At 31.8% G+C, this 117,438-nt stretch overlaps 2 protein-coding genes and 1 pseudogene across 5 annotated transcripts; all 3 read left to right on the top strand.

Moving 5' to 3' along the window:
• The first annotated feature begins 16,584 nt into the window (after nt 1–16,584).
• LOC115695182 (probable disease resistance protein At4g27220) lies at nt 16,585–83,630 on the top strand. Of its 4 annotated transcripts, XM_061117751.1 has the most exons (15): nt 16,585–17,111; nt 17,192–17,300; nt 17,754–17,828; nt 17,989–18,071; nt 20,737–20,817; nt 21,316–21,399; nt 23,156–23,223; nt 46,527–49,330; nt 50,014–50,484; nt 53,255–53,725; nt 58,022–58,456; nt 58,845–59,243; nt 77,494–78,027; nt 78,176–78,258; nt 83,432–83,630. In XM_061117751.1, exons 8-14 carry the CDS (start codon nt 46,562–46,564, stop codon nt 78,233–78,235), a joined length of 5,139 nt encoding a protein of 1,712 aa, XP_060973734.1. In that variant the 5' UTR covers nt 16,585–17,111; nt 17,192–17,300; nt 17,754–17,828; nt 17,989–18,071; nt 20,737–20,817; nt 21,316–21,399; nt 23,156–23,223; nt 46,527–46,561; the 3' UTR covers nt 78,236–78,258; nt 83,432–83,630. The 4 variants fall into 4 exon arrangements, with proteins under 4 accessions (XP_060973734.1, XP_060973733.1, XP_060973735.1 ...); XM_061117750.1 differs by lacking the exon at nt 21,316–21,399 and having other exon boundaries at nt 17,196–17,300; XM_061117752.1 differs by lacking the exons at nt 21,316–21,399; nt 53,255–53,725.
• On the top strand, nt 34,637–36,610 carry LOC133039124 (uncharacterized). Its single transcript, XM_061117943.1, has 4 exons — nt 34,637–35,247; nt 35,380–35,470; nt 35,693–36,069; nt 36,436–36,610. The coding sequence occupies exons 1-4, from the start codon at nt 34,637–34,639 to the stop codon at nt 36,608–36,610; spliced, it is 1,254 nt and encodes a 417-aa protein (XP_060973926.1).
• LOC115707061 (L-ascorbate peroxidase 2, cytosolic-like) lies at nt 81,570–90,368 on the top strand (annotated as a pseudogene).
• Nucleotides 90,369–117,438: the final 27,070 nt, after the last annotated feature.

Here is a 117,438-nt window from a genome sequence, read left to right as displayed (position 1 = left end):
TTTGCTTTTTAATTAAACTTGTAAAATATTTATACAAAAGACTCGGGATCCCGATTACAAAATCATTTACAAAAGTTTACTGTTTATACAAAATATTTGTCGCCTAGCGACTAGTTACAAAAATAGCCTCGCTGTCCCGATGATCGTACGCTCCAGGCCTAACCGCCCCGACATGTACAATCTTCACCGGCTCGCTCAAGGTCCATCAGCCCTAGCATTGCCTTTACCTACACATAAACATAGCACTGTGAGTCGACAGACTCAGTAAGAAAAGCATAATAATATTCATACATAAATCCCGGTCATGATCAGACGCCCATACCCCTGATCATAACCCTAACTACCGTGTCCAACACGATACTGAGTCCCCCTAACTGCCGTGTCCAATACGGTACTGAGTTCTAAACGTTCATAGGGACGGTACTATTGACAAGTAACAGCCTGATCGGTCGAACCGGTCATACTCCGGCTGCTGGTCATACTCCAGCCTGTACCGACGTGTTACGGTATCAGCCTAATCGGTCGAACCGGTCATACTCCGGCTGCTGGTCATACTCCAGCCTGTACCGACGTGATACGTCAAATAGTACGGAACCACCAACCTAAGTATCAGCCTAATCGGTCGAACCGGTCATACTCCAGCCTGTACCGACGTGACACAGTTGGATGGTCCGAAGCCAACATACATAACTAATGTAATCTAACAGGCTTCCTACATGCACGCTAAACATGTAATCTACATATGCATACTGATATACTAATCTTACCTGGATTCCGAATTCAGGTGTGCCGGTCAACCTGACTGGAACAATCTGCGCGGCGGATTACAGGCTCCTAAACCATAAAAATCACAACACTATAAGTGATACGCTAAATCACTTCCTGGGGACTTAAACTAGGAACTAGAAGTTACCCTATCGATAAAAAGCATGGCAATACCCCAAATAATATAAAATCGAGGAAAACTAGGGTTTCTGAAATTTCCCCAACCGGTAGACCGGTTGCCCAACTGGAATTCCGGTTCTGGGAATTTTCGAAACCCATCCGGAATTCCGGTTCCTCGCAGGCAGAAATTCAAAATTTCATAACTCATTCAAATCAACTCCAAATCACACAAAACCTTCTAGACTTGTTCTATATATCCCCTAGAACATTTCTAAAGCATCAAACTCACCCAGAAAGCACAGAAATGAAAATCACCATGTGAGCTCCAAGCTTTGAGTTCAAACTCAAACTTGGCTAAAGCTCACTTACAAGCCTCAAAACTAGCTTAGAAGTACATAAACAAGCATAAAAACACTGCAGAAAACTAACCCTAATTCATGCAAACACTACAGCCACCAAAACCTCAATTTTCACTTGGAAACCATAGTTTTTTAACAAGAAAACTAACCAACTAAAGCAAGAACAACTAGCATGCATTTCAACCTAACTAAACATATTTAAATCAACATTTTAAACATAGAAATAACAACAACAACTAGCAGCAGCAACAACATTAAAATCATCCATGCATAATTCATCCTTTTCATCATTTTTTCAAGAAAACAAAGGAAGAAAAGCTAGACAATAAATACCTCTTCAAGGATCACACAAGACTTGCTGAAAATCACCAAAATCACAAGAGCAAATCCACTTTCTTGCTGCCTCAAATGGCCGAAAAAGAGAGAGGAAAAGAGAGAGTTTTCCTTTTGAAATTTTTTTCTATTTTTTTTCTAAGTTTTGAAAAATGAGAGAAATGCCACCTAACCCACTTATTTCAGCCAATATAACATCAAATAAAACACATATTTCTCATTTATTAAGCCACAAAAAGACAAACTAATAATGGGGCAAAATGACCATTTTGCCCTTTCACACTAAAACCACATAAATAACACTAAAGGGGTATTTTTTGGGAAATTCTAAATTCTCGGCCATTCCCGACATTCCCAATATCTAATAAACCGTCCCAAACTACTAACATACTAAGTTGTGATTTTACTGAGCCAAACACCGAGTTCCAAAATACCGGGCACCGAAAATGCAAAATTATGAAAACTACTAAATGACATAAAAAATGCATCTCTAAATTCAATAATAACAGTATAATAATTATTTAAATAGCTATAAATAATTTTCATAATTAAACGTGATCAACTGCTAATTTCCAAATTAAACTAAACGGTCCTTACAACAGCCGTTACGGTAACAACCGTTACTCTCTTTGTTCCGTTAGACGAAACTGTGCGTTTTGAGCGCTGGATAAATATCGAAAATCAGATTGTCACCACAAAAGTTGATAGGAAAGCTTTCGAGACGGGGTCGCTTCATAAGGGTTCTACGTTGGTTACTTGCAGTGGAATTGATGCTGAAGTGACGGAGGCTTCCGTTAATGGCTCCGTTACCATCTCAGGTGCTAAGATAATAGAGTGGGATATATATAACGATGGACACGTCATCGTTCATGGAACTAGCGACTTCTTCCAACAGATGAAAGGTTGGTTTTCTTTTATTAATTTATTTATTTTAATAAATTTTGTTAATTATATAATTAATTTTTTATTTTTATTTTTTTTATACAGGACATATTTACTATCAACGTCCATTGCGAATGCAAACAGATAAATTTGAAATCAATTGAAGAATTTTTTTTTATTGAATTATGATTATAAATATATATTTTTTTTTTTCGAATTGTAGTGAATGTTAATTTATATTAATTTTAATACTATAGATAATATATTAGTACTGGCATGCTCATTTTCCTATGGGGATAAGGTGACTTGCCAATGGGACTGGTATGGGTAGACACTCTCTGTATGACGGGGGACTCATTTAATATCTTATTTTATATTTCTAATAATAGTTTATAATTTATAATTTATTTTGTATTTTTTTGAAAAAATATTACTATTTTTTTTATAAATTTTAAATTATGTTTTAAATAATAATTAGTTTATTGAATAATAATCAATAAATAATATATTTGAATTTTTATTATAATTTTTTTTAGGAATTCTCCAATGAAGATTAAAATTAGGGTAGCACTTCCTACTAATTACCCACCCTCCCATCCTGTGTGCATCCCTAATCAGTACACTTTAAATGTGTGTAAAACCTATTTACTACTTATAACTAGTCACATGTATGTTAATACTCAACCTGTTAACCAAACTCTATTAACAATTTAAAATGAATGTAAAACTTACTCATCAACTACTAATTAAAGACAATATATATAAATACATCTGTTATCTTTTTTGGGAAAATACATCTCTGTTATCATAATTGAATATATACCATATACAATTTTCACAATGGAAGTTACATTTTTCATACTATGCAAGTGGACTCAATGCAAGTGGAATATATGGTACGGAGACTTTTGTTATGCCAACAAGTGACGGTGGAGTACAGATAATACCTAACAAAATATTCGGTTGTGCACATAAAGTATACTATTCTGGGGAAAGTAAATTTAGTGGTATGCTTGGGTTTAATTATGCACGAAATTCCTTTCTATATAACTTAGGATCCTCATTTTCTTATTGTATAGGAGACTTGACAAATACACAAAATAGTTATAGTCAATTACGCATAGCTAATGGTGACCATGGGTATGGTATAGAATTGTTGGGGAAGTGGACACCTCTTAGGATTAATGAAGGTGGCAATTATAGAGTTCGTATAAACCGTATAGCTTTTGGACGCAAATAAAAATGGTGCAACGGGGCTCGACGCAATCATTGATACAGGATCATCATCCACTACATTGCCTGATAATTTTGTGACTAGTCTTCAAACATATGTGAAAGAACAGTTGTATGAATTAGGTGTAAAAGAACATGAAGGTGTGGTACTGGCAAATTGCTATGCTTCTGAGGTTTTGAGGGAGGATCTTAAAGAATTTCTAAAAGTTCGGATTCAGTTTGAAGGTGAAGCAATTATGGAATTGGATCATTGTATTTTGTTCAAACAACATACAAAGAGAGCATTTTGCTTTATTTTGCTTTAGGATAGGCGTAACAATAGTTGATTCGGGAAAGACAATGATAATTGGAGCGGTCACTCAACAAAATTACCACATGGCTTACGATCTTGACTACAAAAGATTGTATATAGAAAAAGTTGATTGTCAAAAGTATAAAGATTAGTAGTACTTCTATTAAATTTGACTTTTATTATTACTAGTTAGGACACTCGTGCGGAGAGATATATTTATTTTTTTTTAAAAAAAAAATTAATTATTTTGAAAGAAAATATATTATTAATATTATTATTAGAATATTTTTTTAAACCAAAATTAAAAAATTAAAAAAAAACAATAAAATAAAAAGAATCAACATTACAAAATAATAATTTTAAAATATCACTTATCGCTAATTTTTAGATATTGAAGTTTAAACTATATGTACAAATTATACAAGAAAAATGTATAAATTAGTTCATTTAATTAATTAATTAATTTATTTTTTTTTTTTGAAAAAACCACATATAGTTAAAGAGCTTTCAAATAAATATTGAACTCCACCAACATTTCACCTAGCAAAAAATAATTTAATTTTATATGTTAAAGTTTAAACTATATGTATATATTGTTGTAAGAAAAAGGCATAAACTACTTTACATAACTATTAAGTTAAGAAATAAAAAGAATCTAAATTAGAAAATAATAATTCAAAGATACTAAAATTATTTATCACTAATAGATGACTTTTTCTTTTCTAAAAAAAAAAAGTATATACAAAGTTTTAAATAGACATATTTGTTTCTAAATGGGAGATATTTCTTTTTGTAATTTCATAATTAATTAAAGGTTATTTTGGTAATTCAATAGTAAAAAGCCCATGAACATTCTCATTTTTATTAAGGTTATAGATTAATTGTACTATGCTATTATAGGAAAATTACTCTATATGTAATTTTTTTTTTTTTTAAATTTACGGTTTGAGTTTCTCAAGTAGTTTCTCTGATGGTTTCTATGTATGTTGCTATACAATTTTTTGGTTGCAATTTAGGTTGCTCAGCTAGTTACAATAGGAATTTCTTTATAAAATTTCGTAAAAATGAAAAAAAAAAAAATATATTCTGAAGTATAAAAATAAAAAAGTCCCTACTATATATCTTTATATATTAAAAGTGCCTATCTAACGGCATTTCTTGGTTTAACAGAATATACCTTAAAAATAAAAGAATATTCTGTTAAATTTAACCATGTTAATAGGTTTTATCTCCAGTTAACAAATAAACCCAATAATTAAATCCAAAAAATTAAACAATCTTTTTTTAAATTAAACAATCATTTATTTGAATTACTGTTAATTTTTTTTTTTTTTGAATAAGTTGGATATGTAAATTACTGTTCCACTTCTTTCTCTACGAAGAGGAATGTTCGCCATTATTACTTACCTCATTCATATTTTTAATCATTAAATCAAAATTTTGTGTTTGTATGTTATATCTTTAGGCAGTACCAAGCTCACATTAGCGGACTCAACGCCTACGATCGCCACAAGAAATTTATCAAAGATTACGATGAGATCAGACCCTTTTGTTTTTGTTGGATTTACATAGTATTAAAATGCTCAAGTTTTGATTTTTATTGTTAATTTAATTTGGACTCGAATTATACACAAATACTGAACTTTGTATCTGTGGGTTCCTTGTGTCCTAAAGAAAAAGAATGTCGAACATTCCTCTTCGTAGAGAAAGAAGTGGGCTACAGTCATCCTTTTTTTTTTTTTGATTAAGGGTTCTAGGAACCACAACAGTCATCCTTAAATAATCATATAACTCACTAATTTTAGAATTATTTGTAACAGTAAAGTCTGCAACTGGAGACTATTAAATACTAGACCAACATTCCTCCAGGCTTAACCTCCTAATATTCTACACTTGGCCATCCTTCTTCCTCAGCAAAGCTCTTATTTGAAGACCAAAGTTTGGCATTTATCCTTGTCTGTCTGTCTAAACCAACATTTCAAATTATTACTTTCTATTTTATTACTGTGTACTAAATTACTCTTTTCTCTATTTGTCGCAACAGGTATTATTAGTTCATAGCCGGAACATGTATTATTAATTTCATATCATATTTTACACTTGCTTCCCCATTCAAAAAGACCTATCTTTCGATCTTGCTAATTTCTTCTCTCTAGGGTACACTGCCACTGTTTTGCTCAATAACCATAAATTATCGGACTTGCTCGGAGACTTGATAATTTTTTTAGTTTATTTGTGTATTTATGCGATTTTTTTTTTTTTTTGATGAATTACTCTTTTTAAAAATAAATATGTTTATGTAAATTTCGATTTAAACTCTATATAAAATAATACATTTTTTTTCTAGAAACATAAAGCTATAGACTAATTTCATTAACAATTTTCAATATAAAATTTAAACTCTATATTAAAAAATACCTTTTTTTTTCCTAGAAACATAAAGCTATAGACTAATTTCATTAACAATCATCAATATAAATATTCAAGTATGAATAAATCAGAACAATTCAAAATCAGAACAAATAAATATTCAAGTATTTCAATAAATTCATAAACAAATAAATCAGAACAATTCAAAATCTCAAATCAAGAAAATTAAAAGTTTAGATCTATCTACCATTGTTGTTACCGTTGCTTAGTTACTGAATTCTTAAACAAAAACCACTAGAACTTATATAAAACTAATATTTACGTGGCTCGCCACGTAACTCTCATCTAGTATAATATATATCTTTATATATTAAAAGTGCCTATCTAACGGCATTTCTTGGTTTAACAGAATATACTTAAAAATAAAAGAATATTCTGTTAAATTTAACGATTAGGTTTGATCTCCCGTTAAAAAATAAACCCAATAATTAAACCCAAAAAATTAAACAATCTTTTAAATAAACAATCTTTTAAATATTAATAATCTCTTTTTAAATTAAAAAAATCATCTTAGCCACATATCTCTCTAACAAACCTATCTTGAGAGAATATTAATAATTTTTTTATTTATTTTTTTTTAAAAAAAAATATAGATAAAATATTTAGAAAAGATAATATAAAAGAAGATTGATTGTGTTGGCTTAGAGATTTTTGGGCTTGGGCTTAAAAAAATAATAAAAAAAAAAAGATAAAATGGGCTGTAATTAGTATTTACCTTATATGTTTGTGCTTATTTTTAGTTTTATTTTTAATTTTACCACCAAGAGGAGAATGTTGAAAAATATTAAAATATGAAAATATTATTGGTGCTTATTAGTAATTTGCAAAGAATGTGAAAGTCTATAAATATATAGTTGTGTAGCTATTATTAGATATGAAATGAGATAATAGAACTTTTTTCAATTAGAAGATTAATGTACATTTTACTATTAATAACATACATTATATAACACAACTATATTTTACTTACTAAATATACTGACACATATTTTATTTTTATAAAACAAATCGTTCAAATAATTATACTATTTTAATTATTAATTCAAATAAAAAACTAAAATATTAAATAAAACTAACACTACGTGGCTTGGCACGTAACAATCACCTAGTATATATATATATATAAACTAGTAAAAAGTTACGTGCGAGGCACATATACTAATTTTATGTTAGATATTTTTTACTTTATTTAAAAGATATAATTAACAATTAAAGAAAAAAATATTATTATTTATTAGGTGAGATTATTATTATCTATATCTAAATAATGTAATTTATAATTTTGACAATTAAAAGTAAATACTGGATGTAATATATTATAGTGTTTAAGAAAACTTGATAATTTAAGTGTAATATGTTCTTAAGATAATCCAAAAATAAACTAAAATTTTATGTTCAAATACTAAAGAAAACACAACTTAAATGTGTGTGAAATAAAAAAGAAAATTAAAAATCAATCTCTAAATTATTGATAATTGAAGATAACATCTATCTAAAAGTTGTAGATAAAAAATCTCTTTTTCACAAATTATAATGTGAAATGTTTTATTTAAAATACTTTATATATATATATATATATATATATGGAACACTTTTAAATTGGTAATACTCATTAATGGGCACTAAAAAAAATTAATAAGGTAACAATCTAATAACCTTTTATGGCAACTTTCTAATAATTATTTTTTTAAAAAAAAAATTATATTTATTTTTTATAAAATTGGAAATAATAATTATAACCAATACTTTGAAAAAATTATAAATTATTTTTAAAAATTAATTGAAATTACTACTTTATAATTTTATGAAATTGTGAGTTTATTAATAATTTATTATTGTAAAACTACGAATCATTTACATGTATATTAATGTGTTTTTTTTAATAGGAGAATAAGAGCTTGATTGTGAAATTCAATTGTCTTAATATTATTCATACTCTTAAAAATAAAACGCTGCAATACTTCTTAGTTTTTACTTAGGGTATCATTGTTAGGTAAATATTATTATCATCTAATGATTTTTTGACATTACCATGCATCATTTCCTAGAATAACTAATGAGGTGTTGTTCATTATTTATATTATTAGGATTGGAAGATGATAATCTTGTCTAGGGGTCAAGTATAATTTTTTGTGCTGAAATTCTTGTGTTGGCAATTGCCATTATTCAATCATGTTTATGACACTTTTTTTCTTCGTTCATTTTTTTTGTTAAAATTTTCTTCATTGGTTTTGTTCTTACAGATTTTGGTAAGCTCAAGTATTTTTAAAAAGATAAAAACAGTTAAATGATTAGCATCAAATATCAGTTCAAATATTAATGAGATTTGTTTTATTTTTATTTTATTATTTGATTATATATATATAATATTTTATTATTTTATTAAATATAAATAAAAAGTCACCCACCCATGAATTTTTAATAAACAAAAAATTCAATTATATAGGCACACTTTATATAGAATAGATATATATTAAAAATCTAGAAGTCAATTATTATTCTCAACAATGGTAAACCGAAATAACATAAATCAAGATAAATTGTTAATGTACATATAAAAATGATTCATTTATGTACATACTACAAAAAGAATAGATGAAATTTGTTTTTTTTAAAAAAAAAAAATAAATCAAAATAACAATCCCTTAACAATTGGTCTATTTTTTATATGAGGAAAATAAAAATTTCTCTTATATATCTTAAAGTAGTTCCTAAGCGCTAAATAGTTTGGGAATAATTTCATACATTTACATCATGAATAGACGTTAAATTAACAACTTTTTCCTCATCTCCGGCCATTATGTTAATGAACAAAGAGCCTTTCATTAACATTTTGTCAATAATTAAAGAGCCCTTATTTTGTGGATCTTCAAACATTTCTAGTCCATAATTGAATATATTATCCTCTTTAGTTAACAAAAACATTTTTCTTTCCCCTGCATAAGAAATAAAAAATAATAATTATTATATTTATTAAAAAAAATGATATTAAAGTAACATTTTTTAAAAAAGAAAAAAAATTACCCCAATGGTGATTGAAGAATTTCTCTCTGCCATGCACAATGACATGGCCATCATTGTAAATATTCCAATGATTAACCTTTACCCTATTGATTATAACAGTTCCATCATCACGTACTTCATCCACAATAAGATTTTGGTTAGCATTCGCCGTAACTAGAGTTGAACCTTTGGATAAGGTTTCCTTATCAACCTTTGACATAACAATTTGATAATCAAAATTGTTCCACTCTTTGAATCCAATCGCTTTGTCGGGCGGAACAAAGAGAGTGATAGCATTATTACCATATTTGGTGAATCTATTTTGACGATCAACAAAGAATAGAAATTTGTCGCAATAGGTTTGAACAGATTGAAGATTTCTTTCGAGAATCGTTGCCATGAAATCATAGCCTCCGAATTCTCTAAGAGCTTTTGTGATCTTTTCGACTTGTACAACTGTAATGGTGGAATTATGTTTGGGTGATCCATTGGAGTCCAAACAACATGTTAGACATGTGTAATGAAAATCACCTTCCTAATCAGTTTTCCACATATTGGTGGATAATAAGAAATCTTACTTTGAGAGGGAATTATTATTGTAATTATTAGGATCGAACAAACAATGGGAAAAAATTTGAACGAGCAGCCATGAACATATGATATGATTACACTTGTTGGTTTGATATGAGAAGTACTAATAATATTATATATTTATGGCAAATAATGTTATCTAATTACTAAAAAATCTCACTTAATTTGAATTTGAAATTTTTATATATACTAAAATATCATATGCCCTTTTAAAAAGGATAAATATGTATCAAATAAGATAAATAAGAAAAAAACTTAAGAAAAATTCAAAGGAATCATATTTTTCGAATTCAAATCATGTAAGAGTGTGATACAAAAGAAAAGAACTCTTTGCTAATTAATATTAGGTGTGAGGTGCGATTTTCTGTACTACACCTGGATCGATTGAACAATTCTCATCTCAAGCTCATGTATATGTGAATGATGATCAATGACTGAATTCGTGGTTGTAATAAGGGGTGAACGTCCGTGAGTTTGATTGGATTATAGTATATTTTTATTAACTCAATATAAATATGAGACATTCTTAAACCACTCATGCAACCCATCCTACTAAGGCATTACTATGATTTTCCTCCGGCATCATTGACACCCCCTGAAGAAGCAAGAAAATACCAGAAGGGTGATGATGATGATGAGGAAGAGGAGCAAGCAGAAGCAAGTGCCAATGAGACAATGTCGCCTATTCTCCAGACTGAACCGTCACTAAACTCCCGGACTCAGGGCACTTACGATAGACTAGATCACCTTATCAAGCAAAATCAGTATCTTGTTCAGTCCAATCAAGCCCAAGCTGCTTACTATAACTCATATTAGCAGTAGCAGCATGAATTTGCTCAAAGGCAAGTCCAGGAGTTGAATTCTGCTTTCTCTCTATGGAGGATGGACCCCAATGCTCCCGACCACTTCTCGCAGACACTGCCATGGTACCCATACCAGCCATCACCACCACCACCATGTGGCACTCAGGTACGTTTCCTTTTTTCTTTCTTTATGTCACATTGGGGACAATGTGTCACTTTAGTTTGGGAGAGTGAACTTAATTTTTATTCTGCAAGTTTTGACATGTTTTTTTTTTATGTCTTTTAATTTTCAATTTTTAGTTTTTAGTCAATTTTCTTAATGTGAGTCAATTTGAAAGTAGGTAGATAACATGATTTAAAAAGTTCATTTATTTTTCGTAGAACCCGTGTGCTTGGTGATATTACATTCTTAACGAATTTCAATTTGTATTTTACAAGAACATGAAATCATATTAGGTAATTTTCTAGTAATTGATTGGGTTTATGTATGCTAATTGTGAATTGTGTCAACCCTGCAATTTTATCCTACTTATCCTTTTTGAGACTTGTGACAGTCAGTAGTCCCGTGATCCGTAAGGGAAAATACCGAGTAAGCTGTACAATCTCACACCGCCTGGGGAAGGTCAAGTGGGATGATTCTAAGACTGTGTAGGTATGAGACTACGCAGTTGAATAGAGTTTAAATGGATTGATTAGTACTACCTATATCAACAAGTTGCATCTTGTTTTTCGGTAGCCCATCTCGAAAGAACTCCACAGTTAAGCGTGCTTGACTTGGAGCAATTTCAAGGATGGGTGACCTCCTGGGAAGTTTTCCCAGGATGCGTGTGAGTGAGGACAAAGCACGCTGAAAACACTCGTGTTGGTCTGTAGGGTCAGTCATCAGTCCATGAAGCAGCCAGAGTGCCGTACTCGTGTATAAGAGCCATTAGTCCGTGGGTGTAAGGGCCCAATGGAGGCTTGAAGCGGGGACGTTACAAATGGTATCAGAGCCTTGACCCAGCCGGAAGTGTGGTCGACGAGGACGTCGGACCCCGTAAGGGGGGGTGATTGTGACAGTCAGTAGTCCCGTGATCCGTAAGGGGAAATACTGGGTAAGTTGTACAATCTCACACCGCCTGGAGAAGGTCAAGTGGGATGATTCTAAGACTGTGTAGGTATGGGACTACACAGTTGAATAGAGTTTAAATGGATTGATTGGTACTACCTATATCAACAAGTTGCATCTTGTTTTTCGGTAGCCCATCTCGAAAGAACTCCACAGATAAGCGTGCTTGACGTGGAGCAATTTCAAGGATGGGTGACCTCCTGGGAAGTTTCCCCAGGATGCGTGTGAGTGAGGACAAAGCACGCTGAAAACACTCGTGTTGGTCTGTAGGGTCAGTCATCAGTCCATGAAGCAGCCAGAGTGCCGTACTCGCGTATAAGAGCCATTAGTCCGTGGGTGTAAGGGCCCAATGGAGGCTTGAAGCGGGGACGTTACAAGACTTAACCTATTCTTTGTTTCTACACATATTGAGCTTAGAAAAAGATAAACCCATGAATAGGTAAATTGAACCCTAATTATACCACAAGTAAAACCTTAGTTTGGGAGAATTTGGATGGGAAGTTTGTATGTATGTGTGTGGAAAAAAAAATGTAAAAATTGAGAGAAACATGAAAAAAAAAATTGATTGGCAACAACTTGAAAAGAAAAAAAAAATCTGACAACCACTGTCAAATTCAAAAAAAAAAACAATAAATAAATAAATATAAAGTTGTTGTAATCTTGTTGAAAAAATTGGAAAAAAAAAATTCTCTCATGTAATTAGAAAAGGAGAATTGGTATTGTCTGTGAAAAATTTCTTTTAAGTGACATGATTGGAGAAGTTTATGGTATAGGAAAACCTAAATGACCATTTCAACTGCCCTTATCTAAGCCTAACATTACAAGCCTAGAAAGACCTTCTGGTTATTAGTTATGCATTAATTTATATTAGTGGAGAATAGTAAGTATTGCAAGTATATGGAATTTTGGGTTAGTGGATTGATGGTTGAAATTGGCATGCGTAAAGTGGTTCAATTGTTAGTCAATTGTGTTCTATGGTTTTGTGAGCTGAATGAAAATAAATTGAAGTGTGTCAAGGGCATAATTAAATTGAAATTCTAGATTGTCTCCATAAGTGAAATTGTTAATAATCATTGAGTCTACTTGAAAAATTACTCATATTCTGGAGATTGACTTGTTTAACTTGTGTTTATTTTTTAGTGTTTTACTCAAGGATGAGTAAAAGTTTAGTAGTATTAATTTTAGATTAATTTTAGTATATTTTTAATTTAGTTTTACTCGTATTTCGAGCAATTTTACGCTTGTTATCTTTTTATTCTTGCAGATTTAAAATAAAAGAGCATTAGAAAAATATATCAACGAAAAAAGATGAAAAAAAAAAAAGATCGCATAAAATAACAATGTGGAAAAATTAGTAGCCTGCCTAGAAAAAAAGATATTACGCGCCAAACTAATAGAGAAAAAGGCAGAACACGGGCCGCAGCCCAGGAGTAGGCATGCCGCGGCCCGCAGCATAAAAATCGTGTGAAGATGGCATACGGGCCACGACCCAACAAGGAGGGCGCCGTGGCCCGCCTCTTTGTGGAAGCAGAAAAAGATTTTTGCACGTGGGTGTGGATGGCTTCCTTATTCAAAGTTGAATAGAATTTTTAGCATGTTCTTTTTCTTTTTTTTTTTTAATCTTTTTAGTTCTTCAATGACTATATAAGAATTGAACTTCAGTTGATTTCGGTAAGCAATTCGAAAGGAAATAAAGAGCAGAAAGGAAAATTCAGAGAAAGATAAAAGAAAAAATTGATTGGCAACAACTTGAAAAGAAAAAAAAAAAATCTCACAACCACTGTCAAATTCAAAGACAAACAGTGGTTTGGGTTATTGTGAAGCACATGCTTATTATTTTCATTTCATGATAATCAAACCTGTTTTGTTTTGGGCTGTTTTAACCTTAATGGAAGGAAGAGCTTTCATTGTTTAAAGCAACTTGCTTTTCCCCAAATTTAAAAGCAGAACAAACTAATTTCCTATTATTCACCTAATGGAGACTCTGCTTTTGATTATTCTTTTATGATATAATATGATTAAAGAGGTCACTACACATTATTTAAATCTGTTAACAAGAAGTAATGGTCTTCACGCTGTTTTATTATTTTATTATTAATCATTATTTACATTGAATTCTCTAACTAAAGCATAAAATCAAAAAATATAGGTGCCGTTTGGTAACAATTTTGTTTTTGAAAAACAAAAATGCGTATTATAACCACTTTTGTTTTTCCATTATAAAAACAGAAAACAAAAGTGTGTTTGTGAAGTTCATTTTTATTTTTATTTTTGATTTTATTTACGTCGTGTCTAGGTCCGGGGTCAGATTTGAGTTCTAATTTAGAGGCTGGGTTCAGCGCCAGGGCCATTGGGAGATTTGGGTCCAGGTCTGATCGAAGTCCAAAATATTGTTTAAGAAAAAAAAACTGTTTAAAAAAATATTGAAAGTGATTTTTTTTTTGTTTTTAAAATTTTGATTTCCAATTAAAAAATTGAAAAGTAAAAACAGTTTTATAGAACATGTTTTTGAAAAAATATTTTCATTTTTTAATTTTAAAAACAGAAAACTGATTAAAAAAGTGTTATCAAACGTCGCCGTAATAATTAGTAAAATTTGATAATCAATGGATTTGACACCCTTTTTAAAATTAAACTTTTGCTATAATAACAATGTACGCTTGCAGTATAATAACCCCCTCTGAAACAGCGCAACCATTTTTATTTTTATTTTTGATTTTATTTACGTCGTGTCTAGGTCCGGGGTCAGATTTGAGTTCTAATTTAGAGGCTGGGTTCAGCGCCAGGGCCATTGGGAGATTTGGGTCCAGGTCTGATCGAAGTCCAAAATATTGATTAAGAAAAAAAAACTGTTTAAAAAAATATTGAAAGTGATTTTTTTTTTTGTTTTTAAAATTTTGATTTCCAATTAAAAAATTGAAAAGTAAAAACAGTTTTATAGAACATGTTTTTGAAAAAATATTTTCATTTTTTAATTTTAAAAACAGAAAACTGATTAAAAAAGTGTTATCAAACGTCACCGTAATAATTAGTAAAATTTGATAATCAATGGATTTGACACCCTTTTTAAAATTAAACTTTTGCTATAATAACAATGTACGCTTGCAGTATAATAACCCCCTCTGAAACAGCGCAACCATTTTTATTTTTATTTTTGATTTTATTTACGTCGTGTCTAGGTCCGGGGTCAGATTTGAGTTCTAATTTAGAGGCTGGGTTCAGCGCCAGGGCCATTGGGAGATTTGGGTCCAGGTCTGATCGAAGTCCAAAATATTGATTAAGAAAAAAACTCGTTTAAAAAAATATTGAAAGTGATTTTTTTTTGTTTTTAAAATTTTGATTTCCAATTAAAAAATTGAAAAGTAAAAACAGTTTTATAGAACATGTTTTTGAAAAAATATTTTCATTTTTTAATTTTAAAAACAGAAAACTGATTAAAAAAGTGTTATCAAACGTCACCGTAATAATTAGTAAAATTTGATAATCAATGGATTTGACACCCTTTTTAAAATTAAACTTTTGCTATAATAACAATGTACGCTTGCAGTATAATAACCCCCTCTGAAACAGCGCAACCATTTTTATTTTTATTTTTGATTTTATTTACGTCGTGTCTAGGTCCGGGGTCAGATTTGAGTTCTAATTTAGAGGCTGGGTTCAGCGCCAGGGCCATTGGGAGATTTGGGTCCAGGTCTGATCGAAGTCCAAAATATTGATTAAGAAAAAAAAACTGTTTAAAAAAATATTGAAAGTGATTTTTTTTTTTGTTTTTAAAATTTTGATTTCCAATTAAAAAATTGAAAAGTAAAAACAGTTTTATAGAACATGTTTTTTAAAAAATATTTTCATTTTTTAATTTTAAAAACAGAAAACTGATTAAAAAAGTATTACCAAACGTCACCGTAATAATTAGTAAAATTTGATAATCAATGGATTTGACACCCTTTTTAAAATTAAACTTTTGCTATAATAACAATATACGCTTGCAGTATAATAACCCCCTCTGAAACAGCGTAATCATTTTCAATGGATTTGATTGTGTAGGGTTACGTGGATAAACAGTTTTTTTTCTTAAAAAAAAAATAAATAAATATGAAAGTGTTGGATGAAATGATTAAGGAAATTGTTTGAATAAGATTGAAGACAGAGATAAGAAAAATGAGATTATGAGGGAATGAAATGAAAATGAGAAGAGTTATAGGCTTATTAAATCTAAAGCAAAGCCCCTTATTCTTTTTAACATCCAAAGTATAATGTATTAATGTTGTTGGGGGATAATAAACACTGGTTTGGGTTATTGTGAAGCACATGCTTATTGTTTTCATTTCATAATCAAACCTGTTTTGTTTTGGTCTGTTTTAACCTATTAGGAAAGGAAGAGCTTTCATTGTTTAAAGCAACTTGCTTTTCCCAAAATTTAAAAGCAGAACAAACTAATTTCCTATTATTCACCTAATGGAGACTCTGCTTTTGATTATTCTTTTATGATATAATATGATTAAAGAGGTCACTACACATTATTTAAATCTGTTAATAAGTAATGGTCTTCACGCTGTTTTCTTTTCTACACTACTTTTTTACATTTATATTTGGTCTCTCTCCTCTTCTCTTCTCTACTGTTAACTCTCTCATTTCTCATTTTCAACTCTCATTCTCACTCTCTTTCTCTCACTCTCAGCTCAACTCTCATTCTCACTCTCATTTCTTCTACTCTCATTTTTCTTTTTAAGATCTGATTTCAAAACGTTTTCTTTCTTCTTCATTTCTTTCGTAAAATTATATATAAACATAAAAAAGCAAAAAAAAATTGTTCTATTTATTTCTTTGTTCTCTTAATTTGTTTTGTCGTGAAAGAAAAGCTTAAAAAAAAAAAAACCAGTGTGTCCTCTCCTCTGTTTGAAATGAAGAATCTTGGTGTGTAATTTAGTACTTCAGTCGCTTTTGTTTAATCTCATTCAAAAAAAAAAAAAAAGAAAAAAAAAAGAAAAAGGAAAAACAATGATCTTTTCGAAAGTTAAGGATTTTGGGTGTTATTCTTAAAGAAAAAAAAAAAGATTTTGGTTTTTATTTTGTTTAGTGTCATTCATTTCATTGTTGAACCTTTTCCTTAACGTAAAGGAGAGAGAGATCTAGCCTTTAATAAGTTGTGTTTTGATTCTGCAAAGACCAATTCCTGTCCTAACCATTAAAAGGTACATTTTTTGTTTTACTCTTTTAATCCTTTTTAGTTACTATCTCTACTAAACCATTCTACTCTTTCTTTTTTCCAAAGGTAGCATTGAAATTGGTTGCTTTGGTTGAGATTATTGTTCTGGTATATGTGGTCAAGTCAACGCAGCAAGTGTGAACCAGTTGATGAGCTGACCATAAATCTGGCTTGAGTAATTTCACTAACTATTCCTTTCTTTTTCTTTTTAATAATAAAAAAATGAATTTACTGTGCAGAATATGTGATTGAAGTAAAGATGTAGTTTTGGTTACATAGGGAAATTTTCAAAAATATTTATTTTATGTTTTATTTAGAATTTTACTGCTTAAAGTTTTTTATTATATAAATAATTTCGTAAAATTTTAAAATTATAAAAATACACTTTATTTAAAAAAAACAAGAAATTAAATTTCACAACTATAAATAAATTATAAAATAACAAAAAAAAATTAGAAAACATATTTTTATAAATAAACTACAAAATATAGTTTATTATTTTGATGAAAATATATTTTTATAAATAAAAAATTTTTAAAAATAAAAGTTTGTGTTAATTATTTTTGTAATTTTTTTTAAAATTTTTGGCAAATATTCTATTTATTATTATTTTGTTTGGTATTGACAGGTTCTTTCAGTTTAACTTGTGCTTCACTTCAGATCTGCTTGGCTCCTTAATATATAAGTTTCATTTCAATCATAGGTTAGTAATATTATTTTATTTTATTTGTTTCTTTTACTCCTTTTTACTATCTCTACTAAACCATACTATATTTTTTTTAAAAAAAATTAAAAATGTCAAAATGTAGCATTAAAATTGTTTTTTTTTTTTTCTTAAAAAACATTAAAATTGGTTGCTTCAGAGAAGTGGTCCCTTATATGTGGTCAAGTCAACGTCAACAAGTGTGAACCAATTGATGAAGTAATCATAAATCACATGGCTTGAGTAATTTCACTAACTTTTTCTTTCTTTTTCTTTTTATTTACTGTGTGGAGAATATAGTTTTGGTTACTTTACATATTTATTATTATTATTATTGTAACGCCCTAATGCTAAGGCACGCTACAGTGCTTTTTCAATTACAGTGCAATCTTCGCTAATCGAAGAGTTTTCTTGAAAAACGTGTCAAATTAAAACTTTTATATTAATTAATAATTTTATAATATATTTAAATATTTACAAGTGTCGGGATCCCGTTTTCAAACTTTTAAAAGTAATATTTCAAAATACACATTTTTCAGGTCGCACAGCGACTATCAAAATACAATTCCCATATGTCCCGAGACCGAACACTCCAGGTCGCGCTGCTTTGACATGTACAATCCCATCCGAGCTCAGGTTCATTCCTGTAACGTCCCCGCTTCAAGCCTCCATTAGGTCCTTACACCCACGGAATGAATGGCTCTTATACACGAGTATGTCACTCTGGCTGCTTCCCGGATTGATGACTGACCCTACAGACCAACACGAGTGTTTTCAGCGTGCTTTGTCCTCACTCGCACGCATCCTGGGAAAACTTCCCAGGAGGTCACCCATCCTTGAAATTGCTCCCAAGCCAAGCACGCTTAACTGTGGAGTTCTTTCGAGATGGGCTACCGAAAAACAAGATGCACCTTGTTGACATAGGTAGTACCAATCAATCCATTTAAGCCCTCTTCAACTGTGTAGTCCCATACCTACACAGTCTCAGAATCATCCCACTTGACCTTCCCCAGGCGGTGTGGGATTGTACAGCTTACCCGGTATTTCCCCTTACGGATCACGGGACTACTGACTGTCACAATTCCAGTTCAGTTATCGCCTTTCCTTTACCTACACATGAAAGTAGAACTGTGAGTCAAGAGACTCAGTAAGAAAAGCATATAACATATCATACAACTTTCGACTTATAACTAGGCGCCCATACACCTATTTACAAGGCTTATCAACTGATTAAGAACGTTCTTAATGGTTGGTACTATTGACCATGATATCACCCACTACCAGCACTATGATCGCACTGCGGGACCGACACTATGTTCGTGCCGCCATGATAGCATCAATAGCACCCAAGAGTACAATTGGCCATAATATCACTCTTAACCAGTACTGTGCCTGTACTGCCGAATCGACACAATTGTTGTGCCGCTATGATAGCGCCAATTAATACTCTCTGGGGTAAATATCACTCTTAACCAGTACGATGCCTGTACTGCCGAACCGACACAATTGTTGTGCCGCTATGATATCACCCAAATCATACACAATCATACATACATCACGCATATATCTCATTTAACACGCTATATACAGTTCTTACCTGTTTTCCGAATTCAAGTGTGTTGGCCGACCTGAACGAAAATGCTCGCGCTAGATAGATGCCCTAATCACATTAAGTGCAACACTGATGAGTGACTCACTAAATCACTTTCCGGGGACTTAGACTTGAAACTAAAAGTTCCCAATCAATATACAACATGGCAATACTCTAAATATCTCAAAATTGGGAAAAACTAGGGTTCGGAAAATTCTCCCAACAGGCAGACCGGTTCCCAACCGGAAATCCGGTTCTGGGTCACCAACCGGTCGATCGATTGCCACAGGTCCCCCTGAACCGGAATTCCGGTTCTGTGCTGGGAACCCGAAAAAATCTCCCCTTGAACTCAAAACTCAACCAAACTTTATCAAACTCTCCAGTACACCTATACAATGTATAAACAACCATTTCCAACCAGAATTTCACAGAATAAACCAAAGAAACTCAACTTGCCATTAAAGCTCAAAGCTTGAGTTTCAAAACTCAAGCTTGCTTAGAACTAACACCAAGCATCAAAGTTAACTACTAGAACCCTTAATCAACCAATATTGAGCATAAAAATCTAACCCTAACCATTTCTAAACTTAACAGCCACCATAATTCAAAATCATGCTTGAAACCAAAATAAACTCAACTAAAAACTCATAACTCAAAAGATAAAGGTTTCTAGGGTTTACCTCACTTACTACAACCTTGAATCCTTGATAATTTCCAGAGAAATGGAAGAAAATGATGCCCTTGCCTTGGATTTGCCTCAGCCGAAAGAGAGGAAGAGAAAAAGAGAGTTCTAGGTTGACTTTTTCTTTTATTTTCTATTTCAAATGAAAAGGGAATTAATTGATTAATTCCTTGCTGAGTTGATTAAATTACTAGGTGTCACAACCCTAGGCTGCCACCTGCTCCCCCCCTTGACAAATTACTAAAATGCCCTTACTCATAAAACTAGGGTATTTTCAAGACTAGGGGTAAAATGGTCAAACTCCATATCCCCGCTCAACCCCGATATTTTATTTCCTCTAAAATATTTCCCACTAAGAAATAAGATTCTAAACTTACCCATGTGATCAATCTAGCCATCCATCACATTTTCCGTTGTCGCCGAGCAAAATTACAAAAATTGCATGTTTCACATATTAATCAAACAATACCCCTAGAGTTTAATAAAATCTCCGAAATTGAGAAATTACAACTCTAATATTTATTTTTAAATTCATAAATAATAATAAAATAATAAAAATTATAGTGCTAATTGCCTTTTCTAATCCAATTTATTAAGGCGGTCGTTACAATTATTATTTGGTTTGGTATTGACAGGTTCTTCCACTTTAACTTGTGCTTCACTTCAGATCTGCCTAACTCTTGATCCAGAATATATAAGTTTCATTTCAATCATAGGTTAGTAATATTATTAATTAGATATTTACTATCTCGGAAAAAAAAAATAATTACACATTTTAATATTTAAATAACTTAAATAAAAAATATTTAAATTTTAATAATTATTTTATTATACCTAATTATCTTTGAGAAAATTACATTCTATGTATATTCTTTATTTTTATTTTAATTTTTACTTTCATTTTATTATTCTTTAATTTATATACAATTTTATACGTCATATTCTCATTATGTGCATTAGAAACTCTAATTTTGATATGTTTTGTAAAATTATATTTGATACTTTGATTATTAAAGAAGGTATTTATTAATTAAAATTATTTTAGAATTATATTTAGTTAATGTGTAATAAAAAATTGGTAGTTTTTAACTTATCTCTTTATTTTTTATTCAATCCGTGTATTTGTTTACTTTATTTAGACATTATATTTATTTTCTATTTGCTTTTTATTTTTAATTGAATAATTATTTTTTGCTTATTTTGTATGGCAATAGGTGCAGTGAATAAAGTGAGTATTTAATCAGTGATCTTTTGATGTTTGATGGAAGACTGACCTACAAATTTCAATTTCGTTAGTGGTAATTAAATATGCTTATTGATCTATACCTAATTTTGGATAGTAATCTTTCTCAAAATAGTAGCTAAATATATCTAACTTTTAAATTGTGTTTGAGTTAACGAAAAAAAAATTGTTTGGATAGTATTATAGATTAATTTAAAACCTAGTTTGGAATACTAATTAAATGAGTAGTTAAATGTTTGTGTTTGTGTTAATTTTTAGATGTATTTACATACATGATAATGGTAGTATAGCTAAATCTGACATGTTGCTTTTAAAAGTTCCAATTATGAATATACAGTAGTAGTAGCTAGCTACTTAGAATTAGTAGTGAAATACTCAATAGTTATTTAGTAATTAATTAGTAGCTAGCTACATAGTGATAGTTAGTAGCTAAACACTTAATTGTATCTAAATCTTAAATTGTATTAGTGTATTAGAATGCTTATCAGCGTTAAGTTAGAAGCTACATACGTGTTATTTATTTATTTTTTTTTAAAAAAATTATACTAAAGTGTAATTATGAGGCATTAATTCACATTAGATTCTATATTTTCGGTATTTAATTTTTCTTTTGGTTATAGAAAACTATACAAGGAAAGTTGTAATGATTTTGTATAATTTTGGAAAGTTTATTAGAATATTAAATCAAATAAAAGCTACCATATATATAATAATAAATGATTTGATTTTCAGGGAAAAATAAAATAAAATAAATGATACGTTTTGAATATAAATCATATGACATTATCATTAAAGAAAGCTAAAATCTTTTATGCTTTGGATATAAGAAAGTAGGAAAATCGCTTGGAAGGGTACATAGGAGAAATTTTAGTAATCAAAATAAGATTGATACTTGATTAGAGATATTAGACTGTAAAGAGTACAAAATATGTTCCAAAAACACCCAATTTTGAGGAGGATAGAGAAAACAACATCAATTGAATATGACTAAAATGGTAAACAATATATAAAGAGAAAAGTCGAAGACAATTAAGCTGAGTAGGAAGGAAAGGACCCTACGGCCTCATGATTCTAAAGTTGTTTCAAATTCAACCTAGAAATTGTAGCGACTCAAATCAGAAGTAGTAATATTCTAAAGTTATTTTGGCGGAAGATAGCTTTGAGAAATATTTAACGATGTTATCAAAGTTTTTAACTTATAATAAATCAGTGTGGAAAGCAGTTTAGAAGAGGTTATTGAGGTTGTGGAACGTAAAAAAATGAAAAGGAATAGCCCAATAGTACAGAGTTTGTTAGATAAAGTTCGATAGAGTTTAAAAATCATAATTTTTATGAAAAAAAAGGATTTTTTACCCAATCAGACTATAGTTAATAAAATTCTTGCAATGAGTTTAATTTTTCAATTGGGTGTTTGCTTAAGGTGCTTCTTCTTGGATCTATATGTTTATAATGTTATGTGTACGTACAAATTTGATAAAAAATTTTGTCATAGTTTTAATATTTACATTTATCAAATTTGTATATACAAAATTTATAACCTTATCCATTGGAGAGGTTACTTGTGCTAAAATATTTTGACAGTCTCAAAAAATTAGAAATATATCAGTAAAGTGTTCAGTTGTTTCATATTTCAAAACAAAAATAAAAAAAAAAGTGTTCAGCTATTTCTATTTAAAATTGCTTTGTAGTATATCTGATTATCTTACTTGAAGTAAATAGCTACTTTTTTTTTTTTTGTCAGAATCGACTAAATTAAAATATCTACATTTGTTTACAATATCTTTTCCTTGTTTTGGTATTGTCAATGCCAGGTTGGACTTTGACTTGTGACTTCCATTTGGCTTGCTTGTGAAGATATAAGTTTCACTTCTACCCATAGGTTTTTTTTGAAAACAAGACGTTGCATAGATAAAGAAGCATTAGACCTCTCGGTCATTACAAAGGATAGAATCAGGTATGGAGGGTAACTCCAATACTCCTGAAAAGTTTTGGGTGAAAGCCCATTTAGCCACATTATGGGCGGCAAAATTACAAACACGGGAAATAAAAGCAAAGTTACAAGAAGAAAAATAATTAGAGAGTTGATTACACACAGATACATAATTATCAATGTTCCAAACATAGTGCAAGCCTTTCAGAGCTTTGATAACCACTTCTGAATCACTCTCCACCAAGACAAACTTATGCTTCCTTCGCCTCGCCGTATCCAAAGCAAGCTGACACGCCGCCGCCTCACCAATCAGAGCGTCCCTGAAATTAAGGGAGGACGTAGCAGCCCACAGAACCGTACCTGAGTGATCTCTGGCCAGGGCGGCAATGCACATGGAATCTCCGCCAACTTTAACATCACAGTTGATTTTGATCCAGTCCTCCGGCGGAGGTGCCCAAGACGGTATGACCTCAGGAAGAATCGGGGGGAAGAGGAAGGAGACATAATCTGTATAACAATGGGAAATAGTATTAATTACATTCACAACATTACCCTGAATTGAGTTATGTACCTTGTCATTCCGGGATTTCCAAATCATGTCCACCGTGATCGAGGCATAAAGAAAAAGCTTATCCGCATCATCCCCATTTAACTTTAAGTTCCAAATGAATTTAACCCAATCCCAGGCCCTACCACCAGAACCATATAACGGGTACACCCCCCAGGGAGAGGACCGCCAGATATGATAGGCAAAATCACAATAGAGGAAAAGATGGTCAATGGACTCCGCTTCTGCCCCACACATCGGGCAAGTCTCTTCATCAATATGGATTCTCCTAGCTAGGGTACCACGGACCGGCAGAGCATTAGAGAGGATACTCCACCAAAGTATTTTGTGTCTTTCGAGAACTTTTGAATTCCAAAGTTTGTTCCATAATGCCGGAGCCACCACACAGGGTGGGGCTCTCTCATACGCCTGAGTCAGATAAGCGGACTTGGTAGTAAATTTACCACAACCCTCTTTAGTCCAAATCCACTTATCTCGCCCCTGGCCGCTAGGTCTACCCCCTTTAAGGATGGTCGTGATCGTGGCAGAGTCAAATATAGTCTTTAATAAGGAAATGTCCCAATCTCCATTCTCCAACAACAGCTCCGAGACCTTCTCCACGTTTCTAGGATAAGAAGGGATGGGTTTCGGGTAGAAATCTGACCCATGAACCAACCAGGGGTCCGACCAAATGTTCGTGTTCTCCCCATTTGAAATGAGTTTGCACGCGCCTTTCCTGAGAATAGCTTTAGTTTTGACCACATTTTTCCAAAACCAAGAATCAGCATTATTATAGGTAGCCTCCAAAAAAGGTTTACTCTTCAGATATTTTTCCCTCAGCACCCTACAACAAAGCGACTGGTCCTCGGTTATCAGAGCCCAACCCCATTTTGCCAAGACGGCCTGGTTTAGTTCCGCAGTCTTTCGAAACCCCAGGCCTCCTCTCGCTTTAGGAAGGCACATGTGGTCCCATGCCTTAAGGTACAGGCCTCGGTTACCTTGCTCACAGCCCCACCAAAAATCCCTCACCATGCCGTCAATTCTTGAAGCAAGTTTCTTGGAAAGCTTAGTAGTTTGCATAGCGTAAACCCAAGCCGCCGTAATCTACGTATTTAATAAGTGTGGCCCGACCTGCCTTCGAAAGCAACTTTAGCTTCCATCCATGTAATTTGGATACAAGGTTATCGAGGATAAAATTGAAATCCGCATCCTTTCGGTTCGATCTGAAAAGCGGGAGTCCTAAGTAATTGATATTCGTGGTAGGAATGTTGAGTCCCAACTCCTGCATGATACCTCTTCTCATACCGTCACTAGTATTATTGCTAAAGAAAATAGACGATTTGAGCTTATTAACCTGTTGGCCTGACCAGTTACAAAATTTCTCAATACAGCTCCAAATACCTTTGGCTTCAGCAATCGTCGCTCTACCCACAAGAATAATATCATCAGCAAAGAAAAGATGGGACAAAGTAGGCCCATCTCTACTCAGCTTGATGCCTTTAATAGTGCCTTCCTCAATTGCCTTTTCCAGGATTCGGGAAAGAATTTCAGCCGCCCAGATAAAGAGATACGGGGAAAGGGGGTCCCCTTGTCGTAATCCACACTCAGGATTCAAACTGCTCACCCTTCCTCCATTAAGATGGATGTTAAAGGTAGTCGTAGTGATACACTGCGAAACCCATTGCCGGAATAAATCAGGGACCTTGAAAGTAGAGAGGACATGATCAATAAAACTCCAGCTAAGTTTGTCATAAGCTTTCACCAAATCTATTTTAATTGCTAGCAGGCCTTCTTTACCCTTCTTTCGTTTGAAAGAGTGAATGATTTCCTGGACCAAAACATTATTATCATTGATACTCCGGCCCGGGACAAAAGCCGCTTGAGTGGGGCAGATTAGTTTGGGAAGCACCGGCCGAATTCTATTAGCCAAGATTTTGGAGATGACCTTGTAGATCACATTGCAGAGAGAAATAGGTCTAAATTGAGAGACCTTCTTAGGGTTATCCACTTTGGGGATTAGGATCACATTTGTAGCATTGATTCCCCTATGCATGAGGCCGGAGGCAAAGAATTCCCCAACAGCGTCACAGAAGTCACTTCCAACCGTGTTCCAATAGTGCTTAAAGAACAGCACCGACATACCATCAGGGCCTGGAGCTTTCAGACTACCCATAGAGAAAAGGGTCTGTCTAATCTCCACAGCATCAGGTACGATTACCAGATCCTTTTGGTCCTCAAGAGAAAGGGGATTCGGGACCAGGCCGTTCAGGCTCTCTAAAGGACCAAACACTGGGTTTTTAAAAATGCTCCCCAAATAAATCAAGAATTCTTTTCCAATATCCGACCTGCCCGTCAACCACATTCCATCATTATTTAGGATTTTCTCAATTGCATTTCTCCTATTCCTTATGGTGGCCGTAGTGAAAAAGAATTTCGAACACTTATCACCATCCTTGATCCAAGACACCCGGGATCTTTGCTGCCAGTACACAGCTCTTTGTCTCAATGCCTCGTTGAGAGACTCTCGAGCTTTCATCTCTTCAGCCCAAGCTCTAGTTCCCGCCGGCTGTCCTTGAATTAGGTTCAGGTGTCGTTCAAGCTGAGTAATTCGAGCATCTAATTTCCCAAACTGGTTCCTGCTCCAATTACTAAGCGCCATTCGAGTGGCTCCCACCTTTTTGAAAATTCTTGCCGATGGTCGACTATGAGAGAGAGAACCCCAGGCACTTTCCACAACAAGCGTACTACGGGAATCCCTCGTCCACCAGGCTTCAAAGCGGAAAAGCTTTCTAGGCTTGGAATCCTGGTCCACAGTACTGATTACCAGGGGACGGTGATCCGAATTGCAAGTATGGCAGGAATGAACTACCGCCTTAGGAAAAAGGCTCAGCCACTGAGCATTGGACAAAGTCTTGTCAAGGGCCGATTTAACATGAGCCTCACCATCACGATGGTTATCCCACGTTAGAAAATCGCCTTTAACAGGCAAGTCAATTAATCCCGAACTGTTTACCAACTCAGTAATGACCGGCAAAAACTGATCTCTTCCCCTTGAGCCCATCCTTTCAGAGCTTTTCAAAACAAAATTAACGTCCCCAAGGATCAACCAAGGTCCACCAATCTTAAGACCAAGATCCATCAGATTCTTCCAGAACAATTTCTTCTCATTGAAATAAGGCGGCCCGTAAACACAAGACAGAAACCAAGGGTGATGCACAGGGTCCGAGTACACAAAACCAGAGATGTGGTTCTTAGATATACAAACAGTTTCAAATTCAAAACCCGCCTTCCAAGCCAATAGGAGGCCACCGGCACCACCAATTGCAGGAACAGTAATATTAAAATAAAAGTGCAAGTGTTTTAGAGAACGTACCAAGTAAGCGGGGTCGCTTTTAAGTTCGGAGATGAATAAGAAGTCAGGCGAGTACGTCCGAACTAGGGCTTTGATCTCCAGAACTGTAGAGGTCTGCCCCAACCCTCTACAGTTCCAAGCTATGCCCCTCATGGCACCTGTGGAGGAGGGTTGTCCGCCTCCTCCACAGGGGAAAAATTGTTGAAAGGAGAGCCCACCGCCGAGCCCGCATCCTCAATAATACCAATATCCTTCTCAGGGATAGCAATATCCGTCAACCTGGCTCTTGCCTTCCAAGCCGTGAGTCTCAAGGATTGACCGGCGGAGATTGGTTTGACAATCAGACTGGGTTGACCAACAGAGACGTCCGTAGGAGAGCTCCCATCACCCGAAGACGGTTCCTCAAAATCACCAGGCAACGCACTAGATCCATCCGGCTCATTGCCTCTGGGGCCAACACCACGGGGGAAATCCCTTACCACACCCTTCACTCTTCTTAAATTCCATTTAGGCTCCGTCTTTAATGAGTGAGACTCAACATCAAGTCTACGCTTCTTCACCGGAGTGGTTCTCTCATTAATTTCCGAAGTTGGTTGAACCCCAATATCACAAAAACCCGCTTTTCTTTTGATTGGGCCATGAGTAGCAAATTCCGCCAACTCATGCAGGTATCCTTCTTGAGCTTGAAAAAATTTTGAAAGAGCTCTTTTTTCATCAAGGTGCTCAGAGTATTCTTGGCCCAAAACTGATGAAGCAGTGATGTTGTTCTCTTCTTTTTCCTTGGCAAAAATAGTCACGGGTGAAGATAATAAATCGTTGTTATTAACCGGCCCATCACCAAACGTACCTGGCCCACCAATCTTCCTTTGAATGGACTTAAGCCCACTTCCTTCACCAATTTCAGAGGGCCCAGAAAATAAATGGCCATTAGAATTAAAGGTGGTATTAACTCTCAGCCCAAGACTTGGACCAATCGGCCCATTGTGAAACAACTTAGGAGGCCCACCAGATTTGAAAAAAGAGTTGAATTGGGCCGGCCCCACTTCTTTATGTGCCACATGGTCAACCAAAGGGGTCAACCTTTTGTCTCTATTCACATGACACCTCAGCCCTTCATCCGTATTCTCCTCATCACCCCCCTCTAAATTCAAAATGGGTTCTTTAAATGGAAAATGTGCAGACGGCTTTTCTTCGTACAGTTTAGGTGAAAAGGAATGAACACCCAAATGAAGACCAGTCGCCATCTCGACGCCAGCCACCTTCGGACGCCACGCCGATCGTACCATACTTCCTCTCTGTCCCCTCGAAGACCGGCGCCGCATAGATCTCGAGGCTTCTGCACGGGTTAACGGGCCCGCTCCCATGGTCGGAGGAATCGCACCTTTCTCCAGCAGCGGAGTCGGACCTTTCACCTGGCACACTACCACCGTGCCGCCATCAAGTCCGCGGTCAGCAGGAGCTCCGCCCACAACCAAGGCCCCGGATGTCTTCTCCTTTATCTTCCCAACAGCAACATCCGTACGTTTAACAGAGAAACAACATTCGTACTTGGAGAGGGTATTCAGCCATGGTCCGAATAACGGAAAAGGAACTCCCTTCTCATTGAGAACCGTAACAGGAGAAAGTAGCGAGCACTCACTACGCTGGTGACCCAGTAATCCACATTTGAAGCAAAAAACTCCCAGCTTCTCATATTTTAATTGAATCCACCTATTGACTCCACTTATGGTCTTGAAGTAGCAACCGCAACAGAGCGGTCTGTTGACGTCCACCTCTACTAAAACCCGAATCCACTTTTTCCAGGTAACTGGTTTGGATTCCTCAAGCTCAATCGTGAGCACTTTGCCCGCCAATGTCCCCAGCATGTTGGCATTAGTTTTCGAATAGTAGTCCTGAGGTAGCAGGTGAATTTGGATCCAAAAACGGATCGAGTTGAAAGAAGGTGTATTGGCACCGAAACCAGAGGACCACGAGAGAAGAGCCAACATATCTCCTTTTACACACCACGGCCCCTGCTCAAGGATCCTTTTGCACACCACACCAGACTCAAAAATGAAACGAAAGCAGTTTGCACCAGCAAGAACACCATCAGTAGGCTCCACACGAACCCGAGTGTTCCAAAGGCTAGAGCAAGCAAATTCCACATCCTTAGCAATAAAGGTCCTTACTGAAATAATTTTGCCAAAAAGGCAAAGCTTGGAAAGAATCTTGGTTGTTACTACACTAGGTTCCAAAGAAATAGACACCTCATTAAGAGAAAGGCATCTCCCATTAATACCACTTGAAGATTCACCAACCTCATCCATTGACTTAAATGACTCCACGAACCAGGACAAAAAACCAAACCAAATACCACCGAAGACCCACTACAGGGACCACACACCAACTTACCCACCCCTAAAGCAAAAGCACTGAACTCCACAAGGCCAAAAAGACAAAGAAAACGCCTCCAGAACAGACACACACCTCACAAATGACTCAACACAACCCCACAAGAAAAACGAAGGCACAAAGAAGTAACTAGACACAAAGGTCAAAAATAAACACAAAACAGTAGAGTAAGTCAATCAATGGGGACAACTAAAGCAAGAAAAGAAAAGAAAAAGAAGGGAAAGACCAGAGAGAATAGTAGAAGACACATTCTCTCGCCCCTCTTCTACCCATAGGTTAGATCATTATGTAAATGTTTCAATTTATTTTAGGTTAAATTGTGTTTCATTTCTAAATTTGGCTCACACAAATATAATAAAGAAAATAACAAAATAATATATATTCTTATATAATTTTGTTTATATCATTCAGAGAAGGAGAAGGCACATAACTTGAAAATAAACTTCTTAAGCAGACCATTACTTATATGTCTATAATGCTAAATAATACATATAACATGAACTTTAAAATGGGAAATTATAATAAATGGTCCCAAATTATAGGACTATGTTAGTTTATGTCCTTATTTTAAAAATATATAGTAAATGACCCTAAATCATAAGACTATGACGCCGTTTGGTAACACTTTTTTAATCAGTTTTCTGTTTTTAAAATTGAAAAAGTGAAAATATTTTTCAAAAACATGTTCTATAAAACTGCTTTTACTTTTCAATTATTTAATTAAGAATCAAAATTTTAAAAACAAAAAAAAAATCACTTTCAATATTTTTTTAAACAGTTTTTTTCTTAATCAATATCTTGGACTTCGATCATGACCCGGACCCAAATCCCCCCACGGTCTTGGCGCTGAACCCGATCTCTGACTTGAATCCAAATTCGACCCCAAACCTAGACCCGACGTAAATAAAATCAAAAAATGAAAATGAAAATGAACTTTACAGAGCACACTTTTGTTTTCTGTTTTTAAAATTGAAAAACAAAAGTGGTTACAGAATGCATTTTTGTTTTTTGTTACCAAACGACACCTATCTTAGTAAATGTCCTTATTTCAAAATCATTAATTTTTATTTTTTTATTTTTTTAGAATTAGAAGCAAATTATTTAAACATTATGGTATATCTATATTAGTTTTGTTAAAACCTTTTTTATTTAAAAGTTATGTCAATTTTTTTAATTTTTGATGAGTTGTTTTGGGTTATTGGTATATAGATTTTGTTGTACGGTATATTTTTATTTTGTTATATGGTATATTATTATTCCTAGATGATATTTATTTTTTATTATGATATGTATAATAGTGGTATATAATTTTATTAGCATAATAAAAATATTTTAATGTATGTATATAATTTTATTGTCATGCTACATATATTTAATTATTATTTTTATATTTTTTGATTGTATGATTATTTATTTTAAATAATATTTAATTAGTTTTTATTTTATTATATACAATAGTCATGGTATATATATTTTAATTGTGGTATATAATTTGGTTAGTATAGTATACATATATATATATTAGTAATCTATATTTTTATTATTATTATATTTTGTATATATATTTTTGTGAATGATATATGTATTTTTTGTTATACGGTATATAATTTTTTTAAAATAATATTTAAGTTCTATTTTCTATTGTACTTTTGTTAACATGATATATAAATTTATTAGCATCCTATATATCTTTATTTGTTGTTATTATTATATATATTTCTATTGTAAGGTATATATTTTATGTTATATGATATATAAGTTTTATTGTATAGTATATTATTTTATTTTAGATAATGCATGTTTAGTTTTTATTTTAGTATACATAAATGTGATATATAATTTTGTTAATATGATATATATAATTTTTTTAATAATATTATATTATTTTATTTTATTTTTTATTATAGGTATATACGTTTTCTTGTATGGTATATGGTTTTTGTTGTCTATAATATATCATTTATTTAATATGATATTTAGTTTCTATTTTATTATATATAATTTTTTTGGTATATATTTATATTTTAATGGTGGTTTATATAATTTTGTTAGCATGATATATATATTTTTTGAGAATTAATTTAGTACTGTTGTTTGTGGTATATAATTTTATTACTACGGTATATTAATTTTCAGTACTACGATATATCTAATACTGCTGTATATATTTAAATGATCTAATATATTTATTTATTTTTGTTACAAAATAATAATATGCAATACCAAAAAAATTATGTAACTTAATTTTCTTATAATATATATATTTTTTAAAAAAATATGTGATAAATGTATTTTTATAATTTTTATTAGCTAATTTATTAGATTTGACCATTTCCTTAATTTTTATAAAAAGTGGACATTTATTAACTTAGTTTCCAAATTTAGGGCCATTTTGCATCTCCCCCTTTTAAAATTGATGCAGCATATTAGAATGGTGAGCTATGCTCAACCTATATCCGTGTCAACAAAGGGAATAACATCCAAAATAGGAAACACTCTCAACTTTAATATTCAATATATTTAATGTTTCTTACATTTACCAAAATTATAAAAATGTTCAGAGTTTGAGTTCTAATATTTTGGCCCACTAAGATTTCCTAACAAACAACTAAACAACTTAGGCCTAAGACTATTAAATCTCTTAGCCTTAGACATTGATGAAAGCTTAAACAAGAGTAAAGGAAAAACAGCAGAAGGAAGAGAAAGAGTAAAGATGAACGATTTTGAAAGTTATCAAAGTAATGATTTATATACAGCTTAGCATTCTGAGTCTGTTACAATCGCATTTACAGCTCAGCAAATCCTAAAAAATTATGTACAAGCTAATAACTAACAACTTCTAACAATTGACTGAATTGACAGTCTCAATAGCTCCCCTCAAACTCATAATTGAAACATCTTCAATTTTGAGTTTGGCTCTAAAATCTACAAATAAAAAACTGTTGATTGCTTTGGTTAGTCGATCAGCTAATTGATCTAAAGTATGCTTTTATTTAACCTCGATAACTCTTTGTAACACCTTTTCACACACGAAATACAAGTCAAGATCTAAGTGCCTCATTCGAGCATACAAAACCAGATTGAGTGTTAACATCACAGTGGAGAGTTTATCACACTAGAATGTTGGAGATTTTGACAGTTGAAGATCCAACTCCGAGAACAGAGAATGGAGCCAATAAATGTAAGCTTCGATACTCTGCTTCTATACTTGACTTAGAGACTGTGTGTTGTTTCTTGCAAGACCAGGATATTAAGTTTGGTCCAAAGAAGATGGCATGTCCAGATGTTGACCTCCTATCATTTGAATCAAATGCCCAGTCAACATCACAAAAGGTCCAATCTCATAATTAGAAGGTAGTTGAAGATGTATTGTAGAGTCCATTTTTATGTATCGAAGAATTGTCTTCATTGCATTCCAATGTGGGTGAAGAGGATTGTGCATATATTGACACTGTAGGACACCTCTGGCCGAGTGATTGTTAAGTATTACAATGTTCCCACAATTGATTGATAAAGTTGCACATTTGTTGATAGCTTTAGACCACTGTTCATTGGAGTGGAGGCTAATTTATCATTGAACATGGTTGCTTTGAGAAGTTGATCTTTGGCATACTTGGCTTGGGACAAATGCATTCATCCTGTGGTGTGAATAACTCATATTCCCAAGAAATAACTCAATAAGGTCTTTGAGAGAGAATTGAGCATTCAATGAGATGAGAAGAGCTACACTTGGGAATCACGACCAATGGTTAATATATCATCGACATACACCAAAAATAAAGTAGTGAATTGAGTAGTGTGATGAATAAAAATAAAATGATCTGTCCGAGAGGAAACAAATACCAACTGTTGTAAGCTATGTTGCAACTTTTTAAACCAAGCTCTAGGGGCTTGCTTTAGCCCATAGAGAGGTTTATGCAATTTGTAAACTAAATGTTCAAAACCAGGTACCTCAAAACATGGAGGTTGAGACATATAGACCTCTTCTTGTAACTCCCCATTAGGAAATGTATTGTTGACATCTAATTGTGTTACAATCCATCCCTTTGATAATGCAAGAGTTAACACAACTCTGATTGTAAGAAGTTTGATCACTGGACTAAATGTCTCGGTGAAGTCAAAACTGCTTGTTGGTGAAAGCCTTTTTCCATCAGTCGAGCCTTGTATTTATTGACTGTCCCATCTTGATTTTCCTTTAGCTTAAACACCCATTTACAACCTATTTCTTTCCTTCCTTGAGGAAGTAGAACCAGTGTCCAAGTATGATTTTGTGCAAGAGCTAATACCTCATCTGACATAGCTGTATTCCATGGTTGTTGTTGCAATGCTTCTTTGATTGTGGCAAGTTCTCCAGTAACAATTGAGGCTCGAGGTTTCTAAATTCCTACCTTTGCACGCGTAATCATCTAGTGTGTATTTACAATGTGAGGAGCCGGTGAGTAGCCAGTAGCTTGAGGAATACAAGACAAAGTAGCTGGTGGATCAACAACAAAGTCATTCAAGCTAGTATTGACAGTGAGATCAGGTGTTGAAGTTGTAGAAGTTGAAGTACTACTAGGTGAGGCTACTGGACTTGGATAAGCAGCACCACAAGTTTGGGAATGACTTGGAGCAGCAACATTTGGATTTCAGATGATCTTGTACTATAATTAGGCTGTAAAAGTGAGTCACTGTCGTTAGTAGCATCATGGTCAACATGGTTAATAATAGGCATAGTTAGTTGTGACCGTTAGTACAGTTAAGACAGTTAGCATTTATTAGCTCTAGTTAACCTCTTGCATAGTTAGTTAGAAGTAGTTAGTGTCAAGTGACAAAACACATTGGAATATTGTCTATATAAAGTCCTTGTTTTTCACTTAAAACTAACACACAATATAGTTCATTTTGTAAAGATTAAACACTATCAATAAAGAGCTATAATATTGATTCATTAAACACATTGTAAATGGTTATGGTTGTGGGGCATTCAATTGTGAGACTCAACAGTGTGGTATCAGAGTTGGATGGGTTCTTGGAGCTTGGATTGAATCAAGCTAGCGTGGGATCAGACGTGAAGAACATCCAGGGAAGAAATGGGGAATGCCAAGTTTGCTATCGAGAAGTTTGATGGGAAAAACGATTTTAGTTTGTGGAGGGTAAAGATGCGAGCTCTCTTGGTTCAGCAAGGAATTCAGGATGCCATTCTTGGTGATGAAGATCAAAGGCAAGATAAGGTCCTGAGGGAGGTTTCAAAGGAAACCATAGTAGCTGGTCTATGGAAGAAATTGGAGTCTTTGTACATGACAAAATCTCTAAAAAATTGTTTGTTCCTGAAGCTGAAACTTTACTCATTCAAAATGCAACTAGGGAAAAGTATTGAAGATCATATGGATAATTTCAACAAGATAAGTCTTTATCTTGAAAACTGTGATATCAAGATTGAAAGTGAGTACCAAGCCATTATAGTCTTGAATTCTCTACCTACAGACAGGTATGAACACTTTGTTGATCCAGTGATGTTTGGAAGGGATTCACTAACATTGGAAGAAGTACACAATGCTTTAATGTCGAAAGAATTGAAAAGAAAGTCTGAGAAAGAAGATAATTCAGGGGAGGGTTTGTTAATTGCTCGTGGAAGAATTGAAGGCAGATACAATAGGAATCAACATCAAGCTCATTCCACAAAAGGAAAGCCAAACTCCAAGTTCAAGAAAAGATGTTTCATCTATCACAAAACATCACATCTCAAATGAGATTTCCCTGAACTTAACAAGAAATCAACTGGTGGCTTCAAGAAATATGGAAATAATGATCTTGTATACGGTGAATATGCCAGTGATGATGGTTATGAAAGTGCAGGAGTTTTAGTGGCTTCTATAGGATACTCTGGTCTTTACTGGGTCATTGATTCAGGGTGCTCTTTTCATGTGTGCCCTGACAGAACATAGTTCTCTGAATACAAAGAAATCAAAGGTTGAACAGTCAAGTTAGGAGACAGCAGATCATTCACAATCAAGGGAATTGGATTTGTGAAATTCCAACTTGCAAGAGGATCCATTAGAGAACTACACCAAGTGAGACATGTTCCAGAGTTCAAAAGAAACTTAATTTTAGTAGCTATGTTGGACAATGGTGGATTCACAGTTTAGGTTGAAGGTGGAGTTCTTAAGGTTACCCAAGGAGCAAAGGTAATCACGAAGGGGTCTGTGATCAATGGTGTGTATGTTCTACAAGGGAGTACAGCCAAAAATCTTATATATGTTGCTTCCAAAGAAATGGTAAACTCATTTGTGCTATGGCATAAAAGGTTAGGCCGTGTTAGTCTAAAAGGTCTGGAGATTTTAATCAAGAAGGGATTGCTAGGGAAGAAAGTTGTAAAAGACCTACACTTCTATGAACATCGTGTCCTAGGCAAGTCTACAAAACTGAAATTTGGAACTGGTTTGCATTGCTCCAAGGATACATTGGACTATGTTCATTTAGATCTTTGGGGGCCCTTTAGAGTCACTTCCACAGGAGGAGCAAGGTACTTTCTTACCCTGATTGGTTATCACTCTAGATATGTATGGATTCATATATTAAAACACAAGCATGAAGTGATTTCAAAGTTTAAAGAGTGGAGAATTTTGCTTAAAAATCAAATTGGTAGGAAGTTAAGGAAATTGAGAACATATAATGGCTTGGAATTATGTTTAGATTTCTTTAAGGTTTATTGCAAACAACATGGGATAGCCAAGCACCTTACTGTCCCCAAGATCCCTCAATAGAATGGCCTTGCTGAAAGGATGAACTAGACCATAATGGAGAGGATCAGATGTATGTTAATCCACTCAGGGTTGCCAAGGAATTTCTGGGCAGAAGTAGCTGTAACAACTTGCTATTTAATCAACAGATGTCCCTCATCTGCAATTGTTTTTAAGACACCAGTTGAGGCAAGAACTGGTCACCCTGTAGACTATGAAAAGCTGAGAACTTTTGGATGCATTGCCTATGCTCACATCAAGCAAGATAAACTGGAACCAAGAGCCAGAAAGTGTCTTTCTTGGATATCCTGTGAAGGGCTATAAATTGTGGAGCATAGAAATTGGCAATCATCAAAAGTTTTTCATTAGTAGGGATGTTGTGTTTGAAGAAGACAGTGTATAGAGATACACTAGAAGTGAGCCCAAACTCTAAACTTGAGAAAAATGACAGTATACAGTTTGAGATTGGAAGCTGTAAAATGCTTGACACCAGACAGCCAGGAAATATCACCAGAAGCAACTACTAGAACTGAGTTGGAAGAGGAAGAAGATGGTGGAAAGGTTACTGACCAAGGAGAACTGAAATTTGAAGACGATGAGAATCCCAGTATCCTGCAATATCAATTGACTAGGGATCCAACTAAAAGAACTCATAAGGCTCCCAAGAGATTTGGATGTGCAGATATCATTCACTATGCTTTCACAATGTCTGAATTCTGTGAAAATGAGCCTAGAACTTATAAGGAGGTAATGGAATCAAGGGAAAGGGTCAAATGGAATGGTGCAATGAAAGATGAGATCAAATCCTTAATTAAAAACAAGACCTGGATACTGATCATAAGGCCTTCTGACAAAAAGATAAATAGGCTGGAAATGGGTCTACAAGTACAAAGAGGAGATTCCGGGAGTTGAGGGAGCAAGGTACAAAGCTAGGTTGGTTGCCAAAGGCTTCACATAGAAGGAATGAGTGGATTTACATGAGATTTTCTCACCAGTTGTGAAGCATACTTCAATAAGAATGATTTTGGCAATGGTAGCAATCCAGGACCTTGAACTTGAACTAATGTATGTTAAAACTGCCTTCTTACATGGGGAATTAGATGAAGATATTCTAATGAAGTAACCAGAGGGATTTGATGTTGAGGAAAAAGAGAATCATGTGTGCTTGCTTAAGAAGTCCCTATATGGACTAAAACAATCATCAAGGCAATAGTATAGAAGATTTTATGAGTATATGATCAAATCAAGTTTCAAAAGATGTGCATATGATAGTTGTGTCTACACCAAGAGTTCTAAGGTAAAGTCAACAGTCTACTTATTACTCTATGTTGATGATATGTTGATTGCAAGCAAGTACAAGGAAGACATCTACAAAGTAAAACAGATGTTATGTACAAAATTTGAAATGATAGGGCCAGCCAAGAAAATTCTTTGAATTGAGATCTACAGAGACAGAAAGTCTAGAGAATTAGTTCTATCTCAGGCAGGGTACATCTCAAAATTTCTATCTGGACTTGGTTTTCAAGATACCAAACCTATTAGCACACTTCTAGCTCAACATTTCAAATTATCCAACATGCAAGCACCATCAACAGAAGAAGAATCCAAGTACATGGAGAAGATACCATACACAAGTTTGGTAGGGAGTATCATGTATGTCATGATTTGCACTCGGCCAGACCTATGTTATGCAATGAGTATGCTCATTGGGTTTATGCAAAATCCAAGGATTGAGCATTGGAAGGCCGTCAAATGGATGATGAGGTATCTAAAAGGAACATCTACTTTGGGTCTAAAATATCATTCAAAATATGAGACACAAGAAATCACAGGATATGTTGACTCAGACTATGCTGGTGATTTAGACACTAGAAGGTCACAAACAGGTTATGTTTTTTTGTCTAAGCAACTGCACAATTAGTTGGAAAGCCAACTTGCAAACCATAGTGGCTCTTTCAACAACAATAGCATAATACATAGCCTGTACTGAACCTATAAAAGAAGCTTTATGGCTAAAAAGGATGGCAATTAATTTTGGTCTAAACTAGAGACATATACAAGTGCTTAGTGACAGTCAAAGTGCATTACACTTGAGCAAGAATCAGATATTTCATGAGCGTACCAAGCACATTGATGTGCGATTACACTTCATTAGGGAGGTGATTGTAGATGGGAAAGTCAAGCTAGACAAGATTTCTACTGCTGAAAATCCCTCAGATATGCTGACCAAGGCTGTTACTATAGCAAAGTGTAAGCATTGCTTGAATATACTTATAATTTTGGGATTCCTCCTCCCCCGATTGCACCTATTCCATGACTTTCTTAGAGCTCCGAGTAGTCACCATTCACCACGACAACCTGGCTCTGATACCAGATGATATACCCCTACTGCACAATTGAAAAATAACGCAAACAACACAAGAAGCAGTAGAGAAGAAATGGCCGGTTGAGTGTAATTCAAATCAAAAGTTGGTTACAAGCTTGAGCCCAATAGGACCCTTGCTGTAAAGAGAGAAAACTCAATACATGCATAAAACCCCACTAAACCCCTCATACACGATATAACACTTGCAACCCCACTTAACAATTACAACAATACCCTCAAACAGAAAAAGACCCCATTACCCTTGAGTAGTAGCATTCTTCCCCCTTCTAACATAAGTGAACCGCACCGTAGTCCTAACAGTCCGTTGTAAATGTAAATTGCTGTACGAAAAGCCTCATTCCAAAACTTGATGGGCATTGAGGCTTGAGCTAACAATATTAGGCCTATTTCAACTATATTGCAATGTTTTGTTTCAACTAGGCTATTTTTTTGGTGAGTACTGGGGCAAGGGTGCCTATGGATGATACCTAGTTATTGAAGATGAGGAATAAAGGACCTAAATTTCCCTCCCCCAATCGATTTGGAAGACCTTGATCTGTTTGCCTAGTTGAAGCTCAACTTTAAATTTGAAATTAAGAAAGCTTTTTAATGTATCTGGCTTGTTCTTAAGCATATATATCCACGTGAACCTAGAAAAGGCATCTACAAAGTTTATATAATAATGATAGCCATTTGAGGAAAGGGTGTGGGAGGGCCCCCACAAATCAACAACAATTAGCTGTAAGGATTCAATATATACAACGGTAGATGCTTTACGAAATGGGAATTTATGAATTTTTCCAAGGCAACAACAAAAACAAAAAGATGCTTTATTATTGGTAATAAGTAGATTACAAGAATTAAGAACATTTTTTAGTGTTCTTTCAAAGGAGTGACATAGCCTATTATGCCAAACATCATATTTAGAAAACTGATCTCTATTACATTGTTTACAAACAAAATTACAAAGAGAACTCGACACTTCTAGTACTTGAATATTTGGCTGAGAGAGGTTTATGGAGCTGAAACAAAGTAACGATTGTGGTTGAGACTCGGATTGAGGTGAGACTAAGATGAAATTGAGTTGACATTGGCTAAAAGTCTATAAGCCATTTTTTGTGCTTTCCCATCAAACACATCTGATGAGTCAATTTTTTCTTCACACAACGCATGTCAGAGTGAAACTCAAAATAAATATCAGTATCTTTAGCGAATTTTGATACACTTCATATATTCTTAGTAATCTCTGGGACATGTTATGCAAAATAAGGGTTTTGATGACAAGTTTGTGGAACAATGAGATTGACCAAAATTCTTAATAGTCAAACTTGTTCCATCACCAACATACATGTGTTCTAGTCCATTGTAGCCTGTACACTCCATGATGTTCTGAACGTCTGGTGTGTGATGATTTGTGGCACCAGGATCTAGATACCAATCCGCATCATCAGTAGAGGTGAAGACAACAAGATTGGCTTTAACCCGTGGTCCTGTAGTTTGAGTTATCTTTGAGATTTGCCCTATGAAAGCCTTATCAAAGTAGTAAAAATAGTCATGGATTGTGTGACCAATTTTCAAGCATAATTGACATTGTGGTTGATTAGTGGTTGGAGAAATTCTTCCACTTTTATTCATCATCATATTACCTCAACCATAGATATTGGAATTTAAGCATTGTTAAAGCTGGGGGTGGAAAAACCTCGAGGAGGCCCTAAAGAGGGTGCCCCTTGTCCATGAGTAGGAAAAACCTAGAGGAGGCCCCAAAAATATTCATGGATCATGTGACCAATTTTCAAGCATAATTGACACTTAGGTCAACCAGTGGTTGGGGAAGATCTGCTTCTTTGATTCATGATCATATTACCTCGACCATACAAGTTGGGACTATAAGAATTGTTAAAGGTAAGGATGGAAAAACATGATGGAGTCCCTAAAGAAGGTCCCATTAGGAATGAGTAGGAAATCCATAAGTGACTCCAACGTTTGGCTGTTGAAACCCATTGTATTGAGAGACTTTGTAGCGAGAGAAAGGTTGTTGTTGCTGTCTAGAGTTGTGGTAAGCCAGATTAACTTCAAGAGAATCTAAAGGATTGATCACCATGTGAGCACTGAGATCAATCTTTGAGTTTTTTTTTCTATTAAAGACTCTGATGAAAGCAAGAGGGCTTCAATCTTAGCTATTGAGTAGCTCTCAATTCGGGTGTTGGATGAAATCACGAACATATCATACTCACTGGGTAGACCTTTGAAGATTGCAACAACGTGATCTTGTGGCCTAATAGGTCCTCCAACACAGGCAAGAAGATTTACTAGTTGTTTTACCTTTAACAAGTACTCATTGAGACTTAAAGAGCCTTTCTTGAGGTTTTGAAGCTTGATCATGAATTCAAGATTCTTGGAAGAGACTTCAAGGGTGAAATGTTTCTCCAGGGTGTCCCAGATCTGACGAGCTGTGTTTTAACCCACCATTCGAGTGAGATTGCACTGGTCATAGATGATGGAAGCTTGGATACCAGTAATTGATCTTGAACTTCCCAATCGTTATAAGTAGGACTGAAGTTGTGAAGTGCACAATCTTCATGAGATAGGAATTGGGTTAGAGGATGATCAAGATTGTAACTTTATAATTGATTTCCTATGATGGCTAAAAGAACTTGTATTTCAAAGCAAAAAGTTGTGGTCATTGAAGCGAATTGAATGACTGATTAAAGAACAATATGATAAGCCTAAGACTTATCTTGTGCATCACAAAATTATTAAATGACATACTTAGTCTCTTATGTACATAGGCTAAGTTGTCTTAGTGTTTTAATTCTATTCGTCTAATTGTAATCCTAGGTGGCCTAAGTCACCAATGCTTATAAATAGAGAGGGAGCAACCTCATTTAGATGAGCTTGGAATTAAATAAGAGTAGACTCTTTGTGGAGAGACCAATCCTCTCGAAAGATTAGAGATTTGGAGAGACGAGCCTCTCAAAAGCTTGATATTGTAACTTCATGACTAATTTTCAAAATAAAGATCATTTGAGAAATTCATTACTGGTATTTATTTTGAGAAATAGCTAATAGAATATTTCTACTTTAGGATTATTCTATCAAATTGGTGCGATGGGCGTGGATCGAAGACACGACCTTTTGGTCGGATTAGGGAATTGGGAGAGACGAGCCTCTTGAAAGCTCGATATTGTAACTTCATGACTATTTTTCAGAATAAAGATCATTTGAGAAATTCATTACTAGTATTTAAATTGGGAAATAGATGATAGAATGCTTCTACTCTAGGATAATTCTATCAAATTGGTGCAGTGAGCGTGGATATGAGACCTCAAAAATAGTCGGAGAGAAGTGATTCCTCCATGGCTTCAGAAGAAGAGTGTGAAGCTTTGGAAGTTGACACTTCTAGATTTAAGGAATCTCTTCATGATTCAATACAAGAGATAGCACAACAACTTCATCATCACTTGCAAGAATCTCTCCAAGAAATGTTACAGCAACAATTCAAGACTTTCTTAGAAGTTCAAGAAAAATTAAGAACTGCCCAAGAACCCAAAGAAGATGTTAATGGAGTTGCTGGAAACAAGGAAAAGGAGGAAAGCAAGGGCCTAGCGAGCCCCATGGCACCTCAACACAACACTGCAATGCTGGAACAACGATCATCGACCACGGGCATCACTCCTATGGTAGGTTTATGTCTGAATCGAAGCTCGAAGCGGGAATTTTTTGACAAGAACCAACAAGACTCAATTTTGACATGAAAAATGGCTTAAGAAGTTGAAGATGCCGAGTTTTGATGGAGAGAATCCATACATATGGATATTACAAGCAAAAATATTTTTGTCTTGCCATGGATATGACAACGACGAGAAGATTGAGGCTGCTGTCACTTCATTTTTAGGGGATGCTCTACTAAGGTATGCATGTGAAATTTAAATGCGAGACATATTAAGCTGGGAAGAAATAAAAAAATTGGTGTTGAAGTTTTAAAAAACACATAAATGGGGTCCTTTATGACCAATTTTTAGCAGTCAAGCAAGAGGGTTTCGTGACGAAAATGATGAAAATTATATCCGGCTCTCAGCTCCATTTGATAGCATAACACCAGAAATTCAGTTTGGCACATTTTTAAATGGATTAGTACCATCAATAACAGTTGAATTAAGGGTGTAACGTCCAAGAAATGTGGATGGACTGAGAAAACTTACCCAAGAATAGTCAAGAATCGTTCAAGAAGTGGTAAACACATCCAATGCTAAAGAGATGGAGGAGAAAAGGAGCACAGTAGTGTCTATTAAGGCAAGAACCAGTAACATTCACTCAGAACACAACCACGAGGCTGCCAAAGTGCCACCTACATGGGAATTTCATGGAAATAAGCTTTTCAACGAAAGATCTTACGAAAGAGAAGAATTAAGAACTCCTTCCACACACAAGAAGCGATTAAGAGAACTAAAAATCCCAACATTTGACGAGGAAAATTTCATTAGCGTGAATAATACCGTCCGTGATGAAAAGAACATTGTTCTTTCCGAGTAGGTGGTATTGTCGCTGATGAAAACCCAACTGGTTGGAGCAGTTTACAAGGATGGACAACAACTAAACAATAGAGAAGAGACCTCAAAAGCACTTCTGAAGAAGGAGTCGGCTTTAAAGGGGTATTTTTTTAAGAAAAAGTACTTGTTTGTTACAAGAAGAACACATTTATTCTCTGCCACAACAACACCTACACGATGGACAGCTACCACCTGAAGAGAAGAAGATGCCACTGGTCATGCTACAACATCTAATAAGATGTTAGAGTTTAATTTTCTTCGCTGATTAAGAAACTTGTATGAGTGGGGTGCAAAATACAATAGGAGTCTTCTACATTCAATGTATTTTTGATAGAGGAAAAACAAATAAAAAAGAGAAATACAACCGAAACTTAGCCCATCACCAAGTTCACTAACAAGACAATGAATTATTGATCAAGTGGCACTTTCTCTCAAAATTTAAAGCAACAGAGGAATGCATACCATTAAAGAACATTTCCAAGTTTTCACCTTGAGGACAAGGTGAAGGTTCTTGGGGGGTATTGATAAGCGTAAGACTTATCTTGTGCTTCACAAAACGATTAAATGGCATACTTAGTCTCTTACGTGCATAGGCTCAGTTGTCTTAGTGTTTTAATTCTATTCGTCCAATTGTAATCTTAGGTGGCCTAAGTCTTATTAAGGCCAATGCTTATAAATAGAGAGGGAGCAACCTCATTTAGATGAGCTTGGAATTAGATAAGAGTAGACTCTTTGCGGAGAGACCAATCCTCTCGAAAGATTGGGAATTTGGAAAGACGAGCCTCCCGAAAGCTCGATATTGTAACTTCGTGACTGTTTTTTAGAGTAAAGATCATTTGAGAAATTCATTACTGGTATTTATTTTAAGAAATAGCTGATAAAACATTTCTACTCTATGATTATTTTATCACATTTGAGAAGAGAATTTTGTAGATCTAACTCGTAAAACTGATGATCCTCCGACCGCCAATTGTTGATGTTCACCATGTTTGCTGACAAGGGTGGAAGTGGCTCCGATACCATATTAAATCTCTTAGACATTAATGAAAGCTTAAACAGAAGTAAAGGAAAGACACAAAAAGAAAGAGAAAAAGTGAAGTTGAAAGATTTTCATTCATTAGAAAAGAAGTCATCAAATTAATGACTTATATTCAACTTAGCATTTTGAGTTTGTTACAATCGCATTTACTGTTCAACAACTCCTAAAATCTAGATACAAGCTAAAAACTATCAACTTCTAAAATCTCACACTTTTGACGGAGATTTCAATTGCCATAATGAACGCCAGAACTCAAATTTGGGTCTCAGATCACTGACCACCCGCATCTTGCAATAACCTGTATGTTGATTTAACTGACTAAAAATCATTCTTTTCCTTTGTCCAATACCACTTATCCTTGTTGCAAGAGAAGCTGAATAGCACTGGTAAAACCAAATCTTTATCTCTTTCATTCAGTACATCGTTCTACATTTCCTTATCCCAACCACACCCCTCATGAATCATAAGAGAGTCCACCATTTTCCCAACTGACAGGATGAAAAGATTGAACATAAGGATCATTTTCATTTGGAAGCTAAGGAGAATGAAGAATACTTACCAACCATCCATCTATTACAAACCTTAACTAAATCTCTTGCTCCTAAAATATTACCTTGAATCTAAGCTATAAAACAAGATCGCCTAGGATAGTATTGGGCCTTAAAAATTTTCCCACCAAAACAAGTCTCTTGACCATGAACCTCCATCCTTGCTTTCCAAGAAGAGCAAGTTTAAAATCTTGTAAATCTCTAAATCTCATGCTACCATTGGATTTATGTTGACAAAGCTTCTTCTAACTTTTCCAATGGATACCTTTTCCCTTAGAAGAATTAATTTGCCACCAAATTCTACAGATCACATCCTCCATTTTCTTCACATCCATTTATGTAAAAAGGAATACACCCATGGCATAACTTGGGATGTGCTCTAATAGATTTAAGAATCTATGGCGACATTAAGACCCCAAAATAATTCTAACTTCTTCTTATGACCTAGGTTGAGTCGGTTCACAGAACCATCATCTCCCTTAAAACATTAAAAGAAAAAGAGAAATCAAATACGACTCTAAGAGAGACACCTCTCTAAAAAGAGTACCGATTTTCTAGCACCCAATATGGTCTTAAATTAGTAAAAAGGTCGAGAGCGGCCTAAAGAGTCACTAGGTCCCTTACGCCCGGAAAGTAACCCATATGAGGTTGACGAAGCTTGGCGAGCTCACAGTCCCTCATTGCAGTAGACACAAATCTTGAAAGGGGCTGAGATAAATTATAAAGCCTACGCTCCTCGCGAAGGGTAATAAAAAGGAGAAGGGAAGAAAAATTAAGTCGTAAAAATGAAACTCACCACACTTAGTCTACAAGAACATTTAAGAGAATTCTTATAGACTAGGGGGCAAGTGTTGACGCCCAAAGATTACTAAATCTGCGCCTTCCCCCGCGGCCTTCGCCCGCCGCCCTTGCATGGACGCAGCCTTTCTCGCCCGCGGCCCCACCCCCGCCCACACCTCAGTAAAAACCAAGTCTTTAATGAAAGGACCAAACACATAGATGTGAGGTACCATTTCATTCGAGATACAATTGCAAAAGGAAGAGTCGAGCTTCCAAAGGTGTCAATTGAAGAAAACCCCTCAGACATGCTCACAAAAAAACTTTCAACAACAAAATTTAGGCACTGTCTAAATTTATTATAGATCACAAAATAATTTGATGTATCTTCGTTCTTATATTTGTAATGGTATTTTGTGTGTTTTCTAGTGCATTGAAAGCCTAGGTGGAGATTTGTAATATTTAGTATCCCAATGTACAGAATAAGTTAGGAATCGTTAAGAGGTCCGGTTAGCTATATTAGTTACCTAAGCTACCCTTAGTTGAATTAGGACCAATGCCTATAAATATGCATCTAACTCATTCATTTACAATTAATCTTGTAAGAACACACTTAACTATCAACTCTCTGTGTTGAGTATTTGACTAAGATAAGAGTTCTAAGGCTCGAGAGCCATTGTTCAAGGGAGCTGATCTTAAGATTGAGTAAGATCGAATTCGATACTTTGCATAACAGTAACTCTTTATATCTGGTTGTATTCTTAACCATTTATATTGGATTGGACGTGGATCTTTGAAAGAACAAGACTTTGTTGTATGTGTTTTCTTATTTCTTGTATATTAGTCTTGATTTTATTTGATGATAACTTTTTATTTCACTTATTTATTTTTTATACATTAAAGTAATTGACCAAAAATAATACATTTAGCTAATTATATTTTATCTCTTATATCTTGAAAGGGAGAAGCTAGAGGAAGAAGCAAACAAGAGTACTAATGGACGCCTTTGTTTATCCTATTTTGGCGAATGGTGTGTACGACTTTCTTAAAAACAGAACTATTTTTGGCAAAGAACATGCGAATCGACTGTTTCACTATGAAACTTATCAAAGGAACGTGAAGATACTCACTGAACGACTAGATATCTTGGAGAAACACCAAAATGAAGTGATAACTATGGTTGAGTCAGCCAAACAAATGGACAAGGATGTTTATCCTGAAGTTTTAGAATGGATCGAAAAAACTCAAAATGATTTATCTAGTTATCGTGAGAAGGTAAAAAGTTCCAGCCAAAACTTTAGTGATTTCGTGGTCCATCCACAAGCAATGATCGATGTGGCTTTTGTATCAAAATCGATAAATGAATCAATCGAACATCGTATAAAGTTTGGTGATTTTATTGCTCATGATTCTCGTTTTTACGATAAGGATTACATGTTCTTTGAGACAAGAGAACGAGCTTTGGAAGGAGTCATGAAAGCACTGAAAGATCCCATGGTGAAGATGATTGGGCTGCACGGAATGGGCGGCATCGGCAAGACAACGCTTGCAAAAGAAATAGCTCGACAAGCCAAGAAGGAAGCAAATTTGTTTGATAAGGTGATCATGGGCAGTGCCATTTCTCAAAAGCCAATTATTGCAAATATTCAATTTGAAATTGGAAAAGATCTTGGTGTTGAATTTGGTAATAATGAAACCATATTAACAAGAGCAACAACACTTCGAAAAGAGTTGGGTAAAAAAGTGAAGGTTCTGATTATTCTAGATGATATTTGGGAGGAAATTGATCTGTTTGATGTTGGCATACACTTTAGCGATAATCCAAAAGGAAGTAAGATTCTATTTACTTCGAGACATCAGGGTTTATACAATCCTACAGTTGAGTTCGCTGTCCATTCTTTAGATGAGGATGAATCAACAAAGTTATTTACGAAAGTTGTGGGCAAAATACTTGATGAAAATCTTGATTGCTCGAGGGAATTGGTTAAGGAATGTGGGGGACTTCCGATTGTCATTAATACAGTGGCAGCTGCATTGAAAGATGCGTCTTCATCCAAATGGAGGACTTTCTTAAATGAAATGAGAAACTCTGCCCCTAAGAGTATTGAAGGCATGGAGTCAAAGGTGTTCTGGTCTATAAAATTGAGTTACAATTTTTTGGAAAGTGAAGAGGCCAAATCACTATTATTGCTTTGCAGTATATTTCCAGAAGATAGATTCATATCTGATTATGAGTTGGTGATATATAGTGTGGGTTGGCGCTCGTTTCAGAATGTCAACACAATGGGAGATGCAAAAGACAAGTTAAGCACTCTAATAGATACTTTGAGGAAACATTGTCTATTGCTGCCCAGTGATGAAAGCGAATCTCATATTCGTTATCATTGGGTCAAACTACATGATGTTATCCGGGATGTTCTCAAATCAGTTGCCAAGGAGGAAGGTCTGTTTTCTTTATCTAAGTATGAAGAACTTCCTGAAGAAAAGCATGCTAATCTTGCTGTAGTGTCATTGCTTCCTGATTTTGAGACTCAGTTCCCTGACATATTGGCATGCCCAAACCTTGTTTCATTCATTGACATGTCTTTTGATGAAAAACGTCTCTCAGATTGCTTCTTCGCAGAAACGAAAAAACTAAGAGTTCTGAAGTTAACAAATGTAGATCTGCGCTCACCACCTTCATCCTTTAGTTGTCTACTTGAGAGTCTCGAAATTCTTTGTCTAACCTATTGTGACTTAGAAGACACAACATTTCTCGGAAGTTTCAAGATATTAAAATGTCTAGATCTTTTAAGGTGTCGTTTTAAAACATTGTCAAAACAGGTGGGTCAGCTAACTCATCTACAATCGTTAACTATAGGTTCTTGCAAATATCTTGAGGTGATTGAACCTGATGTTATCTCAAGCTTGATAAATTTAGAAGAGCTGTACATGGGACGTGTGAAGATAGCATGGGAGGTTGAAAAAGTCAGCAGTGAAAGAAGTAATGTCAGTCTTGCAGAGCTAAAGAATTTGACCCGGCTGAACACGTTATATTTGGAAATCCAAAATGATACTTATTTGTCAAAAGATTTCATCTCTAGAAACATTAAGAGTTATCAAATAACTGTAGGTGAACCTGACTTTTTATTCGCTGACAACTTCAGTTCATATTCAAGAGTCTTAATGTTGGAGCTTCACAATGGTAATTTGATAAAAGAATGTGGTTTTGATAAGCTTATGAAAGAATGCCAAGCATTGCAGTTGAGAGGATGTGAAGATGTCACCATTGATATTTACGTATCAAATGCTGATGGTTTCCCCGAATTAGAGGTCTTTGATTTACGTGATGCTTCTAATGTTAGATACTTGATGGAATGCAATCATCCTGTTTTTCAAAACTTGAAGAAGTTGCAACTCAAAAGACTGTCAAACTTGCAAAAAATGTATGATGGAGAATTGGTAGCAGGCTCATTTAGTAAATTAAAAGAGGTGCAAGTAAGTGAATGTCACACACTGAAAAGTCTATTTCCAGTCTCAACTATTGCTGGACAGCTGGAAGAAATGGAAGTAGAGTCTTGTGATATGATGGAGAACATTGTTTTCCATAAAAATGAAAATGGCACCCACCAGAAGATTGAGTTTCTCAAACTACAGAAATTGGTTCTGAAAAGGTTACCAATATTAATTCAATTCTGTAAGCTTGAGCCGGAGCAAAATGTGACTACTTCACCATCATTGGATTCCTCACCGAGCACCATTATATTCCCACTTTTTAGGGAGGAGGTACATTTCTTCTTTCAATTAATAATAATGTTTAATATCTTGTCAACCAATTATATTAATTAAATGAAATATCTAATTATATTAATGAAAAAGTACACCACATTTTATTTTCAATTTATCTTTGATGCATGCTCTATTTCAAATGTGGTTGATGATAATTATGTAAACAATGGTCTTCCATAGAAAGCTAGAAACTACAATAAAAAAAAAGTGCGAAATAGGAAAAAAAAAAAAAAAAGAAGACGAAGAAGAAAAGAGAGTTAGGATTTATGTGAACACTATATCTTTTACTTATTTAATAGAAAAAATTCATATTTCTTACAAAATTCACATCACAAATGTCAATTTTTATATTATATCGATCACTTATTCGGTAAAAATATTAGCAACCTAAAAATATTGTGCAAAGCCAGAATTAGTTCCCTAGTTACTTATAAATCAACTCATTACATTAAAAAATATACTCAATTAGAAATTAATGTATTGCAATATGATATTAAAAAAATACTACTAATTCAAAATAAATTAGACATCTACCTATTACATTCCTAAAATAAACTAAAACAATATACCAACATATACTGATATACATAAAATCAACTTGTGCTACTAGGAACTAATTACCTAATTTATCTTTGATTTTTTTCCCTTTTTATGAAGTTGATTAGACTTTCATTTTGTAGGTGGTAACATTTCCTATTTTGGAGCAATTACGTTTGAGCTCACTTGATTGTGTAGAGATGATTTGCCAAGATCAAGTCCAAGAATTATCATACATGCAGAATTTAAAAGATTTACATGTTGAGAAGTGTCACAAGTTAAAATATCTTTTTTCTTTTATTGTGGCAAGAAGTTTGGCTCAACTTAAAACTCTAAAGGTAAAAGAGTGTGAGAATATGCAAGAGATTATAGTCATAAAAGAAGCAGGAAATGAAGAAGGAAGTTCCATGGAGACTATTTGTTTCCCTAAACTAGAGAAGGTCAATCTTTCTTCTCTTTCAAACGTCAAAACTTTCAGTGGTGGAAAGCGTTTGGCAATCAAATGTCCATCCTTGAAGATATTGAAAATAAAGGAATGCCCAAAACTGAAGACATTCCAGAAAAGTTGCAGCAATGAAATTGAAGCAGCAGAAGAGCCTTTGTTCAATGAAAAGGTACACTTTACGTTTTATTTTCAATTTGTTTTTTATGCATGTCCTATTTCAAATGTGGTTGCATTGACGATAATTATGCAAACACTACTCATCCATAGAACCCAAAGAGAACAGTGCAAAACATAAGAGCAGAAAAAAAAAAAAAAGTTTATGATTTATTGCAAAAGATAATAGCAAAAAATTACTTACAAACGATAATATAATACTAAAATACATTGATAAGCTTATAATAATAACTCTTACAGTATATCAAGTACTTTTGCATTATAATGTGTTTTAGAAACCTAGCTAATTAGTCAAGTGATAAAAGCTGGCGCAAGAATTGGGTAAAGTTTTATGATGATTGTTTAATGGAAAATGAATTAGTCATCAAAAAAATTATGTATGGCCATGCCATGAATAATATTGAATATTTGTTAAAACAAAAATTCTGTTTTCTGCACAAATTATACACTAAAGTAAGAGTTTTTTCAAAATGCCATATACCTATTTAAAAAAGCTACATGGCAATTTTGCTCTTTATTATAAAGCTAAATTGTAAAACATTAAAACTTCTATATTAATGTCACTTAAGATAAATTTTTTATATTACTAATATCTTACATATTCAAAGAGTATTTTTATAAGATGTACACTTGGAGACAAATCAATGTTTTCAAACAAGGCTCCCTCAAAAAGACTTTTTTGTACTATATTTAGGACAATAGAGATAGTATATCTTTTGCTTCAACTATAACGTGGTCTTCTGAAATAATAATAATAATAATAATAATAATAATAATAATAATAATAATAATAATAATAATAATAATAATAAGGGTAAATACTATTTTGGACCCTGTGTTTTGTAAAAGTTACAGATTGGACCCTGTATTTTGTTAAATGACAAAATAGACCCTGTATTTTTTAAAATAGTAAAAATAGGACCCTGAGCTTAATTTTTGATAACTTTTTTTAATACAACCAACTTGAAGACAATGCTTAATACGAACAGATACAAAAAATGCAAACAGTTTTGTCATATAACACTTTTAGATCGAATTATAATTAAATTTTATTTTGACAAAAAATCAATTCAGGGTCCTATTTGTACTATTTTAGAAAATACAAAAATACAGGGTCCAATTGGTAATTTTTGTAAAACAGAGGGTCCAAAATGGTATTTATCCTAATAATAATAATAAGGTGGTAGGTCTGGACTATCTTTGTGATGCAAGTCATCAATTAGGGAATATTTCACAAATACTCAAAAAAATCAAAAAATTACAAATTTATGGTTAGACGGAAGTTTAAATATTCTACAGTTTTTATAATTTTATTTATAGAAAATACGATATTTTGATATATTTTTATGTTGTTCTCTTATTTATTTGTTGTTGATTTTTTGTTATTTGTATGTTTTTATTATTATTATTTTGATGTTGTTTAGATATTATTTTTCTGTTACTTTTATGTAGCTTTTTATTATTTTTATAGAACACTCTAAAATGTAAAAAAAATCTTTGAACGTAAAAAATATAAAAAATTTACAATAATAGTGGTTTATATAATTATCCCCATTAATTACTTTGAAAATCTAGGTTTTGAAGAACATCAATATTTTTCGTGTTAGTTTAGCTTTGTGTGAATGACCGTTAGATTTTAGGATTTTGAGGTTTGTAATTTCATTTCTTGAGACAAAGATGAAGAAGAAGTGCTCAAAAAAAATGTTATTTTTATTAGTTAAATGTTTAATTTTTAAATAATTTTTTAAGAATTTTAACATATTTCTTATTAAGTTAAATTAAGAAAATTTATTTTTATTTTTTGAAAAAATTAAACTTATTTAGCACGTGACCTAATAATATGTTGGCATATGTCTCCTAACTAGCATTTAACGACCTTAACTAGCACCTAACAGTCAAAGCGCACTGCTCCAACAAACCCGTGACCAAAAGGACTATCGCCACTAGGGGTGTGTATAAATCGATCCAATCTAATGAGAATTGATCGATCCAATTAAAACCGACCGCCAAATATATTGGATATCCAATTATAATCGGATCGGATTGGATGTTATTTTTAAATATCTAATTGGATCGGATCGGATGGTGGATGAGGGGTGTACATAATTTTGCATTTACTCTCCACTCCCACCCAAGTAGATATTAAGATACATACATACCTTATTAATTATATAATACAGAACTAATGTTTGACTGCATTATTTATTGATTTTGTTTTACTTATATGTAATGTTGCTAACATTCTCATTTTACATGCTAAATATTTTAAAACAAACTTCAATTTTTTTTTCTCAAAAAGGAAATAAAATTAATTAGAGTTTAAAAGTGTTGTTTTTTTCACTTTCCTTTTCAGATTCCTAGTTAAAGTAATCCATAAATAAAAGTTTATTTTCAAACATATAGTTGGTTGAATTTGACAAATTATTTATTTTTATCTTTTTCCTTCATATTTTGCAGGTGGTATCATTTCCTATTTTGGAGGAATTAAAATTGTACAATCTTGATTCTGTAGAGATGATCTGGCCAGATAAACTTCAAGATGCATCTTACATGCAGAATTTAAAAGATTTAACTGTTTATGAATGTCATAAGTTAATTATGTAAACAATGCATCTACCTATTACATTCCTAAAATAAACTAAAATAATAAACTAACATATACACTGATATACATAAAATCAACTTGTGCTACTAGGAACTAATTACCTAATTTATCTTTGATTTTTTTCCCTTTTTATGAAGTTGATTAGACTTTCATTTTGTAGGTGGTAACATTTCCTATTTTGGAGCAATTACGTTTGAGCTCACTTGATTGTGTAGAGATGATTTGCCAAGATCAAGTCCAAGAATTATCATACATGCAGAATTTAAAAGATTTACATGTTGAGAAGTGTCACAAGTTAAAATATCTTTTTTCTTTTATTGTGGCAAGAAGTTTGGCTCAACTTAAAACTCTAAAGGTAGAGAAGTGTGAGAATATGCAAGAGATTATAGTCATAAAAGAAGCAGGAAATGAAGAAGGAAGTTCCATGGAGACTATTTGTTTCCCTAAACTAGAGCAGCTTTATCTTTCTTCTCTTTCAAACGTCAAAACTTTCAGTGGTGGAAAGCGTTTGGCAATCAAATGTCCATCCTTGAAGATATTGGAAATAGAGGAATGCCCAAAACTGAAGACATTCCACAAAAGTTGCAGCAATGAAATTGAAGCACCAGAAGAACCTTTGTTCAATGAAAAGGTACACTTTACATTTTATTTTCAATTTTTTTTTTATGCATGTCCTATTTCAAATGTGGTTGCATTGACGATAATTATGCAAACACTAATCATCCATAGAACCCAAAGAAAAAAGTGCAAAACATAAGAGCAGAAAAAAAAAAAAAGGTTTATGATTTATTGCAAAAGATAATAGCAAAAAATTACTTACAAACGATAATATAATACTAAAATACATTGATAAGCTTATAATAATAACACTTACAGTAGACCAAGTACTTTTGTATTATAATGTGTTTTAGAAACCTAGCTAATGAGGAACTAGTCAAGTGATAAAAGCTGGCACAAGAATTGGGTAAAGTACTTTTATGGAAAATGAATTAGTCATCAAAAAAATTATGTATGGCCATGCCATGAATAATATTGAATATTTGTTAAAACAAAAATTCTGTTTTCTGCACAAATTATACACTAAAGTAAGAGTTTTTATAAGAGGTACACTTGGAGACAAATCAATGTTTTTAGACAAGGCTTCCTCAAAAAGCTTTTTTTTTTTTTACTATATTTAGTACAATAGAGATAGTATATCTTTTGCTTCAATTAGGGAAATTTCACAAATACTCAAAAAAAAATTAAAAAATTAAGTGTAAATATTTTACAGTTTTATAATTTTATTTATAGAAAATACGGTCTTTTGATGTATTTTTATGTTGTTCTTTTGTTAATTTGTTGTTGATTTTTTGTTATTTGTATGTTATTTTTTTTTTATTTTGATGTTGTTTAGATATTATTTTCCTGTTATTTTTATGTAGTTTTCTTGTTATTTTTGTAGAACACTCTAAAAATGTAAAAAAAAAATCTTTGAACGTAAAAAATATAAAATTTTTACAAAAATAGTGGTTTATATATAATTATCCCCATTAATTACTTTGAAAATCTAGGTTTTGAAGAACATCAATATTTTTTGTGTTAGTTTAGCTTTGTGTGAATGACTGTTAGATTTTAGGATTTTGAGGTTTGTAATTTCATTTCTTGAGACAAAGATAAAGAAGAAGTGCTCAAAAAAATGTTATTTTTATTAGTTAAATATTTAATTTTTAAATAATTTTTTAAGAATTGTAACATATTTCTTATTAAGTTAAATTAAGAAAATTTATTTTTATTTTTTTAAAAAAAATTAAACTTATTTAGCACGTGACCTAATAATATGTCGGCATATGTCTCCTAACTAGCATTTAACGGCCTTAACTAGCAGCTAACAGTCAAAGGGCACTGCTCCAACAAACTCGTGACCAAAAGGACTATCGCCAGTCGCCACCTTTTAAATATTATCAAATAGGTTTTGCCGCAGCAAATAACCCTAAAATATTATCACTTTTTGTATAAATAAAATTACTTTTTTTAATAAATAAATCACCCTTTATAATTATGCACAAGCACATATAAATTTAATTGAAATATATATATATATATATAATATAATGTTATTCTAAACATTTATTATACATATAAACTATAATTGATTAAGTAAAACAAATAATAACATTGAACATTAAAAACATCATAATACAAGAATTATAGATAATCAAATAAATAAAAATTGTCATAGAGTCTTTAACCATCTCAAGTGGAAAATATAAAATTGTGCTATATTTCGTAATAATTAAAAAGACTAATTTGCATAACTTAATACAAAATTTTATATTTGATTACCCTTCAGCATATAAATAATAATGTTATTATTAATTTTATTACTATAAACAGTCAATTATTTATTATTACAACTACATAATTATAACACAATACAAATTATATAAAAGTACAATATTTATTGTGTAAAATTTGACAAAATTTTACTTGGTACTAAATTTGGCACATAAGTATATATTATTCATTCAGGTGATAACTTGGTACATTTTTATTGTAACGGTTATATTTTTATTGTAACGGTTACATTTTTTTTAACCTATATTAGCAAGTTATCAATAGGTAATTTTTTTTTTAGAATTAATTAATTATTTTCTTAAAATAATTAATTGAATATTTAACAAGACCTCTTTTAGCAATTAATATTTATAAATAATTTTTTTGTATAACTCTTGTTATACTCGAAATTCGGCCATCATTTCAAAGGACACGTGTCAAATTAGGAAGAATATGAATTAATGAATGTAACGGTAATTATATTTGAAAATAGAATAACTCATTAATACGGAAGTAACAGAGTATATTTACAACTCGTTGACTATAATGTCTTACGCGAGATAAAAATATACAAACTGTTGTCTCATTCGTTAACCAGAAGTCATATGCCATTAGATGTGTAAGGCGAGGCATCAACCTCATTACGCATGAAGAGATGAAGGAGAGATATAATGACTGTTAAGACACTTAGCGTATAATACACATTATACTAACTAAGTACAACAGCTAGAAGAACTTAAGTCACGGATAGCGAGACGTCCATCTCGCTATACGAAGGCGCGCTTTTGGTACTTTCACTAATCAGCTTCAGTCATCTTTCAATGAGATTCATAGTGTATCAGCGAGTCAGTTTTCTCAGACAGAAGGTGACATTCAACTAGCGTTGGCTGTTGAAGTTCATCTTGTCACCAAGCTCGCAGAAGTGACAACGCTAACATTATTAACCTTGGAGAAGATGTGGAAAAAACTCTAGCTCGCTATCAAGGTTATTGATAGCGTCTTCCTACCAAGATATCCCAGAACGTTACGATTTACATTATGTTTAATACACGATTACCTTGATCCGGTAAAAGCAAACCTATCACAGCTATGTGATTTTCAAATGTTAACCGCATTTATTTTACGTGGTATGTAATCAAATCCCACGATTTCAAGGGATGATTGTTGTAAAGATATCATTCAACTATGTAATACTGCCTGACTATGTAATTATAAATAGAGGCATGTTACACTAAAAAAGGGACGAAAAATTCATAAGAAAAAAAGCCCTAGAACGGTATCAGAAATCTAATGAGATTGACTCGTGGACTATGCAGAATTTTAACTGCAAAACCACGTAAAAACCTTCGTGTTCTTGCTTTTTTTATCTTTACTATTTCTATTTTCTGTGCAAGTCTATCACCATTTAGGCTCAAATCTAGTTAACGAAAATCTGCATTAACAAATCTCTACTATAATTAATTTAACAGTTAAACCATTTAATTATAATATTTACATTGAAATTTTATTTTTATTTTTACAAAAATTAGACTTTTTTTTTACACAAATTAGGATTCTCTTCCTGTATAATAAATTTTTAAATAATTAATTACTTTTAAATGATATTAAATTATTTTTTACAACTAGAAAAACTAAAGTGCGTTTTTCTATTCGAATTTGTGGTTGCTTCGTTTTTTAGGAGAGCTTGACTTTATTTTTTGACTCTGGTTTGATTTTTTGAGTAAATGACTCCTTATAAAAAAAAAAAAGATAGAGGAGTTTAACTTTTTTTTTCAAAAAATACATTCAACCTATTTTAATTTTTACTTTTAAAATATGTAAATAAAAAACAAAATAATTAAGTGTAATAATTTTAAATTAAAGTTGTAGGTATAATAAAATTTTAATTATGAAATTATATGAGTATAATTTTAAATTATAAAGAGTTTTTCTATAAAAATTTTAATAATTTAAAGGCAAAAAATATTGCTAAAAGATTCTTTTTTAATAATAAATTATGAAAAATTAATTAATAATTATAATTAATTTAATTTTAAAATATAATTAATTTTTATTAAAGTTTGATAAGAAAATAAATTATTAAGTGACTATTAGGTTATAAGTTATTCATTATTTATTTTTATTTAATTTTGAAATTAATCACAATCATTCAATAATAATTTAATGGTTAAAAAAAATATAACCATGTTGATTACATGTTTAATGTAACTATTGAAACTTTCTCTAATACATTTATAATGTTAGTAAATAAATTAGGATTTTAAGTTTTCATGTGATTTCAAGATATATTTATTATTTTATATAATCTCTTATATTGTATGTAGCTGTGGGTTAAATAAATAAATAAAAAAGGATACTTGGCTGTTTTCTATTTAATACTTTCTTCCAAATAAATTCTCAAAAATGATTGTGAAAAAAAAAAAAAAAAAATCATTTTCTTTGACAAAAAAATATACCATATTTATCAAAGTTTCTTTAAAATGTCATACTTTGTGTATTACATAATTTTGCATTTACTCTCCACGATATATGCCTCAATTAAATAATTCACGATATATATGTAAATAAAATGATAAGAACGACTTTTAGTGTAAATAATCCTTTTATTTTGCAGGTGGTATCATTTCCTATTTTGGAGGAATTACAATTGTGGGGACTTGATTCTGTAGAGATGATTTGGGCAGATCAACTTCAAGAAGTATCATACATGCAGAATTTAAAAGATTTAAATGTTTTTGGATGTGATAAGTTAAAGTATATGTTTTCTTCTGCTGTGGCAAGAAGTTTCATTCAACTTAGAAATCTGACAGTAGAGTGGTGTGAGAATATGGAAGAGATTGTAGTGATAAAAGAAGGTGGAGAAGAAGAAGGTAGTTCCAATGACACCATTTCCTTCCCTAAACTACAGAACATTCGGCTTTATGATCTTACAAAACTCAAAAGGTTCAGCAGCAGAAAGCCTTTGGCAGTGGAATGTGAAGGATTAATGAAGAGAAGTTGTAGGAATGAATTTGAAGAAGCTAAATTACAACCTTTCTTCAATCAAAAGGTACGCTTTATTACATTTTATTTAGTTTCAATATGTGTCTGATGAGATGCATACCTTTGTTTCAAAAGTGTCATAACACAATATGTTTTAGAAACCTAATTAATGATAGAAATAATATAAGTGACAAAATAATTAAATATTCTTTTTAAGTTTTTATGATGCATCATTGTTGTTAATAATTTGAAAGGGAAACGAATCATCACTAAACATAAATAAATCTTTATATAATATCATTATTAGTTTTTATATACTGAGTAAAGTTTGATATTGATTTTTTTTTTCAATACTTCAGGGTATATATCCTCTACTTAATTTAAAATATAATATTAATTGTTTGCTGAATATATATGCAAAAATTTCATACATATATATTTTTTCTCTTTTGTAGGTATCATTTCCTATGTTGGAGAGCTTATATTTGAGGAAACTTGATTCTGTAGAGATGATTTGGGCAGATGAACTTGAAGAAGTATCTTACATGCAGAATTTAAAAGATTTAACTGTTTGGAATTGTGGCAAGTTAAAGTATGTTTTTCCTTGTGCTATGGAAAGAAGATTGGTTCAACTTAGAAAGCTATGGATAACAGGGTGTGATAATATGGAAGGGATTTTAGTGATAAAAGAAGGAGCAAGTGTGATGGAGGAGCTTCACCTTATAAATCATCATCATCATCCAATGGCCTTGGAGACATTGGTTATAGAAGAATGCCCAAAACTAAAGATGATGAAGAGTTGCAGGAGTAGAGAAGTCGTAGAGGGTGAAGACCATACGTTCACTGAAAATAAGGTACACACCCTTTCATTTCATTTCATTTCATTTCATTCAATTATATTTATTGCTATGTCATGCATCCATATAAATTTTCATTTTCAAATTGCTAAAATACATTAGATTTTACACTGACTCTTTAAAATGTAGTCAAAGAGTTGACTCCTAGGAAAAAATATTTTAAAAAATGAATTAGGTCGTTCATTTTAGAAAAAAAAAAAGGGATTTTTTCTATAATAGGCATTTTTGGTCTAAATTTTACATTTTTATCTTATTAAGAAAAATTAAACAAAAAAGAAAATAAATTTAATTTTTGAAATAACTATATAGTCTTGTCTTTTGACATGGTACGATATTCTCTCTAAAAAGTTCATGTTTGGTCTTATACGTGGGGTATACTTTGTCCTTATTTGTCATGGAGCCTGGTAATCAATCTGAGCCTACCATTGAAGAGCAGTATGCGAATGTTCGAATAGAAGATGAGGAAGAAGATAGCCTGATTTATGTGGGAGACGCTGATGATTTGACGGAGATTGATGATAGATGGTGTTTAGTGGGTCGCTTCTTGACTAATAGAGGTGTGGATTTTCAAGCAATGCAGAACAAGATGGCAACGCTATGGCAACCGGGAAGGGGTATGTATGTTAAGGAACTTGATAGTAATCTATTCCTATTCCAGTTTTACCATGAAGTCGATATCGATCGAGTGATCGAAGGGAGTCCATGGACATTTGATAGGGTGCCGTTGATATTTGAACGATTGAAACAAGGTGAGGACCCAAGAATGATCACGTTGAACAAGTTGGACTTTTGGGTGCAAATACACAATCTAACTACTGGTTTTATGTTGGAACGGGTGGTGCGCGACCTAGGCAACTATGTGGGTACATTCATCAAAACTGATCCGAATAACTTCATCGGAGTTTGGCGCGACTATCTTCGGGTTCGTGTCAAGATCAATATTGAGTGCCCGTTAAAACGCAGGAAGAAGGTTGAGAAACAAGGAGGGGTTCACTGTTATGCGAACTTTAAATATGAGGGCCTATCCACTTTCTGTTTTATTTGTGGCATCCTTGGGCATTCGGAGAGATTTTGTGAACAGCTTTTCCATACTCCACTCGATCAGATACAGAAGCCATACACATTGGAATTGAAAGCTACTCCTCGACGGAAGAATTACGCAATCGGGGAGAGATGGTTAAGGTCCGGAGCTGCTTCTAGAGCCGGCGGAATGGCGTTTTCCGAGCAGGCTACGACTGGCGAGAGATCTACGCCCATCAATGGTAATCAGACCAACAACAATCATGGGAGGCAATCACGGCTGAATCACATTCCACCTAATAATCTGGGATCATCATCCAATCAATCAACTAATGAAAGGGGAAATTCAAATATGATGGCTATTTCCTTGCCTCAATTGAAGGAAGGTGGTGACATAATTGATCAACCTTCAATGACAGATACCATCGTGGGAGATATTGCTTTGAAGTCAAATATGATAAATAAGGAAACTAGTATTCTTATTTTGGATACTAAGAGGAGAAGGACTGATATTGTTAATGGGCTTGGGCTGAACAACAACCTAGACAATAACACACATGTGGAAGTTACTAATGATGAGCTTGGTGATGTTGGGCCGATCCAGGGTCAAGGTGAGGATATGGATACTGATCTTTTGAAAAATACCACAAAAAACTTGTTTGGGGCGGGTTCTGTTTCACAGGCCCGCCGGGGATTATGAATGTGTTGAGTTGGAATTGCCGTGGGCTTGGGAACCAACGGGCTATTCAGTTCCTTAAAGAGATAGTCTCTCAAAAGCATCCCAATTTCATTTTTTTGTGTGAAACAAAATGTGATAAAAAAAGAATTGAAAGTATGGGCCGAATGCTAAAGTTTGAAGGTGTTTTTGGTGTTGAGGCCCAAGGGAGTTCGGGTGGGCTGGCTCTCCTTTGGAAAAATAAGGATGATGGGCGTGTGTTGGGTTATTCGAACAGCCATATTGATTTTCTTGTTGAATCATCTGAGAAAGGTGCGTGGAAGCTTACTGGTTTCTATGGGGAACCTGAGAGGAACAATAGACACCGATCGTGGACTCTACTCCGAACATTGGCTACCGACTCTACCCTTCCATGGTGTGTCATAGGAGACTTGAACAACATAGTGCGGCATGAGGATAAACGGGGTGGAAGGCCATACCCCCAGAGGTTGATCGATGGCTTCCAACAAGCACTAAACGACTGCAATTTAACAGATATGGAATTAGTGGGTCATCCATTCACGTGGGAGAAAGGCAGGGGCTCTCGAAACTGGATTGAAGTAAGGTTAGATCGTGCACTCATCAACGACGCTTGGTCTCGAATTTTTCAAGGTGCTTCTCTGCTAAATCTTGAAATTTCTTCATCAGATCACTGTCCACTTTTTTTAGAACCTGAAATTAATCATTGTTTCCCTACTAATCGCAAATTTAAGTTCGAAAATGCTTGGCTCAAAGAACCAATGTGCTTTGAAATAGTAAGGGACTGTTGGGAGAGTGAAGGTGATGATAATTTGCCAAATAAATTGGCACGGTGTGCAGATAAATTGAGTATATGGGGGAAGGAGGTGACTGGAAACTTCAAAGCTCGTATTACTCGCTGCAAGAATGAGATCAAAAGGCTAGCAAATAAAAGAGACACGGCTTCCATTCAACGGCATAAAGAAGTAAAGGAGGAGTTGTTTCATGTTCTTGATCAGAGAGAATCATTTTGGAAGCAGCGCTCTAAACAGCTTTGGTTGAAGGAAGGAGACCATAATAGCAGTTATTTCCATAAGGCTGCCACAACCAGGAAGAGACATAACAAGATAGTGAGTTTGAAGAATGACAATGGGGTTCGGGTAGGATGGGAAAATGGTCTTGATCAAGTGATGAAAGATTATTTCTCAACATTGTTTCAAGCATCTAATTCTACTTGCCAAGAAGTAGTGGATAGTGTTCATTGTTCGGTCCCTAATTCTATCATGAGAACTTGCACACGGCCATCTCTGAAGAAGAGGTTAAAAAGGCGATCTTTCAGATGCATCCAGACAAGAGTCCTGGTCCGGATGGTATGACACCTGCCTTTTATCAGAAGTGTTGGAGTATTGTGGGGCGTGATGTGGTGAGAACTGTTCAAAAATTCTTCATGACAGGGGAGTTTGATCAGAGTTGTAGTAAAGCCAATATTGTGTTGATTCCTAAGAAGAAAAATCCAGAAGATATGACTCAACTAAGACCGATTGCCCTGTGTAATGTTGTGTACAAAACAATTACTAAGGTAATGGTGAACCGTATGAAGCCTTACATGGATACTATTGTTGCTGATACTCAAAGTGCCTTTATCCCGGGACGTCTAATCTCAGATAATATTCTAATTTCCTTCGAGGTGCTCCACTATCTGAAGAGAAAGAGGAAAGGAAAAGAAGGTTTTATGGCTCTAAAGTTAGACATGAGTAAAGCCTACGACAGGATTGAATGGCCCTTTTTAGAAGCGATGCTAAGGAAATTAGGCTTTGATCAATGGTGGATTTCTTTATTGATGAAGTGTGTAACTACAGCTGAATATATGGTGGTTCATGAGAATAAGGAGATAGGGCCGATTATACCTTCCCGGGGTATTCGACAAGGGGATCCATTATCCCCTTACTTGTTTATTCTCTGTGTCGAGGGCCTCTCGGCTTTATTGAACAAGTATGAACGGGTTGGTCTTATCCATGGGTGTAAGGTGGCGAATGGAGCGCCGCGTATCTCTCATATGCTCTTTGCAGATGATAGCTACCTGTATTGCAAGGCCACTATCTTGGAAGCGAACAGAATAAAAGATATCCTCCAAAAGTTTGAAGCAGCTTCTGGCCAAAAGGTGAACTTTGCAAAGTCGTCCATTTTCTATAGCACTAATACTACCCAGTCGGTTCGGGATAGGATAAGCAACACCCTACACATGTCTATGGCGGATGAAAACAGCTTATACTTGGGTCTACCAAGCACTCTAAGTAGGAACAAGTCTGCGGTGTTGGGTTATCTTAAGGAACGGGTTCGAAAAAGGATTGAAGGTTGGGAGATGAAGTTCTTATCTCGGGCTGGTAAAGAAGTTTTGATCAAAACCGTGGCTCAGTCTCTTCCAAGCTACGCAATGAGTGTTTTCTTGTTGCCTCTAGACATCACGCGAGACATGGAGAAAGCCATGAATAAGTTCTGGTGGCAAGGTGCAAATAAAGCTAAGAGTGGTATTCATTGGTTTTCTTGGGATAGACTTTGCTCACATAAAGCTAAAGGTGGAATGGGATTCAGGCACCTACGGGATTTTAACGTTGCTATGTTGGCCAAACAAGGGTGGAGGCTGCTGTCTCGGCCTAACTCACTTGTAGCTAAAGTCTTCAAAGCTAGGTATTATTCTAATGGTTCTTTCTTCTCGGCACAGTTGGGTCCCAATCCCAGTTATGTGTGGAGAAGTGTACTGGAAGCACAAGATCTGGTTAGAAAAGGCACTCGCTGGTGTGTGTTCGATGGTGAAGAGATCAATGTCCTCAAAGAACCTTGGTTGCCAAGTGAAGATGACCCCTATGTTCATTCAAATCATCCTAGTTTGGGTGAAGCTAAAGTGAGAAACTTAATGGTCATGGAGGGTGGGAGTTGGGATGTTGATATCTTGAATGATTTGTTTATTGAGCGGGATAAGAAGCTCATTTTGGATATCCCTCTCAACATAAGCCACGGCAGTGACAAACTCACTTGGAGTTATGAATCATCGGGAATCTACTCTGTTAAAAGTGGCTACAATTTGCTTCAGAAAATTCATGGTAGATGGGATGGTAACGAAGATGATCTCACCAAGTTCTGGACCAAGTTTTGGAAGCAAAAAATTCCCCCAAAAGTGAAGAACCTGGTTTGGAGAGCTGCCCGAGAGTGTCTGCCCACGCTGCAGCAATTGAAAATTAAAAGAGTGGATGTACAAACATCCTGCCCAGTCTGCCACAGCGAAGATGAATCCGTCATTCACGCACTCATCACTTGCACAAAGGTGAAGCAGGTGTGGGACAGAGTTGGCATCGGAACAACCTCTGCTGCAGCCGAACCAGAAAACTTTCTGGACTGGTTTGTCGCTGCTTTTACTGCTGCTGAAGCAGAGAAAAAACTGCTACTTCCGGTTCTGTGTTGGGCCATTTGGAGCGCCCGTAACGATGTTGTGTGGCAAAAGAAATCTGTTACTGCAGCCAGCATTGTAGTGTTAGCAACCGGTTACCTTGAACAATGGAAGAATGCTCAAAATTCTCGAATCGAGACGTCATGGTCAGGCCTTAAAGCCGATGACGGGGCTGAGCATTGGACTGTCCCAAGTATTAATCACATCAAGGTAAATGTTGACGCTGCTCTCTTTGATAGTGGTAACAAGTATGGATGCGGTTTAGTGGCAAGAGACCATCACGGCATGCTAATTGAGGGAAATATGAAACTTTTTACTGGTTCGGTTTCTCCCGAAGTAGCGGAATCCATTGGCATTCGTGAAGCGTTAAGTTGGATAAAGAGGCACAATTGGCAACATGTTACACTCGAAACAGATTGTTTAACGGTAGTCCAAGCGATAAGAAGCGAGGTGAAAATGATTTCAATGTTTGGACAAATTATCCAAGAGTGTAAAAATCTGTTGTTAGAATTGAAAACTATTTCTATGTTATTTGTTAAACGATCAGCAAATATGGTAGCTCATAACTGTGCAAGAGCTTCTATATTTTTTCCTGGTTGTATCTTCGATATGGAGTCTGTTCCATTCGACTTGCTACCTTCTTTGGTAGCGGATTTTAATGGTTAATAAAGATGCATTTTCCATTCCAAAAAAAAAAAAACAAAAAAGAAAATACAAAAATTTTTTTTTCAAAAATACGGACTGACTAAGCAGTCCGCATATACGTATGGACACGTTGATAACATTTTAGGAATGAGCATATGCATGTGATTCTTACGAGTCTTTGTGGCCCACTACCTCTAAATGACCCCACTTACTACTAACATATGTAGACCCTGCTGCCAACTATTCCTATACATAATATAACATAGACATCAGTGGCCACCATATGGACTCAATGCTAGGTAGTTAGTATGAAGGTCCATTCCATATTTATTAATATTGTATACATTTTGTTATTATTTAACGAATAATTGAAAAAAGTTTAAAAATAACTAAACATAAATCACAATTTTTTTTTTTTTTAAAAAAAAAAAACATAAAAAGTTATTTTCATGTTGTTATTAATTCAGTTTCTTAACCACTTGGGGCTAGCTCAAGTGGCCATAGGTGGGTGTGTGAGTGTTGGAGGTCCTGGGTTCGAGTCCCAGTAAAACATGATGTAATATATAAACGCTTGAATCAAAAAAAAAAATATTAATTCAATTTCTTTTATGTTGTTTTTGTAACAATTTATATTCAACTTTAAAATATTTGATAAAACAAAATTATTAATTTCTATGTTGTTGTATAGTTTATTACAAGTTGTTTACACTATACTGTTTTTTCAACATGTAAAAAATATAGAGTTTTACGATTCAAAATAAAAACTCATATCATCCTTTCTAAGAAATAAAACTTATACCAATCTTGATACATAATTTGGAGAAATAGGATGACAATAAACATTATGTTGATAGGAAGAGATTCCGAATATGATCAATAAAATTAAAAATGTTAGATCAACAGCTACATTATAAATATGAATTTTATGTTCAATTTATAAATTTAGGATTTAATAACATGATGATGTCTAATTACTGATATTGGAATAACAAAAGTTGTTTTAATATTGTTGTATAGTTGTTTTTAAGGTGTTTAGTGTGTTTACTGTAATTATTTTCTTCATTTATTATAGTTGTTTTCTTGATTCACATATATTAGCCAATAGATTTTTTATATATATATATATAATTTTAGTGCATTCTGATAATTTTCGAAAAATTAGAATAAAAACAACTCAAGTGAATTTTTGGGTACTATAATGAATATAATGTATTAGAATTTTAATATAAAAAATATGTTGTTTTTACGTTGTTGTCATGTTTGTTTTACGTTGTTGTCCATGAGTTTGAAAGAAAAATTATACAAAGAAATGCAAAAATAACACAAATATAACGAAAAATGTGATTAAAAACCATAAAACAACTAAACCTAAATAAATATTTTGTAACAACCAAAAATCAAATGTAAAATGACACTACTATATAGATAAGAACAACTGAAAATAACTACATAGCATCTCAAAAATTACTACTAAAATCCTTAATCAAACATTAACACCTCTTCTAATACACAAAAGTTACAAGAAAAAGCCCCTATAAATCAAACATAATGAAATTGCTCATCATAATGTTGAAAAACCTTACAGAAACCCTAATACCCAACCAAAGAAACTCAAGATATCATACTTAGAACAAAACATTAAAAACTGAAAAAACAACAAAAAAAAAAAAAAAAAAAAAACACCTCAAAAAATACATTTGCTTAGTGATAAAATAAAACTGAACAACAACAAAAAATGATAAATGGCTAAGTAGAAACAAAATGAAAATATGAACGAAATTCGGATCAACATTCTATAATCACAAAAACATACAAGAATTCTTTTACAACTATAAAAAAGAAAGGAAAACAACAATGCAAAACATAAACAAAAGAATTTTTCGCATAATAGACCAAAAATTAAAAAAAAAATTACAAAAATACGTTAACACTAATGTTTTTTTATTTTTACGCTTTGAATTTTTTTATTTACAAAAATACGTACTTCAGTAAAAATAATAAATTATTTTTTTGTTGTTTTATAGTTTATTTAAACTTGTATTGTAGCTGCCACAATGTTATTTATTTTGGGTATTTTTGGTTGTTTTGTAGTTTTTTTATGATTGTTTCATAGTTGTCGTGATGTTAATTTCACATTGTTTTTTAGTTATTTTCTTACTTTTTGTTGAGAAAAGAGTATTTTTGTAATTTTAAAAGCGTACTTTTGTAAATAAAAATTTTAGGCCGTAAAATTATAAATAAAACATAAAAATAGGGTATTTATACATGACATTACTTACACTAGCATTTGATTATTTTCACTTTTTTTTTACTTTTTTATTTTCAACCTTATATGGCAATGGCCTTTTCTTTGAAGTTGATGCTTCTGGAATAGGTTGAAAAACACGGCCATCCTCCATTGCAATAGCGTTTACCCATTTTAGTTTGTATTTTGGGTTTTTATGATTATTTAGTAACATTTTTAGGATCTAGAATTAGAAGAAAGGATGAAGAAGCTTTAGAAATAGTCATAGTCTTGTTACTCTTTCTTTTTTTTTTTTAAAAAAAAAAGGCCATAGTAAATTATGAATTTATGAACTAAAAAAAAATAGTTTCACAAATAAAAAATGAGTGGAATGGGAGAACATGTGTACTGGAGAAGTTCTATTTAAAAAAATAAAAACAGAGAGAGAAATGTGATGAATGTAAAAGAGTAGAAAAAAAATGAGTATTTGAGTGACGAGAGAGAGAGAGGGAGAAAATCATGTTTAACATGTAAAAATTGAAAAAATAGTGAAAGCTACATTATATCAACATTAATGTGTAGGTAGTAATTTTAAAATTTTTAAACTTTTAAAAATGTATTAAAAAAAACAATCAATGTTAAACTCATTCAAAATGCTGTTCACTAATAAGAAAGTAATAATATGTGATTTTTTGTTGAATTGGGTAAATATCTCTTATTTAATTAATATTACAATTGTTTTTTTTTAATTTAAAGAGAGAGAAAAATAAAGAGAAAAAAAAAAAAAGAGAAAGGGAGTTACCATGTAAAAGAGACTAAACATAATCAATAAAAGTATTTTTGTAATTAAAGAACTTTTTGAAAAGTAAAATTGAAAATTAAATTTTATAAAAAAGTTTAAAAAACCAAACATAAATAAAAATGTATAAAAGATACCAAATTTGACATACAGTGTAAAAATCCCAAAAAAAAAATGAATTACTGAAAATATATTTTTTTAAAATGCTACGTTTAGTAGTCTTTTCCAACGTGCGATATCTAGATGTTTATTCATGATGGAGTTTATATAGTGAAGGTATACAATAGTAATGTAAATTAGAATTTTAAGTTTTCATATCATTTGAAAATAAATTTGTTATAGCTAGCTATGGTTTAACTAAACTAAAACTAGGATTTAAAGTTTTCACATTCTCTTTTTTCTTTTGTCTAGAGCATACAAATATATCACAAAAGTACTTTTTATGTCAAATATAATTAATACAATTTTTACATCTTTGATTGAATGGTAGAAAGAGAAATTATAAACAAGTTATATAATTAAAAGAGGAATTTATAATAGGGCAACAAAAACAATATTATTAAGAAAAATGTGTAAAAAAAAATTATTTTAAAAATTTATACATTTTGAAAATTTATTACATGAAACCATACATTTTAATTATTAAATAATATAAATAATTAATGATTAAACAAATTACCATAAATAGATTAATGTAATTAATGTTTGTAATATTATTTTGTAATATCTTATCCTTATATTTATTATATTAATGTTTTAAAAATTATTAATAATAAAATATGTTTATTAAAACTCAAAATAAATAATTTCGTAAACTTAATTAAATAAATAATAAACAGTTTTATAAAATAAACAAGTTGAATATTTATTTATGAAAGAATAAATATTTATATTTTAGTATGAATTAAGCTTTTTTTTTTAATAAAATACAATATAAAAATTATAAAAATTAATATATAAAAATATAAATCAATGTTTAAAATTACTAAAAATAAACATGACACACATAGAGTGACATAATAAACATATGTGAATATTATTATTTTGTTTATTAAATTAGTATGTTTAATAAATAGAAAACAAAATAAACATATATATATATATATATACAAAGTATATATTTTATATTATTAGCATATTTATTATAATTGTAAACATAAAAATAGACATAGCCAATTTATACTAAAATAAATATATTTTCTTTCTATTATTTCTATATATTAATTATTTTCTAATGAGTTAGTGAACGAATTTTCTATTAAAATACAATTCTTACATCAAAACAAAAAAAAAAAAATAAACGAACATACTTTATAAACTCCAAATATTATTTAATTAGAAAAAATAAACATGACACAATAAACAAAGAAAAAGATAAACAATTTTTTATATATATTATTTATTTTTTAAAAAAATTAATAAAAAATAAACATGTCACACATATATAGACCGATATAATAAACATATGTGAATATTATTATTTTGTTTATTAAATTAATATGTTTAATTAATGAAAAATAAAATAAACATATATACATACAATAGTATGAATACATTTATATTCAAATTATGTATTTATGTTTAAATTTAACAAGAATTATGGAATCTAAAAAAAGAAATATAAAATAGTCAATAATTATTACCATATATATTATAAAAAAATTGAAAAAAAGTTTCTAATTGTATATAAAAATGTATGAGAAATGGTAATAAATATTTTTACACATATTTTATAATTAATTAAAATAATGTATACAAAATTGTAAAATACCCTTTATAATATTATATATATATACATTACAAACAATTATATTACTATACATATATTTTCATTTTCTTATACTATATAATAAGTAAGTTTTATTTATTTTTATTAGAACTTGGTAGTTGATGACTCTTTTTTATTCAATTTTCATATTAATTGTATATAGGTTATATTTATGGAAATTATTCACTTTATTCATTCAATAAATTAAGACTCCCTTTTTCTATCCCACTTTTGATCATTATTATGCTTATCATTTTCTTTCTCAAATACAAGTTTGAATGTTAATTTTGTTAAATAATTTTATATAAGAAACATAGACACTATTTATTAAATACGCATATAAATCGTAAATCTTTATGTATGCATATAATTATTATAGATATTAAATTTAATAAATATATGATATTGATAATCGAAAAATAAATGTTTATATATAAACTTTAGTGTTATATATTGACATTGTTCATTAAACATATATACTTTGTAAACTTATCTATATAATTTTTTAAGGGTTTTTTTTTCATAAATCTACAACAAAAACAACATAATTACAAAAAATATGTAAAAAAAAATTATTTTAAAAACTTATACATTTTGAAAACTTATTACATGGAACCATACATTTTAATCATTAAATAATAAAATATGTTTATTAAAATTCAAAATAAACAATTTCGTAAAATTAATTAAACAGTTTTATAAAAATAAACAAGTTAAATATTTTTTTTATTAAAAAATAAATATTTATTATCTATTTTAGTATGAATATTATAATTTAATAAGATTTTTTTAATAAAATCCAATGTCAAAATTATAAACATTAATGTATATAAATATAAATCAATACTTAAAATTACTAAAAATAAACATGACACATAGAGTGATATAATAAACATACGTGAATATTATTATTTTGTTTATTAAATTAGTATGTTTAATAAATAGAAAATAAAATAAACATATATATATACAAAGTATTTTATATTATTAGTATGTTTATTATAATTGTAAACAGAGACATGACCAATTTATACTATACTAAAATAAGTATATTTTCTTTCTATTGTTTCTTTATATTGATTATTTTCTAATGAGTTAGTAAACGAATTTTATATTGAAGTATAATTCTTACATCAAAAAATAAATAAACAAACATAACTTTATAAATTCCAAAAATTATTTAATTAGAAAAAATTAACATGACACAATAAACAAAGAAAAAGATGATCGATAAACAATTTTTTTTATGTTTATATTATTTATTTTCTAAAAAATTACTAAAAAATAAATATAACATACATAGAGTGATATAATAAACCTATGTGAATATTATTATTTTGTTTATTAAATATAGAAAATAAAATAAACACATATATAAAATGTTTTATATTATTGGTATATTAATTTATTATAATTGTAAACATAAAAATAAATATAGCCAATATTACCATATATATAATAATCAATAATTATTACCATATATATTATAAAAAAAATTGAAAAAAATTTGTACATAAAAATTATGAGAAAATGATAATAAATTTTTTTTGCACATATTTTGTAATTCATTAAAATAATATTGGATAATGCTTAGGTAGAGTTACAAAAAAATGTCTGTACATACAGACATTTTTTTTTATTATGTGTCAGTCTCATATTCAATAGCAATATTTAATTAATTCCTTTTATTTTATTTTCTAATAATTTTGTGTTATCACTATAAGGAAAGTTTTTTTTTTTTTTAAAAAAAAAAAAAGAAATGGAAAGTTAGTAATTACACATATGTACACACTCCTAATTCCAAACTGTTAAAAGAATTTTAAAAAAATAAAATAATAATAATTGCCAATTTTTTTTTTAAAAAAAAGTTAACTTAATAAGAAGAAATATTATAAATATTCTTTTGAGAGATTTTAGTGTAAAAATTAAAAAAAAAAAAAAATATAAAGACTTAATGATAGACTTTGTTTGTTTAGTGACTTTCATTGATGAAGTTAAAATGTGTTCTTTTTCATTAGATGATTAACGATTGGAGTTTGGAGACAAGATAATTTTATAATAAATTCTCCTTGTGAGACACAATTTTATACTTCTTTTTTACACCAAAATCTCTCAAAAAAAATATTTATAATACTTTTCTTATTAAGTTATCTTTTTTTAAAAAAAATTATTAGTAAATAATACCACATATTAATATTTCACTTTTATGTACAAATCTTAACTACTTTTTGATTTTTATTGTTAGTCTTTTTTTTTTTTTTTTGAAAAACTGTTAGAGTCTATTTATAGTAAGTTAACTGTGTCCATTCATTATTTTGTATTTAAATAATATATTTTTCTATTTTTTTTTTTTTATGGGTATAATATGTTTTTCTATTTCATTTAAAAATTTGTGTATATTATCTTTTCTTTTCAGATTTTCTATATATATATATGTTTACACATTTTTGACTAATTATATATTTTAAAACAAATTTTTGGATATACGAAATATGTTTATCTATCATATAACACGAGTAATAATTAAATTAAATATTTTAACGTAAATAAAATAATATGATAGTCATCATATAAAACTTAAATATATATTTATATACTTAACCATTAATTAATTAAACTAAACAATCGAAATCAAAATTTTTGCAGTACAGGAAAGAAGAAAAAAACAATTTCACTAAATTGGTCACATATACGTTTCTTTTTATTATGAAGTTTATTATTGTTATGATAATTATTACTAAATTGTTTTTTTAATATAGTGAATTGTTTACTTAACCTTAAAAAAATTGTTATTTAGCATATTGATTTGTTAAGTATTTAAACATAAGATTTTTAAGTAAAATATACAAATAAATAAATAAAGTAATTATTATATATATTAAAAGGGGTGTGAATTATGCTAATATTGTACCCTATACCATTACCATACATGAATACTACTACATGTGTGGGCAATTATCAATTGTTACCAGTTTTTCCACTCTCCTTCATTTGGATTCAAATACCATCACTAACAGTCATTAACTATAAGCTACACTATCCTTGATCATATACCTAAACAATTACTAAGATTAAGATTGGTATTATTGTTTATTATTGGAATTTTATTAATATATATTGTCCTAAAAAATTTAAACAACAGCTCCCGATGCGTTCTTTGTTTACTAATTATTTAAAACCATAACATATCAAACCACAATTTTAAATAACTACTCTTAATCTTTATGCTCATACTAAAACAATTTTTTAAAAACCACACTATTCTTTGTTAAATAAATTACAAAAATAAATTTCAAGGAATTGAGTAAAAGATATTATGATGTTAATTTTGTTTTAGTTTTGATTCTACTTAGAATATATATGTCATAGTTATTTATTTATGAAAACTCTTTATTTAAAAGTGTTAACTCAAAAATTCGTTAACGATAATGAAACCTTGTAAATAAACGTAAAATATTTATATCTGCTAAGTATATGTAAAATACAATTTTTTTTTACGTGATTTTGTAGTTAAAATTTACATACTCCACAAGTCAGTATTATTTCTGATTATTCTTCTACAGTAATTATGGATACACAATAATATTTCTAGGTATTTCTAACACTTTATCGCTGAAGTCTTTTTCTCTCCAAAAAAATTGATCCCTATACTCGTAGGCTCCATCTCTATATATAGAATTCAGTTACTTTATTTTGATTTTATCTAGGTAACCGTTCATGAAACGCACGTGGACAATTCCCATAAGTGGATAAATGAAATAACTGCTTTTTATCCTTATCATAAAGTAGTTTTCTTTGCCGAGATAACATATTACAAATATGGCCCGCGTTCTTCAATGATGTTCAAGAATAGCTGATCGTATTCCGTGAGATGCTAGTTAAAACGTTTGTCCTCGCGTTTGCTTTTTATGACAATTCTCGAAACAGCCTTTAAGAACACCGAGATAGGTCATAGTTTGCTTATTTTCCTTAGTCTTTCAACATACTCATGAGTATGTGGATCAATGAGTAAGAAGTTCTTAATAAAGAATTCATTTTCTACCCTTTCCAACAATATCACTTTGGATCTTGTATGCTTCTGGGTTATTCCTGCTAACTCCAAGATAATCACAGAATGTCGTCGCGTCGCCTAACCATGTACTTTTATCGTTGTCATATGTTGGCGTTATTGTAACACAATGTGAGATAGATATCTCAATTAATTGTAGCCTATCCCAAGATAAGATAACCGTTGAATTAATTTATGAATCTTCTTTATTTTTGAGACTAATATCCCTGTGTCATGTCTAGGGGTGTGCATAAATCGATCTAATCCAATGACAAACGACCGATCCAATCACAACCGACCGCCAAACATTGGATATCCAATTGTGATCGGATCAGATTGGATGTTATTTTTGAATATCCAATTGGATCAGATCGGATGTTGGATGGAATGTCTAAAAATCCAATACATCCAACATCCAATTAAACTAATTAGTATTTTCATTAAGTTTGGATGAGTAATTAGATTTTATAATGTTACACGTAAAATATATATGTATACATAAAAATTAACATTAAAATTTTACTCTTTTTTTCTTAGATTGGATGGATCCAGTCTAATCCAATACATATTGGACCTAAAATATTGGATGGATCCGATCCGATCCAAAAAATATTATTCTAAAATATTGAATAAATCCAAATTAAACCAATAAATATATATAAAATACATCCAACGGATCGATTGGATGACTGAAATCAATTGGATCGGATCGGATCAGATAGTAAAATCTAACATCTAATATATAATTGGATTGGATCTGAATAGGCCTAAAAACATTGGATGTGATCCAATGAACACCCCTAATCATGTTCATATTTATGGCTAGAAAAATGGGCATAACAAAAAGTATAATAAATATGATTTTCGCTTTTGAATTATAAATACTAATTAATTGTGTTCTCAAATTTTTTTTACATTGTTTTAAATTCTCTTAAATTATGGGAGAGGGAAGCGTGTGGGATTCAATAATGTTAATAGTTTGGGTGTACTATTCATCAATTTAATAATATAAAAGGCACAAATATGCCGTGATTATACTTTGGAGATGTGAGATATAGTTATTTGTCAAATTTTTAGCTTGTCACGTCAATATTTTTGGATAGAAGAGTACAATGTTAGGCCTTGGAATACTAGGATTTTTTATTTTTTGAAAAAAGGGGGTGAAATTTTATTCAATTTGAGAAACTATCCTCCCTTACAATAGAAAGCAAATCTGATGGAGCAAAAAACTCATCAAATATACAACTTGACGTAAAACAAAACTGTCTTGCAATGTAATGAGCAATCCTATTTGCAGATCGTATAACAAAAGAAAGAAAAACATTATGTAACTCAGAGAGAGTAGCAATCGACAATCTTGAACAAGTAAACCAAATTGAGATGGCATTTGAACTGAACCCTTAATAGCCTGAACAACTACTAACGAATCAGTTTCAACTTCCACTTCAGTTAACTTCTTCATCTTAATCTAACTAAAGACTTCCTTGACACCCACAACTTCAGCAATCTCAGGGGAAATCATACCAATTTTTCTATTTGAGAAAGCTTCAAGAAGCTTACCATTATTGTCTCTAAGAATGAAGCCAAACCCAAACTGATTCTCAGTTTCAAAGAGAGCCCCATCGACATTGATCTTGAGCTTAGTTAAAACAGGTTTCGTTCAATGCTCTCTACCATTACTAAAGTAAACATTTAGTAAAGGTATGGAACCATTTGATTGAGCATTGTTCCAATTGTCAAGATTAGTCTTAGTCGATCGAATCACCTCAGAAACTTTGGTTGATTTGTTGCTCCATAAGAGATATGGTACCTAAATAAAAATATTATGTCATTATCCACGTGTCATTTTCTTATTGTCATTACCTAAATATTTGTTGATTAGTCTAACCGTTAAATATTATGTCATTATCCACATGTCATTTTCTTATTAGAATATTTAAATTAATTTTTTTTTTTAAAAAAATAAAAATTTAATGGCGTGGACTAATAAGGAATTGTCACGTGGCAATTTACTTAACAATTAATAGTCAGGTACCTACAAAAGTTAGGTATTATTACCGCCAAAAATTAAACTTAGGTATTTATTTGTAACTGAGAGTTAAACTTAAGTATTTATGCCGCAAATTACTCTACTAAAAGTGACAGTTTTTTATTTAAGTTTGGTTTTTCATTTTTCGATTAACTTAGTTGAATATAAGTTTTTTTTTTTTTGTTAATTAACATTATTTTTTCTCAATTCTATGCAAATATATTTTTGACTATATTATATTTTAGGTTGTCATGTACAATTTTTGATTGATTGTATTTAAATTTTTATAATTTTATTTTATTTATGATCGTTAATTTTATTTTCGCTTTGATCACAACTTTTTTGTATTATTACTTTTTTTTTTTTTTGAAAAAGAACTTGCCTCATTATCATCACAACTTTTTAGTTGTCTTATTTTACAATTCCATCATGAATTCTATTATAAAAATTAATATATTATTATTATTATTCAAAACGTCATTATTATCTTTTTTAATATATATATATATTTATATATATATATATAATATATATATGTGCGTGTTTTCTTTTAATTTTTATAAATCTACAAAATTTCTTCATTTAATTTTGAAATTGTTATTATTTTTTTTAATATATTTTGAATTCTTTTTATTGTTCTAAAAGTTTTATTTTGTTTTTTGAAATAAATTATTTTAAAAGCTTTAAGCATTTGTATTTATTTATTTTTTTTTCAAAAATATACTATTATATATTTCTTTTTATAGAGCTTTAAAATAAATATTTTTTTTACTAAAATAATATTATTTAGTTAATTAAATTATATATAATATTTTTATTTTAACCTTCAAAAATTAATTAAACAAATTGGATCTATTTAATGGACATATTTTATCTTTATTATTACATTATTCGTTTTATTTTTGAAAAAAAGAAAATTTTACATCTCATGTGATGTCACCATGTATATATGTGCATACACATGCATATTGTAACGTCCCCGCTTCAAGCCTTCATTGGGCCCTTACACCCACGGACTAATGGCTCTTATACCCGAGTACACCACTCTGGCTGCTTCATGGACTGATGACTGACCCTACAGACCAACACGAGTGTTTCTAGCGTGCTTTGTCCTCACTCGCACGCTTCCTGGGAAAACTTCCCAGGAGGTCACCCATCCTTAAATTACCCCAGGTCAAGCACGCTTAACTGTGGAGTTCTTTCGAGATGGGCTACCGAAAAACAAGATGCACCTTGTTGATATAGGTAGTACCAATCAATCCATTTAAGCCCTCTTCAACTGTGTAGTCCCATACCTACACAGTCTCAGAATCATCCCACTTGACCTTCCCCAGGCGGTGTGAGATTGCACAGCTTACCCGGTATTTCCCCTTACGGATCACGGGACTACTGACTGTCACACATATATAAACCAATATTTTCATGGAAGTTCACATATTTTGTCAAATGTTTTATAACTTTAGAATCATTGCTTGTTTTCTTATTGACTAACTTGTACGAAAAGAATTGTATTGCTATATATGTATTCTTTGTGATTAATTATTGTTTTAGTTAGTTTTATTTAATTTTAATAACAATAATAATAATTAATTTTAGGTTGTGGTCCCTAATTTTGAAGAAGTGAGTTTGGAGTGGATGTTCATGCCATCCTCTATGTCCTTTCAAAATTTGAGAGAGATTCGTATATCAGAGCATGATGAAATGATAAATTTAATGAATTCTTCCACCGCCAGAAGTCTAGCACAACTTCGGTATATAACTATTATCAAGTGTAAAGAAATGAGACAAGTAATTGTGGATGAGGAGGAAGCTGGTGAGAATGTGATGGTCTTCCTCAAATTAAAGACTTTAACGCTTCATCGTTTACCCAATTTGAAAAGCTTCAACTGCGGAAATAGTGACATACAGTTTCCTAATTTGAAAAAAGTAATTGTGAGTGAATGCCCTCACATGGAGAATTTCTCTTCTGGAAATGTAATCACTTCTAATTATAAGTTGGCTAAAATATTTACAAAGTTAAAGGATGAATTCTTCATCGATGCGATGCATGCAAAGGGCATAGAAGAGGTTTGGAAGGGTGATCTCAAAACAACCGTAAGAATGATTTGGGAGGAAAACAACAAACAATTGGTATGTATATATGTGTGTATATATATATAAACCAATTAACCCTAATTATTCTTGTTTTTATTATAAATCTATGCGTATCAATTATGAATTATTCCTCTCTCTGGACATTATTTTTATGTATATATTCCTTGATTGATTGTTGTTTCAGAACGAGCAACCCATGAAGAGTGAAGACTATCATTCTTGTTCAACTTCTTCTTCCGAATAATTAAGTTGGTTCAAAATAAAACGGTAAGAATATTTTAAAATATTCGAAACTCTTTTTTAAAATATTTTATATCTTATATATAAATTGTTTATTATTCAAGTTTTGGGGTTTTTGATACTGGATGAAATTGTGCTATCACTGTGGTCCATTTATTAGAATTTATTAGGAGCTTTGAATAATTATATGATTTTATTATTATTAGGGCTTTTTTCATAAATGTACAACAAAAATAACATAATTACAAAAAATGTGCAAAAAAAAATTATTTTAAAAACTTATATATTTTGAAAACTTATTACATGAAACCATACATTTTAATCATTAAATAATAAACTATGTTTATTAAAACTCAAAATAAACAATTTCGTAAAATTAATTAAACAGTTTTATAAAAATAAATAAGTTAATTTTTTTATTAAAAGATAAATGTTTATTATCTATTTTAATATGAATTATTATAATTTAATAAGATTTTTTTTTAATAAAATACAATATCAAAATTATAAACATTAATGTATATAAATATAAATCAATACTTAAAATTACTAAAAATAAACATGTCACATAGAGTGATATAATAAACATATCTGAATATTATTATTTTGTTTATTAAATTAATTAGTATGTTTAATAAATAGAAAATAAAATAAACATATATATACAAAGTATTTTTATTATTATTATGTTTATTATAATTGTAAACATAAAAATAGACATAGACAATTTATACTATACTAAAATAAGTATATTTTTTTTTTCTATTGTTACTATATATTGATTATTTTCTAATGAATTAGTGAACGAATTTTTTATTGAAGTATAATTCTTACATCAAAAAATAAATAAACAAACATAACTTTATAAACTCTAAAAATTATTTAATTAGAAAAAATAAACATGACATAATAAACAAAGAAAAAGATAAAGATAAACAATTTTTTTTATATATATTATTTATTTTCTAAAAAATAAACATAACACACATAGAGTGATATAATAAACTTATGTGAATATTATTATTTTGTTTATTAAATTAGTATGTTTAATTAATAGAAAATAAAATAAACACATATATAAAATGTTTTATATTATTGGTATGTTTTTTATTATAAAGGTATAAACATAAAAATAAACATAGCCAATATTACTATATATATAATAATCAATAATTATTACCATATATATATATTATAAAAGAAATTGAAAAAAAGTTTTTAATTATATATAAAATGTATGAGAAAATGATAATAAGTTTTTTTGCACATATTTTGTAATTAATTAAAATAATGTATACAAAATTATAAAATGCCCTTTTTGCTTGGGAATTATGACAAAAATCTAGAGTTTGGAATTTTACAAAATTAGAATTACTTTCCTTTTTGAAATCAATTAAAATTACTTTCATATAATAAAGTTTAATCACATTTTGCATTGCACACATATGCTATAAATTATTGTTTTTTTTTTGTTTTATTAACTTTATTTATATTATTAATTGAGGAGTTTGATGACAAATTATTTTTATTTTTTATATTTTTTATCAAGATATTTTCTATTAATCAAACATGTACAAATTTAAGAGAAATCCTCTCAAAACAATGCTTTACAACCCTTTTATCTTATTGAGAACAACTCTATCTATGCTAGATAAACTCCTTTCTTTAACAAGATTAAGTCTGCACTTCAGACTTTCTTTAATTCTATCATTAACACATCTTGGACTCAAGCATTTATTCTCATATATACAAATATTCTGATTCAGCCATATACAATATATTGTACCTGCTAAGACAACAAAGAAAACGTCCCAATGAGTCTTCTCGATCGGTCTCTTTTTCTTGAGCCAAATCTGAAGATCCTCAAAATTCATAGGCTAAAGTTGACTACCAAGCCATTCCTTAATCTGTTGCATGATTCTCCAAGAGTAAGGGCAGTCAAAAAATAAATGAATATGTGACTCAAATTTCCACTCACAAATAGGGCAAAGCCTTGTATCTATTGGCACATGTTTCCTAACTAGATTATCTCTAGTTAAAAGATTGTTGTGAAGATATTGCCACATAATGAATCTATGCTTTGGGGCCGAAAGTTTGCACTATGTTGTTGCCATAAACTCATATTGTTCTCCATTCACGAGCTTAGTATAGATCTTCCCAATCTTAAATTTTCCATTGACCTCTGCTTGAACAATGTCCTCCTTGGTGAAGACATTCCTAAGTCTCAAGAGCTTTCTCCAATACCAACTCACATTATTTTTTAGCTCTAGAGACCAAATATTTTTTCCCTTTAGGTAAATGCTATTCACCCATTTGACCTAAAGCACAACCTGTTTAGAATTAATTGCCCAAAGGTACTTAGCTAACAATGCCTTGTTCCATTTAGGACCCTCTCTTAATCCCAATCCTCCAAGTTTTTGGATTACAAACAAGTTCCCAAGACGCCATGCGCATCTTACTTGTATTGCCTTTTTCTCCCCATAAAAAATTCTTGCATATCCGATCTATCTATTCGGCCACCTTTTGAGGGGGCTGAAAAATACTCATCCAATAGCAACGAATTCCAATCAAGACAGTGTTAATGAGGAGAGCTCTACCCGCAAATGAGAGATGACGACTAGCCTAAGTGTGTAGTTTCATTTTGAGCTTCTTGATGATGGTCTCACAATCCTCCTGTCTCCATTTGGTTGCTCTAAGGAACACTCCAAGGTATTTCAATGGGAATTTCCCTGTGCTAAAGGGTATCATATGCTGTATCTCCTATCTAGTTGCTTCATTAACTCCTACAAAATAAATGTTAGACTTGTGGTGGTTTTCTTTGAGCCCCGAGCAGTTGCTGAAATGAGAGAAAGCATCAGCTATGCTCTTGATTGAGTTAGCATTTCCTTTGCAGAATACAATAAGATCATCAACAAAGCATAGATTGATTAGTTTCAAACTCTTGCATAAGGGATGAAGAGCAAAACTCTTTTCTCTAGTCTTCTATTTTAGAGTCTGAGTTAAATATTCCATCACCAGAACAAAGATCAGAGGTGAAACCGGGTTCCCTTGTCGTAAACCTTTTGCACCTTGAAATTTTCCATTCAGCATATACTGAATTCCTAACACAGCCCATCATCCATGTAATAAACTGTCTCAGAAAGCAGTAGGTTTTTGGCAAAGATTCCAAGAATTCCCAATCAATTGTATCATAAGCTTTGCTTAGATTAATTTTCATAAAACATCTGGGAGAGATGTTCTCTCTTTGGTATCCCTTCAAAAAATTCTATCAAATGAGTACATTATGAGAATTATATAAGTGAGAATTATATATTTGAGTAAACTCAGAATGAGCTGCAATGGCTGCCGAGTTCTCCGAAAAGGTTGCAATGATAATTGTATGCTTAGAGAATGTCTACAGTGGATTGAAACGCCTCAGGCTCAAGCTCATGCCACTCTCTCCGAAAAGTTTGTGGGAGAGAACGATTCTGAATGAACGCATTCTCATCTACAAGGATCGGTAGAACTTCAGAAAATCTCGAGCAAATCATCTTTAATATACACTTGTATAAGTGTTGCAACATGCTATTGGGTTGTAGTCTACAACTTGAGAAGGAGTTTCAGTCTTTGGAATGAGCATGAGAAGAGTCTCATTCAGCTGAATCGGTAGTTTCCCATGCAGAAAAAATTGGATGACAGCAGATGAGATTTCTTTGCCCAATTCTGTCCAAATACTTTTGAAGAATTTTGACCCGAAGCCATCTGGTCCATGGCATTTTAGATCTGGTATGGAGAATAGTGCTTTTTTCACATCTTGCTGAGTAAAAGGCTTGATGAGATTGATCTGTTGCTCTAAGGAAAGACATGGCCCTTCTTTCACTATTTGTGGAAGAATAGATTTTTGTAGTTACAGTTGTAGTCCCCATGAAACCCTTAAAATAAGAAAGAAAATGAGTGATAACTTTTGGACAGTCATCCTCAATCTTGTCATTCTCATTAATAAAGGTTGTAATCCTATTTGCCTCCCTTTTTTTTTTTCTTAATATAAGCATGGAAATAGGCTGAGTTTTCATCTCCAAATTGCAGCCAATCTACCTTGCTTTTTTGTCTTAATAAGCTTTCAATTTGTTTACTGTTGTTGGTATGTTTGTCACGGGCTGCCTCTAGTTCCTCTTGGGCTTTACACAGTGGGGGTTCTGCTGTAAATCCATGCAAGCCTTATTGTATCTCTCCTTTTTCTTCTCATATTTAACTTTAACATCACCAATCTTTTCTCTATTAAAGATCCTAAGATCATCTTTGTAGTCAATTCATCTTGACACATACAGCCACTAGATCTCTCTCCTTGACTTTCTTCCTCCAGCAGTTGAGGACAGAATTACTAAACTCGGGATGCACAATGCACATATTAAAAAACTTGAAAGGATTGTACCCCAAACTCCCCAAATTCAAGCTTTTAATTACAACAAAACAGTGATATGAGATTATACGTTTGGCAATATTATTTCTTGGTGAATGAAAATATGACTAAGTGTGACACATTTGCTAGTGTGTGCACCCAATAGGGAGCCAAAATGGTGAAGGAAAGGAAAAAGAGAAGTTACAACTTGAATAAAGCTAGAGTAAGCAGAGAGAGACTTTGAGAGAAAAACTTAGGAAAACTTGACAATTCTGGTCAAGAATTTGATTAAGATTAAGAACGGCAATTCTATTGTCTTTTGTTTGTAGAAAGTATGAAACCAAAGAGGAAAAGAAAGCATATACCATTTCAGATTCAAGATCTATAGTTTTCTGTCTTCATATTTGATCTAGTTTTGATTATCAAAATTCTAAGTTGTTTTGGATCTTTAATTTATGATTGAAATCATGTTTTGATGGATTAGATCTTGAGTAATTTGAGGTGGTCTAAATTATTTAATGTTATTTTTCTAAATAAAAGTTATTATCAATTTCTGTGAAGTAGTTACCATCAAAGGTAGCTCAATCCCTGACATGCTCTGTTGAGCAACGATAATAAATGGATCATTGGAGCTGCTCTTAAGATTGATCCCCTTCTACTTAGCCTGATGACATTTATAGTTGATGATTTGGTGTCATATAATTGCATTAACAGTACTTATGACTATGAATACGTTTTAGGTTGTTGAGTTATACATAGTTGTTGTGATTAATTAATTTATTGGGTTTCTCGAATAATTTATCTGTTGCTGTGTATGTGTAGGTATGGGATTAAAAAGCTAAGGAATAGGATGGAGTCGGTAGCTGATGGGGATCTCTTAGTCCGAGTTATGCATAATGTGACAAATCCGACTTGTACGGTTGCCAAGTCGTTCATGTCTTTCAACAACACACTATTTCAGTCTCTTATTTTCTTTTAAGAACTTATGTTTTGCTCTAAAAAAAAAAAATAAAAAATAAAATCTTGTGTTTTTTATTTTAATAGAAAAAAAAACCTTGTGTTTTTAGTTACATTACTTTTCGCAAATTTTATGTACCAAGACTTATTTTGTTTTTTATTGTTTGGTCGTTTGGGATTTCAACTTTTGCATTAAAGACAACTTTATTTTGGTTTAAATTATCTCTTTACAGTTATTACTTATTACACTTTTTAAGTAACTCGTAACCAAATTTTCAAAATGATTAATTTTTAAAAGTTGATGACCATTAATGAAAAATAAGGTGGTCTAAATTATTTAATGTTATTTTTCTATTTCTTTTACCAAGATATGTTTGAAATTTTTTCTTCTCTTTATTTTTTCTCCTGTGTTTAACTCCAAAAATTATTTTTCACTATATTGGGCAGTTGGATTTAAGAGTGGTATTATATATCGTGCTTTATTATTCAAGATAGTCATTTTAAGACGTGATAAATATACAACGGCCAAAATAGATGGGCATATTTGCTACAGTCTCTACACTTGAGAGAACTTATTTCTTAAGAATAATAAAAAAGGTGAAAATTAAAGAAAGTCATAATTGAAGAATAAAATAAACTCCTAAATAAAATTAGAAAAATCGTAAAAATATTTAAAATTTAGTGAAATCGTATTTTTGTAAAAAAAAAAATTGTGTGTACTTGTGAAATAATCTTTATCTCATTTGTCCTCTATTATTTTTTTTTTTTTATATAATCCTCTATTTAACTTCTACTTTCTTGTTCATTCCTCCCCTACTAAGTAATGTTGGGTAATTATCAAAAAGAGAAATTATAGTAAATGACCTCAAATCATAGGACTATGTTAGTTTATGTCCTCATTTTAAAAAAATATAACAAATGATCCTAAATCATAAGACTATGTTAGTAAATGTCCTCATTTCAAAATCATTAATTTTTTATTTTTTATTTTTTTAGAATTAGAAGCAAATTATTTAAATATTATGGTATATCTATATTAGTTTTGTTAAAATCTTTTTTATTTTAAAGTTATGTCATTTTTTTTTAATTTTTTATGAGTTGTTGGTATATAGATTTTGTTGTACGGTATATTTCTATTTTGTTGTATGGTATATTATTATTCTTAGATGATATATATTTTTTGTTATGATGTGTATAATAGTGGTATATAATATTATTAGCATAATAAAATATTTTATTGTATGTATATAATTTTATTGTCATGCTACATATATTTAATTATTATTTTTATATTATTTGATTGTATGATTATTTATTTTAAATAATATTTAATTAGTTTTTATTTTATTATATACAATTGTCATGGTATATATATTTTAATTGTGGTATATAATTTGGTTAGTATAGTATACTTACATATATATATATTAGTGATCTATATTTTTATTATTATTATTTTTTGTATATATGTTTTGGTGTATGGTATATGTATTTTTTGCTATACAGTATATAATTTTTTTAAATAATATTTAAGTTCTATTTTCTATTGTACTTTTGTTGACATGATATATAATTTTATTAGCATCCTATATAATTTTATTTTTATTTGTTGTTATTATTATATATATTTCTATTGTAAGGTATATATTTTATGTTATATGGTATATAAGTTTTATTGTATAGTATAACATTTTATTTTAGATAATGTATGTTCAGTTTTTATTTTAGTATACATAAAGGTGATATATAATTTTGTTAATATGATATATATAATTTTTTTAATAATATTATATTATCTTATTTTATTTTTTATTGTATGTATATACGTTTTCTTGTATGGAATATGGTTTTTGTTGTTTATAATATATTAATTATTTAATATGATATTTAGTTTCTATTTTATTATATATAAATTTTTTGGTATGTATTCATATTTTAATAGTGATATATATAATTTTGTTAGCATAATATATATATTTTTTGAGTATTAATTTAGTATGGTTATAGTTTCTTTGTGGTATATAATTTTATTACTACGGTATATTAATTTTCAGTATTACGATATATTTAATACTGCTGTATATATTTATATGATCTAATATATTTATTTATTTTTGTTACAATATAATAATATGCAATACTAAAAAAATTATGTAATTTAATTTTATTATTATATATATATTTTTTTTAAAAAAAAAGTGATAAATGTATTTTTATAATTTTTATTAGCTAATTTATTAGATTTGGCCATTTACTTAATTTTTTAAAAAGTGGACATTTACTAACTTAGTTTCCAAATTTAGGATCATTTTGCATCTCAACCAAAAAAAAAAGGAAATTTACATGATATACTAACTTTTACTATTTTTTTACAAAAATATTGCCAGGCGGTATTTTTTACTTTTTTATTGTGTTTTTTTATAAGTTTCATACTGCAGTATACTGTGTTATGCATAATGTGACAAATCCGACTGGTACGGTTGCCAAGTCGTTCATGTCTTTCAACAACATACTATTTCAGTCTCTTATTTTCTTTTAAGAACTTATGTTTTGCTCTAAAAAAAAATAAAAAAAAATTTGTGTTTTAGTTACATTACTTTTCGCAAATTTTATGTACCAAGACTTATTTTGTTTTTTTATTGTTTGGTCGTTTGGGATTTCAACTTTTGCATTAAAGACAACATTATTTTGGTTTAAATTATCTCAGTTATTACTTATTACACTTTTTAAGTAACGCCTAACCAAATTTTCAAAATAATTAATTTTTAAAAGTTGATGACCATTAATGAAAAATAACGTGGTCGAAATTATTTAATGTTATTTTTCTATTTCTTTTACCAAGTTATGTATCGCACTTTGAAATTTTTTCTCTAACTCCTCTTTATTTTCTCTCCTGTGTTTTAACTCCAAAAATTACTTTTCACTACAGTGGGCAGTTGGATTTAAGAGTGGTATTATATATCGTGCTTTATCATTCAAGATTGTCATTTTAAGAAGTGATCAATATACAACTGCCTAAATGGGTATATTTGCTACAGTCTCTACACTTGAGAGAACTTATTTCTTCTTAAAAATTAAAAAAAAAAAGGCAAAAATTAAAGAAAGTCGTAATAGAAGGATAAAATAAAATTGTAAATTAAATTAAAAAAATCGTAAAAATATTTAAAATTCCGTAAAATCGTATTTTTGTAATTTTTTTTTTTGTTGATTTTGTGTAATTGTGAAATAACCCCTATCCTATTTATCCTCTATTTTGTTCAACTTCTACTTTCTTGTTCATTCCTCCCCTACTAAGTAATGTTGGGCTTATTATTGGGCCCAAAGCAGTTCTTAAAATTTGGGCAAGTGGCCCAATCTTCATTGGGCAGACTACCAAGTCAGCAGCCAGCTATTAGGGGTGTTCGCGGTGCGGGTAGTACAATTTTAACCATATTTTCAAACCAACCTGCACATGCGGTTTTTCCAATTTTTTAAACCGCACCCACACCGCGATACTAAAAAACCGCGAAAATTGCACCACAAAAATAGTACGGTGTGGTGCAATTTTTGCGGTTTGAACTATCACAAAATATTGATCTAATCAACACTATTGTACTGTGTCCTTATAATAATTATTCATGACATGAAATCACCACTACTTTCTCTTTCCTTTTTCCTTTCGATTTTTTTTTATTATTTCTATCAACACTTAGTCACTCCTCAGTTGATTATTCTATATACTATTGGCAATATACATATTAAGACATACTACTAAAAATTAATCACTTGTTGTTGATGGTGTTGTTGAGAGAGAAGACAACATTTCCTTTTCTTTTTGTTGCTGAGGCGAAGAGATCAAGAGAGGGTAGGGATATGTAGAGTTATGGGTTTTGCCCTATGATTTATGGGTTTAGGTTGGGTTCATATGTATGAGCTTAATTAAATAAATATAAAAATTGAAATTTTAAAAAATGCGGTGCAGTTTGAACCGTGGTTTAATAATTCAAAACTGCAAATCGCAACCGCACCGTAAAAAATTTCAAACTGCATATTTTTTGCGGTGCGGGCGATTTGATGCACCCCTAATCACAAGTTTTGTTATGACTAAAAGTTAATTTTTTTTTATAGTGGTTGCCTTATACAGTTTCGAAATACATGAGAGATCTCCTCAATGAACAAAACTAAGTCTTTTCAATACTATTGAAGTTTCAATAGTGATTGTAGTGGCACTTTTTCAACACTTTTTATTTCTTAGTAACTCATATATATTTGTTATCCTCGTTAATATTAATTAATTTTCATATTCATAGAAAATGAAAATACTTCAACTAGGATTTTTTTTTGAAAATTAAATTAGAGCACTTAAATTATATAACAAAGATATAACACAAATAAAGAAGTATGTTGTATATAGTAAACATTTCTTCTCGATTTTTTTAATAAATGACTTCATGTAATGTTTTAATTCAATTTAATATAATTTGTTATTTGTATTTTTTCTCTTTGTCATATATATATTTGTTTGTTTAATTATTATTAAAAGAAAAAAAAAACTAAAATATATATAACTAAATCCTTATCTCTACAGATCCTTTAACAAAAAATTTAAATTAATTTTCATAAATTTGTTTTGCATTATGTACTTTATGAAAAAATATATATTATATTTATAATAATAAATTATTTATTTATTTATTTCTGGAATTTAAATTTAAATTATTATAGGTATAAATTAGAAGTATTTATACTAATAAAATTAGTTATAGACTTAAATTTAAATCATATATATTTTTTAATAACTAATACCTAATATTTTTCAATAATAATCAATAACTAATTTCTTTTCTTTATATATTAAAAGTACGGCATTTTTTGGTTTAACAGAATATACCATATTCTGTTAAATTTAACTAATAGATTTGATCTCCCGTTAATAAATAAACCCAATAATTAAACCAAAAAATTAAACAATCTTTTTTTAAATTAAAAAAAATCTTGTTAGTCACATATCTCTCTAACAAACCGTATAGGCTTTGCACTCAGGTATAGGTTTTTCCAATAAGTCTATTTCTATAAAACAAATAATAAAAAATAATTTACACCAACACAATCTTTTTTTTTAACCATTTCTCCACCTCTCAAAACATATTCTCTGCAGCATCGCCATATAGTCACCTATTCACCTCTGCGTTGGAGCTTATCAAAAATCTCGTAGCCGTCGCCTCTTCGTTACCAAGTATCACTCTCCATCACTATCTCTTACATGTATTGAACTATGATTCAATTTCATACTTGTAAGGCATTTAATGTTTATTAATTTTTCGTTGAATATGTTTTGCTTCCTTAAAATGGAAGAAAATCATGTATGGGTTAGCTTTTAAGTAGCTAAAAAAATCTTCAATTCTGAACCTCTAATTTGAGGTGATAGATTCTCTACGCTCAACACCAATCACCGTAAATAATACACAAACACCAAAAATTCATTGCGATCGAAGAATTTAATTCAATGTGATGAATATATGCATATATTTTCAGTATATAAGGGGTCAGGTCAAGTCATGTGCTAGATGAATGTATGTTTAACGGGAAAATTGATGATAATGTATATGGTAATACTATGAAGAAATAAATGTTGGGATCCGAAGTAATGTAGTTTACGTGTTTTGTTACTAATTATATTGTTGATCACTTGATTGTTGTATTAAAAAAAAATCAGGTGTTTATACACATTGCTATCTTAGATAAATTGAAAATATAGTTTGTTCCTTTGGGTTTGGGTTATTATATCCTATTATATCTCTTTCCTAAAAACAGATATATATCAAAGAGATACCCAATAGTCAGCGATGATTACAAAACTGCCATTTGCAAGGCCAGAAAGAAGCTCAGGGGTGTCATCTATGCGAAAAAGCTTGCTCCTCTTATGTTGAGGCTTGCGTATGTTTTCATATTGTGTTTTAATCTATTATCATTAATTAGTGTGTATCAGAGTCAGAGGACGGAGAAAGTGATACTGTTATTTGGGTTGTCTATTGCAGATGGAACTCGACTGCAACTTTTGATGTTATCATAAGAACTGGTGGCCCATTTGGTACAATGCGACTTGAAGCGGAGCAGAATCACGATGCCAACACTGGTCTTACTGATGCTGTTCAATGCTTGGGAGACATAAAAAAGCAATCTCTAGTGATCTCATATGCTGATTTGTACTAGGTGCTTTAACGTTGCTTATATTTTGGACTTGATTAGCGCCGTGTGAATAAAGTGAAGGTAGGATTTATGATGTGTTGTTTGAAATTAGTTGGCTGGAGTAGTTGCTGTTGAAATCACTGGTGGTCCAGAGATTCCTTTCCACCCGGGAAGAGAGGTCAGTGATTGAATTTTCCAGACTTTAAACTCTTTTCTATCATCCCATCTCATAAGGGTTGGTTAAATCGAATGAATGAAAAAGAAAGAGAAAGTAGTGACTAGAAAGAATGAATTTACATAATTCATTTGTGTTGCTGTTGAACACAGGACAAGCCTGAGCCGCCACCAGAAGGCCGTCTCCCTGCCTGCACCAAGGGTTATTGCGCTATTATAAATTTGTGTTTATATGTTTGTTTTCGTATTTATGGAGTTGTGGCCACACTTTGGTATTTTGGATTTGTTTGGTTATTTCAAAGCTTCATTTCGTACTATCTCGTTGATAATAATGATAAAATATTCATTAACTAATTTGCAAGGGCAGTGCTATGTGTATAACAGTGGATATCATGGATCATGGACCGGCACCCCTGACATTTTTGACAAGAGCTATTTTAAGTATGTTTTCTGTTACTAGCCATGGCTGCTATGGAGTTCCACAATAGCATATAGGATGAATTAGGTCGACAAATATATAGTTTCTGCGAAAATTTGAGCCACCGTGGACTTGATAATTTTTTTAGTTTATTTGTGTATTTATGCTTTTTTTTTTTTTGATGAATTACTCTTTTTAAAAATAAATATGTTTATATAAATACAAATATTCAAGCATGAGTAAATCAGAACAATTCAAAATCAGAATAAATAAATATTAAAGTATTTCAATAAATTCATAAACAAATAAATCAGAACAATTCAAAATCTCAAATGAACAAAATTAAAAATTTAGATTTATAATCTTTACAAATATGAAAAACTTAAATAAATCTATTTACCATTGTTGTTGCCGTTGCTTAGTTACTGAATTCTTAAACAAAAAAAAAAACTAGAACTTATATAAAATTAATATTTACGTGGCTATCTCTCATCTAGTATTTAATATTAAGGTCTTATATCTTATTCATGATATTCTTTTCTTCCCCTACTTCATGCCTAAATTCTCGTGTATGTGCATTAAAGAGGGCAGTTAGTTCATTATATGATTTATTTTATGTGCAAATTAAAATTATTATTGAGAAGGATAGTAACAACTGTATAAGTAAAATACAATTATGATAACAATTTTGAATGTAGTATTAAATATAATGAGATATGATAATGACTGCGGTTTTGAAATTATATAATGAGTTTCTTTATATATTTAATTATCAGCTGTGTTTTTGATAAATATCATGATTCTTTAATTTCTTATAATCTCTTCACTACACCTTTAAAAATATCTCTTTGATTAAATGATTATAAAAAAAAAAATAAAAATTGAATAAATTAACAACAAATATCAAGTGTAGAGACTCTATAGCAAATATACCAACTGATATTTGTGTTTTAGATATTTGTTTTGACTAAATATATTAGTGACAAAAATTACAATTTGTTGTGACTAAATGTATTTTTATAAGTCACAATACTTGTCGTGACTAAAACTAAATTAGTGAAAACTTGTATCTAAATACTATGTTTTAGTCACAAGTAACATTTTATTGTGACTAAAAGTCACATTTAATTACAAAAAAATTATGTTGTGACTAAAAAATTGTAACTAAAAGTAGCCGTTTTTGTAGTTTAACATCCAAGATATCAACATGCAAAACAACTTTGACAAAATATATCTTTACATTTGAATTTGGGCAAAACACTTGCTTTAAATTACTTAATACATATAAAACGGATAAACAATTTACCTATTCTCTTCACATATTCCTAAAAGAAGAAAATTAACTATTAATTTGTTTGACAGAAAATATATGAAAAAATGCATAGTTATAAATATTTAGAAAACATATACTAAAGAAAGAAGGTAGTAAAGAAGAATAATCAAATTATAGAATTATTAATTCGATTTTTTTTTAAAATAAAATAAAATTTAGAATTTACTTACACGTCCGATAAAAAAAAATAGTGGAAAATAAAAATATTGGAGAAAAAAAATACAACCGCGCGTCACCATCAAGCTCCAAAACTACTCTTTTTGATTTATTGTGGAACATGGAATATCATGCAAAATAACCTAATAAAATAACACGTCATATGTTAATTGAACAAAAGAGAATAGATAAATATAACATATGTCAATTAAAAACTAACACGTATGTCAATCATATCATCTCTTGAGAATAAATTCATTCATAGATCTAAAATATGAATTAATATTGGGAAATTTACACCCACTACTGTTTTTTCCCATTTTATTACATTTATACTGTTGCACGGCAAATACAACATTTATACTGTTTTTTTTTTTTTTTGGCGCCATCGCCTTTTAAACTTTAGCCGTGTGTTTGATTTTCATTGCCACTTGTCACGATAGAGTTTTGCCACGTTTTTTTTTTTTTAAAAAAAAAAATTAATTGTTTTGATTTGACGGTTATGTGTTCTGATCAAAAAGTGTTGTATTTATGTATTTTTCTTTTATTTTTTTTATATTATTTTCGAATCTAAATTTTGTAATTGGTATTCTCTCTCACTTCAACTGTTCATCTTCTTCCCCATTTTCAGTTTGCTTAGACGGTTGTAATAGTGGGTAGTTTTTTCATTTTAAAAAATTTCAAATCCCATCCCACTATCTTAAACTTCCCTCTCATTTTCCCTCCCATTTTTATTATTTTTGTCTATAAATACCTTCATAGTTCTTCATAATGGCCGTTACTCGTTCATCACCATCTCCGGCCAAAGTTACAAAACCCACAAAACAATCGCAGAAAACCAGACCCAAATCAAAAATGGGTAAAAAAAATCTGAAAGAGAACCCTCCTAGCCCCACTTCCCCTTCTGTTAAAAGAAAAACCATTGCTGGACCTTCGAAGAACACTCGAGGAAAAAGACCTCGAACTGTTGTTGAAAATTCAGACTCAGATTTTGAGTTGGATTCTGAATTTCTTAAGTCGCCTGTTTCTGTTAAGGTATTTTACTATTTATCTGTTGTTGTTTTTTAGGTTTTTTGTTTTTTTGTTAAATTCGATATTTGAGGTTCATATATCTGGGTATTTGTTTGTTTTTGTTTATGTATTTGTAATTGTTTTATATATATTGTTCGATTTATTTATGTGTTTTTGTTAATTTTTTATTTGTTGTTTTGTTGGTGTTGTTATTTTTTATTTTAGGGCAAGGGTAAATCCCCCGTGAAGGTGTTGCCATCATCAGGTGTTTACGAAGAAATTCTGTTAATAGGATTGTTGAGGTTTGTCATGTTATGCATTCCGTTCTATGTTTTTTTGTTGTTTTTTTGTTGTTGTTATTTTCGTAGTGTTTTTTGGTGTTTTATCGGTGTTTTCATTGTTCGTTTTTTAGGATTGAGAATGCAAGTACACTCGATCTCAATTTTATCATTCTAGAGTAGTAACATCTGGTTATTACTCCGTACTTGGTGACATTAAGAGAATTTTAAGCGAAAGCCAATTGGAAATTTTTTCAAAATGTTTGTGTTTGGTTATTTTCTTCGAATTCCCGAGTACATAATTCATTACCAATTCTTTGCATTGTTTGCCGTTGAGGGAGGTTCGAGCGGCCTTAATGGGTTGGAGTTTTGGGTTTGTGTCCAAGGGAAATACCTTAGGTTTAGTATCGAAGAGTTTGCGTTGGTCACGGGGTTAGATTGTCATGTTGATTCTGATTTTTATCAGTTTAAGCAAGATGATAATGAATTGGTCAAATCTTGTTTTAAGGGGTACAAAAAAATTACCAAGGGTGCTATTCAGACTGCTTTTATTGCTGACAATCTTAAGGATAACGACGATCTTGCAGTCAAGTTGGCTGTATTGTATTTTGTGCAGTGTTATTTGTTAGGTGGTCCCTCGGGTAAAGTTATTTCGTCTGAGGAAATAGATGTTGTGGATAGTGGTCGATATAATGAATTTGGGTGGGGCAAGCATTGTTTTGATATCACTATGCATTCTTTGAAGGGTAAGATAGATTCTGGTTATAAGAGGGTAGTTCGTAGTGACGAGGATGGTGGGTATTACAGGTTATTGGGTTTTCCTTTGGCTATTCAATTCTGGTTTTTCGAGTGTTGCCCGTATGTTATTGGGAAACTATCCTTGTACTCAAATGTTGGCATTCCAAGGATTTTGAATTGGCCTAAATTACCCAAGGACAAGGAGGGTATGGTGAAAATGGATGTCATGAACACCCTCATTTTCGATCGGTCTTTGAAAGAGGTAATCCTGTTGTTTTTTATTATTTTTCCACTCTTGTTTTAATGTTGTTTTTGTATACATTATTTATACTTTATGTTTTTATTGTTGTTGTTATTTTATAATTTCAGTTTCATGTGCATATTGTTTTTTGTTGGTTTTTGTTGTTTCAGTTAAAATTAAGAAACCTCACTCCAACTTCCGTTGAGAGATTGAGTTTGAGCCTCACTGATTTTTTCTCTGGTGAGACTACTCCCGAGGCTGTGAAATTCAAAATTAAAGGTGGTTCCAAGCCTGCTGGTCAACCTGGCTTGATGGGTTCTTCTTCATCAACTGCTCATGAGAATGTCTCCCGAGTGGAGTTTGAGGAATTTAAAAAGTGTTTATCTGTTGTTGTCAGCCAGCAAGGGATTCTTATGAAATGTTGCCGAGATGAACAAGAAGCTGGACATTCTTATTGAGGTTTTTTTTTTTTTAAATTGTCATTACTTTTTTTGTTATTTTTTAGTAGTGTTTTTATGTTGTTTTATACAGTTACTTAATTTTTTTTTTCTCAGTCATCCCAAGGTGGTCCCACTCACAATGGATCTCAGTCTGAAGATGCTCTTCGTACTTCAGAAAATGAGGATGATGAAGATTCCACTTCGAAGGAAGACGAGGATGATAAATTCGACGATGACAAAGGAGATGATCATCATGACGATGAAACTGATGATGATGATGATGATCTGGGTGGAGATGGTGTTGGTGCTGGTCAGGATGAGGCTCACACGGGCGATGTTCGTAACGATGAGGGTGTTGTTGTCCCCGCGGTTGTTTCGAGGAATGATGATACCGGCAAGGTCGATGATGCCAAGAATTCTGACCCTGTGGAACCTATTGCAGAGATCAAACAGGTGTGTTTCTTGTTTGGACATCATTTTTGGTTTGTGCTTTTTTTTGTGTGTTTCTGTGTTTTGTGTTTGTTTTAATAGTGTTTTACTGTTTTTTTTGTTATCAGCCTGATCAGTCTCAAGGTGGGGAGGAGAACATTGATGTTGATGCAACAATTGCATCTGCTGTTAAAGCTGTGGAGAATTTGGTTTGTGTTTATGTTTTTTTTTATATATTTGTATTTATTTGGTATTATATTGTTGTTTTTATGGTGTTTTTATTGTACTGTTTAAAATTTAAAAATAAGTCTTTTTATTTATCCTTTCTCTTTTTTAGATTGGTTCCTCAACTCATGCCCCTGCTCCTGTTGAGACTTCTGAGAAGACTGATCTTGAAATGGTTGTTTTTCAAGAGACTCCTATTTTACGTCCTCAAAAGAGGGATCGGAAGAAAGGAGCTGTTTTGAAATCCCCATTCATTGAGCTTGCTTCTGGTGCATCTAAATCAGGTTCATCCTCGGTTTCTCCTGATGATTCTGTGTATAAGGTCGTTAAATATGTGCGTGGTTTGTGCCCGTTGGACAACAAGATTGGTGAACCTGTTGATCCGCAATTGGAAGCTGAGTTTGTCAAGTGGGTTGATTCAGGTCTTAGAAAGCATAAATCTAAGTAAGTATTTTTGTAGGTGTTTTCAGTTGTATATCTGTTATTGTTTTCTATTTATTTTTTATTTTTTCATTTATTTTGTTTTGATATTTTTTTATTTGTTTTTTTTAGCACAACAACTAATGTGTATTGTAAGGGTAAGGACACTATATTTCCGCCATTTCGTTTTGGTGTTGAGGACATCAGCAACAAGATGTGGTTTCACAACCTTGCCTACCCTAATTGTTTCCTTACCAATTCTGTAAGTTTTTATTTTATTATTATTATTATTTTACATATTATTTTTTTTATCTATTTTTTTAATGTTTTTAAGTGTTGTTCTGTTAGTTTTTTATAAGTTTGAATGTTTTTTCACTTACTTTTTTTTATCTGTTTGTTCAGCACATTGACATCATTTTCTATTATCTTCGTAAGAAAATAATGTACTCAGCCGAGCCGAAAATCAAAGTCACCACAACTGATTGCCTCTTTTGTTCTAGCATAACAACTTTGTATGAGAGGTTTGTTGAGAAAAACAACGATATATCGGTGTTGTCTCTTTCTCACAATGTGGCCCAGTACATTCAAGGTGGTAAGATATTATGTGCCACTCCTTGGCATTTGGTTGATCATGTTGTTATGCCTATCAATGTAAAATTACAGGATCATTGGATTTGTGGTCGTCTTAACATAGTTGACAGGCGCATATATCTGTACAATTCACTGCGTTACGGGAGGTATATGATCGTCGCCAAAGAGGCTTGCAAGCCTTTCTCTGTTATTTTACCATATTACTTCTCTATGTTAGACTTCAAAGGCCTTCGCAACGAAACTAAGTTTAGCACTATGGAACCGTTCCCTATTGTTGCTGTTGATGGTTTACCCGAGCAGGTCACAGCGTAAGTTTTATGTTTAGTGTTCAATGTTTTTTCACTGGTTGTTTGTATTTTTATTTTTTTGTTGTTGACTTTGTTTTTTATCAGTGTTCTCATAGTGTCTTTTTTTGTGTTTTATTGTTTTTTTTTTCCAGTGATTGTGGTGTTTTTGTTGCATCATTTGCTGAGTATTTCATTGATGGCAAACCCATCCCATCCTCTGATTTTGATGTGGAAATTCACCGCGATCGTTTGGCTGCGTTATTTTATCATTATGGGATGAAGAAGCAAACTGAGAACATTGAAAGTGAATCCGAGGCCCCTCCCAGCCTTCCCAAGAAGTGATTTGCTTTTTCAACCAGACTGTCATTGTTCTTATAGTTTTTTAATGTTGTTTTAATGTTTTTCATGTTGTTTTTCGTAAACAAACATTGGTCATCTGTTGTTTTTCCTTACGCTTTGTGTGGACAATATGTAATCTTTTATTTTTGTATGTTTTTTCTTATTATTTTTATGTACAAACAAGTTGGTATGTTAAAGTTGTTTGTTTTTTCATTTCAGATCCATTCTTTTTTTGTTTTTTTTTTTCTTATAGTTTCTCTGTTTTTTTTGAATCCAAATATTCATTTCAGTATTAAAAACACAAACTGTTTCAATAACAAACTTCATATATATATTCAATTTAGTATCCAACATCTTTTAATATCCAATCTAGAGTATCAACAATTTCCAATGTAATCAATGTTTTTCAAATAAAAAACTGTATTCCCTGTGTATTTCAGAAATTTAAATTCCTCAATATCTAATTCTCATAACGTATGTGTAGTTTTCTTTTGTTTTTCCACTGTTGTTCTGTTGTTGTTTTTATTCCCTTCTACGTCTTCTGCTGCATGTTCTTTTGTTATGCCCCAGTTCACCACATTTGCTGCACTTGTTGTGTTGATCCCTTTCCCATCCAGCCTTCCTTCTTAATGTTTTTGGTCTTCCTGATTTTACTCTTTCATGTGGAGGCAAGACTGTAATATTTTTCACTTCTTCCGTACCTCCCATTCACTTTGGTGTCCTATTGGGTAAACCGTCCCCGAATAAGTTGCCGGCCAATTTTTTTGTGTAGTAATCGAACAGTAGGTGTACGGGTCCATGTTCATCTCCTCATCACGGCCCTTCGCGTGCCCGCATGGCATTTCATCTATTTGGAACCTGTTGCACGTGCATGTTCTTTTTTCTAGGTCTACTTCCCACGATTCTTTCATTCTTGTTACCTCAAACAAGTAATCTGTTGTTGCTTTAACCTGTTTTAAATTTTATTGAAAAAAAAAAAATCAAACATAGCTGTAATTCCTACAACAACAATACAAAACTATTGAAACAGCACTACAACAACACTACAACACTACAAAAAAAAACATAATTAATATTTTACCTCCAGATTCAATGAGTATGTGTAATTTTTCAACAGTATGTCTTCTCCAGTTGGTGATAGCTTAGTGAAGGTGTTTTGTGCTTTTGTCCTATTAGTATGCGTCCATTGTTGCACCAATGCTCTCGAAGCATTCTAGCGGCGTTGTAATTGGTAGCTCCCTTGCCGCCAAATTTGCGGCGTTCGGTGATTACGATATGTTTGAGGTCATTGTGGAATACCTCTTGTTTTGGCTATGAATTCTTGACCACTTTTCATACCCGATTTTTTTGAGGTAAGGTCTTATGCGTTTGTCCAATCCATCCAATTCAGCCATGTGGAACTCGAATTGCTTTTACGTGTAGGCTTTCAACTTTGCTCCAAAGAATGGCAGATTGTATTTGGCAGCATGGTGTTTGAAGCTTGTTTTAAGGTTGCTCAAAATGTGGTAACCGCAAGAATCGTGTGCAATTTACGGATAGATTTCTCTCGCTTTTGATGAGGCTTTCATTTCGTCCGAAATTAGGCATTGGTGTTCCCGTACACCATACGCTTCTTTAAATTTTTTGAAGAACCATTTCCAAGATTGGTCATTCTCGAATCGCAACACAAAACGCTAGTGGAAAAATATGACCCGTCGCATCTTGTGTGCATGCGCACAACAAAGTTCCCCCATAAGCCGCTTTGAGGAACGTTCCGTCCACAACAACTATCGGTACCGCATGCTCCCCACCCTTTTATGGATGCATCCAACGCCATGAAAACAAAGAGCAAGCCGTTGTCTTCTCGCCGTTTTCGGATCCACAAATGATCCGTGGGTTTGTTTTTTCCACCATGTGTAAGAAACTCGGTATTAGGCTGTACGAGTCACTAGCATTACCTCTCAAGTCGTTTATCGCATGTTCCTTACTTCTCCAAGCTTTCATATAGTTCATTTTGATGCCAAATCGTATTTCAACTCCCCTTTTATGTCCATCGCTGTTGCCTTGGTCTTTATGTTCAAGAACTTCGGTTTTATGCATTCCCCTATCAGTTTCGATGTTGCTTGCCTTTGGTCTTCATGCCTTATATTTATGGGGCATGTGTGCATATTTGAGAACCTATTGAAACAAAAAAACAACAAAAACAACATTAAAAAACTATTAAAACAAACCTGTTGCAGATACCAATCATGTGTATTTCAGTACAAATTGTGAAAACAGGTCATTTGTTAAGGCTGACAACAAAAACAACATTAAAAAACTATTAAAAACCAACCTCCTGATTATGAATGTGTTTGTTGGCCCATTTCTCGATGCTCTTAGTGACCAATTGCAGCTTTCGTAAACACATTTCAGACTGTATTCTTGAGAGCAGGACTTCCACACTTTGTACTGAAAGTTGTTTTTGATTGCGTAGTAGCTGAGGACATTTTTTAGAGTTTCTTTGTCTTTGTATGCTTGTCCTTTTTCCACTTCGGGGTGTTGCTTGTCTGTTATTAACTTTGCATTGTTGATGTCAATTTCTGGATCCAGTTTTTTACTGGTGTTTTCAAGTTGTTCTACCATTTCTTCAAAGACAGATTTGCATAGTCAATTATGTCGAATTTGTCCTCCTCATCTTCTATTGTTTCTGACTTTTCCCCTTCTTCCGTTTGCTGTCCCGTTGTGTATGATTCTGTTGTTGTTATGTTGTTTTCAAGCGTTGTTGTGTTGTTTTCGATCATTGCCACATTATATTCATTCGGTGTTGTTGTGGATATCGAATTTGGTGTTGCAGCACGTGTTGTGTTGTTGTTTTGCTGGTTCACACATAGTGGATATGTCGTGAAATCTGTTTCCTTCATTTTCAATTCCAAGTAAAAGTAGAGGCTTCGATCGTTGAATATTTTGATCGGTGGTATTCCTTCTTTAGCTTGGTACTGTATTTGTAGTGTTGTGCTGGTGTTTTCGCACCCCAATGAAGTAACCAGTATTTGCAGTAGCTCTTCGTACTTGCATTTTGTTGGTATGAATTCTCCACTAGCCACATAGTTCTCATAATTGTGATCTTCATTCCATTGTCCGTTGCTCTTGATGAGTACTGGTAGACGTTCCATTACCTGTCATTCCAGGGTCTTATTTAATGTTAAAACAATTGTACAACAACAATAAAACAATAGCAAAACAACAAAAAAAAAAATCAACAAAAAAAATAAAATAACAACAATAAAACAACACAAAAACAACCAAACAGAAATACCCATTATTTTTTTTTAAGTTTTTATTATTATATTTGTCTGATACATATATGTATGAATGTTGTTGTAGTACTGACCGCAAAACAACATTTGAACAACCCTGATGTTGTGTTTGAATAATTGTACCAATTTATCGATTTTTTTTTTTTCGAAATCATTTTGTGTTGCAAACGTCAAATTAACAATAGAACAACCCTCATTTATGTTTTTGCATCATAAATTAAAGAATATCACAGTTGTGTTTTCGTTTTTTTGTTTAAAACTTCAGATCTAAATCTTGTTTTTTTTTATTTTTAATTTTTTTTGGTTTCTTAAGAATTAAATTATTTTTTGGGTTTGTTGTGTTTACCTCTGTTATTTTGTTGGGACAGTTTTCTGTACGTCTTGTTCTTCAATTCTGATTCCTTTTCAAAAAACTCTTCGCCGGATTTAATGGTTTTTTCTTGGTGATTTCCGTCTCCGGCGTCTCCTCACACACGAACAAGGTTGTTTCCCGTGTGTTTTACTGTTCACAGTAGAAATGAAATGATGTTGGGCTTGGGCAGTACAAAAGTAATGAAATTGGGCTGGGGCAGTATAAATGTTGTTTTTGCCGTGTCCCAGTATAAATGTAAAGTTTTGGTCCAAAAGCAGTATTTTTGTAAAATTCCCTTAATATTTAAAGCAAAGTCAAGTTTTTGATATTGAAATCCAAAAAAAGACCAAACGACAATTAAATTGATAAATTAGCTAAAAACCTCATGCCAATAAATATAAATGGATCAATATTATCTCGTATGAACACAATAAACTGTAGCTTCTTTCGATATAATTTTATTATCAAAATATATATACTTTTATTTTAAACTGGGATAATTGCGGCAAAAGTCCCTAAAAACTTAGAGTTGATGTTGATTAGTCCCTAACCTCAAAAATTGGCGGTAATAGTCCCCAACGTGACATTTTCTGTAAGTCCGTTGGTCTTTTTTTAACTGATCCGTCAAACTCAAATAATGTGTCACGTGTCGATTTTTTAATGGTCCAAATAATAATTTTAATTAAAAAAATTAAAATAAAATAAAAAATTAAAAAATATATTTGAAAATTATAAATTTATTTTATTATATATTTTTCTTTTGTTTTTTTTTTCATTTTTTTTCTTGTTTATCTTTTTCATCATCCGCCAGCTAGCCAAACACGAGAGTTCAACCAGAGTTCCACCACGATTTGTGGCCTCCATTCATGGCCTGCGGTGACCGGAGCACCACCACTGTCGCGCACATCCGAGAAGGAGAAAAGGAGAAAGATGGACAGGAAAGGGGCTCGAGGGTGGAATGTCGGGGTTCGAGTTTCGATTTTTCTGGGTTCATTTAAAGCTTGCAAGACTCAGAATGGCCGGCATCAGATTTGGGCATGGTTGTTCGACGAGAAGAGATAAGGACGAGATAGAGAAAGGGTGAGCTCATGAGATCGGACAGGAGGGAGAACTGGATTTTGGGACCTGCTGTTGCAGGTTTATTTTTTACAGAAAAAAACCCCAAAATATAGTGTTTTTTTAGGCCAGATCTGTGGTGTATGCGCGAGGAGGAGATGAACTCTTGGTGGTCTTCGACTGTGAAGGCTAGATCTGTGGTGGTGGCCTCCATTATTGTCGACGAAAGGCAAAGCTTCGTCAATGGCGGAAGAACAACCCAACCTCGGCACGATTGAGGAGATGGAGAATGAGAGAGCTTTGGGGGTTTCTGGATTCTCGGTAGTCCATTTGGGTCGAGGGTGGCCGGAGCATTACAGTCCGTCGTGTGGGTTGGGTAGGGGTTAGGATTGGGGTTGGCTAGAGATAAGAAGAAGATGAAGAAGAAAACTGAAAAAAAAAATAAAAGAAAATGAATTTTTTTTTTGATGTTTTTAATTTTTAATAATTTTTTATTTTTTAAATTATTTTTATTTAGAATTATGATGTGGACTACTAATACTTCAACACGTGGCATATTAAAATACACAAACGGAACAGTTAACTTAGGTAGTAACGGACAAACAAAAATGGTGACCTTAGGGACTATTACCGCCAATTTTTGAAGTTGAAGACTTATCTGTATCAAACTGGACTTTTTGGGGACTTATGCCGCAATTATCCCTTTTAAACTCTATATAATATAAAAATATATAATCACCCTAGTCAATCTAACCATCAAATAAACGAAGATATATTTAATATTAGAAAAATGTATTACGTACGTGTGGAGAGAGTGCCTTGCAATTACAAGTAGGAGTCATTGTCTGTGAATCATCACTAACAAAACCCAGAAGAACTAAATCTAATTACAACTGCCAAGAACAATTCATATATATATATATATACTAGATTAATGTTACGTGCATGCCAATTCTTGAAATGTAAGATTAAATGTTCCTACGTGTATGAGTTAGTCCTTGAAGATACATTCATTTTAAGGTAACATGATCACTGTTTCTTAAGTACCACCATGGAAATAAGAGAAAATATTTGAAAATAGTAAAAACAAAATGACATAATTATTTATGTTGAATCAAAATACTTGAGAAAAAATTATACATAAAAGTGACATATATAATTAATGCAAGCAATATCATATCTAAATAAAATAAGGTATTATTTTAGAGAAAGCTTTAAGCTTTAAAAATTAAAAAGTAACATTTGTAATATACCGGTAGCTTTTTCCTAAACAAGTATCATGTAACTGCCATAAGCAAATCTAGTAACAAATAATTAAAGGCACAAGATTATTTGCTGTCACAAAAGCTGAGCTTAAGAATATTGCAGGAGCTAATCTTCCTAATAATGAAAACCAAACCAGAAACAATATTTTAAAGACTTATACATTTTTTATTTTCTACATTTTGTTATTTTAACATTTGGGATAAGATAAGAAACTCTTATCGAATTATTAGATAGGTTCAAAAGTTGATTCAAAATGATAATGAGTCAAAAGACCACTCATTGACTATGCATTATTCCACTCTAATTGTTGCCATTTTCCACTTATTGCCGAATGATTTTTAAGTTGTAAGCCCAATATGATCTAAATAAGACATGTATTGAACTAATTAACCGAAATGGCTTTCAACAAATAAAATTGTAGATAGTAATAATTTTAAACTAATTCTCAGTTTCTTGGATGTAGGAAATCACAGCTGGCATCCGAAATGCCTAGATTACCCCTACACCCAACACCCCAATTGTCATAAACCAAGGGCAAAATGGTACTTCTCCCTCTATGCGGATCCAAAGGGAATATGCTTTCCCCAAAACCGAATATGCCTCTTTTCAAATCAGATTTTATCTTTTCAAAAACCTATTGCATTTATTTAATATAAAAGCAATCTTTTCTTTTTCAAACAAACCGAATATGCCTCTTTTAAAATCAGATTTTATCTTTTTCAAAAACCTACTGCAGTAGGTTCAATGGCCGAACCTACTGCTCCTTCACACCTGCAACACAAACAAACCGAGAGAGAGAGAGAGAGAAACAGTAGCAACAAAGATCTAAAATGATCTTTGTTGGTTTAGAAGATAGAAACCCGAAAAACACTACAGAAAATAAAGGAGAACACAACAAAATTTGATTTCGGAGTTCCCCTTGAAATCAAGAGTACATCTCCGTCAAGCTTCCCTCAAAGACGCTTGATTCTTCACTATGATTGTCAAAACCGGTTACAAGTTCATGGAGATTCCATGCTACAAAACCCAGCAGGTAATCTCTTTCTCTTCACTTTATTTCTCTTGGTTTTTCTTACAATATCTCTCACTAACTCTCTCTATTTTTCTCTCTTGTTTCTGAGGTGGGTTACACAAAGAAAAACAAAGGTTGCTGCCTTTTATTTCTGCTGGCCGAAATGGTGTGTTGCTCAAAGTGGAAGGTTGAACCACTTATTTATTATGTTGTTGTTGTTGTTGTGTTTGTTTCTGATCTGAGAAAGTTTGTTGTAATCTGTTGAGATATTTTCTTTGTAAAGCTGAAAGTTGTTAGAGTCTTGAGATATTTATTTGCTTCCTTTTATTGTTAAGAAATAAAAGACCTAAGCCTAGGAAAACAGAACCGACAACTCTATGAGTTATAATGGTCTGTTGAGGCTTTATAAAGAGGTCTAATTTATTTTCCTTGTAACTTTATTTATGTGACAATAGTATGGGAATATATCCAACAAATTCCACCTAAATTTCCATACTAGCAGTCCAAAAAGGTTTTTGCCTATGCTTTGTTCACTTGTTTCTGTCTTTGAGGGTCATTGCTTGAATATGTGTCCATTTACCATCCTATGTCAACTCCCAACAGGTTCATACAATGTTTGAACTTGTTGAGAGTGACCACCTTAGTTCCCATATCTGCTGGGTTCTCCTCAGTAGGAACTTTTTCCACTTGTATTTCACCTTGAGTCACCTTGTCCCTTATAAAGTGGTATTTAATCTCTATATGTTTAGTTCGGTCATGGAACACAGGGTTCCTACATAAGTGTACACAGCTTTGACTGTCTGAGTACACTCTAGGAACCTCTTTAAGTAACTTGATCTCCATCAAAAGTCCTTTCATCCATATGGCTTCTTTAATAGCTTCTGTGGTTGATCTGTACTCTGATTCTGTTGTTGAAAGTGCAACCACAGGTTGGAGTTGGGCTTTCCAACTCACACAGTTTCCTCCAAGTAGGAACATGTAAGATGAAGTAGACTTTCTGCTGTCTCTGTCCCCGGCATAGTCGGCATCGCTGTATCCTTCTATGTTGGTGCTGAACTTCTGTTGCTTGTAGATGAGTCCAACCTTAGGTGTCCCTACTAGGTACCTGAAAACCCATTTCATTGCAAGCCAATGAATCTTTCCTGGGTTTGCCATGTATTTGCTCAAGGTACTTATGGCAAAGGCCAGATCTGGCCTTGTACAAACCATTAAGTACATAATAGTCCCAACAGCACTTGAGTAAGGCACTTTACTCATTGCTTCCTTCTCTGCTTCAGTCTTAGGACATTGTTCCTTTATTAAAGTGTACTGGCTAGTTATTGGCTGAGAAGTTTTCTTTGAATCTTTCATTGAAAACTTCTCTATAATCTTTTGAATGTAGTCCTCTTGTGTCAAGAATAACTTGCCCAACTTTCTGTCCCTCTTTATAGTGATGCCCAGTATCTTAGATGCTATCCCTAAGTCTTTCATCTCAAACTCAGCCTTGAGTTGCTTCTTCATCTCATCCACTTGAGATCTTTCCTTGCTTATGATAAGCATGTCATCTACATAAAGTAACAAGTAGATGGCCGTGTTGATGTCAGTTCCTTTGTGATAGAAACATGCGTCATAGTAACTCCTTGAGAAACCTTGTTTCATCATAAAGGTGTCAAACCTTTTATTCCACTGCCTAGGGGATTGCTTGAGTCCATACAAGGACTTAACCAGTTTACAAACATGGTTAGGTTTTCCCTTCTCTACATACCCTTTTGGTTGGGTCATGTATATTTCTTCTTCCAATTCCCCATGGAGAAAGGCAGTGGTAACATCCATCTGATCTATCTCCATGTCAAACTGAGTAGCTAAGCTTAGGACCACTCTAATCGTTTTATACTTCACCACCGGAGAGAAAATCTCATTGAAGTCAATACCTTCCTTTTGTGTGAAACCTTTAGCTACTAGCCTAGCCTTGAACCTTATAGGCTCATCTTTAGATCTTCCTTCCTTCTGCTTGAACAACCACTTACAAGACATAATAGTTTTACCCTCGGGTTTTGGTACCACAACCCAAGTCTTATTCTTCTTGAGAGATCCCATCTCATCATCCATGGCCTTATTCCACTCCTTAGAATTCTTTCCATTTACTGCCTCATTATAAGTCTTGGGTTCCATATCATCCATTTCCAAATCTGTTAGAAGAGCATAAGCCAATTCTTCACTCCAAATGTTGTAGTTGAATTTCTGATTTGGCTTCGGAGTCCTCTTAGATCTATCCCTTGTCAACTGATAGTTTGTAAGGTCCTCTTCGGTGTCTTCATCCCTGATCTCTTGTTGAGCATCAGTTCCTCCCCCTTGACCATTGTTCATGGGCTGCTGGCTTTGGTTAGGTTCCACCTGAACCATTCCCGGTGTGTCTTCATTTTGTTCCACCTGATTAGAACCGGTTTTAACTTCTAGGTTTGTACCTGCAGGGTTAGTATCTTCCATTCCTGCACTAGACTTTTCATTAGGTAAACAAGGAAAAATATTTTCTTGGAATATAACATCTCTACTATTCATAGTTTTAAATCCCCCTTTTTCCTTTACCCAAAGTCTATACCCTTTTACCCATTCGGGGTACCCTAAGAAAACACACTTTAAAGCCCTAGGTTCAAGTTTTCCTATGCTTTGATGTGCATAAGCTGCACATCCAAAAACTTTCAAATGAGAAAGGTTTGGAGGTTTACCTGACCATTTCTCCTCGGGAGTTTTACCTTCAGTTGCTCTTGATGGGCTTCTATTTATTAGGTGAACTGCTGTCAAGGCAGCTTCTCCCCTAAACCCTTGAGATAATCCTGACTGAAGTAGCATACACCTTACTTTGTTTAGTATGGTGCGGTTCATTCTTTCAGCCACCCCGTTTTGCTGAGGTGTAATCCTCACTGTTCTATGTCGCTGCAAGCCATTTTCTTTACAATAGAGGTCAAATTCATTGTTACAAAATTCCAAACCATTATCAGTTCTTAAAGTTTTCAGCTTTTCATTAGTTAAGTTCTCAACCAATAATTTCCAATGTTTAAATTTTGTAAAAGTATCATTTTTATTCTTAAGTAGATATATCCATACTTTCCTAGAATAATCATCTACTATAGATAAAAAATAAGAACAACCACCATGAGTGCTGATTTTTTTAGGACCCCATAAATCAGAATGTACATACTCAAGTATTCTTATAGAGTTGTGAGTACCTACTGTGAACTTTAATCTGTGATGCTTTCCAAGTATGCAATGTTCACAAAAGTCTAGTTTACTCACTTTATCCTTACCCAACAGTTGTTGCTCACTCATGAGTTGCAAGCCTCGCTCACTTATATGCCCTAATCTTCTGTGCCATAGAGTAGCTATCTCTTCTTCTTTGTCGTTGTGAGTTGTAATGTTACAGCTTGAAATAGGAGAGCCTTGTAGGTAGTAAAGTCCACCATTTTTGATTCCTTTCATGATTGTTAATGCTCCTCTACTAAGCTTCATATGACCTGCCTCTACCTTACTCACAACACCCAAATCATCAAGCACACTATAGAAATTAAATTTCTAGAAAGATTAGGCACATACCTCACTCCTGTTAGGGTTCTTACTATCCCATCATACATTTTAAATTTGATAGATCCCGAGCCTTTAATCTCACATGTTTGATTGTTTCCAAGGATTACTTTTCCTCCTTTAGATTCCCTATAATCAAACATATAACTCTTGTCATTAGTCATATGAAAAGTACAACCTGAATCTAAAATCCAATCATCTTTAAAAGATGATGCAGCAATGTATACTTCACCACTATCAACACTCTCATAACCATCACCATAATTAGCTTGGTTATTTTTATGAAAATTAGGTTTAAAGTTAGAATTTTCTCCCTGTCCTTTATATTTATTTGGTTTGCCTTTGTTTAGAAAATAGCAATCTCTCTTGAAATGCCCTGGCTTGCCACAGTTGTAGCATCCCGTAGGATCAGTTGGTTCTTTTGAGTTTGATCTTCCCTTGTTGTGACTCTTTCCTTTGTGGTGATCTCTGCTGTGACTTTTACTTTTGTAGTGTCCATGTTTTCTTTGATTGGGTCTCCCTCTACTGAAGTTTACTTCTCCATTAGAACCTCCATGCTTCTCATTCTTGATCTTCAAGTCTTTTGACTTCAAGGCTGAAATTACTTCTTCTAAAGTAATTTCTGTCCTACCATATTTAATGGCATTCTTCACTTCTTTGTAGGATTCGGGTAATGAGTTTAAGATGATGATGGCTTGGTTCTCATCACTTAAAGCCTCATTTTCACCAGAATTAGCCAATTCAATATGTAACCTTAGAAATTCATCTAGGTTTTCATCAAGAGTCTTGCTAGTGCTCATCTTGAAACCAAAGATCCTTTCTTTAAGAAAGATCTTGTTGATTAAAGATTTCTTTTGAAACTGATCTTCAAGCTTTTTCCATATTTTTGCTAGTGTATCTTCTTTATCAACTAACCTAATAATAGCATCAGACAAATTAAAAATGATTAAACCAGTGGCAGTTTCAAGAAGTTCTTCTTGTGTAGATTTAGAAGTATTTTCTGGCCATTCTATGGGTTCACTAAGAACCCTAAGTAATTTTTTATGAGCAAGAAGAGCTCTAATCTTCTTCCTCCAAATCCTATAGTCCCCCGATCCATCAAACTTGTCAACATCCACTCTAATATTACTCATATTTAATTATTATAACAAGATAATAAAAGCAAGAATGTAACAAGACAAAGTTTAGGTTAGAGTTTTCCTTTTTTTTTTATCAACTTCTTGATAATTTCAGATTTGGCTTCTTCAATGTTTTGATGATCTTTCTTATTTCTTGACGTTGTTTCGAGGTGTTGTTGAATCTTCTTGCTTCCTCGAGCTCTGATACCACTGTAGGAAATCACAGCTGGCATCCGAAATGCCTAGATTACCCCTACACCCAACACCCCAACTGTCATAAACCAAGGGCAGAATGGTACTTCTCCCTCTATGCGGATCCAAAGGGAATATGCTTTCCCCAAAACCGAATATGCCTCTTTTCAAATCAGATTTTATCTTTTCAAAAACCTATTGCATTTATTTAATATAAAAGCAATCTTTTCTTTTTCAAAACCCTAGAAAACATTATTCTTTCTTCACACACAACCAACCGGCCCTATTCTTCTCCTCTCCTTCTTCTATTTCCTTTTTACAGCAAGCTTTTCTTTGAACAGCAGACCAAACCCGGCCAAGCCTCTTCTCCTTCCTTCCTTCTCCCTTGCTGAAAAACGCAGCAGATTTTCTTCTTGCTGCAGCCGACACCAGTCCAGCCCCCTTTCTTTTTCTAACCTTCTTCTTTGAGCAATAGCAGTAGGTTCAATGGCCGAACCTACTGCTCCTTCACACCTGCAACACAAACAAACCGAGAGAGAGAGAGAGAGAGAAACAGTAGCAACAAAGATCTAAAATGATCTTGGTTGGTTTAGAAGATAGAAACCCGAAAAACACTACAGAAAATAAAGGAGAACACAACAAAATTTGATTTCGGAGTTCCCTTTGAAATCAAGAGTACATCTCCGTCAAGCTTCCCTCAAAGACGCTTGATTCTTCACTATGATTGTCAAAACCGGTTACAAGTTCATGGAGATTCCATGCTACAAAACCCAGCAGGTAATCTCTTTCTCTTCACTTTATTTCTCTTAGTTTTTCTTACAATATCTCTCACTAACTCTCTCTATTTTTCTCTCTTGTTTCTGAGGTGGGTTACACAAAGAAAAACAAAGGCTGCTGGCCGAAATGGTGTGTTGCTCAAAGTGGAAGGTTGAACCACTTATTTATAATGTTGTTGTTGTTGTGTTTGTTTCTGATCTGAGAAAGTTTGTTGTAATCTGTTGCGATATTTTCTTTGTAAAGCTGAAAGTTGTTAGAGTCTTGAGATATTTATTTGCTTCCTTTTATTGTTAAGAAATAAAAGACCTAAGCCTAGGAAAACGATACCGACAACTCTATGAGTTATAATGGTCTGTTGAGGCTTTATAAAGAGGTCTAATTTATTTTCCTTGTAACTTTATTTATGTGACAATAGTATGGGAATTTATCCAACATTGGAGAATTAAAAAAGTTGGTATAAAAGAATATAGGGGAAGAAATAATTCTTAATCTTACTCTTCGCCAATAGCCAATTGCATTGCCCTTATAGATGCAATAATTCTTCACAATTTGATCATATACATGGGGGCAAAGAAATAAAGTAGGACAATTGCTCATTCTTCTTCCGAAGCTATAACTCAAAACACTTTTTGATTTCTAATATATATATAAATTTTTTAAGAAAAAAAAAATGACAGAAACCAATTGTGAGAGGAAATAATTTTTCATTTTTATAGAGCTTCGATTGATAAAAACATAATGTTTACCACTTTGTATGTAGACAATATTTCTTTTATGATGACTTCATTAATAAGAATAATTTCTTAACCACCAGATAATGAAAGAAAAATTGTATAGTATATGATACATCATTGAGATCTTACCAGTCGTGAACCCGTGCTTTAAATGAATTTTGATTAGAGCCCGTGCAAGAGTTAGCAATCGTCAATTTGCTAAAACTAATTAGTAGATTTTGAAAGTTTGTAGTTTAAACGAAACAAAAAAGAAGAATCAAATGAATAGAGAATAATCCCTCACACAAATATTTACCAGCCTGAATAGGTATGTAATGTATACTTGAACAAAACTTTTGATTTTCTCCAAGAAGCGAAGTGTCCAAAATCAGAATATACAAGAATGGGTATATGGGTCAGTTGTTATCGATGAGTTATTGTAACACAAAATAGGCCAATTTGAGAGCGAGCTTAAGAATTTGAGACTTCGTTCCCAGAAGGAACCACAATATCGTCTCGCCCATGTCGAAAGTTGTTAGAAGAATCTCAATCATTGTAGTAGAATTGTTTTGGATTGTTCATTTAAGAGAGATAGGTTGAAATTTGAGTCACAGACTAAGAGAAAGAATGTAAGAAATACCTGCATCTCCCAGCCTCACACCGTCATGATGTGATCTACATGGTTGAGATATATATTTGAAGGTCTTCCTCTATAAGATTTACAAAATCACCGTGGAATAATATCAATGATAGTGTGCGATTAACACCGTTTCTCTAATATATTTATTTATTTTTATTTGTTTTTTTAACGTTTTTTTTTTTTGAAACAGTTTATTTTTAACGTTTGATGGTTAGAAAAACATATGCACCGAGCATCTATATACAGGTGAACCAAGAATATAATTTTCAGATTTAAATTTAAAATAGAAAATTTAAAAAAAAAAAATCACCCAATAATTTCTTATCAACCAAAAATTCTGTTATATAGCACATTTTATATAAAATAGATATATAAATGGAATTTTTACACAAAATGACTATTTTGACCAATTTTTAACATTTATATTATCCTTTTTAATTTTTAACATTTTTACTTTTTAAAATTTTCTTTAATACTTTTTTAAAGTTTTATAATTACATATTTACCTTTTGTTCTTCTTCCTCATATCTAACCTCATTCAGATCTGGGTTCAACAAGTCATCTCTTACTCTCTCATCAAGCTTATCGAGCTTTCACACTCGTCTTTGCACAATCACCATATGTAGCTTCTCGTCATCACGCAAAGCCTCTTCTCAAGCCACCATTGTCGTTCAATCGATGTTTGTAAGGTCTTCTTCTTCTTCTTCTTCTTCTTCTTCTTCTTCTTCTTCTTCTTCTTCTTCTTCTTCTTCTTCTTCTTCTTCTTCTTCTTCTTCTAAAATTACAAAAAGAAAAGTTTGGATTTGATAGTTTTTATAAGAGTTTGTTGTTTATTTGCTTATTTATTATTGATTTTTCTATTTTTCTTACAGATTTTAGGAATTTTGTTCTTATTCTGTTAGTTGAGTTCTTTTATATATATATATATATAAAAGTACACTTGCTAGGTGTTTGATGAAATGCCCGAGAGAATTCTTTACTAGCTTAAAGGAATAAGGCACATTCAAATGTAATTTTATTTCAACTTTAAGTTAGCATTTTCGTGGTATTGTTTAGATATTACTTTTGTTGATCTATATTTTATCTTTTTTATGAATCAAAAATTTTATCTAAATATTTTAATAGTTACGTTGATTTAACGTTGTTTATAAGTTGTTTTATAGTTGTTTCATCTTTTAATTTTTTTATTGTTGCTGTTTCACCAAGTCATCCATTGAAGAGGCTTTTCAGGGAAAAATGTGAGGTAATGATGATGAGATTGCAACTTTAAAGATTAATGTATTAGTTTTTGTTGTCTTTATCTAGTTTCAAAGACTTGTTTTGTTATGTTTATATTTTTTTTTTTCTGATGTATTTAGTTAGAAGAATTGTTCAACCTTAAATGGTTTATGTCTCTCATTTTTTTTTTCTGTTTCTAATTAGTTATTTTTTAGTTTTAATTTAGTTATTATACGATTTTTATTCTAAGGTTCTTAAGTTTTTTTTAAAAAACTAGATCATTAGGCTACGTCTTACATTTATCAATTGTATTTGAATTTGAATTGGAATTGTTTTAGTTGCATGTTTATTAAATTTTATAAATTACATTATTTTTTAGTTGTTATATTGTTGTTTTAATGTTGTTCGGTACATGATATATTGTAGTATTATATAGCTATTAATCGTATTTTTATTGGTTCATTGTTTTATTAATTTTGTCATCCTAATATTTTTAGGTGCATGATAAGACCTCTGACGTTGTTGACAAGTTGAAGCTTTCAAAGAAAAATATTGTCAAGGTTTATAATTTGCTTTTTTAATTTGTCTTGTTTGAAATGTTCTCTGATTGTTGTTTATTCATTTGAAAAAAAAAAATCATAGCAGAAAGTTGTTTTATAGTTTGTTTAATGTTGTTTTGATGTTGTTTTAACTGCTGCAGGACTTGATTTCTAGTGATGATGAACTTCAAAGTTGATCAGAATAGACTTATTGTTCATTTCTATTCCTTTGGTAGAATGAAGTGAGTTGCAAACATTGAAAGTGTACAAGAACATGTTTCAAAGTCTTTTAAGAAAGTTGAAGCCACTATACATGAATTAATGATTGAGCAGTGTATTTGGAGTTATTTTATGATGCTATTTAAATATTCTGTTACAGTAGAGTTATTATATATTTATTTATTTATTGTTATTTTGTTGTTCAATTAAGAAAAACTAAATATATATATGCTTAATTTTACATGAAAACATATATAAAGATTGTTGTTGTGTTATTTTTCTAAGATTATTTGTGTTTTTCAAGTTAACACCACATGTTGATGTCTAATAACTTTTCATATTAGAATAGGGTTGTTATCTAATTATTTGCTCGTTGTTATTTAGTTGTTTAACTACGTAAAAAATTAAATGAATATATGTTTACTTTTTTATGGGTATATAATTTTTTAAGTTAATGCACTAGTATCTTGTAGTTTCTTTTACTTTTTTCTTAAAGATTATTTATCAGTAATTTTTGAATTTTTTTTGAGTTAATGCAATGCGTTGTTAATTAATTAATTTACGTATTAATATGAAGTTTTTATCTAGTTATTTTATTTTTTCATATATAATTGTTCAATCAAGAGAAAAATAGTTTATGTTTTAGTTTTTCATGGTTCATACTTTTTGTTGTTTGCTGGTTTCTTTCATATTTTATACACTATTAGTTGATGTACAATTGATTTTTATTTAAAATAGAATTGTTATTGTGTTGTTTATTCGTTGCTATTAGGTTGTTTAACAAAAAGAAAAATGAGTATATATTTATTTTTTTAATGTGTAGATATATTTTTAAGTTGGTGTACAAGTGTTATGTAGTTGTTTTTAAATTTATTTTATAGATTATTTGTGTATTTTTTTTCTTAGATCTAATGTAATTTATGAAGTTGTTTTCATGCCTATTTAACTTGCATATTATAGTAAGTTGTTATGCAGTTATTTATTTGTTGTTATTTAGTTATTCAACCAAATAAAAATGAATATATACACATGTTTATTTTATTTTATACATTAGTGATATTTTTTACTTTTTTAGAGTTATTTTTATGCCTATGTAATTTGCATATTGTAGTGGAGTTTATGCAGTTATTTTTTTGTTGTTATTTAGTTGTTCAACTAAGAAAAATAAATGTATCTATATATATATATATTTTTTTTATTTGTGTGCTGTTTTTATTTTATTTTTTAAGTTGGCGTAAGTGTTGATGCTCAATTAATTTTTATATTAAAATAAAATTGTTATCGTGTTGTTTATTCGTTGCTATTAAGTTATTTCAGTATTGTATTTTTTGAAGTTTTTGTCTTATAAATTTATTTTTCTTTGCATAATATGATAAACTTTAATTGATTTATATGCTATGGTTAAGTTGTTTTCTAGTTGTTTTTGTGTTGTTGTTTAGTTGTTTTGCTATGAGAGAAGAAGTCTTATACGTTAAAATTCATTTTGTCCGAATTCACCACGTGGCAACCACTGCTGTGTTCTGATGCTACAGTTTGTGAGCGTCAGGCAAGTCTGAATGCTTTGTCCCTCACTCGCGTGTGAGTCTCACTCGCCCACATAGCCACATGTGTGCCACACATCTCCTTGCGTATCTGGGGGAGTTTTCAAGTGTATTTTTGTAAATAAGAAACTTTAAAAATAGTATATTTGAAATTAATAAACACTATAAATGTTTATTTTTGCTTATGGTAGTATAAATGTTTATTTAAGGTAATTTTAACCCAAAATAGAAAAAATCCCTATATAAATATTATTACGTATTTTTTTTTGGATTAAATATGGTTCTTGATTAATTTGTTAATTAATTAAAAGAGCAAATTACAATCTATACTATTTTTATATTGTCCTCATCTATTTTTATCCTTTTTTTTTTAAAATCTATCATTTTTACCTCTTTTTTTAAACATTGTACCAATATTTGCTACTGTCACTTCAAGATACTCTCTATGTGGCTCTCTTATGTCAGGCTATTTTGGATACAATACATATAAAAAGAGGTATGTTTTAATTAAATATTAAATTAGAGGTAAATTTGATTAATTGATTAATAAAAATAGTATTAAAAACGACAGAGTTACATGGCATACAAAGAGCGATGGAATTTATGGATAAACACTCGTTGAATGATGGGAAAAAAATAGAAAAATAAAAACTTGAAAGTCAATAGTTCTATGTATATTATGTAGATTTTTTTAAAAAAAACTTATTATTAATTAATAATATTAAAAAAATAGAAAATAAATATAAAAAACAAATAATAATATAGAGGTGAACTTAAGTCCAGCTACATCACTGCTTCCTTTCAAAAGGTAGCCTTACAATAATAATCGAAGTATATATGACAATAAAGCTAATATGTTGCCATTGAAACAAATAAAATGATGTATGTAAGACGTTTTGTTTTCTAATTCTATTGTTTGGGATTCCAACTTTTGCATTAAAGGCAATTTTATTTTCCGTAAAATTATCCCTTTTCAGTTATTACAATTTTAACTCGTAATTCAATTTTCAAAATAGTTAATCTTTAAATGTTGTTGACCATTCAAAATTTGGAGTGAAATTTTCATAGGGCCAAAAAATTAACTACACAATATTCTTACTGCTAATTGTAAGAAAATTCTACACTGCATCTTTAAAAAAGGTACAATACATCTCTATTTATTTTGGTATCTAAAAGAAATTTTTAGTCAAATTATCAATTTATGATTATAGTATTTAGGGTAAATATTATTTTAGATCCTATATCAAATGACAAAATAGACCCTATATTTTCCAAAATGGTAAAAATAGGACCATGAACTTAATTTTCGATAATTTTTTTTTAACATAACCAACTTGAAGACACTTCCTAACACGAACAGATTCAGAAAATGTAAACATTTTTTTATAACACATTTAGACCGGATTATTATTAAATTTTATTTTGACAAAAAATCAGTTCATGGTCATTTTTGTACTATTTTGAAAAATACAGGATCCATTTTGTCATTTAACAAAACAGAGGGTCTAATTAATAATAATAATATTAATAAAAACTTTATCATTTGTTGAGTTCGCTTTTAGCCAACGACAATGAGTCTTTTTGATAAGCGATAAACAGTATGTCGTAATAAGAATACGTAGTAAAGCAATAATAATGACACAGAAATTTTATAGAGGTTCAGCCCCGAGCAGTTCGATAATAGCCTAATCCCCGTTAGTTGTATTGACTTAAGAATAAGGAAGAAGATTCTTTTTCTTATAGCTCTTACAATAATATCTCTGAATATATAATTCTTAGATGGCCTTAGCTTATAGCGTTTCGGCGTACAATTTCTCCGTCCCTTGCCCAGTGAACATTCCTCACTATTTATACGGTAGGAAACTTGAGGAGGAAGAGTTTCCTCTCTCGTTACAATGCGCATAAACAGAAAGATCGTGTGATCAATGCTGAATGCTAGGATCGTGGGATTGAGGCTGAATACACTGATAGTGGGATCGTGTGTATGCCACATCCACGCAAGTTGATCCCTGAGTTATAGGGATTGAGCTGGTGACTCACGATGCGCTTGGTTGAATTCGTTAAGTACGTGTTGCTCATTCTGCACGGCTCGTTGAGTATTCCATTATGGACATGCCAGCGAGGCATCCTACTCGGCATGTCGATCCGACCAAGTGCTCTAAGTAGATGCCACGTGTCACCATTCTCGTGATGCCACGTCAAAGTGCCAATTTTGGGATAACATCATTAATAGTTATCTTATTATTTTTTAGCCACTAAGAAACTTCTACTTCTAGAGTATTTGGCGAATTCTGAGTATCCTATAATACCTCGGTATTTCTAAAATCAATTTATCTCAATAATCCAATCTATATTTTTAACGAAAACCGTTGTGACATTTTGGCCTCCAATCGAGTTTCCAGTTCGTCGAACCTAAAAATATTTTTATTTCACAAATAACTCATATTATATCCACATATTTCAAATAAATCTCCATAATTAACAAATTACGCTTATTTATCCACTTATTAGATCTTCAAGGTCGCCAGACCTAAAAATATTTTTATCCCACATATAGCTCATATTACATTCACACATGCTATATAAATTTCCGTAATTTATAAATTACGCTTATTGACTCATTTATAGAAAAATTTAAATTTTTTGTTGAAATAGATTAGTATGATCATAATCCCACTTAATACCTGATTAACACATAATATAAAAAAAACCTCTAACTATTTACCATTAAACTTATCGGGATATTACACTGCCCAACCTTATTGATAACCTATGTACAACTCGTCGATAATCACTTGATATTCAAACAAGAATTAATAAAAAAAAACATAATTAATTTTTTTATTCAATGTTTCAACTATTGAAAACCTGTCGATAACATATCAGTAACCCGTCGATAATATCTAAACTTACTGACCCTCAACAAAAACCTGTCGATAACCTATCGAAAATCCATCGATAAATAATTAAGAATATACAATATTTTTATTTTTCTCAACCAACACCATCGGATCGAAAAACACCATAACCACCATTCAAAATTGACCAAAAATTCCAAAAAATCCATCAAAAATAAGTGTATTTCAACACAAACATTGACAATCATTCTAAATCAACTACAACAAAATAAAAATGAAAAATTTAA

Source organism: Cannabis sativa, chromosome 6 (genome assembly GCF_029168945.1).
Source record: "Cannabis sativa cultivar Pink pepper isolate KNU-18-1 chromosome 6, ASM2916894v1, whole genome shotgun sequence".
NCBI classification, from domain to species: domain Eukaryota; kingdom Viridiplantae; phylum Streptophyta; class Magnoliopsida; order Rosales; family Cannabaceae; genus Cannabis; species Cannabis sativa.
Note: the sequence above shows the minus strand (reverse complement) of the source record. Positions and strands in the feature narration are given on the sequence as shown.

What these genes read in the sequence shown, in the direction of transcription:
- LOC115695182 (XM_061117750.1), top strand. Translation starts at nt 46,562, where the DNA reads ATGGACGCCTTTGTTTATCCTATTTTGGCGAATGGTGTGTACGACTTT. An exon ending in TCCCACTTTTTAGGGAGGAG is followed by an intron (nt 49,331 to 50,013) that starts GTACATTTCTTC and finishes TTCATTTTGTAG; the next exon opens with GTGGTAACATTTCCTATTTT. An exon ending in AGCCTTTGTTCAATGAAAAG is followed by an intron (nt 50,485 to 53,254) that starts GTACACTTTACG and finishes TTCATTTTGTAG; the next exon opens with GTGGTAACATTTCCTATTTT.
- LOC133039124 (XM_061117943.1), top strand. Translation starts at nt 34,637, where the DNA reads ATGGGGAATGCCAAGTTTGCTATCGAGAAGTTTGATGGGAAAAACGAT. An exon ending in ATTCAGGGTGCTCTTTTCAT is followed by an intron (nt 35,471 to 35,692) that starts GTGTGCCCTGAC and finishes TTCACAGTTTAG; the next exon opens with GTTGAAGGTGGAGTTCTTAA. An exon ending in ACTTCCACAGGAGGAGCAAG is followed by an intron (nt 36,070 to 36,435) that starts GTACTTTCTTAC and finishes TTTAATCAACAG; the next exon opens with ATGTCCCTCATCTGCAATTG.